Genomic DNA, 144,179 nt, shown 5'->3' with positions numbered 1-144,179 from the left:
AGGTGGTTAGCTCCTAGTGCCAGTCCCGTCCCAAATAGACTCGCTGGGTCTATTTCTTTCACACATTGATTACTTGGCGTTTTGGGGAAAACACTCGTGTTTTCATGACAGACATCACAGCTGAAAAGTTATCAGCTAATTCCATCCGAGGAGCCCTTCTTAGTTAAGCTGTCTACTGTGTGTACACACACACACAGCATTCTTACAGGTTGATTCGCCTAAGTTTGCACATTCTCCACACACACACACACACACACACACACCTACCTCCTGCGAAACGCCTCAAAGAGGCTGTTTCAAAGGTACCTTCCAGACAGAAACGGAACAAGACGGCAAATAAAAAGCCTTCCTAGTCAAATGAATGGAGAACACATCCATCCCCCCACCCACCCACTCCCTGAATGGCATTCATGCTTTGGCTTTGAAGAATTATCTGCAAATCTGCTTTGCCTCAACCTTTACATTAAGACAGACTTACCAAAACCACTATTTTTAAACCATCTCCTCCCTCCCCTCCCAATATCGCTCTGTAGATATTCTTAGCCGGAGTTTCAGGGAATGGGGCTTTAAGAAATAGCCTTAAAGGAAGACTAACGATCTCCTCTGCTATTCGCCACCTGCTGTGGGGCTGTATTCACACAGAGCAGCTCACTAAGTAGGGGAGAGTCCTAGGAGTCGATGGCCCCTTTACAATGGGGTGGGGATGGAGGCTTGGTGCCAGACAAACTAATTAGGGCCAAGTCGTCCTCGCCACCTGTGCCTGGGGAAAGGGGCTGGCAGCTCCCTTCTTGGGGTGCAGGAAGGAGGAAATGATGCCTTGTTCCTCCACCAAGTGACTTTGCAGAAGCCCTTCCACAGAGCCCAGGCCGCACACCTTGGGAGGGAGCTGGCTACGGGTGGGAGAGGTTGGAGCAGGAAGGACAGCTGCTCTCTGCAACTCTCTTCCTCCCTCCTAGGCCCAGAGGTCTTTTGTTGGTAAGTTAGTGCGAGCCCTGGCTTGGCTCTAGCTTCCCCTTCCATGGGTTAGAGCCCCCCCAGCGCAGTGGTTCTCAACCAGGGGTATGTGTAACCCTGGGGTACGCAGAGGTCGTCCAGAGGGTACATCAATGCATCTGGATATTTGCCTCGTTTTACAACAGGCTACGTAAAAAGCACTAGTGAAGTCAGTACAAACTAAAATTTCATACAATGACTTGTTTATACTGCTCTATATACACTATACACTGAAATGTAAGTGCAATATTTGGATTCCAATCCATTTATTTTCCAATGATATGGTTAAAAGGAGGAAGTCAGCACTCTCAGTAACAGTGCGCTGTGACACTTGTATTTTTATCTCTGATTTTGTAAGCAAGTAGTTTTTAAAGTGAGGTGAAAATTGGGGGTACGCAAGACAACTCAGACTCCTGAAAGGGGTCTAGTAGTCTGGAAAGGTTGAGCACCACTGCTCTAGAGGAGACGTGTTGTCAGGGGGCCAGAGGGGACAAGGCGTAGCTGGAGTCCTGGTAAATACATAGGAACTTTGCAGCTCTCAAAAACCTGCTGGGTTGGGAGTGGGCTGGACCCTCCTACTTAATCTATAGGGACAAACCCTGCTCCCCCCAGGGAACAAATGCTCCAAGACCTCAGTAAGGAGATCCTTGTGGAGCCTCCAGGCTCCCGGGCAGGTAATTATCATACTGAGAATGCTCGACTACCCTCTGCCTTTGGAGGTGTGGCTTCAAAGCTGCTTCTAGGGCCAGGGCAAATGAGTTGGATGGTCCTGAACTGGGAGGACGTTTGTTCCTAGCACAGAATAGTCACAATTCAGTCTGATTCAGCAGGACGTGTAAGCTCTGTTCAGACAAAGAATAAGGCTGGAATTACGGTTTGGGGGTTTATCCACACATCGTTTTCCCTCAATAACTGGGTTCAAAAAAGAATTAGGTAAGATCCAGGCGGATAGGCCCCCCAATGGCTATTAGCTAAAATGGTCATGGATACAACCCTGTGCTTTGGGTATCCCTAAACCTCCAGCTGCCAGAAGCTAGGATTGGACAACAGAGGGTAGATCACGCAAGGATTACCCTCTTCTGTTCATTTCCTATGAAGCATCTGGCACCGGCCATTGTCAGAAGACAGGATACTGGGCTAGATGGACCATTGCTCTGACCCAGTATGGCCACTCTTGTATCAACACACACACTTGCATTGGTTTCATTAAACCAGTGCAACCCCCTTAAGTCCGAGTGGCTTACTTCGGTTTAGATTAAACCTGTCCCTGATCAAACAGAAGTAAGCCTGGTTTAAACAGAAATAAGAGTAGAGAGGCCTTAACTGTGACCTGTCCAAACTGCAGCCCTCAATGCTGCACTGAGAGCCGTGCTGGCAGACTCCTGATCCTGCTACCCCTGGATTCAGGGGAACCAGGAGCAAGTGGTATTCCCTGCTCTGAGACCCCTCAGATCCAGCAAGTGAGCCAGCCCCTCCGGGGTCAAACGTAGGCAGGGAAGGGCACAGAGAATAATGAAGCTTTGAAGCGAATTACAAGCAAGTTGAATCCCACCAGGGCTGTTCTCCGCATGACCTGCCCCTTTTCAGACCCAGGCTTGTTTAGTCTCTCAGCCGGACTCGCTGTCCCCAGCGCACAAAAGGGACCAATAGCGGCCACGTTCATTTTGTCAAAGCACAGGAGCAGGCCTGGCTAGAGGCTGCCTAGTTAACAGCTCCACGTTAACAGGTCCAGGCTGCTTCGTGGAGCAGTTTCCACAACAGACCCACCCTACGTGGGAAGGAGACAACCCAGGGACCTAATGGCTCATCAGAACGGATTCTCCTTACAGCCTTTTCCCCGCGGGAATAACGCGGGAACCGTTCAAGCACCTTCTCATTCCACGTCATCGCAGCATGCGTCAGCAAAGGCCTAAGGCTTTCCCTTCAGAAGTGCTCCTTGCTCTCTGAACTAGAGTGAGCAAAATGGCTTCCGTCCTGGCTGTGGGCTCACCCTTCATTCCTGAGGAGGACGCAGGAGAAGAGGGGGAGCTGGGGAGAAAAGCACCGTCGGGACACGCGTTTAGGCAGAAGCCCAGACTTTAAAGTAAACGCCAAGTGTGTTCATTAAGCTAAGCAACGCCTGGAGATAATATTTGACTAGCTGATGTAAGAGCTGCTTTCAGTGTGAGAGGCAGAGGTGCGAAATTCCCTCCATCCCGTGCTATCAGAGTCTTTAATCTCAACCTGCTAAGCGAACAGATTGCTGACACCAGCCCGCACTCCATCTGGAAAACAGAGACTAATTAGAGACGGTACTGAGACAATGCCGCTTTCCAGGGGTTTTGCCAGGGATTAAAAAAAAAAAGCATATAAACTATCTTGGGTGGAGGTGTTAGTCTTTCAGATGAGACAAATCATTTCTCTCCCCCTTTCGGCATGGGAACAAGATCCCCAGGTGAAATTATAAGAGCTTTAAAGGAAACCCATTAAAAAAGCACAAAACTCATCCATCTGTCAGAGCGCTGGGTTTGTCAGGCAGCGACGCTGAGGAAAGGTGCCAACAATGAGGAATGAATATAGATTTTCCCTTTGATAACACTTTGCATTGATATAGCACCGTCTGCCAGAGCACCTCAGAGAACTTTACAATCATAAATTAAGCCTTGCTTCATCCAAGGAGGCAGGTATTACAGTCATTTGAGGAAACGGTAAACTGAGGCACAAAGCAGGTCAAGTGGCCGCCCCTAAGGTGCACAGTGAGTCAGTGACAGAGGTAGGAATAGAATCACAGAGCCCTGACTTCAAGTCTCCTGCTTTAATCACTAGATAACATCCCCTCCTTCAATGCCTGCTTCTCTAGGCTAGCACGACTCTCCATGACTGACCTTTGCTCTAGCGCTACCTACTTCTGCCTCACTCCCCAGATTAATAACCTGCTCTTGTCAACTTCACAGGCACTTGGGCGGATTCTGAATTCACATTAGTGCAAATCCGAAGTAAACCCATTGAAGTCACTGGTGTGATATTAGCCTCTCCCACCAGCTGAGGGAGCTAGGACGGAAGAGGTCCTGCAGGGCCCAGCTTGGGAAGAAAGTTTAGCCGGAGCTTTAATCTGACTTACCAGTAGGGCCAAACCCCAGGAAATGGTGAAGGTTGGACCATCCACATTTGTACAAAGCAGGGTGGGAACGCCACCTACTGACACCCTCATTTTCTCCTTCCACAGGAAATGATGACTGAGGCGGAGGGGTCTTGGATTGAGGATACATATCTTTAAGGGTGTATTATGGAGCCACATCTCTCCAGGAGGAGCAGCTGGAGACCTGGAGCAGAATGCAGCACTCCAGAGCATGCCACACGTGCTGCTACTCTTCATGGGATGCAGGGGAAGGGGAATGGTTCCTCCCTCTTTTAGGGCACTATGTGCCCCCAGGGGAATGGAAGCAGGAAGTCTGCCCAAGCCCGACAAGGGCTGTGCAAGGTGGGGAGGACGCCTCTTGGTACCCACCTCACAACGTTGCCCTCATGCACATAATGGGCAGGCAGAAACGGGCCTGTAGATGGTCTGTTTTTTCAAGGCCGGGACTGTACAGCACCATGAACGCTCTATAAATCTAATCAATAAGAGTAACTGAGCTGAACAGCAGAGCTGTGATTGCACATCTGGATGATCAGGATCAACAGTGGGACCAAGTGGCAAAAATGTGACTGAAAAATTACAGCCAAGCATTTCAAAAGTAACAAGTGACTGTCTGCCCAATTTAAGGCCTCCTTAAAGAAGCCTCATTTTCAGAAAGTGCTGAGCACCCACCCTCTGAAAATCAAGCCCCTTTAAGGCACTTCTAGTCACTCTTGAAAAATCTTGATCCCAGGCTTTGCAGCACACGCTCATCTCAGGGCTGCCAGGTGATCTCGCCCTGCCAAGGGGCCCTGCAGTAAGTCTTTCTGTGCTTGCCATCAAAATACCATTTTATAAATTACTTACCGGCAACTCTCCATCTTCAGCTCAGTTTAATATTTCATCTTTTCATTAAGTAAAACCCAGCACAATATCACAGAGAAGTCAAAGTCCAGCACGGAGCCACAGAAATGCCACTAGCTGAGAGGCTAAAAAACAAAGCCACGTGTGTTGGTCTCCTCTGTTCTTCAGATCCGACGTGCAGCCACCTTGCAGGAATTTGACATGCTGTTCTTCTGGTAGAGAGCCCAGCAATTTCATCAGACAATGCAAGCAAGGGCTTTTTCTAAGCAGCTAGACAAACCAGAGTGCCTCAGCTCTGCAGCTGGAGAATGAATCTCTGCACTCTTTTTTGGTTATCCAAAAGTCTCAGCAGAAACAGCTGCTCTCCATGAGTGCGTGCATCCATAACCTTCCTTAGAACGATTTATAACAAGGAAGAGGATCCAATATTCCTATTTGTTCTTACAAGCAGTGATTTTCCTTTTCCCCCCCAGAAGAGGCAATGCTTCCAGATGGAGGCCAGGACAAGTGCATACACCAGATCAGGGACATGGAAGAATTGAAGGAAACTCCCCCTTCCAGCCCCGAGTCAGTGCCTATCCCTAGCAGAGACAGCTGGTGGGCAGTCCCGAGCTGGAATTGAAAGCAGAGGAAATCCCAGTGGTGGCAGGGCTGCCCCCGAACCTCCCCCAGGATGAATTCCTCCCCACTCTGGTGCAGTTTCTCCAGTGGCTGAAGCCGCTCAGTGTGGCAAGCTGTACCTCTTCTAGTGATGAGGAATTGACAGAGGTTGATGATCCTGCTACAGGCGTGGCCAGCAGGCAGTAAAGTCTCCCCTATTTAGATCCAGGGGTTCTCTGCTGCCACCAACCCATGCACCTCATAGTGGGAATTGAACCTGGCCCCTCTAGACCTTAATGGATGAGCCTGGGCTGCCGAGATAAAATACAGGAGATGCAGCTTTACCGTGCACGTACCTGCAGGAGCAAGTCTGTCCCGCTGATGGCAGAAGTGTTACACGTTTCCCTCCCATCCTTTTAAACGGATACTCTAAGGGCAAGGGAAGGCGAGAGGTTCCGGAAGGACTTGCCAAGAGAAGAACTGTTAATTAACTCTTAGAAACACAGATTCTTTAAGGCCCCTGTAGCAAGGCACAGCTAGGCCCCTCACAAACCAGTCAGGGATGCCTCAGGCTGATGCAATCACCAGTGCACTGTCTTTGTAGCTATTCCCCCATCAGGGCCGGCTCCAGCATTTCTGCCGCCCCAAGCAAAAAAAAAAAAAAAGCCGCGATCGGCGGCAGCAGTTCAGCAGTAGGTCCTTCGCTCCTAGAGGGAGTGAGGGACCCGCCGCCCCCGAATTGCCGCAGGTGCCGCCCCTCTCCCTTGGCCGCCCCAAGCACCTGCTTAAGCTGGTGCCTGGAGCCTGCCCTGTCCCCCATCTATATACAGGTTTGTTTCCCAGCCAGGCTTTACAGGCAGCAGACCAGAGCCACCGGTCCTCCCAGCCCTTTTATAGCCCGCGGCTAATTAGGCTGGCAGCTGTTGCTAGTTGCCAGGGAGGCACAGGCCTATTCAGCCTGCTTCAATCTACTCCCCTTAACTGGAGCTGACGTGACAGGGGGCTGATTAAGCATTCCTTGCCCAGCCCCATTTCAGCAATCCGCTCTCCATTGGTGGACCCCTGGCCCCGTGCAGAATTCCAACTACGTCAATGGGGCTCTGCCCACGCAGAGTTCATTGCAGGATAGGGACCTACACACCCACTCTTGTCACTGGCCCAAATCCTGGGTGCTTCCTGCAGTATGAATTGGCCTGAGAAAGGTCCATCAGGTTTGCCCCATTGGTACTAGGCGTCATGACAGCAGAATTGCCAAATGGATTTGGCCGATTCTCACTGCCCCACAGAGCAGAACAGGGTCCCATGTCATTCCTTGATCTGTCGCACAGTTTATAGGACCTCACTGTAACATTACTAGGCCAAAAACCAGCATTATTTCACTGTTCAAACGGACAAATCAAGCCCTTGGAATTGGGACTGGATGATCAACCTCATCTCCGACCCCTTGTGCTAATGCCTTAAACTTCAGGTTGTGCTGATACCGTTATGAATCGCCCTTGTAAAAACACAATACGAACCAGAAAGTCGCAGCCAATTTTCAAAGAGTTTACAGTGCGCAGAGTATCTCTGCTTGTGCTTTGCTGTCTTGGTTATCAAGTCTGACGGAGATCGATAATCACAAGCCACATTTGGAGTCGGTCAGCTTTGAAGGGTTAAAGTCAGCAAATTGAAACTCATTAAAATAACTCGTTTTTATTATTATTCCTACTCCTTTTGGAGGGACTGCCTGTTTATAAAGAACACGGTGCTTTAATTGGTATCCTCTCAAAAATGCAAAAGTACAGGAATTAAAAGAGATTTTGACTAACTAAACATTTTCCTAGACTCATACAAAAACATTGACACAGTCTAATGAGTCACCATAGCACAAACAGAGAGAGAAGCTTGACTAACAACAGACTCTTGCTGGCAGCTTCTCTTATTATTCATTAGTATTTTTACTGCAGTGTCGCATTACCTAGCAGCCCAAAAAGCAGACACAGAGTCAAACCCTGCTCTGAAGAGATTACAGTCTAAACAGACCAGCCACAGGAGAAAGGTGGTACATTTTTTCACCCCCTTTTACAGGCAGGGGACAGAAGCATGGAGTGTGCCTCCCCCAGGGTCGCACAGGAATTCTGTGGCAGAGCCAGGATTTGAACCCTGAGCCTTAGGCTAGTGCGATAACCGCACAACCAGCCTCTCTTGACTTCCCTTAGCCGAACTCTTCCCAGCAAGGTCCATGACTCCTTTGTAGCCCTTATCTGTGCCTCCCATTAAGAGAGCAAAGAGCCATCCTCTCCCTAAGGGAATCACTCTGGATAAGCTGGACAGAATCTCTCTAGGGCAGCCCTGCCTGGTGGTAAAATCCAGTCTTGGGCCTTGTCTTTACTGCAGACTTCAGTTGGGTTCAACACAGGTTTTCCCCTTAACACACACTGTGGTCACCATCCACACAGCTCCATTAGTGCCACAGGGCGAGAGAGCCATCATGCCCTGAGGTATGGGGCAGACCTCTGGTTAGCTTATGCTGCGTGATGCTAACCCAAGGTAACTGCAGCAGAAGCATGCAGCTATGGCCAACCGTACAATGGATACCGGATAGTCCTTCACCCCCTTCCCACAAGCCCCCCAGGCATCTATTTTTTTGTACTTTCTTGCCACCTGTGCTCTGACCCCCTGACCAGAAGTGTTCTACCTTCATATGTCTCTGTTCAGCATCCTCAATCCATACGCATATTCCCAACCATGCCTAGGAGAGCCGGTGAGGGCGTGTCTACATGTACACTTGCCGTGCAGCAAGCCAGCCGCGTAAATCTGGAGTTCCAGAAGGCCATGCACTAAGTGTCTGCATGGCTGTTCTGATGCATACTAGGGAAGTTCTAGTTGCTTTGACAAGCTGCAGTTTGAAGCCTCCAAATGAGGCAGGAAGCAGCACCAGTTTGCTTTCAGTGGATCACTGCCTATTCCACCGCCAGCTGCGCTTGCTCAGCAGGTCATTAAATTGCGTCTTGTCTGGCTGGCACAAGTCAGGAAAAGCCTTTCACCATCCAGGGCAGCAGAGGCTATGCTGAGTCATGTAAAATCATAGTTGGCACAGACACCCCATTGATGGCTGTGGTGTGGGGGGCGGAGGGGTACAATGTACCAGCCTGCCCACGTTCCAACAGGCCAGACCTCCAGAATAACCAGGTATCATGCACCCTACCAGTGCACCCCTAGATTATCACAAGGGTCCCCAAGAGCCTGCATAATGATGGAGTTGTATCTTTTCCTGTTACTGGACTTGCTTGAAATGGTGGCCTAGGATGCTGCGTGTGCTATCGATCACACCTGCACAGCTTGGGAACCTCATCTGTTCAAACTGCAATTTTCAGGAACGTTTCCAATTTTTGCAGCCCTGTGGGACAACCCAGCATTAATTGCCTTGCAAACCTCCATGGCCACCGTGCCAACCGAGGATTTGCCAACCCTGAACTTATTGCCAACGGGTCTGTAGCAATCTGAGGTTGCCAGTTTCCACAGCACAATAGCAACACACTTGCTGAGCAGTATTGGCTCTCCCATCTAGCTTATTCTGCCATACACGTGCTCCTCATGCAGCTCCAGGAATGTGGCTTTCCTCATGGCAAAGTTCTGGGCCCATTGCAGGGCATCCAAGTTTCCATCACAGCGTAGTCCCACCCGGGCGCTTGTGGTCCTGGTCCAGAAACAGCCATGTGCATAGCAGGGGATCTGCCATGAGAAACAGCATCAACTCAGTCCACGCTCCCACTGCCTCATCCTTTCCTCCTCTTATTGTGCTTCTGCTTGCAAGCTGCTATCTCCATCTTCTGCAGGCCAAAAGCTGCCTCAGAAACACTTGCCACTGTTCTCTTGGCAGCAGCTTCTGAAGAGACAAGGAAAAGATGGGCAGCAGGTTTAAAACAAATAAAAGGAAGTTCTTCTTCACACAGCGCACAGTCAACCTGTGGAACTCCTTGCCTGAGGAGGTTGTGAAGGCTAGGACTATAACAGGGTTTAAAAGAGAAGTAGATAAATTCATGGAGGATAGGTCTATCAATGGCTATTAGCCAGGATGGGTAAGGAATGGTGTCCCTAGCCTCTATTTGTCAGAGGGTGGAGATGGATGGCAGGAGAGAGATCACTTGATTATTACCTGCTAGGTTCACTCCCTCTGGGGCACTTGGCATTGGTCACTGTTGGCAGACAGGATACTGGGCTGGATGGACCTTTGGTCTGACCCAGTATGGCCATTCTTATGTTACGCGCTCCCTCTATGAGAAGCGGCAGGGGCGAGTGGGACCCATACCTTCAGCACGCAGCAGCACACTGCCATACCATTTTGAGTCCTACCAAGGTCTAGGCCATTTCCTCCCCAATCCCAAGCATGGGCAGACAAGCTGCCCCCCCACACACCCTACGAATGCGAGCACAGAGCCAGGCAGTGAGTTGCGACACTCTGAATGGCAGGATACTTGCCCAGAGAGGGCCAGCTACAGCTCCGCCGCGGATGTGGGGCATGACAGCACCACGTTATCATCAACAACGTGGTCGTACGGTCGCGGGTTAGGCTTGACTAACTCCCAGTTAGCATGCAGTGAAGACGGGGCCTAGAAAAAACTCCCCAGCCCTCCCTATAGACTGACTCATAAACCCCAGGGATTCTGTCACCAGCTACTTTAAAAGGTCATTCTCAGTTTAGATCAGCTGAGGCATTTCCCTGTCTAGGAAAGGAGCAGCATGCACACACAGCCAAGTTGAAGAACGCCACTTAAACATTAATGCTGCTTTCCGTTGTGGCAAAAGTTTACCCATTTTTGCATTATCCTTTCCTGAAATAATAGAAATTAGAACCTTTTTAATTGTATACGGTCACTCCAAGCCTCCCCACTCTTCTCATCATTCAAAAGCTGCTGAAGAAGTTTTGTTCAATTTTCAGTGGCCCCTCCCGGCAGAAACCAAGCAAGACAGACGACAGCCCCAGAAGGGAAATGTCTTGGGAAGTTATGAATTTGTAACAGGCTTCGTAGGGGCAGGTCTACACGCCAATCGAAGGTGGGACTGCAGGGTAGACAGACCCGCGCACAGCTAGCGCTAGCAGTAGGGATGCAAGGACATGGGTCCCAGGGTTTTGGGCGGGTGTGCCCAGCCCACTTGAAAGCCCAGGCTGCCGGGTCTTAAAGCTGACACGATATGCCTCCCCGAGCTGCAACTACACCTCTAACTGCAGTGCAGACACCCACGGTGACCTTGAAGAATCTCTGTGCCTCAGTTCCCCACCTGTCCAATGGGGATGCTAGCACTTCCTTTGTCTGCCTTGTCCATTTAGATGGTAAGCCCTTCAGAGTACAGGCTGTCTCTTACTATGTGTTTGTAGAGCACCTAATACAATGGGGCCCTGATCTTAATTGACACCTCTAGGTACCATCGTCCCACCACTCCTCCTCTTCCTCCTAACAACCACCACCTTATCCTTAATTCTAGCAATTACTATACCACCGTATCTTGTAATGAGCTTCCATGCCAGTGGCTCCACTCCATGGCTTGTGCTCGGAGAGGCACTGCTGGCTGGCTGAGGCTGTTGTCAAGTGGGAGATCTTCCTGGCCAGGATCAGAGGAAAGTCTCATAGCTTCTTCCATCAGGTCCTTCCTCAGCCTGAGCTATCAGGCCTTTCTGGCAGTTGCATAGCTGGGGGAGAGAGGGGCAGAGGCCGCTCCCCCACTGACCATCTTGGTGCCTTTTTAATTTTTACTCACCCGGCGGCGCTCCGGGTCTTCGGCGGCACTGAAGGAAAGGCCGCTGAAGATCTGCGGAGCGAGTGAAGATCCTGCTGCCGAGGTGCCGCTGAAGACCTGGAGCACCACCGGGTGAGTAAAATCACTGCCCCTTCAGTAAAAGCACTGCAGCGGGTGGTGCTTTTTTTTTTATGCTCCCCCTGTTCCCTCCACCTGGCTACGCTACTGCTCTCTAGTTCTGGGAGGGAAGGACTTACAGATGCTGCATTTTGCAGAGAGGTGCACCTCACCCAGACAATAGAGGCACCATTGAGGCTCATCGCTGATGGAAAAGGAGCAAGGGCAGGAGAGGCAGTTCTTGAAGACCGAGACCCTGGTCATGGTCCCCAGGATAAAAACGGGGTTCCCTGACTGGGGACAGGGAGGTTTCTATGCTATACTAGACTAGACTGGACTGGACTATGTAAACTACAATTTCTAAACTACCAGATGACTACTTACAACGAATATCTACAGCTCCTTTAGAGATTAGAAGAGCGAGGGAGAACAGGGTTCCGACTTAGGCCACATGGCGGTCAGAAGGAACTGGAGTGATGTTGACCCACCCCGCCCCTTTTACGCTTGGTCAAGCCCACAAGGGAAGATATTGCTCACAAGCAGTTCAACGGGCACTGCCTGGGAAAACTTCCAGCCACAGGTGTACCCACATGTGGAATTCACACAGCAACCAGCAGTCGAAGAATCCCACATCCATTCTGAGAGAACGCCCATTGCTGTGATAAGGGGATGAACACACTTGCAGAGAGACAAGGCCTTTGGAGGGGCGGGGAGCCCAATTTCTAACATCCTGCATGTCCAATGTAAGTGATGTTGAGAGAAGCCAACACGCCTCTCAGGAGCCTACCCACCTCCCTCGATGGAGGGAAGGAGTTACTGTGTCACTCTAGGTCAAGCTTGTTGGACAAGGAGAGAAATACAGTTTTGTAATATCCGTGGCCCCAGTTGTCCTGACCCTTCTTTCTTCTCAGCCGGTGACTCTCCCTGCTCTCAGACTAAGCTGACACAAAGCTTACTGTAGGCGGCGTTTTTAAGTGTCTAATGTCGCAGAGTTTAGACAGATTTTCTCCCACTGAGATCACTTATTCATCTAACACACAAGTTCTAAAAGGAAAGGAATGGCAAAGAATACAATGGTTCTGGATGGATATTTGAAGGCTGCTGCGCTCTTCAGAAACGGGCTCTTTACCTTCTGTTTGGCTGCACACAGAATATTCTCCATTGTGATTTCAGCAAGACATGCAAAACCATTTAGTCTGGAACGGGCACTTTTTTTTGCGCACCCCAATTAAAAGCTCGCCAAAAGTGCCTGAGTCAGACCTCAGCTGTCACAGGAAGTTTCCTACTGGTTTCCTCCAGTGAATTGCAAATGCAATAGAAGAAAAAGGGCTGTGGTCTCATTCACTATGTCCCAACAAGTTGGATCCAAGGCTGGAGCTTGTATGTTAATCCTCTGATTTACTGACTGGCTGCATTCAGTAACCCAGAACCCAGGTTCATCATGGTCAACTCCCATTGCTATGTTACAGCGCAGGAATATTGCATTTCCCAAATAGGATCAGACCGTCAGTCCATCAAGCCTAGTAACTTACCTCTAGCAGGAGACCACTCCCCATGGCTTAGTGGAAAGTTTCACACACCTATAATGGATCCAGCCAAATATTTATGGGAATCATTTATAGGACATTAGCTCCAAGAGGCCCAACCCAAAATCAGAGCCCCTCTCTACCATGAGAGACAGTCCCTGCCAGACCAAACAGACAAGACAGAGAAAGCATGGGAGACCGGACATAGTCTCTCGGTGCTTCGGTTCCCCCACTGTAAAATGGGGCTAATACTAAGTGACCTCTAGGTGCTATTGTAATACAAATAATAATTGTAGTGACCTGTAATCTTATTCATTGCTCTAGATCCCTACACTAGCACAGAGCTCATGACAGGATCAGGACCCTGACTGCTCTGGACCTCAGTTTACTTCCCTGTAAAATGGAGATCACACCCCACCCTGTTAAGGGAGCTACATAATGTTAACTCTTGGAAAGAAGCTCACAGTCAAGTTTGACTAACTGTGGTTGGACCATTAAGTTTGATTAACTCAGACTTACAGGGGCATTTCACCCATCTGTCCTGCTGCCTCCCCCTCCCCCCAGAACTTTCCTTTCCTACCTCAAATGGTCAGTCAGGGTCCTCTGAGATCATAACAGGGGCATGGTAAGGTTTGTCATGTACTGCAAAATAGGATAGATATTTTTTAAAGTCTTCAGTGTATTGAATTTTTATAGGGTCTCCAATAACACTGAAGCCTTTGCTGCTGAAGATAACAGATGTTTCCATCTCTCTTTTTCTTCTGGTCTTGTTCTCCACTTTAATAAACAGCAGAGGGAAATTTCCACTAAGAAAGATCAGGAGACACTGAGCATTTACGATAGCATTCACGGATTGAAAAAAAAAGTGCTATAAAAACATATTTGGTAACCCAATTTGAGTGGCTCATTACAATTATATCAAGCTAATTGCCTGCCTTGTATTTCATTTGGCAACTTGTTAAACTAATTGAACAAAATAAAACTAATGAACAATTATAATGAAGTTTATAATTAGACCCTTGGAAAAACATGCTGTGAGAACATTTAAGATATAAAAAATGGTACAGGAGATTTAGAGCGGGGGGGGGGAGGGGAGGGGAGAAACCCTGAAGATTTCAGCAAATGATTAAATTCTCCTCTTTTGAAGTGATTTCTCCTGTGACCTGAAATTGTGTAGTCTAGTTCCAACTGATGTCAACTCAGAGGTTTCTTCCCTCAGCTATTAATGCACATACAGCACCATCTTACAATGCCCCTAACTCTGGGAAATACCTGCTAGAGATGCAGCTCAGACATATTTTTAACAGTCATAATTAAATAATGTAGAATCTATATTAAGCCAGCTTTATGATCATAACAAATGAAAAACAACATTGCCACATTGGTCTGCTGAGCTATTCTTCCATTGCAAAACCATGTTTCCATTTCAGGACCCAGGGAGATAGAAATAGGAGAAATAAAGCAAACCATCACTATCTGTGTGTTTAGAGCCATTTAGAAAAAACAGTGTTATTGTCCCCACACTCAATCCATACACAGATTTAAATAAACCTTTTCCAGTTTCTTTCCCCTCTCTCCCCGGAGTCTAGGCAAGGAAAATTAAATACAGTGATAAGACAGAAGCACTGACCTTTCAGAGTTTCAATTTACAGGGTCAATCAGGTACGCACTGAAACCTAATAGAATTGTCATATCAGAATCTGCACAGTTTTAAAAGTTCTTTCCTCAAGTTTGTACGTGACAGTAATTATGTAATACATAACCTGGCGGGAAGTTGGGTTTTGCATCAGGGAAAAAAGACAAACACCCTAATTCACAGAGGAAAAATACTCAAGCCTCCCTTCTAAAAGTCTGGACATTATTTGTATTGGGTACCAACTGCAGGCTCTAACCAAGATCAGTGCAAAGCAATTGTGCTGACAGCCCCTGGCCTGAAGAGCTTACATTCTAAGTAGCCTAGACGAAGGGTGGGAGAAAGGAAATACTAGACCTATTTTACAGATGGGGATTGAGGCAAGGAGAGATTAAGTGACTAGCCCATGATCAGATGGGACATCTGTGGCAGCACCACAATGTGATCTAGTTCCAGCAGAGAGTCCTAAGCCAATTCATCTTTCCACTTAAGTTACAGTTTGATTTTTAAAGTGAACAAGGTAAGGAATAGTTGGGGGGGAAACCTGCTCGCCTTGAGGGCTACAAAAAAATACCTTCACTTGCCTCCTGCAACATTTCAATAGAGCTACGGTAATAGAAAATTCCATTCTTGTGGTGAAGTCTCAATATTTTTAGGATAGGGGAATTGAAAGTCGTCTTTTCAATCTAATTACAGGTTTCACCGTGCATGTGAGAACAGGCTAGCGTCAACATGGATTTGAAATGGTATGCAGCAATCTCTTCATTTCATCAGTTTTCCATGGGGTTTGTTTTGTTTGGAGATTTTGGGAGTGGGAGGGGTATCTTTTTTCTTTAAAAATCGATCTGTCATCCCCAAGCCACTACAGGTAAAACTGGTAGGAAGTTTTACAATGTTTACCCGGTCTCTCTCCCTGTCGCTCCATTCTGTGCTGCCAGTGCAGTAGTTTAAACTTTAGGCGATCAGGGAACTGAGCACATAACGGTTTGTGAAAGCAACCTGGGTGCCTTAGAACTCATTCAGTTGGTCTCCTCAGCCTGCAAAACTCCCATGGAAGTCAACAGGAGTTTTACCGGAGTACGAGTTTCAGGCCTGATTCTACAGCATCATTCGCACCCGGCACCTTGCCATAACTGCAGCCAGTAACTGTTGAGTTTGCAGAACAAAACCACCAAGACTGAGCTGAAAGGCACTTGTCCTCCCAGAGCAGTCTCTAAGAAAAGGCCCTTTCTCATAAGAATAATCCACATCCATTGCCTATTACCCAAACCCTGGCATTTTGGGGGGAAGGGGGAGGGCTTGTTCCTTGGTGAAATTATATATATATCTCCCTCTGCATGCTCACCCTGCCAGAGAGGTAGAAACACATGTAGTGTAGCTATCAAGCCTTCTTTTCCCCTGCCTCAGCAGCACTTGTAATCCAATTCACACCAGCGGAGTTTAATAATGCCTTTCCCTAACACATTTCCTGAAGATGGAGGATAGCAATCTGACACATTGATCTCGCTCATCGCTACTTTCCAACAATTCCACAGGTTGGTAATAGCCTACTGAGACCCTAGATGTGTTAAAAGTTCACATGCGTGTGTGCGCGCACACGGGAGTGTGAGTCTCCCTCCTCCCCAGCCCACCCCACACATTGTGACAATAAAATGGCTCAAGAAACAGGAACAAAACTCCTAACGCGAAGCGTGAAATAGGTTTTGTGATCCCAGATAACCAGGTCAATTTATAAACCTCACTCTGAATTTGCACTACAAGAACTAATCCTGTATAAGACTCTCTCTTCATGCCTTATACACTTGCATTAATTCCTGAAGCGTCATGTATCTAGCATATTTTATTAGACATGAGAACTAGGAGAATTAAAATTCTTGGATGGATATCATTAGGTACACTCGGGACTGGCTCCTTACGGCTTGTCTACACACGCAACAGTTGCACCCATTTAAACCAAAATCCATTTTTAAACCTCTTTATTTAAATCAGTGCAGCATTCTGTGTATACATTCTTAGCTTGGTTTAAGAGCAATTTATTTCATTTTAGCTTTAACTTCTTCCTAACCAATTTAAGTTAAATTAAATAAGCCAGGTTTAAACTAAAATGAGAGTGCCCATGCGGACAGTTGCACCAGTTTAAATTAATTGGTTTAAAAAAATATATATATCACACCTTAAACTGAAGCAACTCTGCATGTAGATGAGCTCTTAGGCAGCAGCATTTCACTGGGTATAAAGCATCCTACCTACTCCTTTGCAGGCAATGAACCGATAGAGCTTAACAACAGAGTCTCACCGCCTAGCCAGCATCACCCCTAGCTGAGTACTCAGGCTGTTCTCTGCTGAGCCAGAACTACTAAGCCAAATGCTTCTGCTCTTTAGAGAGGGGAAATCAGACTAAACCCAGATCTGGATCCAAAGGTCACTGCTGGCCAATATTAATAGGCCCGGCCAAACTTCCGGATCATCCAAGTGTCCTTGAAGTCTAGGTGGGAAGGGAAGTTGAAATCTGGCCACAGAGTCTGCAGAGCTCAGGCCAACATCTGGCACTGGCGAGCTCCCAGACAAAGTTCTAGGTGCGTGTATAATTCCAAACGCCTACTCGAGTGCTTGCACTCCCCTAATAGTGCTCTGCATCCTTCCGTCATACCGAATTCCTGTGTGAGGTCACGGACTCTTAAGTAAAAACTGTTCTGAAAAGGGGAAAGAGCAGGGACTCAAGCAGAGAGGAGAGCGTGAACTGTAGAGAAGGAAGAGAAAGCAAAGCGAGTAACCAGAAAACCCAACAAAGGCAGGTTGGTTCCTGAGTACTCTACGTCACTAGTTGCCACTGGGTCCCATTATAGTCCAGCAAAAGTTAGTCCTTCAGTGAGACCAGGATTTACCCCACAGTTCACAAAACTTTAGAAGCTTTCCCAAATATCGGAGTCAGAGCAAACAGGGTTCTCCAGCCACTGGGCGAAGATGACGGGGATAGGTCAGTTAAACTACATTATATGAAAGTCACCATGTCAAAGAACAGTAGGATGAACAATACCAGACTCCCATCATCCACTCTGACCCCCTGCCTGTCACAGACCTACTGCCAGGACATCCTTCTCAGTAACACAGTATGGCCAGTGCTGAGTTCCGGCAGCTCTATGCTTGGTAGTTCATATCCCCGGCAGCTCTGGGCTTGCTGCATCAATTATGAAATTTTAAAAATGGCTTGAGCCCTGGCACCTAATTGCTTGAGCCCCAGAACCTCTTTACTGCCAACTCCAAGTGTTCAAAAACTCATGAGTCAGGCTCAGCAAAAATCATGAAATCGGCTTTAAAAATCATGAGATTATGTAGAAATAGATTTGGTGTTTTTAATTTGTCTTCTGCTTTTTGGGTCTTTAGGGGCCACTGGGGTCACATTTTGAAGCTTTCTCCACAGCCATGAAGGTTAGAAACTTATTTGTTCTTTAAGAACAAAGGCTGAAATCATCACATATCCACTTGACCCCAGGAGCTGGGACTTTCAGGAAAACAATCATCATAAGGACTCATGACAAAATCATGAGAGTTGGAACACTGCTAATGTCTTATCTACCCTGCTCTTGGATCTCGGCAATACCACCAACCTGAGCGCCTTCCTCAGTTGGTTTTACTGCTGAGCTGAGACCTTGTGAACACTGTTCACACGGATTGCATTGTGCAGCAGAGATTACATAGACCTAGCACACCATGATCTTTGTTTCTTGTTTACACAGACACATGTACCTCTCCTCGCCCTCTACTGCCTAGAGGTCACTGTACACATTCATGCCTAACATGGTGCATATGCCTGCTATGAACCTATCCCTTCCGATTCACTCCTTCCATACTGCAGTAACCAGAGAGGATACCCAGTACCATCTTGGAGAGCATCAAATATAATTAAATAATTGTTTGTAGTTGTATGTGAAGATTTATGATGAAAGGAAAAAATGTTTTCATACCTCTGGATAATTTGTAGCCTGAATCTTAATATCCTAGTACTGCCATAAATGGCCTCTTTGTAAAAACTAAAACAGAAACCATGCTGGAATATACTTTTCACCAGTAGAACTTCCCACCCTCTCTCCCCAGTAGATTTGATTGTCCCTTTTTTTTTTTTTTTTTTTTTTTTTTTTTTTTTGCTAGAGTGCCAAATGAAAGAACTAAGCTGCAAGATGGGGAGTTTGAGCAAACTCCATAGTAGTTACATTAATTGACTACGTGTGTTCTGTTACATTTGCTATTGTACAGTAATTAACAGTACTAGAAATTAAGGTTCTTCCAAGGGACTCAGTCATTTGGGGTTGGTCCTGCTTTGAGCAGGGGGTTGGACTAGACCTCCCGAGGTCTCTTCTAAGCCTAATCTTCTAGGATTTCAGCTTAACCTCAAACTGAGCCGTGATAATGCCCTTGAACTTTGCAAAAACGCCTGCCTAAAGTAGTAAGAGAGACGTGACTTATTTAAAATCTTCTCATTGGAAGTACTAGATCCAATTAAACGTTCACTAATGTGCTACATAACCCAGTTATAAATGGCATGCTAGGGATTCCCCACCCCCATCGCCCCTCCAACATCTGTACAGTGAAATACATCTCTGTCGGGTTGCTTGGAAAATTCCCGACACCATCAGAAGTAATGATGAGAGTTTGTGCAGATGGCTGCTGTCTGCTACATCAAAACTTGATGACTTCTTATTGTTCTGTGACTAAAATTATTCTATCTGAACCACTCTGACTCCCTCGTGGCATTTGAGAGACTGTCGCCCTCTGCTTTGCATAACATTCGCTTCCACTTCTCAAACAGATCATGTAGAGAAAGATGCTTGAACTGATGTTGATTATCTTATCATTTGAATCTAAAAAGGCCCCAATTCCCAGCAAGGAAAAATATGTACACTCTCCAAATATCTATGGCCACCATATTTTGCAGTGTGTGACTGTAGCTCCATGAAGATTTATAGGCATGCACTGATATTTTTCCAGTAAGTTAAAACTGACCAGATGTTTTTTTAGTGAAAACTAAAAGATACAAACTGGAGGAAAAAGAAATTAGATCTTCTTTATGTATTAAACTCTGGTCCTTTAAAGCTAGAAATACTCCATCTTCAAGAAGGCAGCACAATTGGAGGGAGAATCAGGCACAGGTGAAATAAAGATCTCAGCTCTGTGGGAGACAGCTGAGAACTAGACAGTGACTAAAATATTGAGGGAAGTTGTTTTTGTCAGTAACTAGATGAGAGGTTGAACCAGACAAACTGCTTGCCACAGACCAAAAAATTTAAAGGAAGACAAAACACAAGTGCAGAGAGACTGCAGACTAGATCGGTTCTGTCAGACAGGAACCTTTGTGGGCAGAGTCACAGAGTGCACCATGGTTTAAAAGCTGAATAAAGAGCAGTCAATGGGAGGAGAGGAGTTGCTGGTGCCAGGAGAGAGAGAATACTACTTTGAATAATACTTAAATTCCTCCCAATCAGAGTGGTGAATCTACATTTAAACTGAGTCAAAGCAGACAGAGTGCTTTCAAATAAAACAAACCAGCCCTGCTAGGCTGGTGCCAGAGTCAGTGTCTCTCCTCACCCCACTGTGTTAAGGCACTTTCTCCTTAGTGACTAGCAGTGCAGATCACCGAGTCCAAGTGCCGGACTACAACAAATTCATTAGGGCTTGTTCGTTCTGTCTGACAAGTTTGTCTTCTCCTGAATGAATAGGAAGGACGCAATGCTCCTCAGGGAGGATGCCCCTGTCCTATGCTGCCCACCTTACTTATGAATGGGGTGGAGAAAGTATGCAAATGGGTAAATACCACTGATCACCTCAAGAACCAGAGGTCACCCAATGAAATTAATAGGCAGCAGGTTTAAGACAAACATGAGGAAGTACTTCTTTGCACAATACACAGTCAACCTGTGTAACTCACAGGGGATGTTTTGAAGGCCAAAAGTGTAACTGGATTAAAAAAAGAACTAGAGAAGTTCATGGAGGATGGGTCCATCGATGGCTATTAGCCAGGATGGTCAGGGATGCAACCCCATGCTCTAGGTGTCCCTAAACCTCCAGCTGCCAGAAGCTGGAATTTGACAACAGGGGATGGATCACTCAATAAAATTACCCTGTTCTGTTCATTCTCTCTGGGGCACCTGGCATTGGCCATTGTCGGAAAACAGGATACTGGGCTAGATGGACCATTGGTCTGACCCAGGATGGCCGTTCTTATATCCTCCCCACTTCAGCTCCTGATGTGCGATTGCTGAATGCCAATGAACAGTCCAGAACAATGGGGCTAGTTAGCAACATAACCTCAATATTTGGTGACGCTAAAGAATCTGAGTGTTTGTCACTCAGACATGCCACTTCCTCACCTTGTCAGTATGACGACTATGTCAAGAGACCAGGCCCAGGACTCAGACACGTGTAAGAGATAGTGATGGTTGTGACAATGATACATGTGTGCACCTTTACAAGGACTTGGCTGGATCTCTCTTCGAGCCATCCATCCAATACTTCTCTCTGATGCATTTCAAGTTTTATTTTAGCACCGATTTACCTATTCAACCCTGACGGTGCTGCCTTGTAAATAATATACTTTAAAAATTGTATGTATTAACCTGAAAGACAATAATGGCTCCAGGGAAAGTCCACTCCATCAGGCAACTACCTGTGTTTTTAAGTCACTGAAGAGGTAACTCACACAATCTCTCTCTCGCACATACAAATAAAATTTTATCAGCTGTAGCCAGTAGGAGCTGTTGTGTTCCTACTTTTATTTCCTCTTGGAGAACTACCACTAAAGGGAAATTAATTTTTTAAAAAGTAAACATGAGGGGAAGTACGTGTTTTAAACCAAAAGGACAAAAGCAGAGGGATTCAAAAGTAGGGGAATGATAAAACAACAATGCACAACTGGATGAGTTATGCATTAATTATGAACCAAACTAGCTGGAAGAAAGAATTTAAACAGAAAAATCTGAATGATAATTGGGAATGGTTTAAGAACATTTTACTATGTGTCAAAAAGCCACAATCCCACAGCTGAGAAAGAAGGCCACGTGGGTTAAAAAAACAACCTGGCTTAGAAGGGAAGAAGTGAAACCCGATATATAACAAACAGAAGAAAGGGAAAGTTAATAATAATAATAATGAATATAAATTCAGAAGCTAGGCAGTGTAGAAAATTCATAAGGGAAGCAAAAGGCCTCAGAGAAAACTATGTCTAACAGTCAGAAGGAGATTTTCATGTATATTATTAGAAACAAAAGGAAACCTAACAATGACATTGCTTCATTACTAGATGAAAATGGTAGAATTAATAATAATAATGGAGCAAAGAGAGAAGTGTTCAATAAATATTCTGTTCTGTGTTGGGGGGGAGAAAGGGAAGGACAAGTGATGTAGTCATATGATTTATGATGATCAAATACTTTCTCCATTCCCACAATAACTAAAGAGGCTGTTAAACAGATGTTTAAAAACAAAGCTAGATGTTTTTAAAATCAGCAGCTCCAAATAACTTGCATCCAAGAGTTTTAAAAGAGCTGGCCGAGGACCTCTGGATTGTTAATGTTTATTTTCAACAAGTCTTGAAACACTAGAGGACTGGAAAAAAGTTAATGTTGTTCCAATATTTTTAAAGGGTAAATGGTAATTACAGGCCTGTCAGCCTGACTCTGATCTTGAGAAAAATAATGGAATAGCTGATATGGGACTCAACAAATTAAAGGAGAATAATATAATTACTGCCAATTAAAGTTTATAGAAAAGAAAGATTTTTTTTTAAATGAGATTACATGTTAGGTTGATAAAAGTAATATTGTTAATGAAATACACTTAGACTTCTATAAGGCATTTGACATAGTGCCACACATTTTGAGTAAAAAAATAGAATACAAAAATCAACATGGCACACACTAATTGGATTAAAAAATGGCTAACTAATAGGTCACAAATGTACCTATAAGCAGCCAATCATCACTGAGCTGGAGTGTTGCTGGTGTGGTCCCACTTGGGTCAATTCTTGGCACTCTGATAGTTAATTTCATCAATGGCCTGGAAGAAAACATTAAATCATTACCGATAAAGTTTGCAGAAGGCACAAAGACTAGGGGAATGGTAAATAATGAGGAGGACAAGTCACCATTAGAGTGTGATCTGGATTGTTTGGTAAGCTGGATTCAAGCAAACAATACGCATTTTAAATGACCAAATGTAAAATTATACAGCTAGGAACAAAGTCTGCAGGCTGTACCTTACAGGACGGGGGACTCAATCCTGGGAAGCAGGGACTCCTAAAAGAACTTGGGAGTCATGGTGGATAATCAGCAGAACACGAGCTCCCAGTGTGATGCTGTGGTCAAAAGAGCTTAGCTGAGTCTGCTGCAAAGGCTGTTCTGCTGCTCAGACGCAGACAGTAGTGCAGAATTGTAGCACCCAGCAGGAATCATTCTGTAAACTCTGGAACACATGGCTGCTGCGCCACCCTGGCGAAGGCTGCGCCACCCTGGCGAAGGCTGCAGCATCAACCCACCTTGATGTCCAGCCAATTCTTCCTCCCAGGGCACAGGGCTACTGAAGGAGGCTATTGCAAATAGCAGCACTGTCCTCATCTCCCCGAGTGCAAAGACTCCCAATGCGCCAGCTCCTAAGAGGGGAGCACAGGGGGATGGAGACCTGAAGGAAAGAAGCTCTTTGAGCCCTCTACTCCTCCTGCATTCCCATGCAAGGACCAGTCAGTCTGTCCCTGCACCACATACCAGCTTTATCCTGGTACTGTATTTTCCCCAATAGGGTGGAATGTAGCCGGTGCACCCAGACTTGTAGACGTAACTAACTTAAGAGATTTGCATTTACCTTTGCCTAGCTTTAGGGGTGGTGGTTTTAATAAAAAGTTATTCGAATGCGGGAGTGGGACTCAGGAAATCGAAGATCTGTTCCCAACTCTGCCACAGCCTCTCCTAGGTGACCTTAGGTAGGTTATATCAGTGCTTGATTTTCAGAGCTGTTCAGTTGAAGTCAGTGGAATTTGTGAGTGCTGGAGTTGCAGATGTTCAGCCCTTGTGAAAGACCCTTAAATCGACTGAGGCAGAAAGAGATTATTTGTAAAACAGGTATACTTGCCTACCTGCCAAGGTGTAATTCAATGGTTCTAGAGTTCTTTGCATTCCTTAGATCAGCAGTACTATACAAACGCAAAACAGCATATTATCCTACATCAAGTGTTGGGTTTACGCACTAAAGCCATTTCCAAACTACTTTTAAATCTGAAATTTGTAAGAAATCGAATTCCATCTGTTAATCAGAAACTTTCTACTGTGCATTTGATATGAGACATGATTGAAAACACACACACACCCCAACCTCTAGGCAGTGTGTGTGTGTGTGTGTGTGTGTGTGTGTGTGTGTGTGTGTGTCATCAACATATCTGTGTCTCCAAACCATCTGTTTTTCATAAATGAAATAGTCCAAAATTACTTATACGGATCTGTGTGCTCGATAAACTCCAGACGTTTTGCATGAATTAAAGAACAGTGTAATGAAGTTTTAATGACTACATATACACAGTTAATATAAAATTTATATTTAGCATGCTGGAGGAACAGGGAATTCAAAGTACATAGGAGGGACTTTTAATCATAGGTTACTGGCAGCTCAGCAACTCACTTCTCTACATTTCTAGAGGGTGCATAGCCTTTATATGGAAGCGCGCATCATATTAGCACGACAAACTGTCTACTCTGCCACAGCTCAAAGTCACATGGAAACTGGCTTGTTTCAAAATCTCATTTGGCAATGAAAGATCTCTGCAATCCGCAGTGGCCCTGAAGCTGTTGCCCACAATGACTGCATTATTCACTTACCCAGCTCAGGCAGGGCCGGTTTGAGAAAAGGGCTGCCTCACAGTGGGATCAAATAGTTCAGTTCAAATCATGAAGACAGGACTGCCTGGCTATTAGGGCATTGATACAATAGCCACTGCTAACTGCATATTCAACACCTGACTAATTTTTGCTACAGCCCTTTGCTTGTTCATAACGGACAATTAAAGGGATTATGTATTGCTCTAGGGGAGTTGAAGTGTAAGGCACAAGCAAGCACGTACTCAACTTTAAGCGCCATTATCCCTGGTGAAGTCAGCGGGACTGTTATTATACATAAAGGTTAAGCACATGCACAAACGCTTTGCTAGAAAGGCTAAGATTTTGGGGGTACTATCCTGTTACACTTTTTTTTTTTGTTTAAAGTTTCAAAGCCATTAAAGAAAAATTCCACTGAGACAACGGATTTGGCTTAGCAATAGTGCTCTATGGACCCCCAAAAGCCGGGAAGATGTTTCCAGGCCCGCATCTTCCTGAAATGAAGAGAGCTAGATTAGCAGTTGCAGAAGAGTTCCACAAACGGTTGTGTGTTGGGATGGTGTGACATTACCCAGGCTACAATCTGGACTGGGACAGCGGTGTCCTCGCTTCTCCAACCTGGGGTGCCTTTTACACTGCTTTGCTGTGAGATCAACCACTCCTGACCTGCCCCCACACAGCCTCCACCATGTAAGTCACCCCTCCCTAGACTGGCCACCAACCCATCAAGTGTGTTCAATTACAGAACACCACCAGCAAATTCCCAGTCCCAGACTTTGCCACAGAAATGTGCATCTTTTACTGCTCAGTATCCTCCTGGACAACACACGCTCAGATAAAGTCTGACATTTCATTAATAGAAAATATGCACAAATATCATTATCCCAAATGACATTTCCCACACACACTGATTTAGATAAAACATTAAGAGGTATAATTCACTACAGAGAGATTTTAAGTGATTACAAGTAATGAGGCATAAATCAGAATAGGTTACGAAGAAATAAAAAGGTAAAACACAAACTAATACCTAACTTAACAAGCTAAGTGAATTCAAAGCAAAGATTTCTCTCACCATATGCTTTAGCAGTCTTACTGGCTGGAATCTTTTCAGCCAGGACCTCTCCTAGTTCAGTGTTAATTTCCTTGTCCTTCAGGTGGTGTTGATGCCATGAGTAGTGATGAAGGCAGAGATCTTTTGGAGCATCTGATCCCCATTTTTTTATATAATAAAACAAATAAATACATACATAAATAAATCTTTTTCTTCCCTTTGAGAATCATCTCCAGCTGGGGTTCACGAGACAGTCTGTGAGATGGGAACTTCCAGCTGTTTCTTTGCCAACATGTACATTTCTCACTCTCACCCTTTTTCCTGCCAAAGAATGGCTGCTTAACCAGGTGATGGTCCATTTGATTTTGACGACACCTGGCTGAGGCATCAGTTTGCCTTTTGTCTTCAAGGAACCAGTTTGTGCCTGCTTTTCTAGATTGGAAAAGTCTCAGAATGTTTAAAAAAAAAAAACACCAAGATTTTACTTTATTATTTTTTTTAAACATACAATGTTGCCACATATTTCACCAGGACAATAATGATCAGCACATTATTAGTTTTCAAATGAAACCTCACAAGGTATACTTTGTATAAAACCCATTAGTCTTGTAACAAGGGTGAACACAGGGATACAGTCTCAGATGGCCATGATCCTGCAACCTCCCTGAATGCTAGGGCAGATGGAGACCCCAGAGAAAGCTGTGCAGCACTCCAGGGGTGTGGACCCCTTAAGCAAGCTCCCTGAAGCAAGCTTACTATATCAGCCAGTGTTGCCTATTAGGCTCTCTCTCTCTCTGGAGAAGGATTTGAACCCCCCCCCAAAAAAGTCACTGTCCCTAGGATGATGATGATGTTTCTCTTCATCTTATCCCCCCCACTTGGAACGCGTTTTCTTCTTTGTCTTATCCCATCAAGATGGGGCAACAGTTCTTGTTCATCTCAAGCACATCTTCCAAACTGACACCAAGCTTCTTCTGGTCTTCCTTCAGCATCTCAAGCCACCTTTTTCTAGATCTTCCTTATGATGTCCCTTTTTGATCAAAGCTTTGGTTAGCTCTGATAGCACATTAACTAAAAGTTCAATTCAAGTTACAACTTGACAACGAATGAGAGGTGCAGTAATACAGACCTGAGATGTTCTTCCTTGCAGAAGGTGTATATTTACAGTGGGACAGCTAACGCAATGTAAAATGCTAATGGAGACAAGGCACTGGAATTTTTATTGGACAGAGCTACGGGAGGTAAATGCCAGACACGTGGGGGAGACAGGATTGACCTCTACTAGCTCCACTGAGATAGAAAAGAACGGTTACTTACCTTCTGTAACTGTTGTTCTTCGAGATGTGTTGTTCACGTCCATTACACATTAGGTGTACGTGCGCCGCGTGCACGGACGTCGGAAACTTTTTCCCTTAGCGGCTCCCGTCGGGCCGGCAGGGCCCCCTCCTTCCCGCCAGAGCGGTGCCCCGCTCCAGGGTATATATATCCCTGCCGACCAGACCCCTCCGGTTCCTTCTTGCCGGAGACTCCGACAGAGGGGAAGGAGGGTGGGAAGTGTAATGGACGTGAACAACACATCTCGAAGAACAACAGTTACAGAAGGTAAGTAACCGTTCTTTCTTCTTCGAGTGATTGTTCACGTCCATTACACATTAGGTGATTCCCAAGCTTACCATTGGAGGTGGGTAGGAGTCAAGGTACAACTGACTGTAGCACAGCCCGACCGACCATCGCGTCCTCTCTGGTCTGATGATGGATCGCGTAGTGGGCTGTGAACGTATGTACGGACGACCAGGTGGCCGCCTTACAGATCTCCTGGATAGGGACCTGCGCCAAGAAGGCCGTTGAGGACGCTTGGGCTCTAGTCGAGTGGGCCCGGATCTCCGGGGCCGGAACATTGGCGAGCTCATAACAAGTGCATATACAATGCACAATCCATGCCGACAAGCGCTGTGTCGAGATAGGCAAGCCTTTCATACGTTCCGCAATAGCAATGAACAGCTGGGGCGTTCTGTGGAACGACCTGGTCCGTTCCAGGTAAAATGCCAACGCCCTTCGGACATCCAGGGTATGTAGGCTGCGGTGGTGAGGGTCCGTATGGGATTTAGGAAAAAACACCGGTAGGCAAATGTCCTGCCCCATGTGAAACTGTGATACCACCTTTGGGAGGAATTTGGGGTGCGGCCTCAGTTCCACCTTATCCTTATGGAACACTGTATAGGGTGGTTCCGAAGAGAGGGCCCTCAATTCCGATACCCTTCTGGCTGACGTGATGGCCACGAGAAACGCCACCTTCCACGAGAGGTGCATGAGGGAGCAAGTGGCTAGGGGCTCAAAGGGAGGACTCATGAGTCTTGTTAGGACTAGGTTCAGACTCCACACCGGGATAGGCGGGCGCGAGTAGGGAAACACCCTTTCCAGCCCCTTGAGGAATCGGGCCACTGTGGGGTTGGAGAACACTGACACTCCCAACTCTCCCGGATGGAAAGCCGAAATAGCGGCTAAGTGAACTCTAATTGAGGCGGGCGCAAGCCCTTGATTCTTGAGGTGCAGTAGGTAGTCCAAGATTGACGGAACTGAGGCTTGTAAAGGCTGTATATGTTGAGGCTCACACCAGTGGGAGAACCTTTTCCATTTTGCCAGGTAGGTCACTCTTGTAGAGGGCTTCCTACTATTAAGGAGGATTTGCTGAACTTGGTGAGAGCACCTGTGTTCTGCATCATTCAGCCAGAGAGATACCACGCCGTGAGATGTAGCGAAGACAGGTTCGGGTGGAGTAGGCGACCTTTGTCTTGCGTGACTAGGTCGCGATGGAGGGGGAGGGTGATTGGATCGGCTATGGACAGTTCCAGCAGGGACGTGAACCAAGGCTGGCGTGGCCAGGTCGGGGCGATAAGTATGATCGTCGCCCTGTCCCTGCGGGTCTTGAGGAGAACCTTGTGTATGAGTGGGAACGGAGGGAAGGCATATCTCAGGCTCCCTCCCCATGGGATCATGAAAGCATCTGCTAATGATCCCCGGCTGAGGTTCTGGAACGAGCAGAACTGAGGGCATTGGCTGTTGTCCCTGGTGGCGAATAGATCCACCCAGGGAAAGTCCCACCTCCGGAAGATCGAATGCAGGACGTCTCGCCTCAACGTCCATTCGTGCATTCGGTAGGATTGGCTGAGGCGGTCTGCTAAGCCGTTTTGAATCCCCGGAAGATACGTCGCGATGAAGTGTATCGCATGGGCTATACAGAAGTTCCATAATTGGAGTGCCTCGTGACAGAGGGGAGAAGACCGGGACCCGCCCTGCTTGTTTATATAGAACATGGCGGTAGTGTTGTCCGTCAGGACTGCCACGCTGTGACCTTTTATGGTGGTGCGGAAGGTCTGACAGGCGAGGCAAACCGCTCTTAGCTCCTTCAGATTGATGTGAAGCAGCTTGTCTTCTCTGGACCACAGCCCTTGGGTCCGCAGTGCCCCCAGGTGCGCCCCCCAACCCAGGTCCGATGCATCTGTTACCAACGTCGGAGTGGGCTGTGGGGCAGCGAAGGGGATCCCTTCGCATACCTGTTGGCGATCGAGCCACCAGCGTAGCAAGCTGAGCACCTGGTTTGGGATCGTGACTACTTGATCCAATGGGTCTCTGTTGGGGCGATGCGTATGGGCGAACCACAACTGTAAAGGCCGGAGCCTCAGGCGGGCATGTCTGACCACGTGTGTGCAAGCTGTCATATGCCCCAGAAGCTGCATGCAACACCTTGCCGTTGTCGTGGGGAACTTTTGGACCGAGCTTACGGCTCTGTGAATCAACATGAACCGTGCCTCTGGTAGGCTCGCTTGCGCGGTTACCGAGTCTAGGGTTGCACCTATGAAGTCCAGCCTCTGTGTGGGGACTAACGTGGACTTGGGCACATTGACCCGGAGGCCGAGCTTGTCGAACGTCTGCAAGGCCAGCGTCATGTGAGATCGGACCTCGGCCTCCGACCTGCCCGCGAGTAGCCAATCGTCCAGGTACGGGAACACACGCATCCCTCTCTTTCGAAGGAAGGCTGCTACCACGGACATGCATTTCGTGAACACTCGTGGTGCTGACGCCAGGCCGAAAGGCAGGACCGTAAATTGGAAATGGCGCTGGTCGACAATGAAGCGCAGGAATCGCCTGTGAGCCGGATTGATTGCGATGTGAAAATAGGCATCTTTCATATCGAGGGCAGCTTACCAATCCCCCGGATCCAGGGATGGGATAATAGTTCCCAGGGAGACCATACGGAAGCGAGCTTTGATCAGAAACTTGTTTAGATCGCGCAGGTCCAAAATAGGACGGAGGCCTCCTTTTGCCTTGGGGATCAGGAAGTATCTGGAGTAGAATCCTTTTCCCCTCAGGTCTGTTGGGACCTCTTCTACTGCTCCAGCAGCGAGAAGGGTCTGAACCTCCTGTGTGAGAAGTTGCTCGTGAGAAGGGTCCCTGAAGAGGGACGGGGAAGGGGGATGGCAGGGAGGGGGCGAGGAAAACTGGAGGGTATAGCCCGCCTTCACTGTGCGCAGGACCCATCGGTCCAATGTTATGCGCGACCATGCCCGGTAGAAATGGGACAGGCGGTCTTTGAAAAACAGAGGAGGATCCGGTATGGAATATGGTACGCTGTCCTCGGGCGTAGCTTCAAAAGCCTGGTTTATTCCCTGGCTGTGGCTTGCCCTGGCCGTGACTCTGGCCCTGGTTAGGCGTATTGTTACGTCTCCGCCTGTTATCCCTGCCTCGACGGCGGTACGGCTCGTGTCGGGGGCGAGGGTGATATTGCCTTTGCGGTGGCTGGGGTTTAAAGGGCTTACGCTGTGTTACCGGAGTGTGCATACCCAACGACTTAAGGGTCGCTCGTGAGTCCTTAAGGCTATGTAGCCTGGCGTCCGTCTGGTCGGAAAACAAGCCCGAACCTTCAAACGGGAGGTCCTGCAGCGTGGTCTGCACCTCTGGCGGGAGACCTGAAGCCTGCAACCACGCCGAACGCCTCATCACGACTCCCGACGCAATTGTTCTAGCCGCAGCGTCGGCTGAGTCTAGGGCGGCCTGCAATGAGGTCTTGGCCACTGCCATTCCCTCATCCACCAGGGCCGTGAACTCCTGATGCGCGTCAGGTGGGAGGGAGTCCTTAAACTTGGCAACTGATGCCCAAGAGTTAAAATTGTGCCTGTTTAGAATCGCCTGCTGATTGGCGATCCTCAGTTGAAGGCCCCCAGATGAATAGACTTTCCTCCCAAATAAGTCCAATCTCTTAGCTTCCTTGCCCTTGGGGGCAGGAGCTTGCTGGCCATGCCGCTCTTTTTCGTTGACCGCCGAGACCACCAGCGAACAGGGGGACGGGTGTAGAAAGAGGAAGTCAAACCCTCTAGAGGGGGCGAAGTATTTTCTCTCCACGCCTTTTGCAGTTGGCGCACTGGAGGCCGGTGTTTGCCACACCGTCTTATAGTTGGACTGTACTGTCCGTATAATCGGGAGAGTGACTCTGGAGGGGCCCTCTGGGCTCAGGATATCGACCATGGGGTCATCCTGCTCTACAGTCTCCTCCGCTTGCAAGCCCAGATTGAGGGCTACCCGGCGAAGCAGGTCTTGGTGTGCCCGATGGTCAATCGGGGGAGGGCCGGACACCAGTGTGCCCACTACCGCCTCGTCTGGCGAGGAGGAAGAGGTCGGGGCCTTCTGCCCATCCTCATTATCCTGCAATCCGGCATCAGCCAGTTGTTCCTCTGGGGCCTGACCCGCACCGTGGGATTGGGACGGCACCGTACTCTGTGCCGAGTCCACTCCTTCCCGCTCCGGTGGTCTAGAGACTGTTGCCTCCCTATACAATGGCGGGCGGTGCCGCGGGGAGCGGGATCGGTACCCGGATGGCCCAGACCTCGAGGCCCTCGATGGGGGCCCTTGCTGGTGGTAGACCCAGGGTGTCCAGAATGGCTATTGGCTCGGTTGGCCCCATTGGGACTGACCGTAGTCCCTGCTGGCCTGTGCCCTATGGGCATACCTGCCGTACCGGTCTGAGTCAGTCCCCGAGACCACGGACGGTGACCTGGAAGGCCACGGTGGAGCCGTAGGATGGTGCCGGTCCGGTTTTGGGGAGTAGCGCCTCCACGACCAGGACCTGGAATAGCGCCTCACCGACCTGGACCTGGAATGGTACCGGTGATCGCGGGACCGGGAACGGCTACGGCTGGTCGGCATCGGGTAACGAACCACCGACGCTTCGCGGTGCCGACTCGTGCTCGGTTGCTGAGTCGGTGCCGACCGCTTGTTGAAGCCCGACTGCTGCGGTGCTTCCTGCGCCGAGGGCAACCGGGAGTCCACCGAGGTGGAGCTCGACCGGGACCGGTTCCTGGAACGGTGCCGAGACGGCGACCGTGATGGGCGCACCATCGCCGGCTTGCCTCTGTGTGGCAGCATCGGCGGAGCGCCCTCAGCGCGTGCCAGGGCCTCGACGGACAAAGCAATGAGGTCCTTAGCTGCCTCAAACGTGTCTGGAGTGGAGGGCTGTTCCACGAGCTCCTCCAGCCCTTCATCCTCACTCGACGCGCCCATCCCGGGGCTCGACGGGCCTTTCGGCGCCGGAGCCACTACCGGGGCCCGTGTTGGGGCCGTATCGGCCTTAGGGGCACTCGAGGTCTTTACCAGTGCCGCCCTCTTGTGCGGGGAGCGTCCTCGGGCCTTAGGTTGGCCCTTCGCTTTCGCCGGCGAAGACGATCGGCGTCGTGTATTTCCCCGCTGGGTCGGTGCCGCGGGCTTCGGGTGACCCGCCGGCGCCGGTTTCCGCACCGATGCCGGGGCGCTCCGCACGGAGGCAGACGGTGCCGTCGAAGTGGATGGCTGTAACGCCGTCTCCATGAGCAGCTGCTTAAGGCAAAAGTCCCTCTCTTTTTTAGTTCTGGGCTTAAAGGCCTTGCAGATCTTGCAGCGCTCTTTCTGGTGAGCCTCCCCCAGGCAACAGAGACACGAGGCATGGGGGTCGGTCAATGGCATAGGCCTGCGGCACGTGGCACAAGCCTTGAAGCCTTGGGCGTGTGGCATACCCCACCGCCCGGGGCCGGTGCCGGGGCTGAACAAACAACCCCGGCAGGAACTTTAAGTACCCTAATGAGCTGTTAACTACTGGCTCAACACTACTACAAACTAACTGATAACTGCTAGATAACACTAATGACTATTGCTAAGGGACACTCTCAGATGAGAGACAGAGTTGTTCCAACGCCGCCATGGACGGTAAGAAGGAACTGGAGGGGTCGGGTCGGCAGGGATATATATACCCTGGAGCGGGGCGCCGCTCTGGCGGGAAGGAGGGGGCCCTGCCGGCCCGACGGGAGCCACTAAGGAAAAAAGTTTCCGACGTCCATGCACGCGGCGCGCGTACACCTAATGTGTAATGGACGTGAACAATCACTCGAAGAAGAACTCCAGTTACTTATCTCCACTAGCATTTTACATTGTGTTTGCTGTCTCCACAGTAACACACTTTTTGCAGTGAAGTGCTAGCCCAGTGGTCCCCAACCTTTTTCATCTGGCGGGCGCCAGACGATGAGCCACGGAGGACCGTGGCGGCAGAGGAGCATCCGCTGAAATGCAGCCAACAAGGCATTTTGGCGGATGCTTGTCCACCGGTGCACTTAGATGCCCGTGGGCGCTGTGTTAGGGACCCCGATGTAGCCTGACATACTATTTAACTACAGTGCCAGTAGATGTAAAGCAGAGGGGCACATTCCTGGCAGGCTTGCTTCTGCATTGTTCACATGCGCCACACCCCATGCATGAACACTCAGCTCAGTAATGTGCCACGTGCCCAGTGCTGTACATAACAGGAAGATGACAACCCCTGCCCTGAGGAGCATACAATGTAGGATTTTTGGGGGAAGAGGGGAGAGAAAAAGATTTTTAAAAAAGTGTTGGGGGGGGAGAGGAAGAAGAGAAAAAGGAAGTTAAGCTAAGAATCAGATCATACCAGAGCACGCAGAAAGAAAAAAGAAAGTCAAATGAGACAATTGAGTGAAAATGAAAACCAACGTTTAAGGATCAGTTTATTTCATTTTTATTAAGTTTAACGTATTAACAGCAATGAATGCACTGAACACAATTAAGGACACCCATGATTTTAATGCATTAAATATTTTACCCACAATATTCAAATAGTGCATGGGATGCTGAATGCCAGGGGCTCTGTATACCTATCGCAATTGTATCTTTTGTGAAAAACAGTGTGTTTCCATTTTATAGTGTCAACATACTTGTAAAAGGTTTTTTCCCCTTTTATAAACTGGAAAGATAAAGAATTTTAAAAAATTTAGTTTCTCACTTTCAATATCACATAGTAAAAAAAGTTTTACAAAAAACATTGGCTTTTATTACATTAATACACTGGAATTGTTCAGCTAATACAATACTGGATTTTTGCCTTTGGACTCTCTAATAATGGATTTTAGAGCAGTAAAAGTCAAATTCTATCCTCAGTTACAAGGATATAAATCCAAAAAAACAAAACAAAAAAAAAACCCCCACTGATTTTCACCAACAGAAAAGTGACAGCATTTGTCCCCCTCCCTCTCGCCCCCCCCCCAAAAAAACCTAAAAACATATCAGCTAAAAGCTTAAAACTACATGTGAAGATAATCACAAAATGAAGCAGCAGTTACCTCCAACGGTACAATGAGATATTTCAAGACTGTGCTCAAACTGAGACAGTCAAATAAGAGATACAGTGAATTAAGATGTGGCTTTATAAAAAACAAAGTATTCCATACTTTTATATTTCATGGCCATGCTGACATGCCTGTACCCTCCTGAATAGGACAAACATCATTTAAAAAAAAAAAAAAAAAAAAAAAAAAAAAAAAGGAACAATCCCTGCACCTGGCTCTAACAGTTTTTTTTTTTTTTAAATAAATAGCTTGAATTCCATTTAAAAAAAATGGAAAAAATCAGTTTTATGAACACAATATTTCATTATCAGTTGGAAACAGTTTGCTATTCAGGTTCCAGTTTGTCAGGTTGTTGATCTAAATCTAACCCGAAAAGATGCATTTGTCACATATATAAAAACCCAACAGGCAGTCTTCCCTCTTCCAGGCTTAAAGATAGACTCCAAGACATATGGCATAGTCATCTGGTAAAAAGTAGCTAAATTTTACCCAAGCCTTTCATAATGCACTTAACGAAATATTTTTCCTTTAAAAGAACCACTGGTATTTAAATAGTGTTTTCTTTACATACAGTATTCATATATACAGTACAAGCACAGAACACAGATGCAAAAGAACCAAACATTCAGAAATTCTGAAGCTCAGGAATATTTTGGTACAAGTCCAGTGTCTCTGGATTTGAGAAAGATCCCCGCTGATCAACGTCTTTCCCTGCAATGATCTGCTTCACAGCCACTTCAACTTTCTTCCCATTTATTGTGTACTGCAAAATATATTAAAAAAAAGTCACCAATGAAGCTGCACTCTTCTCTGGTTGCTTTATGGATGACCCAATGGAAAAGCCACCACCAAAGCTGGAATTGAATCGTTACCCCTCGCAGAATTCCTGCCTCCACTGCTACACCGGACACCAAATAGTTTCTTAAACAATTTGAAAAGCAAATGGAATTCGCTGAGTGATTAGTGATTTTAGTTTTGTTTTTAAGAGACAATACCATCAGCCTAAGCCAGCTCCCATTTACTTCTAGGGAAGCAGGATCAGCCCCTTGATGCAATAATTAAAATTTTGAAACTTACTGCCATTTAAAATTACACCTGATTTTCAGCTTTTTAGGTTTTCTAGAAATAGGCCCAAATCAAAACCCTAGATCCAAGCAGCCCTGCATACGTGCATGTGTACACACGTACCTTGATCTCAATTCTGGTAGTGTTCCCTTTCTTTATAAGGGGCCAAACCAACACCCTGCTTTTCAAAGCCGTGAGCTTGGAGATGGAGCCAAGCTACACAACTTGGATTCTATTTCAAGGACTTTCAATTGTTTCCCTAGAGGTTTAACTGCTGTTAATCAAAACAGATTTAGATAGAAAACTCAGCTTCTGTGGAAACAAGACATCATGAGGAGGCAAAAAAAAGATAGGTTCTCTGTGCTTGGGTTTCAGTGTTGCTCACCGAGGCACTACTGCAATTGTGCAGTGAAGAATTCTCAATCTGTGCTCCAAACAGTGGAATTCTTGGCTGGCAAAAACCAGTAGGGAAGACCTGTCTCTCCTGTTGGCAGGGATGGTCAATCCCATTTTTAGGGAGCACAAAGTGTCTCCATTAAGGAAGCCGTTGAACAAGAGCATCGTTTGGTACTGAAAAATCAGGCCAACCGCCGCCTTGTTTAGTCTAATCTTCATTTTGGTTAAGATAACTGAAGTTGCAGCAAGATAACTCTGAGCTGGTCCATCTGCATATGGACCAGGGACTCCACTGGCTGTTTTGCTAGATCTCCTTAAGGTGAAGCCCAGAAATTAGTCCTTCTGAGACACCTTTTCATTAAAGATTTTTCAGAGCAGGCCAAATGGTCTTTAACAATATTGTATAGTTAGGAAATTATTCAGGTATTTGGTCTAATTTTTCCCTTGTTTAATACTACATAGTTCTTATCCCCTTGCACGACCCTAAATAGCCACTCTTCTTCCTCAGTGATTGCCAGTCTGGTTTTGAGATGCGAAGAGGACCTAGAATTCCCAGTGAAGTTGACGGGAGCTGCTGGAAGTTCACTTCTCTTTGGGCGGGAGGGGGAGCTGGTCATACACGTTTCAAAAAGCTGGCAGCAAGCATTTAACTAAGTGTATGCTTAAGTGCTTTGCCAAAAATTGGGGCCACTGTGCTTGTTCAGTCAAGATACTGCAAACCTTTCCCAGTTCAAATTCCCTAAATACTAACCCTGAAAGGTTTATCCATACCAAATACCCATCAGACAGAACAGCAGGGGACTGCCACAGTTTTGTATCAGTTAACACAAGCCCAGTCCAAAGACAGTATAAATGTCAAAGTGGATCAGGAGTTCTGACCAGATCAAGAATATTGTAAAAATTTACAATATAAACTGATGCTTGTGTGCACAGCCCTTTATCACTGTAGATTATCTGTGCACAGGCAAAAAAAGTTCTTTAAACATAACTATAAGCATGAAACAATTTCCAAGCCTTTTCCAGCGTTTTTGATAGTTTGTAAAATATTGGCCTGATCCCTTATACCACTAACTCCACTGATGCCAGAGTTATTCCCAATTTCAACCAGTGTAAAATGACACCAGGCTCAAAGCCCTATAATTTTAGATAGGGGCAGGTAGTTTGTTTTTATAAACGCAAATTTACATCTAGAAATAACAGTATATGGAAAGATTTTTCTTCACAAGTAAAACCTTCAAAAGAAAGCAAGGAGACAGCTTTGATCACTTTGCTGCGGATACATTTCATCATCTGAAATATAATTAAAATTCATTCCATTGTAAATTCAGTCACAGTGTGAACTAATTAACGCTCTAAGCAGGCATTCCTAAGGGGCTGGCTCTCATAAATGCCTCATCGCCATCAACTTCATTCTTTACATTCAGGTGATTTATGAATCTTTGAAATTTAACATTTTATGTAGAAGCCACAGTTGCGGTCTAGAAAATCTATATCATCACTCAAGAGATAAGTCACGAAGGTGGGTTTTTGTTTTTTTTTTTTAAACCCTCATGCAAACAAGACATGCTAGGCCCAATGCTACTTATTTACAGCAGTGTAAGCCAGGAGGAACTCCCCTGCAACCAACAGACACCAGAACCTGGCCCTTGCCTGAAGTATGAAACCAAATGGGAGCTCCTGGTGCTCAGTGCCTCTGAAAGGCAGGCCACTGAGTCAGGAGCCTACATTTGGATTTAGCTAGGCATCAATGTTTGCAAAATTAGGCTTACAGTGCTTTAGAGAAAATGCTTGAAGAGTTACTACCCCCTGATACTTGATACCATGTATCAGGGGGTAGCCGTGTTAGTCTGTATCTACAAAAACAACAAGGAGTCTGGTGGCACCTTAGTCTTTAAGGTGCCACCAGACTCCTTGTTGTTTTTGAAGACTTAAGCTCATATGCACATGGCCTGCTAGGAACTACCCTGCACCTTCCGGCCTTGCCAACAGTGAGCTGCTCACAGAGCAGCAGGTGGCAACTGGGGATAGGGCTTTTAAAATGGAGAGGCTCCTCCAGTGAGTTGGAAGAAGGACGGAGGAGCACCAAGCAGAATCCTCTTGGACCAGGCTCCATAAGCCTGACTTACAACAGGAGGCGGGGGGGGACGAGGGGGGGGGGGGTGTCAGTAACTCCACTGAAGACAAGACGGGTTACTGTGCTGCACAGTTGAGTAAAATCAGGCCCAGCATGCTCACCTGCACAGACACGTTTGAAAATGGAGGGTCTCTCTCAAACAAATGTATAAAGGTGTCCACCACTCTGTGGAGGCAGCAGGCTTTTCCTTGGGAAGGAACGAGGTGTTCGACTGCAGAAAGAGCCCCTGTGGTTTAGCAGTGACACAGTCAGTCATTTACTGACCGTATACTCTTTTCTGGGGATCCCAGCTCCAGCCTTCCATATCAGTACTGAATTACTGTAAGCTCTCTCACTACTGAGTATATTTTTTCTGATTTTAGGTAAAAGTTAAACCAGGGAAAGTATTTTTGATGTCCATCTCTGCTTTATCAGAAGAGAAAGTTTCCCACACTTGAGAACAGAGACAAGATGACTATATCTCTACATAGCATGCAAATATACTGATTAAAGTACGATTCATTCACATCCGTGCTCACAAAACGGCACACTAGACCGGATAAAGGCCATCACCAGGGACTTCCCTTTCTCCCTGGCCTTGTTAAACACACCATATTAAGATCACAGATTTAGAATAGCTCAAGATGGAAAAAAAAAAAAGATTCATTTCCACTGAGCCCATTCAATGGGCAGAGCAAGATATAGCTGTGTTGCAGAGAATGTGTCTGACATTAAAATGATGCCGCAGTGGTGCTATATATAGTGTGACTATAATTATATATTTGTTAGACAAATGGAGAAAGGTCTCTTATTGTAGTTATAGCGGTTGTTAATATGGATGGACCTAAAATTGAAATGCAAAACTGATGTAAAAGTGATTTCAAACATTTGCTCAATGCTCTCAAAAACATACCATTTGAAATGGGAAAACACTAAAAAAGGCAAGCAAAAGCTTTTTGGCACACCTAAAAGCTAAAATTAGTTTTATAATACGTATTGAGAAAGCACAGAAAGTATTTTATAAGAAAAAAAACAATCTTTAACTCAGCAGGGTACATGTATATTTATAAACCAAGGATGGGTAGAGATAGTTCCAAAAACAAGCTTAGTTGAAAAACAAAAAAAAAAAAAAAAAACCTTAAGTCGCTAGGCAACAGACAAACTATTTATAAAACTTGAAAATGCTTTTTAAGATGCTAAAATTTCCAGGCATGTGGGTTTGAAGAGTGATGACAACTGCTCCTTAATTACTGCTCAAGGTGAGCAAGAAAAAAAATTAGGCAGTGTTTTCATGACATACCGGAATGCCTTTGGTTTCTAGAATGAGGCTAGGAACATGTCTGGCAGACAGCGCTATGCGTATCGCATCCCTAATCCTTTTCACCAGATCCTGACTGAACACCTGGTCCGACGCCATCTTCAGGAAGAGGATCACTCTTTCCTCCCCCTCTTTGTTGTACTGTGGGACACAGAGGCTATCTGAAACCTCCTCAAAGGCTTCCACTGAAAGAGAAGTAAAGTGCTTCGTTATCACATGCACTTGTTTTCCACGGGATGCTTTTTTTTTTATTTTACACTAAAAGGGCATATCTCTCATCATCTGTTCTGGCACTGATGAGGCAAACAAGCAGCAGATATTGACTGGGATTCTTAAAGGGAACACCTAAGGGAATTAGGCACCCAAGTGCCACAATTAGGTAGGCCAATCCCACTGACAAAGATTTTCAAAGAAGTTTAAGGCAATTAGATAAGCAAACCGCACTGAAAGTCAGTGCACTTGGGTGCCTAACTCCCTTGTGGTTTTTTGTTTTTTTTTAAATCCCAGTCATTGATTTCTGCTCAAGTGAACATCAAAGTTTATAGACCCAATAAATACTGACTTAGGTCAGGCCAAACATTTTGATATAGTTGTTGGATTAATAAACCTTTTGATTTAGCACAAGCAATACTACCACAGCTAACTAAGGTACTGCTATACCCCCTATTATCACTGTCTGAGCACTTCTGGGTCCTTAATGTATTTATCCTTAACCACCAAGTGAGATAGGCCAATGCTATTATCCCCATTGTACAGATGGGGAATGGAGGTCCAGAGAGACTAAGTGGTGTGTGTGTGTGCGCGCGCGAATGTGTGCGTCCCTCCCTCCAAGTAGTACAATCTCAACTGCATTAAAAAAAGGTGAGGGGACATCATCAAAACAGGCTGATCACAAATTGGTTCAGTATTCAACTGCATCCCTAACTGAAACAAACATTTACTTATTATACTGATAGTTCTACAGCAAAGCCCTTAAACACAGGGAGCCACAATCAGATATTTCCACCAATGTAACCTGGATCAGAATCCAGCTTGTATATTCCAAAAACAAGACAAGGGAGAGACTGTTCCAAAGCTTACGTAAGGGAGTAACTAAGTGAAGTGTAGCCTAGGGCAATAGCCATGAACATTCTGAAAGTTGCCCCTCCGCCCACAAGGGAAGCTGACCCTCCAGACTTCACATTGTACAAGGAGGACAGCTTTTACAGCTAAACAATACCTCGATTCACTATGCCAGTGGAATGCTTGACACCATCTCTCTGCCCTCCCTCATCGCTGTTAACTTTCTGCTGACTTCATACAGTCACACACTGCCTTTGTGCACAGAGTCACTTATGGCAGTAAACAAAAAAAAAAAAACAAGAATTTATTTCAGCTATTGACAATGGCTCACTAAAAACAATCAAGTACTGTTTAACAGTTCGCCTTGGATGGACAAACCACAGAAATAACGGATTCTCTTACAAAGTCACATAAAATGGTTCGCACAATTCTTGTAAGCCTTATTACATGAATGCAACATCTAATGAGGAAAATGCAGTGCATTTCATTTAGTCACCTCCAGCTCCGTAGATCCTTTTGGAAAGGAAGCAATTTCATAGTCAGCAAAGCAGTATTTCGTTGTTAAATATATCCTCTTCTTGAGATCTTTCATTGGAAAGGGGCTAGTGTGTTATTAATTAAGCCTTTTAACACTGCTGTAAACACTCACGTTTCAGATTTAAGGCTACACAAATGTCACAGTTGCAAAAGGTGGATGAAAGTTTCCTACCTATGTTATAGATTTCGGAACTTCCAAATCTCACTCCATTTGGATTTAGCGTACCATCACTGAAAGTTACACACAAACAAAAGAGCATTAAAAATGTAATTAGGGTTCGATGAAGAGAAATGATGCAATTTACCAAGTTTCTCAATATTTGGTATAGTGAAATATGCAGGAAGTTGTAGTAGAAATAGGATTACAAGAGACTTTTGTCTAAAAGAAGCTTCATGCTCATCAAAATGAAGTTTTACACAGAATCTAAACAAGCCACATTCTTCCCTTCATCATTTGTTTCCTCCGTGCTCCAAAGATTCCACTGGTATTTCTCACTTAAACCTGCATGCACGCAGGCCTTCACAAAAGTAGCCACCAATACCCAGCCACGAAGTAACAGAGCCAGGTGCTTCTGTGGCACTCCTTGGCATTTTTATTGCGTCTTCCCTATCCCACCACCTGAGGCGGAGCATCTCCATTTCTGCAGCACTTCTCACGCCCTGCAGACCGTGGACTCTGTGAGCTGAGCCTATGAACTGAACCAGGCCTGTTGCATGAAAAGCTGGACAGAACCCTGGACCACTAACCCGCCATTAAAACTAAGAGCGGATTGGTAAATACTGCCATATAATTTAACAATGCTCCTGATCCTGAAGTTCTATTAACTCTTCAAAACAAGCACGACAACTTAAAACCAAGCAACACCTCACACTTTTAACCTGTCGCTTTCAAAGTGGTTTACAAAGATGGGTAAGTACCATTATTCCACACTGCCATAGGAAACCTGAGGCACAGAGAGGTTAAGGCAGACATTTTCAGTCCCTCCATTTTCTGGGAGTCCACCTTGAGACATGGCAAGGCCTAATTTTCAGAGACACCGAGGACTTATCACTGAAGCCCACTAGAGTTGTGGTGCTTGGCACTTTTGAAAATTATACCCAGGGTGTCTCCGATTGGACCTCTGGCAAAAAACCAAAACAGAAGAACTCTAATTAAAGGATCCTTTTAGAAGTGCAGGCCAGTGACATGCTCAAGTTTATGCAGCAAATCAAATGAAGAGCCAAGAGCTGAGCCCAGTTTTGACTCCCTGTCTGATGCCCCACCCACTGGGCCTTACTGCATCCTGTGAAATCCCAGCTTCTCAGCAGCATGAACTCCCAAAACCCAAGAGGACCTGTAGGCTAGCAATCCTGCACAAGTACCTTATATTAGCTATTTACAATGTGCTGTCCCTTAACTGTGAACTTATGAGCAACTGAAATGTTAGAACATAAAAACGGCCATACTGGGTCAGACCCAAGGTCCATCTAGCCGAGTGTCATGTCTTCCGACAGTGGCCAATGCCAGGTGCCCCAGAGGGAATTAACAGAACAGATAATCAAGTGATCCATCCCTTGTCCATTCCCAGCTTCTGGTAAACAGAGGCTAGAGACACTATTGATGGACCTATCCTCCATGAACTTATCTAGTTCTTTTTTGAACCCTGTTATAGTCTTGACTTGAAATATACACATGTCCTCCTGCAACCCAACAGAGGCTGCCAACTTCACACGTTCCCCCAGTACAGTTTTACCAAAATATACTTTACCTGCGGCCAAGCATGACGATTCCTCCCGTCTCAGGATTTATTTTGCAGTAGTCACCATGGGCCCAAACACCTGTCAGAAGGTGACAAAATGTTAACCAGCCCATTTGCCATCAAAGCAGGTCTGACTGACTTACCATGCGACTCCAATTTAGTTACCAAAGACCAGAAGGGGACAGCACCAGTGTGGGGAGAGTGAGTTAAGTGGAAGATTAGAAGTTAAGTGTGTAGAGTTTAGCTAGATGACGACAAAGGGGACACACAAGTCTAAAAGTATGTGCAAGGTGCAAGTCCTGTGATTCTGTCAGACTACTCCTGTGAATATGCACAGCCCTTCAGGGAGCGCTATCTAATACTAAACATTCCAGGCACGATTCTGATCCTCCACACAGTGGTTTAACTCCCATGACTTCAACAGAGGCTTGTTCTAGCACGCTGCACAACATGCATCTGTATGGAACCCAGATGAGGGTCCTCCAATAGAGGTAATAACATGCCCGGGAGAGGGTGAATGTGGTCTTCCTTGGTGTCTCCCTCCACCCTATCAGTAATTCTGGGGCAGAGGCACTCTCTAGGATTACATGGTAGGCTCTCAATGGAGTCCACAGGAGGCTCCCATTTGCTTGCATGGAGCTACTCTGGATTTACACTAGTGCAAAAATCAGAATCAGACCCCTAGAAGCTGGGCCAAACGTGTTGAGCCAGATGTTTTCTCTCAGCTACAGTGGGGTTAACATGGAGAAACTCCAGTGCTAGGAATGGAAATGTGACCTGACTTGATTCAAATTTTGCTTATGGAAGCAGAGAAAGAACTGACAGGAAGGGGATGCAATGCATGACAGTTCGTTAGCAAGAGTCAGGCTAACTGTAACCCTAATAACGCGAGATTTGTAGAAGCGAGGATTGTGTGAGGCGAGTGGGAAAGAACTGTGTGAGAAGTTGTTGCGACCTTGTGTAGAAAATAGTTTTGACTCTAGTCTACATACAAGTGAGAAAAATAAGATATCAAGATGGCCTATGTATAAACAAAACGCAGCTGTTGCTTATTATTGTCTGTAATGAAAGGTATAAAGGTTTGCTGTAATTGTTTACCTGTAGAGAGAACTGTTTAGCTCTCTCCCTCTAAGCAATTGTTAGAGAAAATAAAGTATCTGACTTGCTGTACCCAAACAAAAAGTGAGAACTCTGTTATTCTCCGACATGCTCAAGGACAAACAACTCCAACCATGTATGCGCAGGCACCACTCCATTCCTCAGCTAACAAGTTTTATACTTAGCTTCAACCCGAAACACATTTCTACAGACCACCACAAAAAATGGGGTTTCCAACAGATCACTGAAACTACAGGTTTCTCAGAGAAGACTGCTGTCAAACACAGCGATCTGTTCTTTTAGAGTTGTGGTGGCTACGGGTGCACATGCACACGCTTTTACTTGGTTTCAGTGGTCCCTTTTGTGCTTAAAGATCCCCTCTGTTTAACGGCCAGTTAAAATGTACTGTACTATAACTGCTAAAGCATCAAGAAGAACCTAGTACTATACAGCCAAAGGAAGAAATAATCTATTGTTAAAAGTAAGTGCACACCTCTTTCCAGCAGAAAGCTTACAAACAAACAAACAAACAAACAAAAAAAAAAGATAGATGATGTGTCTGTGTATTGGTAACTACTGTCACAGCTAGGCAGAATGTGTGCTGTGGTTTTCTACGCAGTCTTTCAAATGGTAGTAAGACAGCAGTGGAAGAACACAGACTGTTTTGATTTGTGACTGTGGAACAGTTTGTGTGGAAAGCTGTCAAAGATCTGTTTTAAGCATATCAGGGCTTTATTTTATTTAGAGTAAGACTTATTTCATTGTGTACGATCCTATGCTATCTACTAGGAAGAAAAAAAAACTTTATAGTAGAACAACAAGTGTCTGCATTTCAAAGTTTTAATGTGTGGGGTCTTGCCAAGCATGGTGATGTCAAGCAGTTGTCCCCCTTCCCCACCCCCCAAGGAAGTAAACTGGCCACTTGGTATAAACAATGGGACAGAAAAGGTGGCTAAAGTTATAAACATGGCAGCAATAGCTTAATATTGCTTATAAAATAAGAAAAGGGCCCAGGAATGGAACAGTAAACAGACCCCTGTGGTTAAGTGCAAGGTAGCACTCTCCTACTGTAGAGTGTGGCTTCTCGCAGTTACTCACTTGAAACGTCTTTGTGAGGCTGTGATTGATAAATGTCTCCATCTAGCTCTGAAAAGAAGTGGACTCGAGGTCTTGATCCCATAAGCCCTTGCCCAACGTGCAGCAGGGAGTGCAATCTTGCTGTACTTCAGTGCAAGTGTGAGCAAAGGCTATGGGTAGACTCAGTCCTCCAGAATAAGCACAAGCCAGCATCTAACCCACTGTATATCTGTCCCCTTACTCTTATCAGCACAGGGCTGGTGTGTGAGTGGAGAACGTGCATGTCACACAAGATACTGGCTTATCCCTCACACTAATGAGGTACTAGGCCAGGGCTCATCTTCTAGGACTCACTTCTAATACTAGGCAGCAACAGTCTGGTATCAATATAGTAGCACTCAATAGAAGATTGCTCCTTTCACACATATACACCCAACAGCGTACGCCTGTGGTGAGCCAGATCAAGTTGCTGTAGCAGTCCTATCTGCCTAATGACAGCAGTAACAGAAAGGAATTAGTTTTCCAGAAATTCAAATTTGACTAACCCAGACTGAAATTCAGACCAAAGCACCAGGGAATAAATAGCAAGATATTTATCAAACATTTGTTACAATTGCCACCCTAGCAAATGTAGATACTGTATCTGCCCAAATGTGGGACAGAGCAGGCTTATAATTTTGTAAACTGCCAGTTCTATATGCCTGGTCAGTTCAAATAATGAACTAAGCATTTCACTACGTACCTGGGAATTTTGAAAAATAAGCTTTCCTGTATTTGTTTCCATTCTCATCATTCCAGAAGTGCGTAGGCTGACAGGGCATAGGCTTGGTACAAACCAGCTCTCCGCTTTCCCCCCAAACTGGTTTGCCTGTTTACCAAAAAACACACAGATTTTCTGCATTTCCCTTTTGTAAACTGCTGGGTACCAAAGCAAAGCACATAGGATTATCCTCTGCATAATGGTAACACCCAGAGACCCTGTCACTCTGGGCATTGGCAGCTGATCTAAAAAGTTTATGGGCAATGGGCTAAATTCAACCTTGATTTAACTTCAGAGTGTAAGGTTAGATGATCTAATGGTCCCCTCTGCTCTAGCCTCTCCCAAATACCCCTATATTAAAACCAAAGACTCCAATTAGACCAAGGTAGTTCAGTCCTCAGGAGCTAAACAGGAAAGACCAAAGTACTACCCATGCCCAAGGTCTCTAGAATGGCAGGAAACTGATTAGGTGAGATACACCCAGATGATCACAGCAGGCAAAAATCATACTCCACATTGCAGAGGAAGGCCAAAAAAAAAAAATTATTAAAGTTGAATGGAATTACATCAGTGGTGAATTTAGTCCAGTGTCTGGTATAGACAGTTTAATTGGACAGGACTGTAACTAGTAAACAAATACAAGATGTTGAGATATGGTCTCATACTAACCCAGGGTCCCAAACAGCCATCAGATTTGATCAGCCCAGTTTCTTGTGAGACAAGCTTCCACACCAAAGACCACCACCATTAAGGGCACAGTTGTGAAACGGTTTTGAGATCACTAACTCATTTACAGCTAGCCACTTAGCCACAAGATGGCTACCACTTTTGGTCATTGGGTTGGAATATCAGCTGATCAAGAGATGAGACAGTGTCTCTATCAGTCTCATAAATCACCATCCAAATTCCTGCAGCTATTACATTTTAGTTAGAAATTCCTATGGAGTTGACTAGAAAATGGTTACCTTCATCATTCCATGCTTCCACTGCCATGCCCAGGTTCCTGGCCTGAATCTCTCCTTTGTAAACCGGGATTGTAACATTCTGACCCATGAAACATGAAATGATATCTGTTCCACCTATAACAAGAGGAGGACACTTAGAATTCAGACACTTTTAAAAAACTTATTTTTAAAAGATCAAATAAAGGCCACGTGAGTTCTTATTTTATTTTCACATAATACTGAAAAAAATTCCGCCCACTTTAAGTAACGAAACCTAAAATACACTGCTAAGATTGTAAATTGCATAGAAATAGTAGACAATGAAGAAAGTTAGAGGCTTTTCTTACAATGTGCATGCCCTTTGTATAGGCATATACCTTAGGGACTGAATTTTTTCCCTCCCACTAGTTTTACACTAGTATAAGCTTCATTAACTTCACTGGAGTAACTCCTAATTTACACGGAGTGAGAGTGGCGATTCAGGCCCTTAGTCAACAGTTAGGTCACAGATTCATAGATGTTTGAGATGAGGAAATGACACTCTGCCATTTGGTTCCTTGTGGCATCTCGCAATCAAACAATATAGCTGGACTAGATAGGTGCTGTTGGTCTGTTTCTATTTCTTGTTCTTGTGCATTAGCACAAATGTAGTTATGTCTGGGATCTTGGCACTCATGGGGAATATTTAAATCTTAATTTAAAAAAGTTTTCATTCGCGTAATTAGGATATTTCTATTCATATTTAAATAAAAGGCAGAGTTACAACAAAAGGCCCAATCCTGCAAATCTCACCCACATGACTATTCTTTGACATCAGAGACCATTAATGTCATCTTAAGGTCCAGACGTGCTCCCATTAAAGTCAGAGACAGAACTCCTATCGACTTTAATAGCAGAAGGATTGGACTCTGGATCTGGGGTCTAAACTAGGTTGACATGGTCCCTCTGAGACCTGACCCTTGGTACCCCGCACAACAGGGCCCTGTACGAGTGCGACTTTATATGAATAGAACAGAAACTGCTCAAGTGAGCTCTCATACCACACTGGACATGGCTTAACACATCTCCATTGTTAATTACATAATCGATACACTGACCCGTCTATCGTGGCCATTAACTGAAATAGGAGCCTGGCAAAAATCTCCTCAGGAGGAGTTTCCTGGTGAAATCAACTACGCAGAGAACAATGTGTGCTGTAGGTTAACAGACTCTTCCTCCTCTCACCCTGTGGCACCTGAAGACAGCCAGACAAAATAAAGAATCCTGCTTCCTTACATCTACTCTGTCACAATAATTCCATCTCAAAGTCCTTGAGTGCACCAAGTTCATTATACTAATGCAATGGGATGCTGAATTATGCAGAAAAACCCTGCACAAGTCAAAGGTAGTTGCAGTTTAAGTATAACCGAGGCTGACTGATCTCCAGCCCAATTTTCCTGTAAACAAAGTTGCAAAGAAGCAACGAAGATGGAAACTGGCTACAGAAGGAATTAGCAAGTGTAAAAAGCTTTTGGAGTAAGTATTACCTGAAATGGATCCCAGGAGGACGCTGCTCTTTATATGTTTGTAGACGTACTCGTAGCTTTGAGATTTGAGTGGTGACCCTGTAGATAGTATAGTATGAAGTGTTTGAAGATTATGGGTGTCACCTTAAAGAAGGAAGAAAACCAAGAATTACAAACATTTAAGTTTTATCATATTATCTATTCACCACTTGAATAAATCCAAGAAGTCAAACGTAACCCTCAGGTCACTGTCTGTGGACAGGCTACAAGGCCAGAATAAAAACAGAGGTTTGAAGCTTACATGGTTTTAAATTTTTCTCTTCTAGCACAGCCAGCCACTTTGCACCTGTTCCAAGGATGGTGATCCTAGAGAGGAGAAAGACATTTTCAAGGACTTTGATCCTGCAAGTATCATAGCTGCCCCTAAAGTTTTAACGAATCTAGGCATGTCTTTTTCAGCAATGAAAATTAGTTAGGTCATTGGAGTCATTTCTGTAGCATTGAAATTTTTAATTCTGGCTTTAAATATTAAGCACAGCCTTCCCATCTAGCAGAAAGTGTTCACTTACAGTTTCAGGAATCCTTAACTACAGAGCACTCCAAATAGATTAGGGAATCTCCTAACATATAATTTGTTAATTTGCCATAATTGCCCTGTTTAACAGGGCATCGTCGCCTTGTTATAGTTTCATTTATCGGAACGGTGTCATTCCAGCGCAGTGTAATAGAAGACAGTAATTCAAGTTTTGCTCTCAGATAGACTTCAGTTGGAATTGTGTGTGTGTAGGAGAGTTGCATACACAGAGAGCATAGTGTATATATGGCTGTATGTTGAAGAATTCTAGACTTGGGGAGTTTTCATAAGGAGAAAACCCTGGTTCAGCACCTTTCAGCTACTCACAAACCAAGACAATTTTTCCCTACACTTGCCGAGTTAAAGGCTAAGGCACCGTGTTCAGTATCCAAGTTTGAGCAGTCTCCTCCTTCTCCCAGTTGCAAATTATAGATCTTTAGGACAATGCAATCAGCTCTGCAGCATTACTATTCACAAGATAGTCACACCAACACTGAAGGCACAGTGTGAAATAAATATTTCAATTAATGCAATAAATAAATATGATGTATAGCTGGAGAATGTTGTAAAATGCAAGAAACAGACAAGCCAGTTAAAGCATCAGGAGCATAAACATTTTCCTTACATGCTACCCCTTTCTCCCCCCAATCAAGCTTTACAACTTCCCGAGGAGTTAAAATACTCTTGTAATACTCATTTGTTCAGGTAATTAGAGGCAAAGTGACTTACTCAAAGCCTGTATCAGAAATAGAACCCAGGAGTCCTGGCTCCCTCCCCCTAATCAAGCCAATGAACTCTAGAAGCATTGCATAGCAAGCAGCAATGCGGTAAAAAGAAATCCTACTAAAACTTTGAAAATCTCCAAACAGAACAGTGGGTGTTCTTCAAAGTTAAACTATCCAAAGTAATCAATGAGGCTTAATACCTACATTCATCTACATTAGTTAAAAATATAACTGGGGCTGAAATAGAATTTCAAGAGCTTCATTTGCCTACTGCTTTAATATGTGATTTCTGAGAGGCCATTAATCTAACCAGGAAATAGATTTTTAAATGATTGCATACAACTCATTTTCAGTTCTCTTATCACAAAGAAGGAGAGGGAAAGAAAGTGTTCCCACACACCAATTAAGAAGTTAAAGTGAAGCCTCACCCAACTCCATTTATTGTGGGAAGTGTTAGTCTGATCTATATATTAACCTTTAAGAAATCCTGCTCCTGTGTAAGTAATGCTCAAGTGATTTGTGCTGGCATTGTGTTAGTTTTACATGGTGGCAATAAACTCCCTTGAGGAGATGAAGTGTATGAAGATTATTATTATTTTTGCAAGGTGCTTTAGAGACATGCAAGTATATGGAATATTGCATGAGCTAGGGATGGGCACCTATTAGTATAAAGAATAAATTAGTATAAAGAATAAATCACAATCTCTTCTCTATTACAAATGGGGATTGGCTGGTCCTTTTGCTGTGGTTTACTACAATCATATGAAGTATTTTTCTTATGCAATATTTTACTTACTAGCGCCCTCTGAGCCATTGATTATAAAGCAAGGATACTCTATACTTGTCTTTGGGTTTTTTTGGTTTACTATTTGACATACTCTCTTTCAGATGTCTGTGGAGGAGTTCCCCCCTCCCTGACGACAGCATTTAACACCAGTTTACCACCACTTAACCCAGGGGTGGGCAAACTTTTTGGCCCAAGGGCCACATCTAGATATGGAAGTTGTATGGCGGGCCATAAATGCCCACGAAATTGGGGGTTGGGGTGCAGGTTGTGGGGTGGGGCTGGGGATGAGGGGTTAAGAGTGCAGGAAGGTGCTCCTGGCTGGGACTAGGGGGATCGGGGCTGGGTCAGGGGCATGGGAAGGGGTCAGGGTTGCAGGCTCTGGGCAGCGCTTACCTCAAGCAGTTCCCAGAAGCAGCAGCATGTCCCCCTTCCAACTCCTATGCGGAGGCATGGCCAGGCTGCTCTGTGTGCCGCCCTGTCCACAGGTGCCGCCCCTGCAACTCCCATTCACTGCGGTTCCTGGCCAATGGGAGCTGCGGGGGCCGTGCCTGGGCCAGGGGCAACGTGTGGAAACACCTCCCCTCCCCCCATTTGCCCCTATGCGTAGGAGCCGGGGGGGGGGGGGGGAGAAGAGAAGGGAGACTTGCTACTGCTTCCAGGAGCTGCGTGGAGTAGGGCAAGTCCCTGCCCCCACTCCCCGGCAGGAGCTCGAGGGCCAGATTAAAATGTCTGGAGGCCTGATGCGGCCCTCGGGCCGTAGTTTGCCCACCCCTGACTTAACCCCTTGGTATGGGCTAAATCCAGCCCTACTGAGCAGAATCTCCACTAAAGGCATCCCAATCAAGTAGTTATTGCTATTCAATATCACCAGGGTAACAGTTATGTGTAGCACACTGCACCTTCATGACAGGGCATAAGATAACAGCCTTTAATAGCCACCATGAATATTTTGCTACAAAACTGCATTAGAAGGCTAGCATACAGTTGGCTAATGCTTTTAGCAATAGATTAAAATATTAGACCTGCAGACATACTTGAACTGCTTTCGTTTACCTTCCGCATGCCAAGAGGATGCTCAGAAATAATTATTCTATTTCTAGACTAACTTTACCCCACTGGTTCTGCTCTTGAATAAAGTTAAGATTTTAACAACTTTCCACTAGAAACAATTTCACTAAGATGTAACCTTTAATTAGAATAGCCAGCGCCAAAATGTCAATCGTTAAATATTGCATAGCACAAAAGGCAAAGCTGCATTTTAATTATTAATTGGCAGTTAGAAGGTGACATGCACTACATCCACTTTCCACCACAAGTGTATTAAAACTGAGCATTAATTTAAAAACATTGGGTATTTACATAGTAAAAATGTAAACGTCTGCTGTTTAACTCCAGTTTGCAAGATGGTATAATTCTAAAAATCAATGCTCTGTCCAGTGTGCAAAGATAAAATATCATGAAAGGTCTTAAAGCTGCTTGTTTCAGTTTCGCTATTTCTTTATGCACCAGTAGAGGGCACCCGGCACCTCATTATGTTCACACACGGATATATGACAATTAATAAATTGCTGGACAAAGAATGAAACCGATTAGAAAGCAAAATATGAAAATACAGGCAGCCCTGCTGAACGGTCCCAGTCAATTTAAGGCTTTCAAATTCTATCAAGCACCATATTCAGGTTTATGCGGAGTAGTCTGAAATAGAGGATCCTTGTTTCACAAAAACTGAGTGCACTGAAGTTACTGGTTAGACTGCTCCCAATTACTGTCTTTTGAAAAAGCTGCTCTTAAAATGGACTATTGAACTGACATTATTTACAGGGAATCAAAATGCCTGAATGAATTCTAACACACATTAAACCCTTGGTCTTTCACTCCCTCTAAAAAGAGGATTTCAGTCTAAGATTTCAACAGTTTATCCTAAATTAAGCCAGAGTTTAAAAAACTATGCCACCCTATGTTGGCTTCAGATCATGCAAATAGCCTCTATTGAAGTGGTTTTATGTGGGATTAACAGACTAATGAGTGAAGACAGCAATTTCTAGGACTTAAAATGAGAAGTTCTATAGCTCACTTCAACATCTTGTTTACCTACCCTAGTCGGTCAACCAAATCCCAGAGCACATTGGGTGATGGAACAAGAGGAGATCCATCATATAAGACCACCGAAGCTCCTGCAGCAAGCGCAGACACTAACCAATTCCACATCATCCAGCCAGTCTAGAAGAGACAAGACTCCCATGTTAGTTTCTATCTTTGAGAGCTCACATACTCTTAGGGAGACATCTCTCCCAACTATTTATTGACCTGTGAATTCAGTCTCAGTGTTACTTGAGAATACTACTACATTAAACTGGTTTACTGTTAGAGTCAATTCATCAGAATCGATGAACCAGTTTCAACTGTTAACATCACCGTAAATCCTGGGTAACTCCAGTGAAGCTATTCAAGATTTACATTGGTTGTAGCAGAGTCAGAACCTAGCCCCTGCTTTAGTAACCTTATTTCAGGCCTTCAAAAAAAATGAGGGGGAGGGAAGACACACGGAGTTAATGTAAGGCCCCAAAATGTGTAGGTCGGTTTTAAATTACCCCAATAATATAATATATTCATAGGTTTAAGGCCAGAAGGGACTATTAGATCACTCAGTCTGCCTGCCTAACACACAGGCCAGAGAATTTCATCCAGTTGGTCCTGTACTGAGCCCCGAAACTTGCACATGTACCAGAATGGAACCGGTCTCGATTTGAAGACAGACATCAAGAGATGGAGAATCCATCACACGCAGAATAGCAGAGTCCCCTGTACTTATACCCTACAATAGTTGTAATCTGGGATATGACTTAGCTGGTAATTACACACCAAAAATACAATTTATTTTGTGTAGCAACTTCCACAAATTCTTTAGGGGATACTTGATTTGGTATTTAGCCCAAAATACAAGTGACAGCAGGTATTTGAGAGAACTAAAACACCAATTCTGACATGGTTTGTAGTATCTATTGTGTATTTTAGGACACTCCATTGCTGCTTTACAAGGAATCCCTCCATATGCCAACACAATATGTCTTGACTTTTTTTTTTTTTTTTATATAAACTTTTCATCAGAAGCTATGGAAGTTCCAGTGTTCACTGTATGTATGCATCTCCTTGCGGAACACAGGTTTGGTGCCTGTGCTAAAAAAGGATTCTTCCCTCCCTCCACCCATACATGTCACTTTGGTGGCATATGGAGGCCTGCAGCTGGCCAGGAAAGAATCTCCATGGCCCAGTCACTGAGTAGGGCATCTGGAAGTGGTCCTACTTGCCCAACTCCACGGCAAGCTCCAGCAGACAAGTCATGCTAGGAGTGTGTTCATAGCACTGAGCATTGGAGATCGTGCTTTTTCAGAGCAACCTGGGAGAGGCAGGGGTTGCTCTAAATTTACGTCAAGGGCCATAGCAGCCCCTGTTCTGACCTTCAGCAGGACTCTTACAAACTAAGCACAATATGTAGTTTTCCCACACCTCTAATTTTTCCTGCCTCAAATTGCTACAGCTTAAGAGTTTATAACAAAGATCTGAGTTTATGCACACTTCTGCTGATCACACCTACTTGTATTATCTTGTTTCCCGTTACGATACGAGTCTAAACAATGGGGAAAAATAACCCGACTCCTCAGTGGAGGCAATGTAGGTTAGCTGTTACTGCCACAAGTTTATACAGGAGCTCACCAGGGAAAGACAGGCTAGCCAAGCAGAAACTCCTTTTATACCATGTACAGTATTGCAGATACTTTCTACTTTGCTACTGCCCCAAAATGATATAAACGAACTCCAGCAGAGATAATTTAAACCTTCCCCAACAGCATATAAATGACTGTTGGGAACGTGGAAAGCATCACAGTTTAGTAGGAGAATATTTAAAATGTTTGAAAAGTCCCAAAACTATCCTTTTAAGCTTCTATTTTCTTAAAAAGAAGTCACTTTTAAACTTAAGTTGCACTGTGTTGACTACATTAGCACCAAATAAGGACTGTTAAACTCCAAGGAGTCACAAAACAGCCATTCTATTTTCTTCCCCTTATATTATTAGAAGTCACTCATTTAGAACATGAGCATTTCCACAATCGAGAAGACCAGTGGGCCATCACATCTGACAGTGGCCAGAACCAGGTGCCTCAGAGGAAAGTGCAAAGAAAAGTCCAAGTGCACTTATGGAGTTCCCAACTGGGGGTGACAGAGGTTGGCTCATGTGCCAACCATGAAGGTTCATAGCCTTTTAGATATCCCCTCCAACGGGCTCCCAGGGAGGCACAGCTTCTTGCCACTCCACCAAGATGAACAGAGCAAAATTGCCACTCATCTCCAACATGGCCAGATCCCCACATGATGCAGGAGAGTAGAGCATGCTTTGAAGATGCAACTGCGGATGTCATTACAGCAATAAGCTTAAAATCCAAAATCTATTTCTCACTAATTAGCAGGAAAATTTACACCCAACTGTATTTTATTAATCCACCTAATTTTTTTAACCCAATTTGAAAACAGCTATGCTTATAGAGACCACTAGAAATACACAGAATTGTATTTGTATTACTGTGGGAAAGATCCTCCCTCTTTCAAAAAAAAAAAAAAAAAAAAAAAAAAAAAAAAAGTGTTTTATAAATGTGGTAAGTCCCACTTGCCGTTGTATAGTACATAATAACGTCATTGCTGGTCATGTTGCCATGAAGAATATGCTCCTTCAGGTGCTGAATTAGTGTGCCCTGAAAAATAAAAAAAGTGAAGGGGAAAATAAGTTTATGTAAATATAAAGCAAAGATCTGGTGGCAAAATATACTTTTCAATAGCCTAATGCTGCACAGTCCTCACCAGTGAGTATTTCAGGGTTACAGACAGGTATTGAATTCCACCCCCGTTCAAAGTAAAAAACGGGCAACAACTCCCAAACCTATCCACGTCAGCATGGATAGCATTCTCCACTCCCCTTTCGTATAACTTTCCATCCTCCTTCACCAGATCTCAGCAGTGCCTGCACTTAACCTACAACAAAACAACCTGCTCCCTACAGAAGTGCAGCATCACTCCATAGCCAGCCACTAGAGTAGTGCAGCACCCTATGTAGCCCATAAGGATTTGTCTACATGGGGATATTGACCAAGAGAACTATAGCGGTATAGTTATACCTATATCCTTTGATAGACCACTCTAATTCTGCAGATCCATTTTCCCAAGTGAACAAGTCCTTTGACATGGTTTCACGCTCACAGTACACCCAGCTGACTGGTAGGAGTGAGGGACACAAAGTTGTTCTGGACTTAGGCGTCATGGCACAAAGCATTCACGTTATATACTAGGTCCCAAAAGTAGCTCAAGCTGTCTCAAATCGTAGTTCTTTGGGGACTGCAGACAGAACTACATAGACCTCCTCCTAAGCATTCGTACGGCTGGCAGCATGGAAAAGTCCACTAGCCAATGACAATGCACTGAATTATGCTATTACTCATTTTTCTCTTTTGTTGGAAATGTGGCTAAAATACTTTGCATCATCATTTGAGAGTGACTTTGCAGGATCAATGAATTTATAAACTGCTTCCCCGTGTCACTTTACTACAGTGACACATTAAAATGGTTGATTTAAAAACAAAAGCTGTGCTTTGCATTTTTGCAAGTGCTCATGGTGGAGCTATTAGGGACTTCACATGAATCAAGCAAAATATATGTTGAAAGAATTTTTATCTATAATGGATTTAACACAAAAAGAAACTAATGTAAATTGCATATGCTTTAAGGGATGGAAAGGAAAAAAATATTAAATAAATATACAAGCAAATCCAATTTTCCCTTAGCATCTCAGAGGAGCCACATCTGGATTTTTACCTGCTAATGCTCCAGTGCACTGAGATGTCACAATGCTGCCATCTAGCTACAGACTACTTTCTACAACCTGCATTTTAAAATGCAGAATTCATGGCTTTGCTAGAACCACAAATAGTAAATTAGAAGCAATCCTGCACAAAAGACTTATGCACATGTTTAAAGGGACAGTTCAGAGTGTGTAAGTGAAACGCAGGCATAAGTCTTTGCAAGAGCAGGATTTTTACTGGTATCCTTAGAGTTACAGTTCTGTAGAAATTGAGACTATACCCTATTTGGATCAAATTCAATTAAATTTTATTGCCTCTCTTCTTGCCAATTTACACTTTACTATTTCAGAGACTGAGAATCCAAATGAAATTTTTAAAGATGAATCCACCCACAAACTATCAACTACTACTGTGGAGAAAATGGAGTGTAAACCAGGTCAGAGTGGTAGAACACTGCTGAGCTCTTTTGAAACAAATCCCTGTATGTCTTGGATTCTAGCTGAAAAACCCAATTCTCCTTTTGCTTACACGGGTGTAAATCAGAGGAAACTGCTGAGGTGTGAAATTGGTGTAAGGGAGATTAGAATTGGGGGACTATGTTTCTATGACTTAAAAAAAAAAAAAAGGAGTTACTGGATAATTTGTTAGAGAACTAAAACAAAAACCCTACACCAACCTCCACGTTTCTCTTTACACCATTAATACACTAGCACTTTGCGTCTGAAACAAAGAATATTTTATATATGTGTACACACACACACCCTCCCCCCACACACACACACCCCCCCTTACTTCAGCCTGCGGGATAATACATTTTAAAGGTTTGTCTTCCTTTAAATTATTTATGGCTATCATTTAAATATACACCACAACAGATGTGCAGAGGAAACACATGAGCTTAAGCTTACCATATTGCACACAGGTGGGTATATGAAGTTAAAATCACAAAGAAAAAACATTTCCTGTAAAAAGATCCAGGGGATAATCAAGCTATTTTAAATCCACTGTGATCAGTATTTAATACACTTTTGCTGTCATTTCATCTCCTTTTGTATTTTTAAACTACTGAAATTAAACTTCAGCTGTATCAGCACCACTGTGTGGCTCCAACCAAGTTGGGAGGATGAGGCAGATGAAGGGGGAGGTAGGGTAGGATTCAATGGCAAGCTAAGCAGCTGTGTAAATAATCTGGTGATGAACACAATCTTAAAGAGGGAAAATTCCCTTCCCTTTGCCTTTTTTATCTGGTCAACTGCATTTATCACACACCTTTGACCACCTTCTCTGCTCACTAACTGTCTTCACAAGTGCTTATCCTAACATTCTGAACCTGGAGCAGCTACCAACAGCTGCCCAACTGTCACAAAAAGGTCTGGTCTACACTAGACTATTAGATTGGTTTCACTACATCACTCAGGGGTGTGGCAAATCCACACCACTGCGCGGTGAGTTAAGCTGACCCTAACGCCCCCCCTCCACCCAAGTAGACCATACTAGGTCAACGGAAAAATTCTATTACGCTGCTGGAGTGTTTTAAATGTAGACAAGCCCAAAGTGAATTTAGGGATGGAGATAGTTTTGGATTGACAGCTCAAGTGGCTGAATTCTTCTAGTCACAGAAGCCCAGCACTGGGGTTGCAAACTTCCCCATGTTATCTCTGCGAATGAGACTCAGACCTAACCACAGTTTTCAAGGCTCATTCAGTCGTTCGTCTCTACCAACAAGGGCATCAGTTGTGCCACCTGTGGTTGTGTGATGGCTACTTGTCCACTGGGAAGTGTCATGAACAACCAAAACAAGCTCCAGATAGTAAGGACTTTTGGTCCTTATTGACCCATATCTTTCAACTATGGACCTACAGGTGAAAGGTTTCACATAGTTTCAAAGGGGGACAGGTTGGCTCAGTGGCTTTTGATAACTATCACCACATACACTTAAAAAAAAAAAAAAAAAAAAAAAAAAGAGAGAAGGATGGAGCTCCGATGGTTATAAATAGATGGGGCTGCAGTGTCGCACTAAGAGGGAAGACCTACCCCTGCTGAATGAACCATGCATTTTGGTGCTCCTGTTGTACCAGATGAATACATGATAAACAGAGGATGACTGAAGGGCAGCTGTTCAAACTCCAGCTGGGGGGCCTGGTCTCCTTTCCCAGTAGCAAGGAAATCTTCAAGAAAAACACTGCACAAAAGAGGGAAAAGCAACTACTTAACACTACTTCAAATTTAAAAAAAAAAAAAAAAAACCACCCCAAGATCAACTGCTAATCAACCACAGACATCTAGAAGATCATCTTCAGACCCAACAGCACTCTTACAATAATGCAGTGTGTATATGTAACCCCACTTTTATTCTTTTGGCTTCTCAGACCTTTGTTTAAGTTGCTTAGCTGTTTGGGGGTTTTCTTTAAAATGAAATGTCAACAAAATGTTTAAGACTAAGATATCAAGGGTTATATTTGAACAGGCCTACAAATTTGCACATATCAAGAGTTGTCACCCTTAAAAGTCCCATACAGAGGCAGAGGTAGCAGGTAGGCCCCCATCACACAACCAGACAGCTGGTCTACATTGTGACTCACCACACAGCAAGCCAAGGTGTGAATCTACAATGCACCAACTTGTGACACAGTTAACATCCTGTGCAGTCCCTACTACAGGCACACTGGAAGTCCCAGAGTGCAAATTAGTGTAATACTTGAAAGTATAGTAGGCTAAGCCATGCACCGGGACCTCCCTGTGCTGTAGCGGAGTTCAGATGGAATGATACTGTGCAGCAAGCTGGGGCATTTTAGAATAATACCTTGCCACACTAACTCACCATGTAGACAGGCCTTAATATAGAGAGACAGGCCTGAGAAAATCTTTGAGGCATGGCTTGGAATAAAGGATCAGTCCCTCAATTGAAATATTAGTTACAATGTGGGTCCAGGATGCAGTGCAGACAGAACGGCTGTTATGGACAGTCAGAAGGCAGCTATGCCAGCCCTTGATTCAGCTGTGAATGTACTTTTGGCTTGTAGTATCAATTACAATGAAATTGTTCTGAAGTGACACAGAATCTGACCCTTACTTCACAGTTTGGAACATTAGTAGTATCAAAAGGTATCTGAGTAACCTAACTCTGAACAGTAAATAAACCAGCCAAACTACCTCTAAGTGTCATTTAGATTGTTCATGGCTCGATTTTGGAGCATCCTTTCCTCTCCTCGTTATACCCGATCTCATTTATATAAATGTGCTAACAGGATATTTGACAGAGCAAACGTTTTCTTCAAGATGATCAATAAATCAAACTCAACTTATTTTGTTGCTTTTTAAAAAGTCTCACCACACTTTTCATGTTCAAGTTTATCTGCAGTATCCAGCAATCAAGAAGTAAACAGCAATGGAAAGCAAAACTCAGAAGGTCTACCGAGGGTAGCTTGTTGCTTTGTATAAAGCTAAATGAAGTGGATAATGTAATTTTACTGGATGTTCCTATTTTATATCAATTATTGCACAGACAAAATGTGAAATATGACCAAGATATTACAAATCTATGTTGGGGGAAGGAACGAGAGGGAGACAACAGCGATAAACCTAGTATTGACAAGCTGAAAGATACATTCATTTTGTAAGCAAACTAATTCCATCTCTCTTTGTAGAGAGATTTCTTGCTGGGTCAATGCTAATAACTGGGGCGGGGGGGGACGACGACGGGAGAAGAGAAGAAGAAGTGTTATAATGAAAGAAAGCAGATCAATTGCTCATTTAGCTTCATGCTTGACAGTAGTGGGGTTTCTCCAATATAGAGCAAAAAGTTTACTGAAGTACACAACATTTTTACTAGTCTGACAAAAGTACTTTTTGCATCCCCACCCCATTTCCCTCCCATTATTCTATCACAAATGTGTGAAAAAAATTCTGCTGAATGGATAGTTTACAAAATAAGGGGTTTTTTTAAACCAAGAGGTTTTATTTTAGAGTACTGCAGCATCCTTAAGCACTGCCAGAAACCTAAGCACACCATCACTATACTAGAGCATGCAACACAAAGTGAAATGAACTAGAAAGTTACAAAAAACCTGATTAGTCTAAGTCAACTTCCAAGCCTGATCCTAAAGCCCAAAAACTCAAGAATCATTCCAATGAAGTCAATGGGCTAAACTCTCTGGATCTACAAAGGTGTAGGTGAGAGCAAGGATTCCACTGACTTATTGGAGTTACTGAAGTGTAAGTGAGAACAGCTCTGATCCAATAAAACTGCTTGCATAAGGGCTGTATGGTCAGCTCCAAAAATTTGTGCTAAATACAGAAAAACAAGTGAAACAAGTTAAAATGGAAAGAAACTTAAAAATCTGATCAACTGAGAAGAAGGGGGGGGGAAGCTATAAAAATATGGTTTCTTCAGTGTCCGGTCAAGATTATCCCACAGATCTAAGAGAAGAGCTTCTTGTGCTATGTCAAGTGTCCATTCTCTTCTCCATGAGATTTGTATTGCCGCATGCCTGAGAATCCTTGTACGTAACAGGAGCCTGATACTTCGATTCTTCCCAGAGGAGATTATGTTGGGCCCCTAATATGAAGTTCGTTTAGTTACAAACAGCCAAATACTAAAAAAAATTTCCCAACATTCAGGGACATACTGGTGAGAAAAATCCATGTAGGGTTCTGGGTCCATCCCATCTCTAGTTCTGATAGAGACAGCACATGCCCAGAAGTTGATTCCATCCCATTACCTGTTTGGAATTTTAGAAATATCTATCACTTCTCTCGATGAAACATATGGAATCACCACCACTTTTCTTAAATCTGGGAGTCCTAGAGGGGGGGAGAAAAAAAAAAAAAGTGAGTAGAAAAACCATTATTCACTTATTTCCAGTTACATAAACAAAAGGCCTCTTCTCTGTTCTGTTAGTTTGTGTCATGTATGTACTGAGTAATGGAAACAATTCAAGCTTTTCCCAACTCCCATCTTTCTGTTCGTCACTGACAACAAACAGCACCAGCAGCAAGAGATTGAAACTTGCATGTAAATACAGTGTAACATCAACAATGGGAGGATTAGAACCAGTCCCACGGGCCAAGTTTTTCCTATTAGAAAAATCCACACAACCCTGGTGAGTCACAGGTTTCATGAGCATTCATGAGAGCGTAGTTTGGCTATATGAACATGAATAGCGATACCCAGCTCCTATAGACCATTGTTCATCAGGAAATGCTTTAAACAAAAGGCCAGTATCATTATCCCTATTTTACAGATAGGGAACCCGAGGCACAGAGAGGTAAAGTGACTTTCCAACGTCAACCAGCAGGCTAGTAGTCGAGATGGGAATAGAATCAGGTCTGATCCAGTGCTCTATTCACTAGCAAACACTGCCTCCAGCTGTTCAGCATAAGCACATATGGCATTTTTCCCTTATAAGTATATAAATGTTCCATATGCTCTCTGCTTCTGAGTGGAGAAAGGCCCAATCCCAGGTAAGTGCGCCAGGAAGAAGTGGTAGGAGGGAGAAGTCAGCTCAGCAATATACTCTTTCCCACTAATCCTGCAGGAATCCCACCATGTGAATTATTCTCATCAAGAGAGAAATAAGGATTTGTATAGTTGCTGTTTTAATTAAAAACCCAAAAAGACTAAATAGTTTTGCCTAAAGATTTGATTTCCTCATCACTTATGAACAGTTTTGAAGTTTCCCACAAGCTCTACGTGTGGTAATAGGGCATGAAGTGAAATACCTTTTACTACATTATGCAGCTTTTCCATGTGGTTGTGTTCTTTGCCATTGTATATGACAGCTTCAACAGAGAAGATCAGCTTGGGCTGAATTTGGGAAAATCTGTCTAGTACGCCCTGTGGAGTAAAGGGAAAAGGACAAGAAATACAATCACAAACAACACTGCAAAGGGGGGAAAGCCACCAGTTGCTAAGACCAAGCCATGTCACAAATGTCAAGAAGAGAACAGATATGGCAGTGTGCAGGGATAATGTTAAGATACCAATCACTTTGGGTTTTCTCCATCCATCCCCAGCATTTTAAGGAACAGTGGGTGAGCACACCAATCTGTTTTATAATCCCAATGCCTATCCCCAAAAGTACTACTGTGTCCTAGACCAATTACCCAGAATACCATAGTAACACTATTAGTTGTAGGGCCAAATTTACAAAGATATTTAGGTATCCAACGATGGAGCTAAGGGCAAATATGCCTAAGTGGGTTAGGCACCTAATGACCATTGATTGTAAGGGAGATAAGTGCCTGGTGCTAGGTAGGCACCTATCTGCATTATAAGGCACCTAAATATCTTTGTAAATCTGGCCTGAAGCCACTGCAGCAAAATAACGTATTTGTCTAAGAAACCAAAAAACATTTCGGAATTTAAAAGAAAAGATACATCCAACAGAAAGGCCACATCAATTTGAAACCATCTATTCTGCTAATGAAGGTTAGTAAAGGAAACATTAACTTGATTGACATGATTAGGCATTGCAAAAAGAAAAAAAAAGTTAATGCAGTTCTTTGCGTTTCTTCTCCCTAGAGTACAACTACTAAAAACATTCAGCTGTTATTCTCCAGTTAACTGGAGTCTGTTTTCAGCAATGAATCAGGACTATACTCACATTGTAGTGATTTACATCACATGCTAAAACATTCCTGAAACGGGGCTTTTGTACTCAAAAGCAAGGACCAAATCCTATTAATAAAAAACATCTTCCTCTCTCTAGCTGTGCTAGTTGAAATATTAAACATCGTAAAATTGACAGAGTTGGCCACAGGAAAAGAATCTCCCAAAACACTGCAAAGCCAGGAGACCTCACTAGTAGAGCTGAGAGAGTAATTGATTTTTCAGTTTAGTGACTGGCCCAAAAGATTAATTTTGGGTCAAACAAATATTTTGTTCAAAACAATAGTCCCTCCCACCCCTCGATTTTTCATTGAGCTTGCCTTTTTTTAATTTATTATTATTATTATTAAATGTCAGACTGAGCTAAATTTCAAAGTGAAACAATTCGCAACTATACATTTGGAAATGTTTTAACTTTCTAATTTTTTCTTTCCACCAAATTTTAAAAAAGGAAAAATTTACCAGATTGGACCCAAGTTTGCAAATAGTTTCAGGGTGACTGAAACTTCATTTTTCAGCAAATTAACTATTTGACCGAAAAATTTCACCTCAGCTCACTGAGATGTTTCTTCTCTGCCTGCCACCTCCATTCCTTTCTGCCCCCTGCATATTAGTCCAAATGAGATACAACTAGTTTTCTAGGAATTCCTGTGGGCTTCTTATATACTGCACTTAGAGCAATTTCCTTAAATCACTTGCCCAAGAACACTTATTTTTTTTTTTAATACACACACACACACACACACACAGTAAATGTGGTAACAGCAACTAAGAAATTGTACTAAATAATGAGCAGCTTACAAGTCTCCTACACAGAACCAGCCTTTGGGACCAGACCAACTGAAGTTGGAATCTAATTAGACCACTACAGTAAACTGGAAGTCCCCTCCTCCTCCTGCATAAAACCAGAGTAATTAAGCTCTGTGTGGGCTTGGGAAAAAAAAAAAAAAAAAAAGAAAAAAAAAAAAGACTTCACCCACTCAACCTGCAGGACTACAGCCTGTATGTCTACTATTTCATCCTTTGCAGCAAAACCCCAGCAACTGTCCCTATGCAGAGTCATTAATTCCAAGGCCAGAAGGACGATTTTGAGCCACTGGATCTGCACAGTTGAGGATAAACTTGGACTGATTCTGTTCTCAGGCCAGTGTGAACAGGAGTGAGTCCATGGAGTTACTCTCGTGTAGGACTGATGTGAGCAAGATCATAACCAGGCATCTTGTAGTTCTTCCCACTCTGTATTTTCTCCATGCTGGCCTAGTCAGGGTTGGTATGCAACCTCCAGAAGGAGTGCAGAGACCCTGTCCTGCATAACCTCTCCAATGTCCACGCAGCCTCCCCATAGAGCAGGAGTCTCAAACATGCGGCCCATGGAGTTATTTGCTGCAACCCACCAAGCTCCCCTCCCCCACCATTCCTCCTCCCTATCCCCTCCGCCCCCAGCTCCTCTGCCTACCTCCAGGCACCAGACAGCTGTTTGGTGGCACTTGGCACTTTCCAGGAGGGAAGAGCAGAGTGCCACGCGCTCAGGGGAGGAGGTGGAGAAGAGGTGGGGCAGGGATTGGGGAAGGGGTTGGAATAGGGGCAGGGAGGAGGCAGAGCCTCACAGAATGGGTGGAGGAGGAGGGTATCAATGACGTGGGCCTCGGGCCAATGTACTAGTCCTCATGTGGCCCTAGTAATCATTTGGAGTTTAAGATCCCTGCCATAGGGCTTATGGTGGTGCAGACGTCCTCATACCAGTTCTCCATATACACACGGGGGGGGGGGGGGCGCGGAGAAGAGAAGAGAGATATATATGCCCCTTTAGTTCAGATCTTGCTCCTGGGTTTTGCAGACATTCCTCTTGCACTTTGGGCAATAAGCACTTCCTTGTCTCCTTTAAATTCTACTCTTGTCTGACTCCACAAGTTGTCCTAGTAACAGTCACTCATCAACTCTCTGGGTTATCAATTAAAGAAAAGCATTTTCTGGTACACAGAAAAGCATCAAAGTGGGTTTCTCAGGGAAGTGGAAGGAAGAAGGGGAGAGAAAAGGTGGCAATACATTCAAGCTTCAGTCATAGAACTGCAGGACTAGAATGAACCTCAAGAGGTCATCTAGTCCAGTCCCCTACCCTCAAGATAGGCTTAATTATCATCTAACACTTTAGGTACATACATCCTTGACAAGTGTTTGTCTAACCTGCTCTTAGAAACCTCCAACCTCCCTAGGCAATTTGTTCCAGTGCTTAACTACCCTGACAGTTAGGAAGTTTTCCCCCCCGCCAATGTCCAACCTAAACCTCTCTTGCTGCAATTCAAGCCCTTTGCTTCTTGTCCTAGCCACTGAGTTAGTTGAAAAATCCCCAGTCTCACTCCAGTGACATGACATAGGTTTTCAAGAAACTTATCTAAAGCATCCGTTGTTGAAAAGACCCAGATTCAGACATGCTGATTTAATTACATTACAACATTCAAGTCGCTCTCCAAAGAGCTTACAGCCAAGTCTGTGAGTCTCAAATAAGTTTGCCATCTTATCGATTTGTTTGCAGTGTTGTCCATGAATTGCTCAAGCGTCCTAGTAATACGCACACACACTAAAGACCACTGTCTCCCATACTGAATACAGTGTCTAAACAAGCGGCTTTTAAAAAAAAGTTTAAAAACTAAGACTGAGAATACCTGTGTAGGAAGAGTTGGGGGGGGAGAAGAGGGAAGTGGAAATCCAAGACTGAGACAATTACAAGTGGGGGGCGGGGGGAACCTTATCTGGGCCACGCTAACCCGCTGGACTAGATTCATGACAGGATGAGATCAGATCACCCCAATCCCTCCTCTGCAAAGAGAATACATGTAGATTGAACTTGCTTCACTGGTGATCCTGGGACTTGAATCCAACCAGATAGCTCAGCAGGGATCAAATCTCAAGGAAGCCCAGATGCATTACGATTAGCTTGTATTCTCCTAGGCTCAGATCTTGTACTCAGAACTGTGCAGGTGGTCTCCTGTTCCTGCATGGGATCCCACTGACTCCAAGGGTCTGTCCACACAGTTCTCAGTGTGAGAGCTGAACTTACGCTTTTATGTCCATATGCATGAGCCAAACTGTCCCCTTCGCCTGTGGCTATACCTCGGAGGCAAACAGAAGGCCCACAGAGGGTGTTAAAAGGAGGGGGGAAGGGCTCCGCACAGGAAGAACCCCTTAGTTCTCTGTTTTATTTGCCTCTGGCAACAGGTTTCCTCCAGGCTTGCTTAAGATTTATGAAAATATAAAATATTGTTTGAGCAATGCAAGATGACCTCCAAATTTCATAGAACAAACATATACCTTTAATTATGAAATATTGTTGAAAGCCACAAGTTACTTTGAACCACACAGTTCCACCCCAAAAATGCAGGTGTGCAAACTTTAAATTGTGTTAATGGAGTTACATGAACGCATGGAAGGAGAAAGATCTACCCTTTGGGTGGAAACAGATATTGCCACTTCCCTGACTATCACAAGGCCACAGACTTTGATTTGAATTTGAGACAACCCAGCCTTTGATTAACCGAAGGAGCATAAGGGATATTGATGGTACAGATATCCCAAGGCTAAGCCTGGTTAAAAAATAATCACAAAAACTTAAAACTGGGCACTGAAAATAGCCCATCAGCATGGAGAGAAACACATTTGTACATTGTAGAACAAGTAAAATGAACACTCTTCCCCCAGATGAAAGATCAAATGACACTGCAAAGAAAATACTCTGTCATTTTCAGACCAAGCAGAAAATATCTGTAGAACAGATTGGTCATTACAAGGTGTAGAGGTTTTTTAAATCATATTGCACAAAAGATTGTTTTTTCAACAAGAAAATGGAATTATGGTGCACTCTAGTACCTATTGAGCACTACAACAGCGCGATACTTTTAGCAATCTGCAGAGCTTCATTCTGGATCTGGTTCTGTTCAATATCTTCATCAATGATTTAGATAATGGCACAGAGTATACTTATAAAGTTTGTGGACAATTCCAAGCAGGGAGGAGTTGAAAGTGCTTTGGAGGATAGGATTAAAATTAAAATGATCTGGACAAACTGGAGAAGTGGTCTAAAGTAAATATGATGAAATTCAATAAGAACAAATGTAAAGTACTCCACTTAGGAAGGAACAATCAGTGGCACACATACAAAATGGGAAATGACTGCCTAGGAAGGAGCACTGTGGAAAGGGATCTAGGGGTCATAGTGGATCACAAGCTAAATATGAGTCAACAGTAACTCTGTTGCAAAAAAAGCAAACAAACATTCTGGGATGTATTAGCAGGAGTACTGTAAGCAAGACATGAGAAGTAATTCTTCTGCTTTACTCCACACTGATTAGGCCTCAACTGGAGTACTGTGTCCAGTTCTGGGTGCCACATTTCAGGAAAGATGGACAAATTGGAGAAAGTCCAGAGAAGAGCAACAAAAATGATTGAAGGTCTAGAAAACATGACCTATGAGGGTAGATTGAAAACCTGGGGTTGTTTAGTCTGGAGAAGAGAAGATTGAGAGGGGACATGATAACAGTTTACAAGTACATAGAAGGTTGTTACAAGGAGGAGGGAGAAAAATTGTTCTTAACCTCTGAGGCTAGGACAAGAAGCAATGGGCTTAAGTTGCTATATTGCAGTAACATCTAAATCACTTAACCAGGCTGGTCCCATTGTGATTTCTACAATACGAATATAACAAGCAACAGTCCCTGCCCCATAACACCTTCAATCTAGAAATCTTGTAAGAATGAACAGGGACTCAATATTCCTGTATTACCATTGTGGTTTGCATCTAGTATGGCTCATGATGTGCTAGAGAGTTTCCAATCCCAGAAGATTGGAGTTTATGCCTTAAAGTGGATAAGAAAATGAAGGTCACAACTTGCTCAAAAGGTGCCAAGTGAGAACTGTGATGTCATGATCATTTTAGTGTTTTCTAAACAGCAGTTTCCTTCCGCAAAGACAAACAGCTTCCACCCAAAAACTGAATACTTACAATAGGATTTTATATAGGAGAGCCCCACCTACTAGATTGCCGGTCAGGACTTTTGACACTGTTCCACATGACATACTCATAAGCAAAGTGAGTGAAGAATGGCCTAGATGAAGGTATTACAAGGTAGGTGCACAACAGGTTGAAAGACTATATTCAAAGAGTAGTTTTCAATGGTTTGCTGTCAAACTGGAGGGGGTGGGGAGGGGAGACAGAAAAATGAATCTAATGAGATACTGCTGGGGTCTGTCCCACATCCAGTACTATTCAGTATTTTCATTAATGACTTGGATAACACAATGAAAAATATGCTCCTAAAGTTTGCAGAGGACATTAAGCTGAGAGGGGTTGCAAGCACTTTGGAGCACAGGATTAGAATTCAAAATGACCGTCACACTGGATAACTAGTCAGACTTCAAAAAGATGAAATTCAATAAAAGACAAGTGCAAAGTAGTATATTTCAGAAGGAAAAATTCAATGTAGAACTCCACAATGGGGAATAACTGGCTAGGTGGTAGTACTGCTAAAAAGGATCTGGGGGTTATAGCGGATCACAAATTGAACATGAGTCAGTGTACCACAGTTGCAAAAAAGGCAAATATAAACAATTGAAAAGAAGGCTAATTTCATTCTGGAGTATATTAATAGGAGTGTCAGATGTAAGACATGCTAGATAATTGTCCCACTCTACTTGGTGCTGGTGAGGCATCAGCTGGAGTGCCGTGTTCAGTTGTGGGGGCCACACTAAGAAAGATGTGGACTAATTAGAGAAGCCCAGAGAAATGGAAGTAATAGAGCCCTGAGCAGATACAAAAATGGGGATCCGTCAGGATCAACCCGCAATCCGACCTGCTAGCTGTCCTTTATCTGTATCCACATCAGCGAGGTCTCACAAGGGATGGTGATAGGCAGGAGCGAGTGAGCGCAGTGGAGTCTTGCAGGGAAGAGGCAGCACGAGGGTGAGGACTGGAGGTAAGGGGCAGTGCAGGGGTGAGGTTTTGAGAAGGGGTGACATAGGGTGGGGAGGAGCGGAGGAGAAGGGGCATTGCATCACGTTCTGCTGCCCGGGGCCCACGAGTGATGGCACACAGCAGCAGCACATGTTGCATCAGAATGGAGCAGATGGGTGGGGCACCACCTGCTCCAATACCCATGGCTGCAAACCATTCCTGCTGCCCAGGAGCTGGCAGGCCAGGCCCTGGACTGGAAGGCCAGCCAGTGCTGCTGGGCCGGGCCATGGTGGGGATGCTGGTACTGCTGGACAGGAAGCGGTGCAGCAAGCTGGTGCTAGACAGCCCCGACTCCAATCTGCTGCCGAGCCCCAGGCCCCAAGCGCTCTGTGCCCCACGGGCTGCCTGAACCGGACACCGCTGGCCAGGCACTGCCAGTGAGTAGAACCCTGCGCAGTTGTATCTGATCCACTATCCACAAAAATGATCAGCAGATATCTGCATCTGCAGATGTGATTATCCACAGATTTGCAGGACTCTAGTAGTAATAAAAAAAAAAGTTAGAAAACCTGATCTGTGAGGAAAGGTTAAAAAACTGGGCATGTTTAGACTTGAGAAAATTACTAGGGGGGAGGGAAGAGAACCTGGTAACAGTTGTCAAATAGATTAAGCGCTCTTTTAAAGAGGAGTTATCGATTGCTCTTTATGTGCACTGAGGGCAACAAAAATTATTAGGGGGCTGGAGCACATGACTTATGAGGAGAGACTGAGGGAACTGGGATGGTTTAGTCTGCAGAAGAGAAGAATGAGGGGGGATTTGATAGCTGCTTTCAAATACCTGAAAGGGGAGTCCAAAGAGGATGGATCTAGACTGTTCTCAGTGGTAGCAGATGATAGAACAAGGAGTAATGGTCTCAAGTTGCAGTGGGGGATGTTTAGGTTGGATATTAGGAAAAACTTTCACTAGGAGGGTGGTGAAGCACTGGAATGGGTTACCCAGGAAGGTGGTGGAATCTCCTTCCTTAGAGGTTTTTAAGGTCAGGCTTGACAAAGCCCTGGCTGGGATGATTTAGTTGGGGGTTGGACTAGATGATTGCCTGAAGTCCCTTCCAACTCGGATATTCATGAAACACCTGTCAGGGAGGATCTAGGTATAGATGGTCCCGCCTCAGCTCAGATGGCTGGACTAGATGATCTCTCAAGGTCCCTTCCAGCCCTACATTTTTATTAGCCATATTAGCCTGAAACACCTCACCCTGTTGGCAGATGTTGATCCGACTGGGAAAGAGTTAAAGGGGTTCTGCTAAGTCACTGAGTTAGATGATAGGCGAACAAATAAATAACTTTATATATGCAGAGTTGCTCTTTAGAGAGGAACTGGAGTTCGGGCACTAGGATGGGCCAATCCCCAGAGGAAGGTTTGAACTGAACTTTGTTTCATTATGGTTCATTTCTAGGTTAAATAAAATCAGAACCCAGAAAGCATATGGACTGTGTTTGAGAAAGGCACCTGTCCAGGCAAAGGCATTTAGTTCTAGACACCCACTAAGATACTGTGTTCAAAGTCACTGGCAACCCACAAAAGTAAGAAGAGGTTCATCTATTTTGTGGCAGCTGGGTTTGCATTTCTGATAGACAAAAGCACACCCCTAAGCTGCCAACTGCACAAGCCCTGCTGGTGTCTCAGTGATTCACCTCCTTGAGGAAACAAAAAAGGAGGTTTTTAAGGAATAAAAACCTTAAAAGGAATAAACGAGTCAATAGAAAAGACAGGGGTCTCGTGCTGCAGAAAGCTCCAAACTTGGTTAGACTCCGGTGAATAGCCAATAAACCCCTGCTCATTAAGGCAGTGTTAAAGCACCAGACTGAAGCAGGAGATATGGGTTCTAACACTGACTCTGCAGCAGGCTTCCTGTGCAACCTTAGGCAAGTCCCTTGATCTCCATGCCTCAGTTTCCTCACCTGTAAAATGGGGTTGATACTCATCTCAAAGGGGTGTCCTGAGATTTAATTCAACAATGCCTCTAAAGCTCTTCAGAGGAAGAGCACAAGAGAATGACAAAGTATTAACTGCAAGCTCCTGGAGAGGTCACAAGTAAATTGTGTACTGCCCGAGCCATTCCTCAATCGGATGGAAAAAGGAAGTGAAACTAAGTAGCTGGTGTGCAAAATAAAGGGAGAAAGGGCCAAGCCCAACTCAGGGGCGTGACTTAGATATCCTATCCCAGGTAATACTTCACATTCATTCAGCTCCTTCCAGCCAAAGATCTCCAAGCCATTTACAAACATGAGGCAGAGTGCAAGATACAGCACTTAGCACTAGAAAGCCACAGGATTCTGCAGTGGCACAGAAGCTGAGGCAGCAGAGTGGTTAGAAACTGGCTGCTTGTTAGCTTTCAGAGCACCTCCCAAAGGAGATTGGTGTGAGAAGTCTTGGCCTGACTTCTATCCTCTGCAACAACACTTAATGGCACTAGCTACTGTTTGGCAGGCACATGAAGATCATTGCAATCCTGGCTACATTCTCTCGTTGCTTCTTCTAGATGTGGGATCTCTATGTGACATCCTTGATCGTTTAAAGCTAAAGTTCGGTACATCACTTTGAAAACCACAGTCTTGCTACTTAACTCCAAAATCCTTAATACTAATGCTCAAATGTCAGCCCTCTGGAAGATGAGCAGCTCTGATGTAGGGAAGGATCACCTACCAAAAAAGAGTTCCTTCTTTCTCCCAATAGAAGCGTCAGTGGGTTTTTTTGGCATTTGGATTCATGGTTCTTGGTCCCATGCTGCAACTAATTATTCTCCGGGAAGAGAAGAGTGAGGGGGGATTTGACAGAAGCCTTTAACCAAAGGGGATGGAGCTCGGCTGTTCTCAGTGGTGGCATCTGACAGAACAAGGAGCAATGGTCTCAAGCTGCAGTTGGATATTAGGAAAAACTATTTCACGAGAAGGGTGGTGAAGCACTTAGGGAGGTGGCAGAATCTCCATCCTTAGAGGATTTAAGGCCCGGCTTGACAAAGCCCTGGCTGGCATAATTTAGTTGGGGTTGGTCCTGCTTTGAGCAGGAGGTTGGACTAGATGACCTCCTGAGGTCTCTTCCAACCCTAATCTTCTATGATTCTACAATAAACAGGATAAAAGTAAAACCAGAAGGGGGGGGGGGGAGAAGAGGGGAAAAAAAAACCCAAACACACACCACTGGAAGAAAGTAGATACTGTTTTTTCTTTTGTCATATAAACACTTTCAAAACCATTCCGTGGCAGTGAATATTGCAGGCAAATAGCTCAATATAATTCAAAAAACGATTAGATCTACGAATAGGTATAGCTTCTGCAGTTGTAAGCTATCCTAGCTAGCATAAGAGCTATTGATCTGCATGTTTCAGGGCATAAATTGATTGAGAGATGAGGTCAGGAAGGGGTCTCATACCATCCACAGTATATTCTTACAATGTTGATGTGCTGGAGCCATATTCTGGAGAGGCCACCTTGACGACTCAATTTCCGTAGCCAAAAAAAACTTCAGAAACAGACTTCAAAGAGAAACAGCAGAACTAAAATTCATTTGCAAATTCAACACCATTAATCTGGGCTTGAAGAGGGACTGGGAGTGGCTGGCTCACTACAGAAGCAGCTTTTCCTCTCCTGGAATTGACACCTCCTCATCTATTATTGGGAGTGGACTACATCCACCCTGATTGAATTGGCCCTGTCAACACTGGTTCTCCACTTGTGAAGTAACTCCCTGCTCTCCATGTGTCAGTATATAATGCCTGCATCTGTAACTTTCACTCTATGCATCCGAAGAAGTGAGGTTTTTACTCACGAAAGCTTATGCCCAAATAAATCTGTTAGTCTTTAAGGTGCCACCAGACTCCTTGTTGTTTTTGTAGATACAGACTAACACGGCTACCCCCTGATACTTGACAATCTTTGGCCTGACACTTGGTGCTTGTTGTGATCTGTTCTCTATGTAGTGAATTAAGCATTAATTCATGTAACATGGCAAACGAGCAGTCAGACAGCAACAACTATTGCATATTACCAACCCAGGCTTGATTTGGAAATGAGCAATTTAAAGCTGAAACTTTCAAAACCTTCTCATGGACTTGAACACCTGGTTTGTTTTAATTAATGGAAACTGGGCTTCCAGATTCCACGGCAGTTTGAAAAGTCTCAGCCTAATCAGTTTCCTTTCTCAAGTTGGGAAGGAAATCTAATTTTCTGGTGTTTTGCCACAAGATGCCAGAAACAGTAAACAAATGGAACACATACATCTTCAGTCAACTCTAAATAGATGCATCCCAGATCTAACCACCATCTGCACTAGGCAGGATTCCGTGGAATGGGCAATACTGAGATTACTTACGTTAATTCCAAAATCAGGCGAAGTTGAACTCCAAATAGCACCAATACTCGCAGCAGCCAGCATTGCTTCCACTGCGTGAATACCATTGGGCAAATAACCTACGAACAGGATTTCAATAGTTAAAGATGGAAGAGACCTGGAATCTGCAGATCTTAAAGTAAACCTAAACTTTACTGTAGTCAGATTATACAGATGTGCGAATAAGAGAAACAAAATAAAATCTCATCAGAAACAACTGCACCTGCAAGTTTCTACTGCCAGCTGCCATTTTCCCCTTTTACGGGGCCAGAGTCTGATCACAGACACTGGGGAAAGTTAGCTGTAACTGCACTAACAGACAGTTACTCCAAATTTGAGGGCCTCCCAATTGACACTGCAGTCACAAAGATCCAGATCTTGTTTATTTATCAACATTTCAGGGGGCCAAGGAAGCTGAAGATTTGCAGGGGGATGGGAAAAGAGGAGAGTAATTTAATGGCCAGGGCAAATGTGAACTGAAGATATAGAACTACCCATTACCGAAAAGCTACCGGACACGTAGAAGTACTGGAAAACAAGTTTGTTTAGAAGGTGGGATTATGAAATGCCCAGTATCTAACTGTAAGGCAAATTCAGTCAGCTGCAGCTCTCTCCCCACAAGCATGCCAGGGCAGGTGGAAGGAGGGAGAAATAATCCCTGTGCAGATTGCCTCTCCTCACCTACCTTTGATAACCTAACCAGCTTTGTGCAAAAGCTATCCGGCCAAAGGCAACATTACATTGCATTGCATACATGAGCAGAAGTGACAAGACATCTCCTGTCAAGATCAGCTGATTTATTTTGGGCTCCAGGCCTCTAATCTTAATCAACATGAGAGTCAGGGGCAGACGTGCCAACTCTCGAATTCCTTGTGATTGACATAATTTGTAAGTAAAATTAAGCCCAACGTATGATCTCACAAAAGAGCTCAAATGTCAAATCTCAATTTTTTTTTTTTTTAAATCCTGGGCGAGCTCCCGCTGTTAATCAGCCCTGGCGGCCAGGACTCCGGCAGTCAGGCAGCCTCAGGGCCGAAAGCGGGAGCCCCAGTCACCCGGGGCTGAGAGCGGGAGCCCCAGCCCCTGCGAGGAAGCCAGTCAGCCCCGTGCCCAGGGAACATGGAATCCTCAAGTGGCAGGGTCTGGCACAGGGTGGCTGCAGTGCCATCGCTTGATCGCTAGAAACCAGGAGGTGCTGGGATGCGACTCAGTGATCACCAGGGTCACTCGGTCCCAGTGGAAGGAGGAAATGAATTGCACTCGCTGAAGTAACTCAGGGTCGCTTTGGGGAGTCCACACTCCTTGCAAGATCCCCAAGCCTGCTGCTGGGGTCCCCAGAGACCTGGTTGCAGTCAGGAGAGGTTAATATTGAGGAGTAACATTCCAACACTTGCCAGGAGACTCTTCCAGTGGAGAGACCCCAGCCTGCTTGGGACCCAGCCACCTGCTCCCAGAGAGTGCACCACTTGGAGGGAAGGTAAGAGGGACCTTCCCATCCCCCCCGCCCCGGGAACCGTGCCTTCTGGTTACACCCTGACTGCAGGGACATGGTTTTGTCCCAGGCTGCTCCCAGATGAGCAGACTAGGACTCCCGGCCTTGTGCCCAGGAAAGCTGGCCCCCAGCTCTCATTGTTTACAGCAAGCGTGATGCCAGCCTGCCCAATGACGGGGGAGTGGGAGGGGACAGAGGGATGCGGGTGGCCGTGTCAAATTTCCATCCGCTGCCCCATACAATCTGCTGCTTTGTGTTACCTGTCACTGACCCTGCTGGTGTGAATGGAGGATGCTCAGGGAGATCTGCCGACATCACCCCTGCCCTGACTCTGCACCCCTTTGGGCTGACAAGGGGCTCCTAGCTGTTCCTGGGGAGCAAAACAGGCAAGTCGTAGGGGAGGGATGGGCAGAATCTGAGGAGGGGCCAATCTGAATATAGAGGAGGGTCCAACAGCTGGAGGCAGGGGAAGGAGAGGGGCCCAGGGACAAAAAAATATAAAGATCAGGGCCTGGGGTTTGGAGCCGAGGTTAAGAATGGGGTACAGGCACTGCCAGACATGGCAGAGAGGGGAACCCAGGAATAGGGAGGAGCAGAGAGGAATAAAAGTCACCCCAGATGGGGTGAGCCAGCTGCAGTGGTTGCAAGAGTAGGGTGTGGGGCAGAGGGGCTTTTCGCAGGATTTTAGCCCCCGGGAAACGAGAGCTGTGTCCTTAAAAGCACCGTGCATCACAATGCCTAGAGAAGGCAGCTCTTCCCTCTTGGATATGGCATGTTGCCAACATCAAATGGATGTGTCACGATTTCAGCCTTCATTCTTAAAGAAAAAGTAAATTTCTAGCCCTCGTGTCTGTGGAGAAAGCTTCACAATTTGACCCCAGTGCACCCTAAAGGCTAAAAAAAACCCACCCAAATCTATTTTTTTTTTTTTATACAATTTCATAATTTTAAAGCCAATCTCATGAGTTTGTTGTGCGAGTCGGATGTGATTTTTGAACATTTGGGGTCAGCCATACTGCAGGATATATACAGTAGATCCTAAAGTGATATACCCTGTGTTCTCACACATGCACTTTTCAAGCAGGAATGCAGCCAGTATGTTTCCACTTTGCATTCAAAATGCATTAGCTTTCCAAACCGGAAATACAGCTTTATCAGCCTGCAGCACAATTTTGCCATTTAAATACACAAAGGGATCCCCTTCATCAGATATTCTGACAAGAGGAAGAAACAGGCTGATCCTGCCCCCAAAGTCAATTGGGAGGTTGAGATGGATTCTTGAATCGTCAGGATTGAACCCACCGATTAAAAGCACCAATTTCAAATGACATCTAAATTAGGGTGCTCAAACATAGATTTGGGCACTTATCTGTTTTAAGGACCTAAACGACATCCAAGTAAGCAAGCAACAATGCCCAAATACAGAATAGGTATTTTATTAGGAACCCCAAAGTTTAAAATTGAGCCCATGCATATATTTATAAAAATGTTCCTTACAGGACCAGGGGCCTGGTTTCCAAAAATGCCAAATACCTGCAGCCCCCATGGATTTTAATGAGTCCAATTTACAACGCAGTAAATTGTACCATTGTATCCCACCATGTGTTAGGAACTTTCCAAAACAGAGGAAAACAATCCCTGCCCTGATCGGTATTTCTAAAAACAAGGCCCTAGAGCCTCCTTTAAAAAATAAAATAAAATTATTAACTCAGCGGTTATTGGTTTCTGTGCACACACTGGGTTGGTTTGTTTGCCAGTCTACTGGGATGCACTTTAAGGAGCTGCCTGTTCCCAGATAACAAGCACAAAATTTGTTTGTGGGAGCAGGAGGAGGGTTTCTGAGGTGGACTGATATTTCTGTATTACCCTTCATCTCATTGGAGTGTGCCACATTAAATAGGGCTGACTAATCACCACTAATTTATGGACCATCAGGCTTTTTGCCATTCGCCAAGGAACATCACATCCAGTGCCTGATCAGAGATTAGATAGATCTGACATGCCCTGACATAGGGAGTTCTGGAAGAAATACAGGACTGTCTATACAAGTCTCTCAGCATACATCAAGATGGTATTTCTTCACAATGACTTACATAAAGTTTGTATTGTTTCTACCATGTTTGACTCATGTTCCACTCATAAGTCACGTGCCCAAAGGCATAAAGGCTCATGTAGTAAACTCATGCTCATTCCCTTGGGATCAGAGTTTGTGAGGCAAGGCTTCATGTTCCTGTTTTCAAAAGGCGGTCACACATTTCAGAATATGGGACTACTTTTTAAAAGGTAGAAATCTGCTTGGACCTCTCCTTCCCTGGCCCAAACCTTCCCTATAGCAACTCCACCATTTGGCTACATGTGACAGGGCAGCCTGCATCAGGAGGGCCCCCGAGTCCTATGTTGTGCTCCCTCTGCATCTGAGGACAAAAGTTCTTACAGATGTGACAACACTCCTTCACATGGGATTCCCAGAGGCACTGCAGACAACTATTATGTGGGTCACTAACAGGCATAGGCTGTTACATATGGAGCAGGGCTTAAATCCCAGAGACTGGCCTGGCCCGCCTGTGACAAAGTCCCTGTTGGGACCCTAACTAACCGAACACTTAACAGCTACTTAGTTACTAACTAACAAACAATAAAACTATTTTACAACTAGAAGCATAAGGCTTAGAAAGAAACCACTGGCCCACTGCTTGCCAAGCAAGGGACAGAGGTGCTCCAACTGGACTGACCACCACGTGAGGTAAGAAAGAACTGAGAGGGCGTAGGGCCAGCAGCGCCGGTAGCATGGAGCATAGGGGGCACCACAATGGGCCCTACGGATACCGCTAAGGCAAAAATCTCCGATGACTGCACACATAGGCACGCGCACACCTAGAATGGAATCAACATGAGCAAGTACTTAAGAAAAACAGCCTGGTTTCTGCTCTTCTCACATCACCACTGGCCAAAGATTCTGCAGGGCAAAATAAACCTTTATCCACATCTGTGGAATTTACTGCTTTCAAATCATACTCTGGAATATCCTTGGAATCCCCCAATGCTTTCAGTACGTTTGCACAGGTATAAGTGACTGAAACCTGGTAAGAGAGTTTTTACTGATACCCAAAAAAGGAACAGGATGAAGTGTGTGCACTCTGCTTTGTTGGTCCTGCAAGGCTAAAAGAACAATGAGCTGATCTGTTGAGTGAGAAAGTGCCATTTTTACAATCACTTTAGGGCCAGATTCATAAAGGCCCCAACTCCCATTGATTTTGATGGGAGTAAGCTATTAATTACCTTTGTCACGCCTACCATTTACAGGTTAGAACAGTGTTCCTGTAAGACCAGGAAAAGTGTGTGGATCCATCTCCTCAACAGATCCATCCTGAGCATCCAAGGGGAAATGTCAGACTAACATCCCTTTTTCCTGTATTTGCACTACAAAGAACTGTTACGCGCAAGCAGGTTTGGACAAGCTCTCCTGACACTGACAGCAAACAGAGCTCAGCATGAGAAAACTAATGCTGGTGCTCATTTCCCACACTGTAAAACCATACTTATATCTATGGACTCTGAGAAAGCCTAGGAAGCTAAAGAAAATACAACTGGTAGGGACAGCCTGGGTCATCAAGTCCAATCCCCGGCTAGCTCAGGCAACCATGTTACATAATCCCTTTCATAAATTCAATCCAGCACCCATGCAACCTATCCCACATTGTCCCAGAGACTGAGTGTAAAGGATATGGGAGTTGGCCCACATGGTGTAATGAGCTTTGGAGGTCTTCCCACCCAGAGATCCAGGTGGCAGGAAAACTGACAAACCCAGTTACACCTGGTAAAGTGGCACTGTTCACATGGTAGAACCCAGACATGGGTAGGGTTACCATACATCCGGATTTTCCCAGACATGTCCGGCTTTTTGGGCTCCAAATCCCCATCCGGGGGGAAATCCCAAAAAGCTGGACATGTCCGGGGGGGGAAATCGGGACATGCGGGGGCCGGCGGTGCGGTGCCGAGCCGCCGGGGGCTCGGGGGCTGGGCCGGCACGGTGCCGAGCCGCCGGGGGCTCGGGGGCCGGGCACCGGCAGTGCTGGGCGGGCCGGGGTTGCTGGGCCAGGCCCCGGGCTGGCACCCCAGGGCCCAAGCCGACCCGGGGGGGGGGGGAGGGGGGGGGGGGGGGGGGGGCAGACTGGGCCGCGCCTCCTCCCCCAACACCCCCCTTACCTGCTTCAGGCTTCCCGCGAATCAAATGTTAGCGGGAAGCAGGGGAGGGGGCGGAGTTGGGGCGGGGCCCCATGGAGTGTCCTCCTTTTGGAGGCTCAAAATATGGTAACCCTAGACATGGGGGATATTTATTTAAACTAACCAGTTCTGCCCACATGGCTAGAAACCAGGGACTAGGTACTAGGAATAAGAGGGCGTGGCCAGCTATCAGCTGAACTCACTGCTGGCTCAGGGAGTACACATCTTACACCACTAGCATGCAGCTTCCATGAAAACAGAGGCAGCATGAGTAGTGCCCACAGTAAATCAATTTCACAGAGCGCATGAAAACAGTCAAAATGCCCCACCCCATGATTTTAATTTCATGTATTTGATAGGAAAATATCTACAAACTCTTAAAATACAGAAAGGTGACCTTAGTCCATTTCAGGGATACAAAGACTTTTACAAGCTACTTGTAAAAGTCATTCTGCCCTTGAAATGGACTACGTTTACTTGTAAAATTCATTCAATTTTGCAAAGTGTGCACAACTCAGTACTTCGCCATTTACACTGTCGGGAACTTTCTTTAATAAATCATGATTTACACAGGACTCTAAGCACAAGCTACATCCAAGTAATTTAACCTAGGACACCCACTCTGGCAGGACACAAGTCAGACCTTAATACTACATGCTACTTAAATTAAAAAAAAAAAAAAAAGAAAAAGTGGCTGTTTATGCTAAAAATAGGTTCAAGACACAGAACTGTCAGGTCTCTGCATTTCCCATGAATCACTATTTACCTGAGCTGGTGTTTGCTGAGGTTTTAAGTTTAAACATGTAGTGACATTACAGTGCTGAAGTCAGTCCTGAAATTTGGGCCTACAGCTTTTAGCAGAGGTGGCCGGAGAGTTTGGGTGCTCAATTTGCAATGATGACACAGGACCCTATTTTCAGAAAATGCTGAGCACCCAACTCAGAAAAAGAAATCAAGCTCCTTTGCAGAGTGAAGTTGGGCACCCAGAAACTGAAGGCATCCAAACATCACTGGTCACTCAGAAAAGGCAAAAGGCGTTCAGGCCAAGGTTTACTTTAAGCCATCAAACCGTACAACACAAGGAAAGCAACAAAGTTAAGGCTGAAAAATCCTCAAGGCAGCTCCTTCCCTACTCCTAAATGCCTGGTATAAGAAAGGGGACAATTCAAGGCCAGAGCCCCAGTGTCAACTTTTAACCTTAACACAACATTTCATACTCCTACTTGGATTTTTAAGTAATATTGGATTTAAGCTAATATTACTACAGCCCAAGACTATTAGTAACCTACCAATCCTCTTAGAAAGCTAGCTTTAAAACCACATTAGCAACTGTATTAGCCCTAGTAGCTTAAGCACTAGCTTTAAGCAATAAAATGCAATGCTGTTGTGTTGAATGCAGTTGAGGGGTTTGTTGGCAGATAAAACAAGACCTGCTACAGGAGCACAGTAAGAGTCATCTAGCCAGAGATGAGAAATAAAGATAAAGATAAACTGGAGCTTATTTTATTCCCGATATCAGTCAGTTATTTGCCAGCTAGGATTATTTTTCCAGTTCTACATTAGCAGTTGTACTGAGGTGGGGGAGGGAGGATGGGGTACCTCAAGATTGGCTCATTCAAATTACACCAATGGGATCCTCTGTTTATTTTAAGATTGGCAGGTGCAGTAACATGTATACACACGCCTCTAAGATCTAGACAGACCTGCAAGACATCCCCAGAAAATGTAGATGCTGCCACAGCTTTTGAAACAATGCTTGCTGCTAAATGTCTCTTCCTCGCAGCTGCTAAGCTTTTAAGTACATCTGGCAAGGATAAGTAGCTGAAGACCCAAGAGAAGACACCAAGCTGAAGGAGAAAGCCCCAACACTGCTATCTTGTTCACCTACCTCCATCTTTGTTACTGTAGTGATGCAAGTGTTCATTGCACTTAAAACAGAGGACACGTTACCGATGATGAAGAGTTTTGTCTAGTTATCTCTTGGACGACAGAGTAAAACATTCACAAGGGGGTGTCAACTGGATGGGCTAGTTACCTTCCTTTATAGATTAGGCTTCCGTGGACTTAAGGTTCTAACAGTCCAAGACCCTGGTACTGTAGTTGCAGATCAAGAGGGCTTTTTGGGCCAGAAATGACAGTGAGAGCATCCAAATCACAGTAGGGCAACTGGAAAGGTCTGGCAATGCTCACTCAGTTAAACAGCATTTCTGCCCATTTGAAACAATAACTCACTAAAATGGGGGGGGGGAGAAATATGCCCATTACTGCTGCTGTAAAACGTACAAAGCTCCCATACCAAACAAGAGGTTTTCTACGTGCTATTTTTATGGTCAAAAACAGGTTAGGGCCTGGTAGAAGGTGGCAATCTTTGGGAGGACCTGGACTGTGATATTGCATGTGGGTGGGGAAATCTGAGCTGAAGCTTTCCCAGCCTAATACTCAACACCCTTCACCTCCTCCTATAGTACTAAGCGTTTGGACAGCTACCGTCTTAGTTTCAGCCTCCAGCAGTCATGTCACAATTCAGGCCATCCAAAGATGGCCAAAATCCTCAAGGGGAAGGAAGGGAAGAGAAAAAGGCACAAGTCAGGACTTACTTTTCTAATATAAAAAGTAGAAAAATAACTTGCGTTTTTGTAAGTTGCTTTTGTACATCATAAAGAGCAATTATTTGCTTTACAGCACATCTTTATAAGAGAATAGCCGAGTTCTCAAACCAGAGAAGACAATCTCTCTCACACATACATATCACTCAGCATGCCACTGAAGTGTAGCCATCTCTCGAGTGGAAGGTGGCAGCTGTTTAACCTAGAACACTACCCAATAGAATTTTAGGACAGGAAGTGGAATAATTTGTAAATTGCTGGGGCTAGGCAGGAAGCTAGGCAAACAAAGGTCCAAGTTGATTAGGAAGGCGGTACTAGAGAACATGTTTTAAAATATCAACTGACATCTCACTCCCCCCTCCTCATGTTTATCAGAAAGAAAGATGCTCTCTGGGACTTGGATACCAACTGGAATTTGGCCAAGACAAAAGAGGGGGTAGCTGTGTTAGTCTGTATCTACAAAAACAACAAGGAGTCTGGTGGCAAGAGTTAACTTCCCTATTCCTGTGAAAACCCAGATCATCTCTAGAGACAATACATCAGGACCTCATTTCACCCAAGAGATGGTACATCAAGTGGTTCACCTGAACACTACAGCAGGTCATTGGCTCAATACTAACTCAGAAGACTGCATCCGGTTGCATTACTACCACTTCCTTCAGTGGACTGGGTTCTCTTTGAAGGTCTCTCATAAGAGCTCTGACCCAGACCATTCTTACTTAGCTTGTGAGATCTGAATCCAAGTGATCTTTGTATTTTAAATGAGACATTTTGAAAAAGCATGTAATGTAATAAGACCCACAAAATTAAACGTCAGACACGAACTCCTATGCTATCAAGGCTTGAAAAGTCAGATCATATATCACTAAAAAAATAGCTTTCCTTAGAGTTGCAATAAGGAAGTGTGTATGATAATACGACTCCTATATAGGTTCTCTTAAAATAGCTGTTCTTCAGATAGGAACCTTTGCTAGAATTTTACATAAAGTCTTAGAGAAACGTTTCTTTTGGTGCCGCAGAGATCTTAACATTAAAAGTGTAGCCACTACAATGGAAGAGATGCTCCCTTTGTACTCATTTTGAAGACCAATTTAAGCTGGCAGGAATAGCCTGAGAAATAATTTAAAAGGCGATTAAGGGGGTGGGGGTTATGAAGAGAAAGGGAATAAAACATGTAGACAGAGTGACCCTCCTCCCCCCCGTCATGAATCAGATGCTTATTAATAGATCACAAATCCAGGAAGATAACAGTGCTTTGAAATTAAACATTTTGCTCTTTCCACTATGCCACGAGTATTTCTCCCTAAAATTTTCAATTTAAGTTGTGTGTTTTGGAAGTAGTAATACAACAAGACAAGAAATTCCAATCTATACCTCTTCTCGTGGTTCTTAAGAGTCAAGCCTCCCAATGAAGCCAAAGGGAATAGTCTCATGTTAGGACAGCAGGATTGGGACCCTAATGCTTGCAGCTCATCCTGGACGCCTACACTTCAGGGAGGAGGGAGTGCTGGCATTAGTTAAATTTGGAATTGCTTGGCTTTTGGAGGTATGTCCCCTGACCTTACTTAAAATAAAAATATATAGCATCTAAAGCATACTAAAAAGCACGGTTCAAGTAGGGTGACCAGATAGTCAGTGTGAAAAGTCAGGATAGGGTGAGGGGGGAGGCTCCAGCAGTGGGACACTACGCTGCTAAAAACAGCAGTGTAGATATGGGAAGTCACTGCTTGGGCAGGTAGAGAGCTGTGTAGGATATATACCCTAGGGCAGGGGTCGGCAACCTTTCAGAAGTGGTGTGCCGAGTCTTTATTTATTCACTCTAATTTAAGGTTTCGTGTGCCAGTAATACATTAACATTTTTAGAAGGTCTCTTTCTATAAGTCTATAATATATAACTAAACTATTGTTGTATGTAAAGTAAATAAGGTTTTTAAAATGTTTAAGAAGCTTCATTTAAAATTAAGTTAAAATGCAGAGCCCCCTGGACTGGTAGCCAGGACCGGGGCAGTGTGAGTGCCACTGAAAATCAGCTCGCGTGCCGCCTTCGGCACACGTGCCATAGGTTGCCTACCCCTGCCCTAGGGTTCTAGCGTGTCTGTACTCTACTCAGCAAAGCAGTGCATCACCGTCCGCGCTGCTATTCAGACCTATGGCTAGCTGGGTGTGCAGTTTCTGTACTATACACACTGCCACAAGTGTGGACACCCCTTATGAATAGGGCATCTGGGACCCTTCTGGATCAGAAGAGTTCTAGACAATCATAGAACTTATGTATGAGATTTTAACTCATGATGCTGCACATGGCAAAGTTCCCAACAAATGAAATGCTTTAAGAGTTAATCCAGAATGAGCCTTCTCGAAAATAAGTTAAACTTGCCAAGTGTAGACTTATTTTGAACTTTTACAGTCTAGTGAGAAGTTATTTCATCCCAGAGCTCAAGACACTCAATTTAGCAGAATTCTCCATCAATGCACAACACCCAAATAATGGGCTTTTTGAGAGGAACTAAGCAAAGGTGGGTAGGATGGAATTAACCTAGCCACAGGCAGGCAATGGAGCTGTAATGAAGATCCCACAGGGCCGGTATTCAACCCTGAAGGCTAGAAATGTGCTGCAATCCTTCCACATGCCCTATGCTAAGTTTTGCAGCTTCCCAAAACATGCCTGTGGTCCCACGTCTAAATTTCTCCCCTCCACGCTTCCAATGCTTCCCCTCAGCAATTTTTTTTTTTTTTTTTTGGCTACTAACATGAATCTCACTTTTGCAGCATACAGGTGAGATTCAAACACACCCCACCACAGGAGAGCCCTCTGGATGCAGATGAACATTTAATACAGTTTGCACCACTTCAGCATACAGTTTAGAGAACATCTGCCCGCAGAGAAGTTCTGTGGTAAAAAAAAAAAAAAAAAAAAAAAATAGATGTCACCTTGTTTTATATTGTAAAATTGTATGTTGCTTGTTTCCCTCTCTCCATGAAGTACTGTCTACAAACTAGTGTCTGCAGACTTCCTTCTGTGCATACCAGGGGAAACTTCATATCAGAATAGATGGTGCTCAAAGTCTGCACAAATTTGCTCAGTCTATTCCACAATTACACGCAATCAGACACTACAAAGATAATCTGAAAAAGGAACAGGACAATTATGCGACTCAGGCTGATTTTCAAACGTCTTCGGTTCCTGTTACTTGTAGTGATTTGACTGTTTGCTGTGGTGAATAAACAGTAGCAAGCGCGAAGTCTGAACTTCATTCATACATGACTTGCACTTGTTAAAGATACCATGCCCCAAATAAGAGGTGGAACTGGAACCATATAGATGCAAGTGCTAAAATCTTAAATTTCCTCCACCCATTAGTTTCACTCAACATTTGGTTTCAGATTTAAAAGTGTTTTCCTGTCAGTTATGAACCTGACACCAGCAGGATAAAAACTGAGGCAATCTTTAATCAGGCCAAGCTCCACTGACTGACAGGCATTTCACCCAAGTAAGGGCCTCAGGACTTCATCGTGTATTATTAAGTAAGTGTCCTCCCCTTTCACCAAGCCAGAGGCTGATATATCAGTTGAAGGTCCAGTTTTCTGATCTGTATAGCACAGTATATGTTCCACTTAGAGTAAAGGTCTCTGCAGCATGGATTTCATCTACTTCCATTTGTAGATTTTGGAAGTACCATTAGTGTGACTTAAATAATGATGCCCAATCTTTTCATCTTTGAAGATCTGGGTTTGTGTTCTCACTTAAGTCTAGGGTGACCAGATATCCTGTTTTTATAGGGACAATCCTGTTTTTGGGGAATTTTATTATATAGGCGCCTATTACCCCCCGACCCCCTGTCCTGTTGTTTCACAGTTGCTATCTGGTAACCCTACTTAAGTCATAAGTGAGAGTGAGTTTCCTCCCCAAGACCAACCTACAATTTAGCATAGTTGACAGATACTATTCAAGAGACATCTACAGGTGGGGAGTGAGGGCAGTGGTGGCATAACAGTATATCAAGGGTTAAGATCTGCTCCACTGCCCACCGGCATGCACAAGTGAGAACTTGAACCCAGATCTTCAAAGATGAAAGGACTGTGCATCATCATTTTTGCAAGTACCATTTGTGTGACATATGATGTGCAGACAGAAGTAGAGGAGATCCATCCATGCCCCATAGACCTATGCTATATTTCAGACATAGCACATGGATCAGAAAACTGAATGCAAAAAAAAAAAAAAAAAAGTCACCAATGAGGTGTGTTGACAGAGCTGAACAGGAGAAGCTTGCATAATGCTCGCCCACACTTTGCTTGAATTTAGCCAATATTGTTTGTTCTTGAGAAAAAAAGATACAAAATAAAAACATACGATAGCAGAGAGTTCAATGAGAGTATTAATCTGCTCAAATTGCTGCAGCGACATTATATATTATTAACAGGATCACCAGTCGGCTGTGTACATCTTGCTCACTTTTGACTTCCACAGAAGGCTTATTAAGTTGTGAAACAGACCTCAGTGTAAAGTTATGAATAAATCATTTACTTTTTCCTCCAGAGATGGAAAACTTGAGGCTAAACCAGCTTCCATCTCTCCAGAAGCATATTTCATAGCAATATAAACGCACCAGCACAAGGGTCTTTTCTTTGGTGTGCTCCTCCTATATGTGTGTTTCTGGAGCCCTAAACAACTCACTTAGTTTGCTTCAGGGATATTTCCCCTCCAGCCCTGCCCAAAACCTTACTCACCAACAACTCTGTCTCCTATTTTCACTCCCATTTTCCTCATGGCTGAAGCATACAAAGCAACATCTTGTCTTAGCTCTTCAAAAGTGACTTTCAAGATTTCTTCTTTGCCTTCCTCTGAAGAAAAAAGGTTTATAACAGAAGTCAATTAGAAATCGTACACTGCAATCTAAGAACCAGAGTCCACTGCAACAGATTCATCCTGGGGGAAAGAAAGAGACGAAGATGCTATTTTGAGGAAAAAGCTCTCAGACAATTGTGAATACTGGCCCTTTAATAATATTCTTGTCCTGTGCAAAGCCTGTCTTTAGAATGAGACCTCTGTGTTAATGGATGGGATTCACTCACTACAGGGCAGGGCTGTACATCTGTTGCTGAAAATGTAAGTTGCTGATTGTAAATAGGCAAGAGTCAAACAGCATTTGTTTAAAATTTAAAGCATGGACTGCTTTCCCCCATACCTTTCTGATCTAGGAAAAATAAAGACTGCTGCCTAGTTTTCTAATTAGAGCTAAAAAAACCCAAAACAATCAGTTTAAGGTTAAATTTTATTTAAATTTGCCAGTCACTGGGTGACTAAAGAAATGTATAATCCTGTTAGTTAGGTCTCAGTTAGGGTCTACTCTAGGCCTCCTAGCACTCTAGGATCTCCAAGATGCCAAGAAGAAAATTCTGCAGTATTTCTCCAGTGCAAATACACTCATTTGGGCCAAGTTCATCTCAAGAGAGAACTATGGGGAGTTTTAAATTTTTGTACTCAAGACTAGATGTTACACAAGTCCTTAATAAATTGGCTAAATAAAATAAGAGAATGTCTAAGAGTTATGAAATGTAACTGTCTTCTCTTGGCTCCCCAGTCTGTCTCCCACTGACTAGTGGGCCTGCCCTGTCTCCAAGGTCCAGAATTCCCAACACACATACACAAGTCCAGGAATGTGGTAAGTAAATTGCGCTAGTGATGCTGAATCTTATGGCATGTATTCTAGCAGACTGGCTACGGTCAGCACAGCTCCTTTAGCAGAGTATAATATTTGCTCTTCCTCCTCCTCTGCAAGTTTAACTGCCTGTGGAGTGGGTAGTAGGCCTCAAACATTCATAACCAATTGTGGGAAATATTACAAGAGCCAAGATGCAATCCAAATTAAAGGTCTGCATGAAAGGGGATAGGGGTTTATAAAAGTTGCATTTAATCTTCCGTCTGAAATACCCACAACCTTCCTTTAAAATCACCACCAATGACTGCTGGAACCAAACAGATTCCTTAAGCTCCATTCTGACACAGCAGTAATATACTGAAATAAGACTACTTAAGAAGATTAAATGCAGAAAAGGGCCTGGAATAAAGATGCAGATGCAACTCAGTACTCTCTGCATAAGGAGTACTAATACTCACTGCATTCATGCACTCATACAGTACTTGCCCATGCTGAATCAATAATAGTGCAGATTTAGAACTATGTATTAAAAGTATCCTGTCAATCAGGAAATATTGTTTCCTCCTATTGATGTTGAATTACATGGTTAAGCTAAACAAAGCGATGAGTCTCAGGTACACCTAATAGAACAAACAAAGCTAATCTCAGCATAAAAAGGGACAATCATATGTTAAACCAACTAATTCATTAAAACAGGTTACTCTAGGGTTACCATACGTCCGGTTTTTCCCGGACATGTCCGGCTTTTCGGCACTCAAACCCCCGTCTGGGGGGAATTGTCAAAAAGCCAAACATGTCCGGGAAAATGCCGGCCAGGCACTTCCCCTCCCACGGTGGCTTTGCTCCTCCACAACTCTTCGGCTGTTTAAGAGCCAAGCGCTACGGGCTTTGGGCAGTCCCCATACCTCCAGACCCTGCACCGCCGGAGCCTGGGAGGGGAAGTGCCCGGCTGGGGGTGCAGGGTCCGGAGGCAAGGGGGCTGCCCGAAGCCCAAGCACTACCGGCTTCACGGTTTGCCGCGCAGCCTCCAGACCCTGCGCCCCCGGCTGGGCGCTTCCCCTTCCGGGCTCCAGCTGCGCTGGGGAAGCGCCGGCCAGGGGCGCAGGGTCTGGGGGCTGCCCGGCAAACTGTGAAGCCAGTAGCGCTCGGGCAGCCCTTTTCGCGTGGTTGGGAGTGGGAGGGAGGAGGGGCGGAGTTGGGGCGGGGACGGGGCGGAGCTGGGGGTGGGAAATGGACAGGGCCAGGACCCCGTGGAGGGTCCTCTTTATTTGTTAAGTATGGTAATCCTAGGTTACTCATAATTCCTTAGATTATCAGAACTGAAAAAATTTTAGAAACTATTTACCTCATTTTACTTTTAACCTTTTCCTTGAGACAATGAAAGTCAATTAAAGCCAGTTTCACAGATTTACCCACTTTCACTAACTGTTTGCCTTGTAGCCATTGCAGAGGGCTTGTTTAAAAACAACTCTTAATTACACAATGTTTCTAATGCTCTCAAAAAGAAAAAAAAAGCAGCTAAGTGACAAGTCGATCTTTCAAGGTTGAAGCTACACAAGTCTCATTTCGATGACACTTTAACAGATCACTTCTTGTTGCAGCTGAACCAGGTTACAAATTTTGCCACTCACTCTCTCGACTCAGTATAGATTTTATACAGGTGTTCAGTTCCATTTTAATTAATCCAAGAAACAAAATGCATCTATTTATACTTTCCCTTCTTCATTAGGGTAACCTACTGCAGATGGCTCTCCTATGTTTTTATTTATGTATCTAAGGGGGGACTTAACTGTTCTCCATATTCAAGAGAAAAAGAATCCCATGTAGACTCTTTACAATTCCAATAGTGAGCCTAAAATTTTACATCATGTTTTGTCTAATTGGAGTGTTCAGGCTGCAGGTCATAGGTCTTTGATTATTATTAAGTGATTAAAAGGGGCATTTGTCTCTGCCAGTCCTCACTGAAAGGATCAGGCCTGGCTAAAGCTACATGGAGAGCTCAGAATACAACTCAGTAAGGAGTCAACACACACCTTAAATTAGATTATCTCCTTCCAAGGTGTGTAACTAAAATCCTTAGGGTAGGAGATAAAAATAAAAAAAAGTTACAAAAAAAAAAAAAAGAATTTGATATTGTGAGGTACTAGGAAGGTTTAGATTTTTGAAAGGAAATACGTAAGTGAACTGCACTGTTCAGGTGGTTCTGTATACATCTTTAAGCTCTGCCCATTTATGCATATGAAAAAGAAAAAAAAAAAAAAACACAAGTTCCATGACAAATTTAAAGCTAAATCTTAATCTTGGTACATGCAAGTAGGGTTGAGTGATTTAAGTCAGGATTCAAATTGCTTTGATTTAAAATTAATTTTAATCTTGGTTTTGCATTTGTACTTTATAGTTAGTTATTTTCCTGAAAAAGTTGACTCATCGATTGGTAACCATTAAAGCTTGTTGCTCTGAAACCAGATATAGCCTTTACATTAAATTCGGTGCATCTTTTTGCAAAAGAGGAGATATACTGCAGTCATATACATTTATTTAAAAACACTTACATAGTATAACTTACACTTATTCAGATTCTTAAGGGTGCAAATTATGTTAGGAAATGATAAATGGTGGCACACCAGTTACCACAGCTTGTGTGTTTGCAATAGAAGCTGCAGAGCAGTTCCACTGCTGCACTTCTGGGTGGAGGGAGCGGCCACAATGAGCCAATATTGTAAAAAGAGGCTGCAGACAGGAAAGACTACACACACACACAAATCTGCTCATGTGCAATAAAGATCATGTAAGTAAGTGCCAAAATCTCTCTTCTGGATATGCCTCTTCAGACCCAATGCAAATAATGTTTGGATTTCAGCTCAGTTCATACAATTCTCTTCCATGTATGTTTGTGACTTGAAGACTTAAAGCAGCAAGTTAGCAAGTGTTTGTAGAGCCTTTTTTTTTTTTTTTTTTTAAAAGCACAACTATACCTCAAGTGTATGAACAGGGCAATAAACATCCATTAATAGAGGATTCCATCCATCATCCTAAAACCTTTATTTTCCTGAAATTTATCCTATTACAATGGAGAAAATTTATTTAACTGAATTTGATGTTACTGCACTGTGAAGTTTGGAGTTCCCCACTCCCAACTCCCATGTGACCCTGTCTTCCTGTAATATCAAAAAAGGATTTTAAAACCCCCCAAATCTGACCATATCTAAGGTAACAGATTAGGGGTGACTGCGTCAGAAAGACCCCATTTTAAAGCAAGTGTTTATAACAGAAATCCCAATGATGCTGGAAGGCAGACTATTAAATGAAAGGGCTGATGATGGTGCTAAACAAGACACAACATAACCCCAACTAACCCAGCTCAATTTCACCAGTCCATAGGGACTTTTCCAGAATTGGCTGCTTGCCACCACAGCCCATCTTCTCACTGTCCTCCGAGATAGGGGACTTGGGCAGATGCTTCTAAGCTGGCTGATTTGCTGTCCACCTCCCCCTTCATCCAAAACCTACTTTATCTCAACGTATATCAGAAGGTGATGGGGCACGTGAAAAAAAGCACTGCCTATTTTAGTTGGACAAACTCACTATCTCACAAGTGAAAAACACAGGGGCTACTGGCTAATGGAAGTCACAACTAAATACTTACTCGCCGCGTAGAGAGCAATTTTGTCATTTTCCTTATGCTTCAGAAGGTTTTCTGCATAGTTGAGCCGACTGCCTTTAAACCACTCTGGAACATCTGCAATTCCCTTAGATGGGTCAACTACCTGCAGGAACAGTATCAGACATCCTTGGAAAATAGGAAAGCCTGCAGCTCTTCATCTTCAGAGGACTTTACAGACATAAGCTAGAGAAGTAATTTTAACAACCAAGTACCATTATTCCATTTACCAAGGAGCAGACAGGCTAGGTCCCGCAACTTTGGCCACAGAGAGTTTAGCGACCTGCTCATTGCCACAGGTGGAATCAGTGTCCAAGCCAAGATCAGAACTCAGATGTTCCTGTCTGCCAGTCCTGAGTTCAAGACAGATGCACATACCTCGAACTAAACCCCTTGGTGACAATGACTGGGTTTGTGTGACTTCTTGAGTAGTACACAAGTGAAGCCTTTCTAGAAAGTGTGCTTTTTGCTCTCACTTCCTATTTATAAAAACACACTATGGACACACATAGCAAGGCAAACTTGTATTTACATTGTTCGCCCTCCCCCACAGAGCTCAATAAAAATTTACGACTAATCTCAAACTGAGTGCAGTGTTTCCTTCACAGGAATCGTCTACCCTGGTGCCCAAGTGACAGAGTGCTGTCCTACTTGCAAGCAGGCAGAGTTTGAGTGCCACGCCAGCAAGAGGCTCGAGCAATGCGATGTCCAACACCCCTAGCTCTAATTAGGAAATCCAGAGGAAGTGCTAGGTATTATCTAGAGATCTCAGAGTGCTTGACAAAAGGTAGGTATTTAATTTTATCCCTAAAAAATGCAGTTAACATTAAATTTAGGACTTGCCTAAAAAAACGGAAACTGTGGGGCATTTTAAATCATGCCATGTTTAAATAATTTAGTTTAACTGACGCAATTTAATATGTGGACCAGGCCTTGACTGCCAGACACACAAGAGTGGGGGGCTGTTAAGATAAGTTTGTAGAGGTAGTGCTCTCTCCTTGTCTCTGCTCCTAAGGCACAACAGGATCCTATGCACCCAAGTAAACTTTTGCACCATCTATGACTTGCACATAAGTCTGCAAAAGGAGTTATCTATTCATTAAGCAACGCCACACCAAAGATCCATCCATCCAGGGATCTGAGACCCAACAGATTGGAAAACCACAATAGAAAGGAGTTACCAAAAAAAAAGTGCAACAGAAACATCCCCTGCCACATCTTGAACTAATCAGTTCCAAGAAGGTTTCAGGCTCCCATTTCACAATTTTCCCCAAATTATGTTACAATAAGTCACACTTCAGGAGTATCTCTAGCATTTGGGACAGAAAAAAAAAACTGCTTAGTTTTACGCCAAGCTTCCTGAATGGTTCCAGTGTTTTGCTTTAAGCTGCCATGTAGAGTACATATTAGTTATTTTTCCAAATTAAAATGTTCTCTTAGGACCATACAATGCTCTCTTTTTTAAAAAAAGCTTCAATTTATGCCCTCAGGTCCTATCACATGGATGGTGGAGGTATTCTAATGAGAAAATTCTTCTGGTCGAGTACTAAGCTGCCTTCTACAAAAGCTTGGTAAAATTTCAGCTACAGGGCTTCTTTCAAAGAAGAGAGTTTTTATGATTGTAAGTGCTCAGCATGTGTCTGACCAGAGGCAACTCTGAAGTTACCATCCAAGTCTGTTTACAACAGCAAAGCTCACAAGGAAGCACTGTATTGTCCAATTATGTATTTAGGGGCATTGGTTTGAAAGAGGCCTCAGCTATGCCCCCAGTTTTCGTGTTTGTAACTAACAGCAAGTGAATATTCTAGCATTTAGACAACTGACTAATTTGCAGTAACAATCAAGTGTTTCACTTAATGGAGATAGGGATCAATTGTGCTTCCAGAGGCACAATTCCTCTCCTGAAGCAGCAAGAGTCCAGACTGCCCCCAATGTGGGCCAGTGCTTTAATGGCACAATCCAGTCCACAGGCAGTATCTGTCCCTGGATGCTTTTACATGCTGAACGTTGCACCAGGTACAGCCTTCTGACAGCTCAGTAAACTGCCAGGATATATGGTTCTTAAGTAACTAACACAGCCTTCACCTTGCGTCTGACAAAGTGGGTATTCACCCACGAAAGCTTATGCTCCAATACATCTGTTAGTCTTAAAGGCGCCACAGGACTCTGTTTGCTTAATAAAACTGATTTTCCACCTCCTTTCCCCATCCCTCTACCTACTCCAATTTTACAAACACTATGATGGTTATTAAATACCACCAAAATTAAGTAAGCACGGACTTACCTCATCATATAGACGAGAGAACACAATCTCACTGAACTTCCAAAATTCTGCCCAGAAATCAGAGTAGGACTCGACAGACCACTGGTACAACTCATTGTAGTTGGCTAAAAATAAAATGTATATTAGTGTACTTATCTACATTTTTAAACAACACTTCTGAGGATATCGACCAGCTTAGAAAGTCAGTGGATGAAGTGGAATAAATGGAAGGGGAAGGCTGATCACAGATCCACATTAAGAAGTTTAACAAGGGACAATCTGAGGCATCCAAAAGATAAATAGCCATTTCCCTGCTAAGGGTATTACCAATAGGACTTTAAGCAGTAGTGACTGATCCACACAGACAACTTAGACCATGTCTACACTACAACTTACTTTGGCATAAGTTATGTCACTCAGGTGTGTGAATAAGCATCCCTCTGAACGACACAAGCTATACTTACCTAGACGCCTGTGCGGACAGCACTATGTCAGTAGGAGAGCTTCTCCCACCAACATAGCTACCGCCACTGGCAGGAGCTGGAATCATTAGACCTCTCTCCCATCGGCTTAGAGCATCTGCCCCAACGCATGTGCGCCGACATAGCATTAGTAACACATGGTTTCAGCTCACCTGACTGCTTTACAAGCCATTAACTAATGTACTGAAAAATGTGTCTGTTTATTCAGAACAGATTTTTAGCCCCCACCTTTGTCAAGCCATCTGAGAACCATACATCAATAGGCCCTCACAAAGAACAAAACGTTCTGCTTGTTAATAAGCTATTCCCATTCCCTACCACAAGGTCACCATCAGAGAGCATTCAGTCCTCAATGGCTTCAAATGGAGTTGAATGCTCAGCACCCCTGAAAGTCAGGTCCCAATTGTTTCAAGCTGGGCACCCAACATTTGAGGCACCCCCATTTACTAATGACTTTTGAAAACTTGGACCTCAACCTCAGGATGTCTGTGTCACCATCTGTAAATGAAAAATATTGCCCACCTTTGTAAAGCACTGAGATATACAGAATAAAAATTCTAAGTATAAACATCATGAGCCTCCTCTTTGCAAGATCCCTAGGTATAAGCAGTCACTATCACATTGTCAATGGTTGACAGATCAGGAAGTGCTACAACCATTTATTTCCTGTTTTGATGCCTTCAGCTGGGAAGTAAGTGTCAATTTTTCAGATTGAGGGCTTAGACTTCATGATAACAGGCACCTTAGAAACACCAGATATTGACTGATAGATGCATGTGAAGATTATCCTTGACTCGTCTCTTCTACGGTTTCCTCATACCCAGGCCATTGCCAAATCCTGTCACCCATTTTTTAAGATCCCTATATAAAAATGAGTCAGTTCTTTTCCATTCCAGCATTCGGGACATCTTAAATCATTGCAGCCTATACCTCTCCGGCCTGCCCCATTCTCATCACTCATTCCTCCAGTTGATCAAAGATATGCAGCCACTGCCAATATAACCTCTACCCAGATGTTCCCAGTAGGTCTTCCCACTACTTGAAAATCTACATCAGTGCCCACTCTTCCACCATATCTTATTCAAACAACTTCTTCTCCCCCCCACATCCACAAAGCACACCGTAATTCCACCCTTGCCTACATATATTACCCTAGTCTTGCCTACATATGCCTTAATCTCAACCTCTTACATACCATTCTGCCCTTTGCATTCCACCTAAGCGTCTCATCACTACCCTATTTGTTCCCACATCAATCCATATCAATGGGATAACCTTCCTATTAATATAGGGCAAACTCCTTTTGTCCCTTCCTTCCAGAAATTACAGATCCACATGCTCTTCACGAATCATATACTCAGAGATGGCCATTCCCCATTTTGTTTGTCCTGTCTTATTTGTACTGTTTGTCCTTACTTGAGCCTTTAGGATGTTGTTAGTTTAACACTGACATGCTACTGTGTAATACCATGTGCATACAGCATTATGTAAAATTAATTCTCTAACAGACTCATAGGCCTGGGATCCCCAAACAGATCAATTTTAAACCAAGACAGCAGAATTTGCCTCTTGATAGAGGCCTTTGCAAAACAAAACCTAACCTGATGATATTCATGTCCTTGGAAGTCGTAAGTGCACAGTAGCCACTAATATTAATGCTGTTATGGCCGATACCCAGTGCCAAGACTGACAGCAAACCCATACATTTTTATTTTTAGTCTCTTAGTGCCTAATAAAACTAGATGCAACATTTTGAAGCCTCTTCATGTATTAGGCACTGGCAGGGCACCAGAGACTATTCATAGCCTGGGCTACCCTCTAGACCTAAAAGGGTTCAGGATGCTTCAAAGGTTTCAAAACATGCTTTAGGAATCGTAAGCAACTCATTCTCAGAAAGTGACTCCCGCCCCATGCGGTACTATTTGCAGATAATATATTTGATGTTTCTTAAGGGGACCCGGTCTGTCTTAGTTATGCAATAAGCCAAAGACACAGGGCCTGGTTCCCACCTCACTCCCAGGGTGCAAGACAGGTGTACCTCCACTGATGTCAGTACAGTCACATATCAAAAATGGACAGGGCTGTAACCCTAGCAGGTTGCCCCAGCCCAGCTCTGCCCCCCCCCCCTCCACACACACCCCCCTAAGCCCAACCACTACCCCTCCCCTTGCTGATGGGGCTGTATCCGTGACTAGTTCCCAATCCCCCCAGGCCAGCCACTGCCTCCCCTCACTGACAGCTGGGGCCGTACCCAGGCGGGTTATCCCAGCCCAGCTCTGCCCCCCCTCCACACACACACCCCTAAGCCCAACTACTACCCCCCCCCTTGCTGATGGGGCTGTATCCCAGACACTGGCCCCCAACCCCCCTAGGCCAGCCACTGCCTCCCCCCACTGACGGCTGGGGCCGTACCCAGGCAGGTTATCCCAGCCCAGCACTGCCCCCAGCGCTGACGGGGCTGCACCCCCCGCGGGCTGCCCCCGCTGCCACCCCACAGGCATTGGCTCAAGCAGGGCTCCCCCATGCCCCGGGGGCACCCTCCGCCCCGCTCACCCAGGCGGAGCCCGCAGGCGCCGGCCAGCGCGGCCCGGAACCGGTCCATCTGGGTGTTGCGCTTGGAGTCGGGCTCCCACATCACCCGGGACTCCAGGATCTCCGGCTTCCGGGACATGGCAGCGGCGAGACAGCTCCGCAGCGCCTGCCCGACTCTCCCGGCGTCCCAGCCAGCACTGCCCAGCCCCGTCTCCCGGGCCCGCCTTTACAGACAGCGCGCCCCCTGCCTGTAACCTTCCGCCGGGCAGGTAGGAAAAAGAGTGCGCCGCTGGGGGCTGGCGATAACAGCGAGCCAGGGGTCCCACCCCCTGACGTGCAGGGTAACCTTGCCCCTCTCCCCGCACACCTCCACCCCAAGCAATCAGAAGCCTGAGATAAATGCAGCACAGTCCCCCAGCATCGTTAATGCTCAGGAAGGAAAGGGGTGTGGGGATTTAAGAACAGTTAATGAAGGGAAGCGATCAGTGATAAACGAATGGAGAACAGGCATCTCCTATTGCCATCCCTGGTGGTGATGTAGTCACCCCAAGTCTCTGCTCCAAGCTGGCACTGTAACAAAAGGACAAGCAACTGGGCTTTCCTCATTTCCCCCTCCACAGCCCTCACCTCCAGACTGGACAGGTGTACCTGGGGCACTCACCATGAATGGTCCCTTGAAATATGGGTGAACTATTTGTGCTAAACCCGTGGTTTTCAACCAGTGGCCCAGGGATCCCTGGGGGTGTAAGGTTTCCAAAGGAGTCTGCACCTCTATTCAAAATGTTTTGGGGGTCTGCAAATTAAAAAAAGGTTGAAAGCCACTGTGCTAAACAATCTGTTCGGCCTTGCATTAGTTGTGACACTATGGGTATGTCTACACTGCAATTAAACACCCAGGCTACCACGCTAGCCTGTTCCAGCTGACTCATGAGGTTTGGGGCTGTTTGATTGCAGTGTAGATGTTCAGGCTCCAGCTAGGACCCTGCAAGATGGGAGGGTCCCATAGCTCAGGCTGCAGCCTGAGCCCCTATGCCTACACCAAAATTAAGCAGCCCTTTAACCCCACTCTCAGGAACCTGAGTCGGCAGGCACTGACTAGCCACTGGTGTCTAAGTGCAGTGTAGGCATATCTTTGAGTACATTTCCCAGCTCTGTCTCGCTTGAAAGCTTGTCTCTCTCACCAACAGAAGTTGGTCCAATAAAAGATACTGTATTACCTCAGCCACCTTGTCTCTCTAATGAAGGGTACAGTAGAAATCACAGTATATTACTTATATAGCTACTTTAGATGTTTTGAGACTAGAATACACCCATTTTTAGCACATTTGAAGGCTGGCAGAAAACAGTTTGAATAACGTAATTTTCTTTGAAATGCTGCTTTTCCACACACACAAAAACCTTCCTAGGGGCTGGGTCACACTGGGCCAGGAGGGCACAATGGGATGAAGTAGGGTGCAATGAAAGACTGTATTACCTTTTCTGCAGATCCCCTCCTGGGGCAACTACAGACAGAGGAGGTTGTTGGTGATTCAGGTCCAATTTAATCACATTGGGATCCAAGAAGACAGAGACAAAGCAGCACAGTTACATGGTCTCGATATGGATGGCCTTGGCCTCCCACAGGTCCTACAGGTTCTGTCAGGTTTGGGGGCCACAGTGGCTTGTTGCAGGGGTAGTCTCTACATGGAGATTCCCTGTAAATCTCTTCCCACAGCTTTTCAAAATAGGAAGCAGATTCTCTGACTCTGAGTTTCTTGCCCTTCTGGTGTGAAGAGAACCTTAAAAATCTGGCCAAATGTAAAATGATTTAAAGATATCTGCGGGTGGCACAAAAACAATATCTCTGAGGGAGGTCTGCACTGTCTATTTTGTGACTTTCCTAAGGCACTTGAAAATATATATCTAGATTTAAGATAGAGAAGAGTTATTACTGCTTTAACTTTCTTTAATCCAGAAAAAAAAAAAGAAGTGTATGAAACCCCAATACTTCCTAAGTAAAATCAAACACCAGAGCAAAAAAAAACTTAACTATCTGCATCAACACTAGGAGGGAATATGCAAATGGAAGTCCATAAGTAAATTCCTTCTTTGCTGCTGTTGGTACAGGAGTAGTTAAGCAACAAAGCAAATAGTTTTAGCAGTATTCTAAGGACATCATAATTTTATTCTCTCCTTTAATGAGAATTTTACTTTTTTCCAGCAGGCCACACTATTTTTCTCTCCAATTTCCAGATTAGGTTGTAATTATTTTGTAAACCTATAGATTTTTAATTTATGCTACTTCCTATCTCTAAGATGTCCTGCTTGTTATATAAGTAAACTGATATAACTGTCTAGCAAATAGTTCACTAGAAGCATACTAAGATACATGAAAAGAGAACTGTGAAATCCCTCTCACTTTGCATTAATTTTCAGCCAGTTTTAAAAGGACCTTTCTCTTAAGGTGAGGCCTTTTTGCATTGTGGGTGGGGCAATTAGGCATTTTACATTTCATTCTTTTTTTTAAAAAAATCTCATTCAAATCATCCCAGTTTATCAGCCTTGCAGAATGATCAACAGTTTCTTTACTTTCTATTATTCAACCGGCAAAAAAAAAAATTCCACAATCACAGTTTGTGTGTAGAAGGGGACTATATGAAAAGTGTAATTCCCTTTCAGAAGGGCTGATTGTGTCTTTAAATAGCACCTGTCCCATTTGTTCTGAACAGCGCGCCGGCTGTGCAAGGCGGAGTGATTCCCTGCGGCAGCGCACCACAATCAGATTGTCCCGTGATTGGCTGGTCCCATATCAGCCCAGAACCCACCTCATGTGAGGCTAGCCAGACAATGGAGAAACTGACACAAGGACAGACTAATTGCCTAATAGCTTTAAAAAAACCTAATAGGCTGTGAACCAATGAGCTGAAGAATGGGATGGAGGTGTGCCCAATCAGAGGAAAGCTTTTAGCTTGGCGCTTGTGCAGATGGCAATATTATCTATTTTGAGTTGAGCAAGACAGAGACCTAAAGAGAATGCCTAACCTACCCTCCAGTCTAGACATATCAGCTGATAATTAAATCTATACTACATTTAAGATAATAAAAAAGCAGTAGCAACTGCCTTCCTCCGCCCGAAAACAGCCCATACCTGAAAAATGCCAGTACAAAATGACTTAGGAGGAACATTGTAGTTTGCTTTACTGAGCTGAGATTTTTAATTGAAAAGAAAGTGGTCCAGTTTACACAGGAGGATCAAAGAGGACGGGGCACTTTGGGAATTTTATCATATATTATGCTCTAACCCATAGAAAATCTTGACACATATATTCAGCATTTACAGTAACTCCACCCCAGCTTACATCTCTGCTCTCATCTCTCCCTACTGATCCTCTTCCTTTCTTACCTTGTTTTCATTTCTTTCTCTCCTTTTCTCAGTCTCATCCTCAAATTTCCAGGATTCCAAAGGAGACTTTGAGAAACTGTAAGAACTTGAAGGAAAACTGGATATGGTTGTATGACTACTTTAGATTTTTTTTTTTTTTCACACTAGAATATATCCACATTTCAGCAGCTTTAAAGACCGGAGAAAAATAGTGTGAACAGTATTCATTGTAATTCACCATTTTCACCCAAATACCTTTCAAATGCTACTTTTGTATAACAAAATCATTTCAAAACAAGATACTTCACCCCCACACACCTCGCTCCAAGTTTGGATTAAGGACACTCCACACACTCACTTGAATATAAGTATGTGAATAAACCTGTGCAAGTATCCAAAGATTAAATTCCATTTTGAGAACTGAAGAGGTGGTCTGATTGATACAAGGTGGCAGGATACACCACAACGCAGACATTTTATGGAATGATTGGAAGTCTAAACTCTTAAGCACCCTTATGAGGATTGTTCTAAAATAGACAAACTCCATAAGCATACACTAACAGGTTCAGCACAAATGGATCTGAGGACTTGTTCTGAAGGTGGAGAACTCCCAAAATAAAGCTTTTAGTAACGAAAAAGACACCAAATGTCCTTTGTTCTGCTCCAGACCAGGCAGGGACAAAGGGATGGACCTTGCTTGTTCTGGAGGAGTGAGGGAGATCCTTCTCCAATTGAGGAAACCTTCAACACTATAATTGAAGCTAATCCAGTTCTTCTTGTGCACAACATATAAAAGCTTACACCCAGAGGCCACTTCAGTCCTGGAATCTATTGCATACATGAAAGTACTAGCTGTAATTTCAGATCTTGATTATAATAGATACAAATAATATTCATACCTGTACAAGTGAGGAGATTGGTAGTTCTAAAACACTAGTAATTATCTGTATCTACCTTTCACCTCTTGATATTTAGGGTCTAATGAAATGTGGCCCAGAGAGATAACCTTAATCACTCTCTACCCCACTGTAAAAGTTTGTAGTATATGGGGCTGTGCCTTTAAAGACTGAGCTTCCCAGACAGAGAGTCTGGACTGGGTGCTGTGAAAGTTTGGTTATTATGCACACAGAATTGGAATTGGACTCAAAACAAAGCAGAACTCTTGCAAGCAACTTAAACACTGTGTGATCACCGAGTGCTGCCGGTGGAGCAGGAGAGAAAAAAATCTCAAACATCTCTTCTGAGCACCCTCAAGCGGAGCATGCTGCCTCCCCTGCCAAACGTCCCACCCCAGGAGTAGCAACCCCGCCCCATCCACCCCCGGGCTGCACAGCTGGGGGTTCTTCAGGGCCACAGGCACTGGTTGGACGCCCAGTTTCCTTCGGCCTCCCCCGCACATGTCCTAGAAGCTTGGCCCGAGGCCGCTCTCTGTTCTGCCTTCGCCGGCTCAGCCCAACGTCTGGAGCCATCCCTGCCACGAAGCAGACACATGGTTCCCACAGAGCTTCTCCGGGGTCCGCCCCCCAGAGCTCCCCGCGATTCACCGCCCCGGGGCTCTGCCTCACGCCCTGGGGAGCCGGTGACATTACTGCGGGGCTCCACTATGGCCCCGCGCTGCGCCCAGGAGCCGCTGGAGCCCAGCCAGCCCTGCCCTGTGGCCCCCCCATGGCGCGCAAGGCTCTTGGCAAAGTCCTACGAGTGGGGTGGGGGAACCGGCGGCTCCCCACCAGCCACGGTGTCACTTCTGGCCGAGGGGCCAGTAGTAACCTCTTCCGGATCCGGCGGAGGTCGCACTGAAGGACCTGCTGCCGAAGACCCGCCGAAAACTCTCCTCGGGGCCCCTGAAAACTCTTGTGGGGGCCCTTGCGGGGCCCGGGGCAAATTGCCCCACTTGCCCCCCCCCCCGGGCGGCCCTGTGTACACCCTTCACAGCACAACACCTTTGGCACCATTCCTCACAGCACAATACACCCCTGCCACATCACTCCTCACAGCACAACACACACCTACCCTCTTCAAAACACAAACACACCTCAGAGAGAGCCAGGCATCAGGGCAGCCAGGATCAGACTGATTGACATAACACACACGCTTACCACTTCACACCCCACCTCCTGTAGGCCTGGAGAGAGGATAATCAACCCCTCTTTTGGCCAATTATGTGATTTTTGGGAGTCTGACCATGGGTGGTGGTGTGTGATGTGCTGTCAGGGGTGTGTATTGTTAGGTGAGGGGTGTGCAGCATGTGTGTTGCACTTGAGGGGTGTGCAGTGTGTGTGTTGCACTGTGAGGTGAGGGGTGTGCAATATATGTGTTGCACTGTGAGGAGTGTGTATTGTGAGGGGAGAGGTGTGCAATATATGTGTTGCACTGGGAGGGGTGTGTATTGTGAGGGGAGGGGTGTGCAGTGTGTGTGTTGCGCTGTGAGGGGTGTGTGTTGCGCTGTGAGGGGTGTGCAGTATGTGTGTTGCACTATGAGGTGAGGGTTGTGCAGTATATGTGTTGCACTGTGAGGGTGTGTATTGTGAGGGGAGGGGTGTGCAGTGTGTGTGTATTGCACTGTGAGGTGAGGGGTGTGCAGTGTGTGTGTTGCGCTGGGAGGGGTGTGTATTGTGAGGGGAGGGGTGTGCAGTGTGTGTATTGTGCTGTCAGGGGTGTGCTGTGTGTGTCCCGCCGCTGAGCGGTGCCCGTCACTCTGCCGGGCGAGGGGCGCCCTGCCCTGAGGGCTCCCCGAGCCGGGCTCGCCGGGGGCTCCTGGGTGGGCGGGCGGCCCCGAGGCACAGGCCCTCGCACTCCGCCTCCCGCAGGGGGCGCTGCAGCCGGCGGCTGACTCCGGCGCTGCCCGCCTGGCGGGAGGATGCTGGGAACGGCGGCCACCGGCTCCTGGCGGTCGGGCGGCAGCGCGCGGCGCCAGGTGGGCTTGGCCGGGCTGAGCGACATGGCGGCGCGAGGCAGGGGGCGGCTCGTGCCCGGCCTGGCGCTGCTTCTCCTGCTGCTGCTGGGCGAGGTGGTGGGACCTGGAGCCTGGGCGGCCCGGAGCCGCGGCGCCGACAAGCAGAACAGCCTCCGCCGGGCGGCCAGCGGCATCTACCAGGGGGTGAGCGGCCTGTTCGGCGAGGAGAACGTGCGGGCCCTGCAGAAGGTGAGACACCCCCCGGCGAGCCCCCGGCCCTCCCATGGGAGCCCCTGTAGCGGGGTGAGGAGAACGCGCGGGTCCCGCGGGCGATCCCCCACCCCGCGCAGCCGCCCGCAGGCTCCCTCCTCTCCTTCCCGTCGCAGGCCCCGAGCAAGCCCCGCAAGTCCCTGGGGGACTAAGGCTGCCTGGGAGCCGCGCTCGGGGTGGAGGTGGGTGGAAGCGGGAATCGTTGAAAGCACCGCGGAGGCCGCCTGCCTTCGTTGCCTCCTCGCCCCGAAGGGTCTCCTGGTTGCGTGTGACGAGGCTGGAAGGGGGGAGGCCTGGTGCGTGCCCGTTTCCATGTGGTTTATGAGCCAATAAACAGCTCCCCTCCGCGCAGACGTTCTGCCCCCCGAAAACTTCAATGAGACCCCATGGTAAGGATTAACCAGCAGAAAAGAGCCTTGACAGGGACCAGGGGCTGGACGGGAAGAGCCCTGTGAGCAACTCAACGCAGCAGCGAGCTGTCTGGCTCCCTCTGTGGGTGGCTGCTCTGCGTGTCTAATCCACCAGCTACTGGCGCAGGTTCGTGCGGCTGAAGCAGTGGGCAATGACTTTCATATTGTGACCCTCTGACCTCTAGTGCTCTAAAGCCAAGAAAATCCGGGTTTGGGAACGCCTTAGCATCCCAAGCAAAAATTGAATGAGAAATCCTTAGCCGCCTCCTTGTTATTACAAATAGAAATGTGGATGAATGATTGAACTAGTGCTGGGGGAGTAAACTAGAAGCGATAGTCAACAATTTATACAGAGCATATAGTTCTGTTTTGTCACCGTTCTTTTTGAAATACAGTTACATAATTGTTTGTATTCAATACAGTAAAGGATCAGAGGGAAGGAATCAAGACACCTGAGCAAGGAAAGAAGAAAATGTGTTCAGATAAGATTGTTGAAATGGAGAAGGAGGAAGGTTGAGCTGAATGTCACTAGGAGGCCAGGAGAAGGTTCTTGCACAATAGCTGGCAGTATGTTAGGGAGCAGCATGGAAGATGCAGGTGCTAGATTAGAGGAAGCAAGCTGAGCCAAATATCCATCTTTTTCATCTATAATCTTGATAACTTTTTGTTAAGGAAGTTTATACTGACAGTCTTCAGAAGACTGCCACTACAATGGCAAAATTTGGACCTGAAAACCTTTGGAGTAACTTCTACAGCAGTGAAGGCAGTACCATTGAGAGAATGCGGGTGTTTTTTCCACAGTGTTGTCTGCCCCTTCTCAGGGATTCAGGTCAAATTCTTCAGGGATACACACAAGGACTGAAATAAGACTAACAGTATTGTAATCTTCAAAACAAATTTAGATTAGGCTGTTCCCAAAGGAAACCAAATCAGCCTTCAGGTGTACTCATTTTCTCATTCAGTCTTCTAACTTCACAATTCTCAATCTTAACTCCCTCTGTATCATAGTAACATGAAGGTATGTTAATTTACTGAATTGAATGAGTATAATTTGCACTGTCATTAAAGTTTTGTGTAGATCTCCAACACATTGTTTATGTACCTGTTAGGTTTTCAGTAAATATCTGAGAATTGCATTGAAAGAGTTTTTGGTTTTCACACACCAGTTATGAACCTGTTGCAAATAACACACACATGAACAAGCAGGCAAACAAAAACTATGTTAATTCAGTTTTTCCTGTGATCTGGAAGGGAAGAAAGATTTGCTACATTTATTTTTAAATACTTGGAGGCACTCAGATACTATGGTAAAGGGAAATATATATGTACCTTGATTGATCAATCAGTGATGTATATATATTTTTAGATGTACTGAAAATTGAATAAACAGCATAAACCCCTCAAGGTTGATTTCCAATGGCCATTCTTTACAGTAGCATTTTATTTTACAGTTTTTCTCTAGGCTGACAGAAAGATTTGTTTACGGTGTGGATGTATTAGTAGACACCTTCTGGAGAATATGGACTGATGTGCTGGATGTTCTTGGAATTGATGGTAAGTGTGATGTCTGTTAAACCCAAAATTATGCAGATAATCCTTATGGATGTTTTTACAGGTATGGGAAGGATGGAGAATATTAATAAGGTATGTATTACCTTTGCATTTGTATTATCTTTGATACCTGTTTATTACATGCATTTCTAAATCATTCATCACCACAGTTTCTGGGAGCACTTTCAAGGTTTACATTTTGTCATTAATACTTCCAAACAAAAGAAGTAAAACAATCCTGCTACTCTGCATTCTGTAGCTTTGAAGCAGAGAATGGAAAGAAATCTGACCAGTGAGCTAAAATCCAAGATCTGATAATTCACGGAGTTGAAAATCTGGGCAAAGAGATGTCTTGCATATCTTTCTAAATCTGGATGGGTTAGTGGTTAATCTTTGTTCTTCACTGGCTGTTTTGAGACTTGTGACTGGGTGTCATCCACTAACGAGAATGGAGAGGACAGTTTCTAGAGCACCTAGAGTATGCAACTGTGAAGGCTGGTTTAGGCAGCTACCCCTTCTAATGTGTTGGTAGGGACTATTTCCCACCTCTAGTTTGTTTCTCCTTTTCTTACAGTTTAATCCCTCAAGTTCCATCTATCCCAACTCTGCTCTAACACTCCAGAAGTGGGTGAAGTATATTGGTAAAGCAATATGAGAAAAGCTTTGCACTGCAGTCAGGACTCAACACTGCTAAATTCTCTGGGCAGGGGTCTGGAAAATAAAACTTTTAAAGGATTTGTGTAGCTTAATCACTTTACTGTGTTAGCATGATGAGGATGCCTTGAAAATATTTCTCTGGAGCGAGGACAGTTATTGGAAAGTTTTCCTTAGAAAAGAATGAAAAAGGTCTGCATAATTTTTCCTGGTATTTTCACGTGTTTTTTTTTCTGGCCTTCATTTTGTCTGTTTCCTTTCCTGTACCTAAGTTTTCTCTTGTTTTCCCTGCTGTTCATTTCTGCCTTTTCTTACTGCCATTTGAGATACTTGTAACATTCTTAATGCTAAGTCTGGTCATATAGAGCACTCTGTAAATGTGACTCCTTTCCTATCTGTAAGAGAGAAAAGAAGACCCATGCTCCTGGGGGTGCTGTAAATCAGACATTGGGGCTGGAACAGGGGCCTCTTAAGAGGATTTTTATCTACTAAGTTTGTCACTTAACGATGGAAACCATGTTGAAGTTAATGGAGCACTTTTCTATAATGTGCTTTGCAATAGTTAGGTTAGACGTGGAGAGAACATTCTACTACTACTATCTTTTTTTGGTTTGACTGAATGCCTAGCTTTTCCGAAACCAGGGCACATTGCTGTGGCTTGCCCATATGCTCTAATATGGTGACGCACTCGTTTGTGCTTATAAACCTTGCCTAGGAAATAGCACCTTGCTCCGATGTTGTGTGAATTTTGAAGGAAAAGTTTGGGATATTTGGCTCTCTGATGACGATGACTGTGCTTGTAATCCATAGAGCAAAAAATCGACACTTTAAAAATTAAAATAATGTTTTTCCAACTAAATTATTTTTCTAATGGTTCTGGGATCTAGACTCCACGAAGCTGAATAAGTTTAAGCAGTCTTGCATGCATATGGAGTTCCTGTCATTAATTTCTTTACATGTTGTCATTTTATTGCTGATCATTTTATCAGATGGAATGGGATGAGGAAGAAGTCCAAAGGGTAAACTGAGAGTTGCTGCAGGAAAAGAAATGTAGAGGGGGAAAAGGAATGACACACAGGGAAAGGGTAGGGAAACAAAGGAAGATGGGGGCAGAGGGAGAATGAAAAGAAACAAAGGGTAGAAATAGTCGTGATCTTAAAGGTGGATGTACTATTCTGTTGTGTGATGCTGAATGCAGGTTAACAAATAATATCTAAACATTGTTACTACATGAAGGCCATATTTACCCTTGATCTTCGTTCTAAACTTATGTCCTGGACTAGTATGGCCCTCTCTTTAACTGAAGTGAATTCACTCAGTCACAACCATAGAAATAATGTAGTGATTGCTCCTTTATGAAAGGAGCACACAGGGGTACATATATATTTATAATTATCCAGTACTTTGGTTATTCCCCCCCCCCCTTTTTTTTTTAGAAACCGCAGCCTTGAAACTTCTGCAGATATATGGCCCTTCACTAGTTATGCTCACAGTTTACACTTACCTTTGCCTGATGTAATTAAACTATCTTTTAATTTCTCATAAATTTGTTTTTATTTTTCAGCTTCCAACCTGACTCATTATTTCAGCCCTGCAGCAGTTGCCAACAACCCTACCCGTGTTCTTCTGCTGATTGGTGCTGTTTTACTTGCCTATTGGTTTTTGTCTGTCTTCCTTGGATTCTTCTTCTGTGTCTTACATATGCTGTTTGGTCGCTTCTTCTGGATTGTAAGAGTTGCTCTGTTTGCCCTCTCATGTGTATACATCCTCCAGAAGTATGAAGGAGAACCAGAGCATGCAGTCTTGCCTCTGTGCTTTGTTGTAGCAGTCTACTTCATGACTGGGCCTGTTGGATTTTACTGGAGGAGAAACAGCAGCAGCAGCCTTGAGGAGAAGATTGACCATATTGACAGTCAAATTAGACTTCTGAACATCCGTCTTACTAGGATAATGGAAAACATGGACAGAGCCAATGACCAATGAAATAAAACCTATAGATCACTTTACACCAGCTCACTAGAAGGTTACTAAGCACTATCTCATTGAAAGTTACTAAGCAACAAAACATCACATGATAAAAATGTGCAATGTTCAAACTTTAGATCATGTGTTAAGAAGAATAAGAGTAATTTATCTAGACTATACACTCAGAAACATTATACTTGTAAAATAAGATATGAGATGTTAGCTGTATATTCAGAGAATTTTATCCATGACTAGAATTTTATCAGTGAAAACGCTTAGTTTTACAAGCATTTAAAAACATCTTTTTTGTAGAATTTTTATAAAAGCAAATTGAGTAATCTATTTAAAATATTGAAGCTGAGCTGATCATTATGCAAATTTGACATTAAAAAAAATCTTACTCAAGCTACCAAATGTTTTTCTTGAGAAGTAGTGATTGTGGGTCCACGTTTTAAATTTTTTTTTTTTTTTTTTTTTTACAAAGTTGTGAGCATTCTAATTTACTGTTGACTTATTTCATTTCCTGAAGTTGCCTTTTCATATAGTATGAAAAATGTTCTCACATTCAGGCCAAAAAATATCATACCATAGCTTTCAATGGCAAGAAGGGAGTTACTTCATAAATCAGAAGCCCTTTAAAGCCAGTCCAAAATGAAGAACCCATAACATTCTACAGGTATGAACTTTTCTTTCTTAGTTTTTCATACTATGGACTTTGCCGTCAGTGGTGGGGTTTTTTTGTTTTTTTAAAATGCAGTTTAATAAAACAAAAATTGCTATGAGGATAAGAAATGTAGTGTGCTGGCAAATTTTCAGTGGCTGAGTAGTTTATGTTTGATCTTCACCGTAAAGCATTTTCCACATAGGAGTGCATAGCAAGAAATGATTTTTTTTTTTTTTTTAAATCTCAGGACCCACATGCTTCCTCAGAACAAAAAATGCAGCAGATAAAATACTTCCAAATGTATTGTTGCTTAAAGCTTTCTCAGGACCAATAAGCAGCAATAAATCTATCTTGAGGAAGATCTGGATTTTTTTTCTAAAATTTTAAGTCTTATGGGTGCTTTTTGCTTGAAGTCCGTGTCCCCAGTGGATCTTTGGGGAGGTCAATCACATTATGGAGTGTGTATAAAATAGGGATTATTTCAAAGTGATGTTAGAGAGCTTTGAAGCAACTTTATTTTGGTGGGTGTATGTATTTGTATCCTCATCATGCTAACAAGCTAGATCATTATGACACTGACTTTGTAAGATTTCTTGAAGTGTGTTGAGACAAAGGTAACCTCAGGGAAGAAAGTCTGAGAAATCATTTAACTTTTGTAATGCAGTGCTTTCAAGAGTGTTCCGGGGATGTCTGGTGGGAAAGCATTTATACCATAGCAATGAGCACAGTATAAATACCTAAATAGGTAAAATGCACCATCATTACAGAAGAACCTGTTTCTAATATTTTTAAAAAGCTGTGTTAACATCTGGTGCTGAGCCAAAAACTGCTATTTCACGTGTCCCTGTTTTCTTCAGAGGAATTGCATATAACCACCTAAGAAGAATTTGGCATTCTGTCTTCAACTTGCCAATTTGGGATTTAACCAGGATTGTAACATTTCATTGAATTTTCATTGTAAATTTCCTTTTAATTTTTAATGCTGAAGTATACAAGACTATTTAAAAAATGCATGTTACTTGCCTAATCTCTCTTTTGGTCTGTCATATTGAACATGTATTACTATGATTTATTTTTAAATCCATATTTATGGGCATTTTAAAATGTAGGGTTTTTTGACCTTTGGCACCAACTTGTCAGTGATCACTTAAACTTAGTTAGTTGGTATAATGTGCAATTGACAGTATGTAGTGTGAGCCATTTTAATCCGTCATGCCATCTGGGTGGCCACATATGCAAATGCAAAAACCGTGAATCCTTACGAAGTTTTTGTTGAAAATTGCGAAGTATCTGATTTAACCAAAAAAAAAAAAAACCCCAAAAAACAAACCAGCCCTTGCCTATAAAACAGTAAATAAATTGTATGATTATGTGCAGGCTTCCAGATTAATAATGTTGTATTTAAACTTTTTCCTTCATTCTTATACTTTAAAAACTAGGTTAGGGTCCCGCAGGCTCAACCCCGTGAACTCTAATAGATGTAGTGCTATTGATATCAACGGGACTATTCACAGTAAAAATCACTACCCTCAGTAGTGCTTGTAGGATCAGGGTACAAAGTAGACTCTTAAATTAGGTATTAAAGCCCCAATTTAGCAAAGTGCTATGTGAATTTTGGGCCTAAGGACTGAAGCCTGCAAACAAACCTTACTAGAGTATATAGTTGCACTGTCTTCAATGGGACAACCGGGGGAGAAGGTGACATGAGTCAGTTTTGCATAACTGTGTCCTAAATAAAGAAATACAGGGATGTGTAACTGTCACCTGAAGTCTGTACATTCATGCCTGTTTTCTATTAATATGATTTATATTTTACATAAAATGTTTATATTTTAGGTAATCTATATTTAGTATTGAGGATAAAAAAATATAAGAATAACAAGAGTTGCATATTACATAATTACATTAAAATGTTACCATAAAATTTACTTTTGGATTATATTCATATTATTCCCATGTCTTTTTTTTATGTCACTTTTTTAGTTTTTGGTAAAAACAGCACTTTTGTGTCAACACTCTTCTCCCAAACTTGCCCACTCTGCTGTATGCAGGAAAATATATTTTTGTATTTACTTACATTCCATGCAGAGTGAAATGTTTCATTTTAAACCCAGTAGAAAATTTAAGATGTTATAAATAGACAAGACAAATATGCTTAGGCAGTTTATTTAAAATTGGCTATTTTCATCAGTATTGTTTCCCAATATTCAATTATCTCAGTGTATAGTCTGCTAACTTCAAAAGTAGTTATTTTGAAAGAGCACAAACAAAAATGATTGTATTTGAAAATGCTCTGAATTTAATGTGCACAGTAGTTAAAATGTCTTTGGAAGGCTAATCTGGTGGTGTATTTCAGTTCTCAAGTTACTTTTGTAAATATATTTTACAAATACTTTTCCATACAAAATTATACTGTTCACCTACTAGGCTCTTCTACTCCATTCTTCATAAGTCATTCCATAGGCAGTGACTGTGTTATACTGCCTTTTATGAGGGCCTCAGGGCACTTTACAAAGATATGTAATCATTCCATTTTACAGATGAGTAAACTGAGGCACGGAGTTTGAGTGACTTGCCCACGACCACACAGCAAGTCAGTGGGAGAGATGGGAATAAAACCAGATCTCATGATTCCCAGTACTTTGCTCTAATTACTAAATGGCTCATTCTGAGATGGGCAGTAGTATCTTTGCATTCTTTAGCATAGTTTAACAAATCCTGTCATCAGTTCTAGAGGCTAGTAATATTAAACTGCTCCTTTTTATTGTCTTGTCTTCAGCAGATACTTAGAAGAATGTCACCTTACTTTATTGATTGACATGATAGTTTATGATGGACCTCAAGCTGTCTGGCTTTAACAGAAATTCCATAAAGATCTTAAGTATTTATATGTCATACTTTAGGGTCTAATATTTGAAACTACTGTATGTATTTCAATACATCAACATTCTGCAAAGCTTTACATTTGTAGCAATTTATCTGAAAGTACACACCTCACCTGTAGTTCTGTTTTGTATTCAGAATGTAATGTTTTCAAAAGCGGTATTGAATGTCAGAGTACAATGTACAAAATCTGGTGTAGCTCAGTACTGTACTTAATAGTGTGTTCTTCAAATTGTGATTTGCTTTTAAAGACTTGTTGCATAGTTAATGTGAAAAATAGACTCAGTACCAACCTTAGCTTTTTGATGGTGTAAAGTTTTTTAATGTGATTTGCCTCACATACTAATAATGCGTTTTTGGCAGCTAATGTTACTGACTGTAAGTTCTACTTGTCTGTTTTTTGAGAATAAAGATTTTATTGTATCTGCATGTATTTTAAATTTTTGGATAATTCCCTTGAACTGTGACTACAATTAGCACATTAAAAATTGATCTTTCTTCTTTTTAACCAGGAATTATATTTGCTATTGTAGCACTAGTTTTCAGCACTGATGTCAGTCATTAATTTCAAATCCTGTTTTGTACATGAGGTTTAAAGTTTAGATCATGTTTAAATTTGTGCAAATTGTTATGTAAAATTATTTGTTCAGAAGAAAATGGTGTATGCATACTTTTGACATATGACCCTTAAGGAAATATTGGATTTTGCTGATATTTTAAGTAGTTATGAATATCAAACATATTTTTACAGAGCTATACATGGCTTTATTTATTACTTCTCTGCCCACCAGATCAATGTATTATGTAGTTAACTATTTGTAGACCGATTTCACAAGTGAATTATGGTATTGTGACTAAGCTTAAACAAAATAAATGTTTACTGAAACTTTGCACTGAGATCTGTACTGCTCTTAAGACTGTTCTGTTGGAAAGCATCTGTTTGGAGGAAAGTAATTTTCTGGAACTCCAGTCTTGTACTATTTGCAAAAGAGGTAGGATGGCACCGGACTCTGCAAATTAGAGAAAATTTGCATCATACATCGTTTGTGATGATAACCCTGCAGCTTAAAGCCCTTTAAGCGAAGCAGACGCGTCTTTATTTTTACCTATGCTATACAAGTTGTTGCAAACCTCTGTCCCTTGAGAGTTGCCCGTAGTTCTGTTGATAGTGCTCTAGGACCATTACCCATCTAGTCTGTGGAAAAGTCACAAAAGACTAAAGAGGGTGGATCATTGACCCCACAGATTTTACAGCAGCAATGCTTCCTCCCCAACCCTGTTCCTTTCTAGCACTATTCCATGGCAGCAGGTGCCTGTTGATTTGTCAGTGCAGCAGTACTAATTTAAGAGTAGGTTAGATAAAATGTCTATCAGGGATGGTCTAGACAGTATTTGGTCCTGCCATGTGGGCAGGGGACTGGACTCGATGACCTCTCGAGTCCCTTCCAGTCCTAGAATCTATGAAATGGTGGGGGCGTGTCCTTCAGGTGCACTTTGTTTGCGTCTGTCAGCCTGCTGCCTGCATGGGGATGTCTGAGCGGGGTGTAGACAGAGCCCACAGCCCTGTATAGGACCTGACCGGTCTGGTTGAGATCCTGCATTTACTGGAGGTCTGGTAACAGCTTACTGCTGTGTGCACGGGGGGGCTCTCAGGCCCCCATGAGACAACTTCTGCGTTGGTTGGCTGGGGCAGGCAGATCAGCATGGGTGACATCTGTTCGGCGCGGGTGCGCGGACTCCCTGCTGGCCGTTTGGCTTGTCCCCGCTGAACCGCCGCGAGCTAACAGCTGCAGCCCCCGCACCAACGGTCTAGCTCCGCCTGACTCTGGCGGGAGGAGGCGGCGGCCTGTCCCCGGGGGCCAGGGCCTATGGCAGCCCGAGTGCGGCCCCCGCATCCCAAGCTAGGACCTCCCACAGCCGGGGCGCGCGGCGGAGACAACGCGCGGCCAACTGCACGCGGGAATTTCAAACCCCTTTTCCCCGCCCGACCCATCCCTCCAGCCCCGCCTTCTTCTCTGACGTTAGCGGAGGGGTGACATTACCTGGCGCGAGGGAAGCTAAGCAGGATCCTATGAGTGTGGCCCTTGGAGGGGAGACTAAAGGGGGCGGGGCAGGGGTTGGGGGGGCTTTCTGCAGTTGTGTCCTTGGAGAAACTTGTCCCAGTCTGGGGGACAGGGAGAGCTGTACCACCCTGCTCCTGAGGAGCACTGCAGTGTTGCTAAATCTCTTGATCTTAATCTCTCTCAATATTTGATGGTTTTATTAACACTCCCCCCCATGCTGTCTGGCTCATGACTATGAGTGCCACTGTCTACGTCAGGGCAGAGACCCCAGACTGGGGGGTGTTTTATAATTAGATTTTACCAAGCCAGTAACAAATGTGAACTCCTGGGTCACTATAACACTTAACCATGGAGTCAAAGACAGTCCCCTTAGACTCTCCAGTCTATCTTGCCACGCAGACAAACTGGACTGAGTGATAAATGGTCACTTACACAAAACACATAATAAGTAATTTGCTCCCAGTCTCAAGAGGCCAGTCACTTACCCCCAGATCATTTGGTACCCTAGATCTTACACCAAAGACACCACCTATAGCCAATCCTGTAATAAACTATCTAAAGGTTTATTTATTAACTAGGAAAAATAAATGTTATTTAGAGATTAAAGTAAGCAAACATACACATGTAGGAGCCCCACCTCCTGCCCTCTTCTTCCCCTGAGGCCCCACTCCGTGCTCATCCTCTTCCCCCCAACACCCCACCCCCTGGCCAGGCCGCAAGCCGGAACTAGGCCATGGTAAGAGCTGCCCAGGGGAGCCCAGGTACCTGTGGAGAGCCAGAGTCCCTCAATCTGTCCTGGGCACTGGGCAGTGATGCCCAAGAACATCCCCTGTTCCCGCCTCCTGCAGTAGGGAATGATTCCTGTTCATGAATTCATAAGCTCAGAGCAAATATTTTCAAAGTTATGAAGCAAAACTTACATATTTTCTTATATCATGGAATACCAACATTACAAGTTAGATTAATGCATGCAGCAATTTACAAGCATTCCATAGAATCTAAACACTAAACACATTCTTGTAAGACTAATACTTATTTTGAGCAAAACTAACATACACGTGACCTGGTCTGGTCACCAGCTATGAGGTTGTCAGTTCTTAGCTAATGCCTGGGTAAGAGCTGGCATCTGACCTGCCAGTATTACACCAAGCTGGAAGCGTGTGATTAGGTGAGAATATCACCTTCTAAACAAAAACAGTCAATTTCTAGTCCTCATGGTTGTGGAGAAAAGCTTGAAAATGTGACCGTGCACCATAAAGCTTAAAAAAACAGAAACCAAATAAAAAGAACCCCAATTTTTTTTTAAATAAAATCTCATTATTTTTGGAGGTGCCCGACTTGTGATTTTTGAACACTTGGGGTTGGCAATGAGGCATAGGTACATATGAGAAGTAAGACGTTTGCTTACTTTTCAGCATTAACAGTTTAGTCCCACTGGTATCTTGCTGTCCCCATTTGTATCCATCTGTGGTCCCTTGTTTTACACTTAGATCATCCAGGCAAGGGATGCCTTGTGTTTGTACAGTGCCTAGCATGGAGGGGTATTATGCCAGTTTGCTTCCATGCTAGAAATGATTGCAGTTCAGTGTTATTGTATACATATGATTTGTAGTTTGCAGTGTGGTTGTGTCGCCGTTGGTCCCAGGATATTAGAGAGACAAAGTGGGTGAGGTAATATCTTTTATTAGACCAACTTCTGTTGATGAAAACCCCAATGGAATCAAATCTCATGTGCATGGTGTGCACACTAAGTGGAATCTATGTGGACAGGACAACACATCTTGAAGAAACAGCTACTTTGCATGACTTTGAGTAACAATTCTTTCATCTACTAGCACAGTCAATTCCGCCCTTCATCCTTCCAAGATGGATAAACTTTGCTTAAGTTCCACTGCAACCCATGGGGCTACTCACACACATATTTATGATTCCAAAATGCTATACTGAGCTGGCCATTTGTGAGGAACCTGAGGGCGCCAATTAGTTGCATTGCATGCATTCTAATCTCATGTTGCTATTGGCAAAACACACACACACACACACACACACACACACACACACACACACACACANACACACACACACACACACACACACACACACACACACACACACACACACACACACACACAGTATTTCCTTGCAGCTGTTTTTTATCTGAGAGGTAAAACCGCCAGTGCTGGTTTGCTGAGTTTATGGGCAATAGAAAGGTGCAACTGGTCTGCTCTACACACACAAAAGAGAAGAAAGCCAGGCTCTGCATTGCAGCCTTTCCTCTGCTCCTTCGCTCACTCCCCTCCTCTCTCCCTCCACTGATCGCCTTCCCTCTCCTGCTCTGTGTCACTCCATCTACGCCCCGCCCCCCGCATCATTCCTTCCACCTTTCTCTCGCCCCGCCCCCGACCACCTGACCCTGCAGTTCTCGCGCGATCTGGGGCTGCGACCCCGGAAGTGTTTGTTTCTGGTGCCGCACGTGGGTGCCAGCCCGACCGGCGGCCCCTTCTCCGTCTCGGGCAGGGTCCCTACTCCTGGCGCTGCCCGCCCGCCCCCGCCATGGGCAAAGCTCGCAAGAGGCACAACTGGAAGGCGCGGCTGCCGGGGAGCTCCGGGGGGCTGCAGCCGCCCGCCCCAGAGCCTGTGCAGCTGGAGCTGGGAGGTGAGTCCGGCGCCGTATGACCGCTCCGGGGGGAGAGGAGTCGGAATGGGCGCCCCCACTGCACACTCAGCCCCTCCCGAATAGGTAACTCCTTTGCACACTCACCCCTTCCTGAGTGGGTGCCCCTTGCACGCTCACACCCCCTTGTACGCTCACTCTTCTTCCTGAATGGGTGACCCCTTTGCACACTAAGTCACTCCTGCTGAGCCCTAATGTCTCTTGGTGGGGGGGAGGTTGAATTGTCCCTCACCATCGGCTGTCATGGTTTTGAGGTACATTGTCATTGACAGTATGGGGAAACTTGCACTGCATTTGCTTGTGCTGTACCTGCCCTAATCTCCGATACAAGCCTATCAATAAATCCAGGGTTACTTACCTTTTAGCAGCAACAAGAGGTGACAATAAGTTCAGACCAAAGTCAAGGCCGGTTTTAGACCCACGTGGTGGAGCTTTTGAGTGCTGCTAACTTGGTGTGTGGGCTTGGACAAGTCACTTAGCTTGTGTGTACTCCTTTCTTCATTATGAAAATAGGGGTAGTGCTCACTTCCCAAGGGAGGATTATTTGGGACAATGTTCTGATTATGAAAACTTAGCCTTTTTCACAGTGGTATTACTCAAAAACAAGAAAAGACGGATTGGATCATGAAAGCAACCGTAAGGAGAGGAGCATTGTTTCCCTACACAGCCATCCTATTGGCTTTGTCAATAATATAATTGTTGCTATTGCCATTCTATTTAAAAGCAGCGAGCTTTGCAATAAGCCTGTTAAAAATAAGCCATCTAGGGCCTGTGACTGACCAAAACCGACACTTTCAGATGAGGCAAAGCTGAAAGGAGTGGATGAAAGTAATGCCCTGGTCCTGCCAGCTAAAAAGACAAAGACTAAAAAAGTAGCTTGTGACACGCAACGAGAGAAGAAGCCCCTGAGCAAAAGACAGAGGAAAATCTTGCAGAAAGTTTTAGAGCAGAAAGAGAAGAAAAATCAGGTAGGTTGCATCTCGGTCATAAGGCTCTGCCTAGCTGTGGTTGAGGCAGTGCTAAAGAAAACTGTTTAAACAGGGCTGTTGTCAATAGGATTCCAGAGTGGCTTCCCTGGGAATATAAGCAAGGATTTTATCCTTAGAATCATTTTATAGCATCTGCCTATCACCAGCTTGGGGGAGCAGAGGTGTGTCTAGACACCTTATTGTGACCCAGTGCAGTGTCAAGAACTGTGTAGACTGCCGCATGCATTTCAGTGGGAGGTTGACACTGAAGCCTGCTGCCAGTTTAAATTGGAACAGCGTTCACTATTTAACTGCTGCTTTTTTTGATAAAAGTATACAGCTACCCAGGGACTGTTGGTACGGTGTGCGGCTATGGACAAAGTTTGAGTAGAGTCCTACCACTGACATCAGAATGCAGTGAGAGGGCAGGAGTGCAGGTCTGGGAGCCTTGGACTTCTGGGATCTAGTCCTGCTTTGGGCAAGTCACTTAACCACTTTGAGCATCAGTTAAATAGGGATGATTCTTAGAAGAAGTATTATGAGGATTGGCTAATATTTGCGAAGTATTTTGAAGGTGAAAAATGTAATTTATAAATAAAAAGCATTGGGCATATGTTACCTTTTTCAAGATGAGTAGCAAAATGAAAGGCTCCAATACCCCTATTGTACCAAAATGAGACAAAATTCCATCAATTAAAATATAGAGAAATAAGTAGGATGATGATCCTTGACCAGCCTTACTCATGGGGTCACTAGCAACACCTCCATAGTGTCTCTCTCTAACTTATGGTTTTCCCCAGCATGCAAATAGAGTATGGCTCTGTCCCCTAGTCCTTACTCAAGCTAAACTCCAGTTGATTTTGGTAGCTGAGTAAGATAGAACTTGAAGTGAATCTTTTTTGGTGGTACAGCAGTTCTAACAGTGATTATATATATTTTTTCTGTAGCGAGCTGAATTGCTAAGTAAGTTAAATGAGGTCCAGGCTTCTGAGGCTGAAATGAAACTTCTGTACACCACTTCCAAGTTGGGTATTGGAGAACGCATGTACCAGACCAAACGGTAAACTTCCATCTATTGCTGCTGCTGCGAATCAGGCATATTCTTGCTTTCTCAGTCTCTGTGTTGCACATAGATTCCCTTTTTTGCTTTAAATGGCTTCTTCACCTAATTTACTATAAATATTACTTGATAGATTTGTAAATTATTTAAAGTCAAAATAATTTGGTAGTTATGGTGAGGTAGAAAGAAAATGAGACTTATTACAGCCTCATGTTCTTTGAGATGGTTTCCTTTTTGGGGGGCGAGGATCTGAAGTGTGAAAACGCTAGCTATATTGGGGGGAAATGCCCATAATGTATAAATATTCTGTTTTAGGACAGTACAAGAAGCAGGCACCACGTGTCCGGAGAAGATTAGTAGCATCAGTGGTGCAAATAAAAAAAGGCGCAGACTAGATATGGAACTGGAGGCTGAAAAGAAGACTGAATCCTTTGATAGTTCTGATGAGGATGAAGAAGAAGAGCATAAAGAAGCAATTGAAAAGACAGCCACTGACAACTTTAACTTTGGAAAGGTGGAAGAATGCATTAAGAAGCCATTGAATAGCGATCAGGCTCTTCCTAGCACGCCAGCTCTTCAAAAAGCTTTTCATAAGCCATCTTCCAAGCCTGCAGTTTTCATCCCAGTGGACAGGTCACCCGAGATACAGGTCAGTCTTTGGTAGTGATTCATCACAATAAATGTTCTTCAAGGAATCAGAGTGACACTCTCCATCAGACTAATTCTTGGCAAATACTTAAGTGGAGACTTGTGGGATTCACCTGCATCAGTCAGTAACAGTGATAGCACTGCAAACAGAGCAGAGTGCATTCCCAGCATTGCTTTAAGTGTTACTGATACCAGCTATTGCTCAACTTTGGGCTTTGAGCTTGTCAAGTGAATAAAGAAGCAAACGACTTTCAGTTTTGTTTCAAAACATATGTATTTGTCACTAATTCTAAAAATGTAACTTATTAATGATCTGATATCTTAAACTCTTTGGTGTAATGAACTGAAAATCTTAATTGTTAAACTGGGTTTTATTCTCCATTATGCTAAATGTAGTTTCAGATAGATTTAATTCTGCAGAAATTTGAAAGAGTCCACTTATCACTGAGCAGATATGGTAGTGAGTTATGGAATGAGTTTCCATTTGAAATGTTGTTCAACTCAAGTGAATCTTAGATGATTATATGGAATTTAATAAATCAGAGCACTGGTTTAGTTTCATGCTTAAGTAACCAACTACCTTTTGAGAAGTCAGGAAGAAATATTTTGCTGATCCTAGTTCTTGGTTGGCCTGGCAGTGTTTTACCCTACATTTTATAACTTTTCAAGCCATGAGGAGGGCAGTGTGTTACCAAAATATCCTAGATATGAGGGGTCTATAGCTGCTTCTGCTCCTACATGTATTGGACTGTATGTGTAAGTATCATTCATGACTTTTGGAATGGAAAATCCATGATGCGTTGAATCTTTTAGACTTTTCATACAGCTTTTTTTTTTTTTTTTTTTACTGAACTTGACCCATTCAGAAGCCAAGCAGAAAGAGGGATCAAGACACACAAACTGAAAATAAAGTTTCTATTTGTTTTCAATAGGAAGCGAGACTAAAGCTTCCTATCCTCGCTGAAGAACAAGTTATCATGGAAGCTATTAACGAGAATCCTGTTGTCATCATATGCGGAGAAACTGGGAGTGGTAAAACCACTCAAGTGCCTCAGTTTCTGTATGAAGCAGGCTATGCCAGGTAGGATTCTGTTCTTTTATACTGAAAAGTGATGAGAATATTTTTTTTTTTTAGTTCCATCCCCTTTCTGGTTTTGGAATTTTGTCTCTGCTTAAGACTGCTGTGTTAGTGCTGTTACCTCTATGAGCAGCAATAGTGCCTACCTCAGATGGAGGTGAAATGAACTTGAAGGAGGAAAAATCTGTGGGCAGTCCTTAGTTTGCACAAAAATCCATCAAGATTATTTATTTTAGAGCTTTTTAAACTGCTACCTTGTTTTAAACATCACTTTTATTTTTCCCAGTAGGGCTGTAGTACTTGTCACTAACCGTGAAGGTAGGTTAGCTAAGGGGGAAAGCTGGTGGGTTCATCTCTCCAAGACACTCCCCATGTTCCTTGCAAAATTGAAATAAACACCATTCTATGTAGTGAAAAACCATCTGCAGCTTGTCCGGTGCTACCGTCCCTTTTATAGGTTTAGGCAGCGCAGTTTAGATGCTGCCTGCCTTCCGCAGTTCAGTCTCATTCCGTTGCAATAAACATTCCGCTTCTGCAATATTCCCTCTCCAGCCCAGGCTTCTTCCCCAAAGGAGCCAGTTTGGTAGGGATTACCTGGTCCTCCCAACAATAAAGGAGAACCTGCATGTGTGGTATTACAAGCCCAAAACCCACCCGGAGGAATTCCTCTTGTCCTCTTTCCTAGGTTTGTCTGTAAAAAGCTTTTCTCCTCTGTCCTAGTTCTGATGGCATCATTGGAATCACAGAGCCTCGGCGTGTAGCCGCAGTATCTATGTCTCATCGGGTTGCTAAGGAAATGAATCTTTCACACAGGTAAGGGCCAAAAGATCAGGGGCTAACCAGGAAAGTCAAAAACAACAGAACTCGGCCTCCCCTTAGTATAAATCTTCTGCTGCGTGGGAGAGGTTGGAGGGATGTTATCTTGGGGTCGGATTAACTGCAGCCTGTTCTGCTGGCCTTTCCTGAGAGGAACCGTAGGAAGTTTTCAATGAACTCAGCTCTGCTGCTCCCTAGAAAAACCGATGGTGGTCTTGGTATTAACAAGCCCTCATAGTTCCCATTGGAAAGTCAGTGGATTGTTGAGGAGGTGGGGAATGAGACGTGGCTGTGCTGTGTGTAGGGGAGAGCAGGTGTGCCATAACAATGGGCTAGTTGAAAATAAAGCTATTCTGTATCCCGAGGGAAAGGTTCCTGTATAGGACAGTAGAATTCTGCATGTGCTGGAGTCTGGGAAGTGGAGACTCAGGCAATCTGTGATCTTCCATGCACCTCATGCTGTGGTACCGAGTCCTAGCTGAATTGGGCTGAAGACAGCGTCCTAACCTGAACTCTGACTTTCCTTCCTTTCCCAGCTTTTTACATTTGGTCTATAATGCTTTTTTTTTTTTTTTTTTTAAAGTGTGTGGCTTTGTTTGTGTAATACTGATGTATTTTCTCTACAGGGTAGTTTCATATCAAATACGTTATGAAGGAAACGTTACAGCTGAAACCAAAATTAAGTTCATGACGGATGGTGTGCTATTGAAAGAAATTCAGAAGGTAAATTATCTTCTGCAATGAAAAAACAGAAGGCATTTAATGTCTCTAGAGAAATTCCACGCATTCCTGCTAGGACTTGCCATGAGTGCAAGCGTTCCTTCCTAAAACAAAACCCCTTTCAGCAGTTAAGTTGTATTTTTGGTGACTAGGTGTCAATGATTATTCTTTTTATGCTTGTTGGAGGTACAATTCTTGTTTCAGCTGCTGTATTGACCTTCATAGGAATAGGTGTTGGGATTTCTTCATCACATTCTCCAGACTGAGAATGGTCCAGGGATTAGGACACCAGCCTAAATCTTGGGAAACCTGGGTTCAAGCCCCTGTTCTGCCTCTGGTTTCCTATGTAACCTTGGGCAAGTCACTTAGATGGTGAACTATGGCTAGACTAAGACTGTGCTTTCATTTCCCATCTGTAAAATGGGGATAATAACACTTTCCTACCTCACAGAGGTGTTAGGAGGACAAATGATCCCTAATTTGGACCACCAGCCCTTCCTCTACCCCCATGAGGCACAACCAATTTTAAGACCATCCATTTCAGTACACAAAAGATTGTGATGTGCTCAGATAGGACAGTAATGGGAGGGTCATATAAACCTAGATAGATTCGACGTGATGACAAACCCAACCTTAACATAGAGAGACCCGATTTGAGGTTTGACTTGATGTGATGAGATGACTCAGCTTCCCTCTTTATTTCTAGGACTTCTTGCTTTTGAAGTACAAAGTGATCATTATTGATGAAGCCCATGAAAGAAGTGTGTACACAGATATCCTGATTGGCCTCCTATCTCGCATCGTGCCCCTTCGTGGAAAGGTAAGAAAAGCAGAGGTGGTTGCACTTCTTAGTGGGAGCAGATATGGGCCAAAAATGGGTAACAGAAATGATTAAATGCATGGAAAGGAGAGAATGGAAAAATTAGGACTCCTGCTTGGAGACGAGATGAATAAAAAGGTATATGAGGAAGCTAAATTAAATAAAGAATAGCAAAGAAAAGGTAGATAAGAGCCCCTTTTGTCTTTTCTTATATCACAAGAACTGGGGGGGATGATCCATGAAACTGACGGGTAAAACACTTAAACATTGATAAAAAGGAAACAAATTATTACACAGTACCCATTTAACCTGCATAACTCACTGTCACAAGACATCAAGTCCAAGAACTGAGGGGGATTTAAAATTAGACATTTATTCAGAAAGTGAGGACATTCACCATTACATTTGGATGTCAAACCCTCCTCCTTCGAGGTATAAGAGAACGATTAGGAAAAGACTTCCCCCAGGGGAATCTTACACCTACCTTAGACCAAGGTTTTTGTAAAGGGAAATCATGCCTCACTAATATACTAATATTCTTTGAGGCAGTCAACAAGCATGCGGACAAGGGGAATCCAGTGGATATAGTGTATTTAGATTTTCAGAAAGCCTTTGACAAGGTCCCTCACCAAAGGCTCTTAAGCAAAGTAAGCTGTCATGGGATAAGAGGGAAGGTCCTCTCATGGATTGGTTACTGGTTAAAAGATAGGAAACAAAGGGTAGGCATAAATAGTCAATTTTCAGAATGAATAGAGGTAAATAGTGGTGTCCCCTAGGGGTCTGTACTGGGACCGGTCCTATTCAACCTATTCATAAATGATCTGGAAAAAGGGGTAAACAGTGAGGTGGCAAAATTTGCAGATACAAAATTACTCAAGATAGTTAAGTTCCAAGCAGACTGCGAAGGGCTACAAAAGGATCTCACAAAACTGGGTGACTGGGCAACAAAATGTCAGATGAAATTCAATGCTGATAAATGCAAAGTAATGCACATTGGAAAACAATCCCAACTATACATATAAAATGATGGGATCTAAATTAGCTGTTACCGCTCAAGAAAGAGACCTTGGAGTCATTGTGGATAGTTCTCTGACAGAATCTACTCAATGTGCAGCGGCAGTCAAAAAAGCGAACAGAATGTTGGGAATCATTAGGAAAGGGATAGATAATAAGACAGAAAATATCATATTGCCTCTATCTAAATCCATGGTACGCCCACATCTTGAATACTGTGTGCAGATGTGGTCACCCCATCTCAAAAAAGATATAGTGGAAAAGATTCAGAAAAGGAAAACAAAAATGATTAGGGGTATGGAACGGCTGCCATGTGAGGAGAGATTAATAAGACTGGGACTTTTCATCTTGGAAAAGAGACAACTAAGGGAGGATATGACAGAGGTCTATAAAATCATAACTCGTGTGGAGAAAGTAAATAAGGAAGTGTTATTTACTTCTTCTCATAACACAAGAACTAGGCGTCACCAAATGAAATTAATAGGCAGCAGGTTTAAAAAAAACGAAAGGAAATAGTTTTTTCACACACTGCACAGTCAACCTGTGGAACTCCTTGCCAGAGGATGTTGTGAAGGCCAAGACTATTACAAGGTTCAAAAAAGAACTAGATAAGTTCATGGAGGATAAGTCCATCAATGGCTATTAGCCAGGATGGGCAGGGATGGTGTCCCTAGCTTCTGTTTGCCAGAACCTGGGAATGGGCAATGGGACGGATCACTTGATGATTACCTGTTCTGTTCATTCCCACTGGGGCAGCTGGCTTTGGCCACTGTCAGAAGATGGGATAGTAGGCTAGATGGACCTTTGATCTGACCCAGTATGGCCATTCTTATGTTCTTATGTACCTTGAAATATCTGGTACTGGCCACTGTTGGAGACAGGGATGCTGGAGTAAGTGGACCTCTTGGCTAATTTAGCATGACAATTCCTAGGTGTTTGTTTTCATTGTACCTGTGCAGACATGCAGCGGGAGGTTCAGTGCCTTGCTGAAGGCTGGCCTCTTGGTGAGTCTGTGGCAGAGTCAGGATTGCCAATAGGATTTTTGTCTGTCCTAAGGACCATAGTATTTGGCCCTCTCTTTGTACTGTCCTATGGCCTTATATTGTACTTTCTGCCTTCAAACTGTGAGGGCTTTGGGGCAGCGGCTTATATTTGGTATCTGTTACAGCAGCGCACATGCATGTGTCTCGTGCTACATAACTGATTACAAGTGGCCAGACTGCAGCATAACACTGCATATTTGCATTTCCACAGAAAGGGCAGCCTATGAAGCTAATCATTATGTCTGCCACCCTTCGTGTTGAAGACTTCACTGATAACCAGAAACTCTTTCCTGCTGTTCCTCCAGCTATACAGGTAACGTTGATCCTAGTGAGGTCTGCTGCCAGGGCTGTAATATGAATGGGGTCTGACTCAGGTTTCCTTTATAAATCTGGATCCTTACAGAGGCATTTTTCCTTTTGCTGCCTGTTATTTACAGTCCTCTCAGCCAGCATTTAGTCATTTCAGCAATGGCGCTGCAGACAATTGTCCTGCTTGTAATTTCTTTTGAACTATGTATTTTACGGCTTCTCTTGCTAAGAATTCCAGCTCCCACTGAAGAAAGTGGTCTCAAAACAACGACGGTTCCAGTTTAGAAAATGATCCAAGTGGAGCTCTACTTTTCATAGAGTGGAATCCCTCAAACTTTGACAATAATTTTTAAAAAGCCTTTTGGATTCTAAGTAGCTCTCTTGAGTCTCTGATGCTACTGAATTGTCATCAATTTGTGTGGTAAGGGCTGGAGAAATGCCTGCTATTTTTGGTAACCTACAAAATGTTGGCTCTGCTGAAGCAGTTAACATAGTATTCAGAGCTGTGCTGATATTGCCAATGCACCGAAGGTGAAAGGCACCGTGAGGCCAGATTAGCACCTTCATTCTTGCTTTGAAGTCTGAAGTCTCTTTAATGTTAATTTAGTGCCGTTTGTATTTAGTAGGAGTACAAGAGGTTTGCGATTTTTCTGTTGGTTGCACTAAATGTTACAGCTAGTTTTCTGTGGGTAGCAAGCTAGATATAAGGAATCTTAAGCTCTTGATTGTTTAGAAAGTTATACTGGAAAGAGAGGTCTCCATTCAAAGTGGTAATTCTGGTTGATTGAACGTAAAGTATCATTGGAAAGGTCTTTGTAGTATGAAAAATACTGTTATACCCTAGGGCAAAAGCCAAACAAATTGGTTGTAGTGAGCTTCCGGTCTTCAGGGTCTCAAATTAACAATATACTAGACACTGGGGCTTCAGCTAGAACACTTACCAAAGCAATGCTGGACTGGGTTATCTCCCATGTATTCTCATTCTCTTTATTTTTTTAAGATGATTTGCTGCACTCATTTTCAGAGGGTCAAAACAGTAAAAATGAGCTTAAATACAGAGAAGAAATAGAATGGTTTACAAGAACCTGGGCTATTTAAAACAAATGCATAAGCCAGTTCTATGGAGTGTGGTGAAATATCTGTTTAACTGTGTGAAAGGACACATTGTCAAGGCTTTTAATGAGCTTTCTGATTCCCCCTGAACCACAGTACGTAAAACCCGCTTCTGCTGTAATCGTAAAATGAGGCTCGTTTCCTGTTGGATTCCTTTCTAGGTAGATGCAAGGCAATTCCCTGTGACTGTTCATTTTAATAAGAGGACTCCAGTAGATGACTACAATGGGGAATGCTTTAGAAAAGTCTGTAAAATCCACCGAATGTTACCTGCAGGTAAGACTGCTGCAGAGAACTCTTCAGCATCTCAAATTCTTTACACTTAAAATGTTTGCCAGAAGGGTCTAAGTGGACTAAAAAAATTTTATTAAAAAAACAACAACAAAACCTATAAAAACCAGCAGCACTGTCTCCTGTACTTTATTCCTTGCAAGGGATGTTGGAGAATAAGCCTATACTTAAATATGCTGTGGTATTCTGCATGATTTCTCACATGTATTAGTAAGGAATTGTGAAGTGGGTCACGCGTTATGTTCCACAGTTGGGATATATTTGACGTTGTCCTCTCTGAAGAGTGAGCACTAGTTCTGTGATTTCCTTTTTGAAACGATTTGTCTTCTGTTGCAGGAGGGATTTTGGTGTTCTTAACAGGCCAAGCAGAAGTAAACTCGCTCTGTAGAAGACTAAGAAAAGCCTTTCCATTCCATAAAAATAAAACTGAAGGTAACTCCAGGGACTAAAGGGCTGCTAACTTTTAACTGTTACATCGTATGGAGATGCGAGTTTACTTTTAAGGTTTTAAGCAACGAGTGTTCCAGAAATAAACTTGGGAAAAGACCTATTGAGAGACCTCCTGATGACTCAGCTTCAGCTTTGAGAAAACAGATCTTTCTGTGTTGTATGTGATTTGCCCTCCTTAAATCCCCTGGGGTCTGTTGCATTTCGCCACTGTTTCAGCCTTGCATTGATTACAGGAGCTTGCAAGGAATGGTGCAGTTTCCTAAAATGGAAGATCACTTTCACATCCTCTCCTGTTGCAGAAAGCTAATCCTCTGCTTCAGAGTCCTCCTCAAAATGCACCACTTCAGAGCAATCTGCCACTGATGTACTGTGATTCGCTAACATAACAAAAATGCCCGAGGCCCTCTCAACCACTTGGTCACTAGCTATTTTTTGCTTTGATATCTTGAATGATGATCTCTTTAGAGCAATGTTAAGCTCTGCTCTGCAGAGTCATCTTTCAGCACTCTGAGAATCCCACATGCTTCTTCATAGGAGATGAAGAGAAGGAAGAATCAGTCGAAGAAACCAGGAAATTTAAGAAATCCAAACAGAAGAAAACTATGGTAATATCTTTTAAATGTGAATGGAACCGGCACTCGTGTCAGTGGATAATTGTTGCAAAAGAGCAGGAATCTAGGTTACCCCTGTTGACCTGAAAAGAAAGTTCAGTTTTGGCTTTCGTTTGTGTATAGCTCAGGAAAACAGAATGTTTTCAAGCAGATTTTTTTTTTTTTAAAATACTTCGGTCTGATTTATAAGCAACTTGCAATTGTGTGGCTGTCCCTGAAGTAAAGAATTCCATCCCACTTTGATCTAGATTTGTAACTGCTGCATCAAGTGGCTGGTTGAGGGAGAGGGCTTAATGCACCCGTGGGCACTACAAGGAGGGGAGATGGATTTCCACTATTAAGCACTAATAAATTAGCACTTTAATGGAAGGAACTCTGGACTTCGTGGGTTCAGGATTCCTTTGTGAGGAAAACTGGTGTTTGGCTGCTGACTGTATAAGTGATGTGAACTTTATTGTCATTAAATTATTAAAATCTTGCTCTCTGATTTTAGACGCTGATTGGTAAAATTGCCTGAAGGAGGGTTGTGGGGAAGGGAGAAACCTGATGTACAAAACATCATTTCTACACAACACGTCCTTAAAAACATTTAACTGGCTTGTCTTTCCTGATTCCCCTCAGTTACGGATGAAACCATTTAAGGCCCAATCCCCCATGCATCTTGAGATCAATGGAAGTTCAGGATTGAGACCCTAGAGTTGCATTTATTACCGGCTTCTAAAAGCTTTTAATGGCCTTTTGCACAACTGCTAATATTAAATCTAGAAAGGCTTTTAATGGTTCCCCTTTTTCTCGCTTCTAGCCATTACCCAAAATCGATCTGAACAGTTACTCCGTTTTGCCAGTGGACGAAGGTGATGAGGACAGAGAAGCTGAAATGGATGATGATGAGGATGCTGTGGGCTCTGACATTGACCTAGATTTGGGGGATGATGGACTAGAAGAAGGTTTGATACTTTGAAATGAAAATCACATATGTAAAACAAACCTCACTTACCAATATGTGAAACAGTTACTGGCACCTGTCCTCTTTGCTTTGGTTCCAAACTGGTGTGTTAGCACTTTAGGATGTGTAGTGTAAACCATTATTTATAAAGCGTGGGTTTCTCATTGCAGGGTTTCTGATGGCAATTTTAAAAGAAGTGATTTACAAAATCTGACTTTTTTCAGGTTGAAATGTGTATAAAAATTTAGTTTGTCAGAACGCCGTTGGGAATGAAATGCCTAGTGTTTGCTTGCCATGTTTTTAAGAATGCCATTTTGTTTCTCTACAGGTGAGAAGTCCAATTCTTCCCTTCCACTCTACGTGCTCCCACTCTACTCTTTACTAGCACCAGAAAAGCAAGCCAAGGTAAAGGATTATTTGCACGGGAATAAGTGACTCTTCTCAGTACCTGACTTTAGAATGTATGTAACAGCTCTTGGTTTGTGTGCTAAAATTAGCATCTTGAAATAACCTCCAGTGGGCAGACCAGCGAGAGATTCAGGTAGGGGAGAAAACAGGCCTCTGCTGACCTGTGTGCTCAATTCACACACCAGGACACACGATGTGAGGCCACTCTCATTGTGATCGTTTCTGTCTTTCTAGCTCGGGGTGGCCAACCTGTGCCTCTGGAGCCACATGCAGTTCTTCAGAAGTTAATATGCGGCTCCTTGTATAGGCACCGACTCCAGGGCTGGAGCTACAGGCACCAACTTTCCAATGTGCCGGGGGGTACTCACTGCTCAACCCCTGGCTCTGCCCCAGGCCCTGTCCCCACTCCAACCCTTCCCACCCCCCTCCTCTGAGCCTGCCGTGCCCTCGCTTCTCCCCCTTCCCCTCAGAGCCTCCTGCATGCCACAAAACAGCTGATCGGGAGGGGCGGGGAGGTGCTGATTGGGGCTGCCAGTGGGTGGGAGGCTCTGGGAGCCGGGGGGAGCGGATGGGGAGCTGCTGACATATTACTGTGTCTCTTTGGCAATGTACCTTGGTAAATTCTGGCTCCTTCTCAGGCTCAGGTTGGCCACCCCTGTTCTAGCTTATCTGAGTTGACTTCACTAACTTGTTTTACGGGCAATGCGGTTCATCTGCCAAACTGTGTTTGCTACAGGTGTTCCGACCTCCTCCTCTTGGAACAAGACTGTGTGTTGTCGCAACCAACGTGGCTGAGACATCTCTCACTATCCCCAGCATTAAATACGTGGTTGACTGCGGGAAAGTCAAGAAACGCTTCTATGACAAAGTTACTGGGGTTTCGTCTTTCAGAGTCACCTGGACGTCTCAAGCATCTGCAAACCAGCGGGCAGGACGAGCTGGCCGCACGGAGCCAGGGCACTGTTACAGGTTAGCCTGTTCCCTCTCCGTAGGCTTCTCGCAAAGGAGGGGTCAGGGTCTGAAAACCATTCTCTGTTTGTTGGGCAGCCAAATGAAAGGAAAATACCAACACTTGCCACTGTGTATCGAACAGCTCCTCTGGGTCTCGTTTCATGCCCTTCACTTGTTTAGAATGCACCTCTCGCAAGGCATTGAAGCACCATTTGGTAAAACAGCCCAAATACGAAACAGTTAAAATGTTCCAAATGGAACTGCCCAGCCCAAAGAGAGCCCCTAGATAATGTTATCAAAGAAGGAAAGGATTCCAGGATATTAACTCCTGGACGCCTTCCTGAAAATCCCTTGTCTGACCACTGTTTTTGCAACAAAGGAGATCTGGATGGGACTCTAGAGCCAGCTAGAGTTTTGAGAAGAAGTCATGATTTCCTAACTGCAGCATTGCTAGCTGCCTCTGGATCAAGGAATGAGACTTCAGTGGGAGGAACTAGACCGGAATGACTGGTGTGGCATGCAGAGCATTCGCCGCTCAGCTAGCTCACTAGCTTGCCTTAACCTTTTATCACAGCATAGTGAGCAGTTCTGGTATGTTTTATTTAACTGAAATAGATGTAGTGTGATCGTTTCCACAAGCTACTTAGTACAATACATTGACTGTGAGACCTCATCTAGTGGATGAAAATGCAGGGCAATGAGGGACAGAGACACTGAGCTGCACTTGTGCTGGCTTAATTTGTACCATTGTCATTTTAGAAACATCTGTGAACACAGTCTATGTCAAGTTCCCATTTAATGATGCTGTCTTAATGCTTTATGCATGAAGATGAATTGATCTCTCTTGTGTGGTATTTTATATGTAAATGTGGTTAAGATGCTTTAAAATCTGAAGATTAAACCTTTAAAAATTCACTTTTTTTTTTTTCATCCAAAGCGATGTTAAAAACAAAAAAAACTTTATTTGCTTTTGTTTTCATCTCTGTGACGTATATATTTTGGGTTCAGATATCATATCTGTCTCTAACCAACGTTTCTCTTTCATTAGGCTCTATTCATCTGCAGTTTTCAGTGACTTTGAGAAATTTTCTCCTCCGGAAATTACAAGGCGACCTGTGGAAGACTTGATTCTACAGATGAAAGCGTTAAACATTGAAAAGGTGAGCCGAAAAGCCGGCTTTACGTTCTAGCACTCTTTCAGTGTCTTCTGGGAGCCAGAAATAAGCATAAATTGCTGTACCGCTGCCTGTTTGGTGTGAGGATACATTGTGCCTTGTATCAGAGATGGGGGGAGGGAGGTACTATGTTGTAGTCCCAGGGCTTGGTTTGTGTTCAGCTCTGATCTTGCAATGCATTGCATCAGACCTCAATGGGCTTCACAGCTTCATCTCCACTTGTGCGTGCGCTGTGCGTTTTCATCAACAGTCTCATGAAAACAGCCAGCAAAGCACAGACCTGGGATTTTAAAAAATGGAGCGAGAAATAATGAAATCTATTGTTCCTTAAAAGACCTGAGGTTATGTTCATACAAAAGGAGCAATAAAGCCTACATGTCCATAGTTTGTGTATGTTAACTTCACAGGTGTCCACTAAGCCTCTTAACTTCCCTATGAGGGGCAATATCTCCATTTTACAGAGCGGTACTCTGAAACACCCAGGCTAAGGGCTTATTTTTCAGAGGGCTCCTACTCTGAGCCCCCCCCATACTCTCGTTGCCTTAAATTGGGAGTTCTGGGTTGGCTCCAGCTTTTTTGCCGCCCTAGGCGGCAAAGGAAAAAAAAAAGATTGAGCTGCTGCTGGAGAGGGAGTGAAGGGCCCGCCGCCGAATTGCCGCCAAAGATCCGGAAGTGCCGCCCCTTTCTATTGGCTGCCCCAAGCACCTGCTTCCTTCGCTGGTGCCTGGAGCCGGTCCTTTACTCAGCACTGAAAAGGCCTTCAAGAGGCTTGTCTAAGGCCATACTTTGATTCAGTCACAGACGAGACTAAAACCCTGGATTCCAGACTCCTAATCGCGTGCTCTAGCCACTCCCTTCCAGGTGTCTGTCTGTCTCTCTTTGTGCTGGGGAGTTCTCCTAAATATATTGCTTCTGTTGGCTTTTGGAACCAAAGAGGACTTGTCTCAGATGAACGACAGCCGAACTCTACTGTTCAGTGTCAGTTAAACATTCATTTCTTCCTGCGTTCCTAGGTGATCAACTTCCCTTTTCCAACCCCGCCTCCAACAGAGGCACTTGCAGCTGCTGAAGAGCTACTGATAGCGCTTGGAGCCCTGCAGGAGCCACCCAAGACCGGAAGGTAGGGTGCCTGAGGTCTCCCACAAGTTTTTTCAGAGCCATGACTTACTGAGGATTATAGCAGGGGCTGGAAGCAGCAACAAGTGGGGTGTTGTTCCTACATTGTCTTTTACGTGATAGTGAGACGGAGCTTTGCCAGTCTCCCTTCTGTGCCAGTTCTCTGACAGTCTCCCCTTGGTATCAATGCTGTAGCAGGTTTGTCAGCCGGGCTGCTTCCCAGAATCCTTTGCATTTCCTAGTCTGTAATAATCTGGTGTTTTAAACCAGCCAAACTGAGACTGATTCAGACTTTAATGGCTTGGGTTTTGCTCCTCCTTCCTTGGATTTCTACTGCACCTTGAATCGAGACAGCTCTTGAAGCACTGTACAGATGGGGAGCATTTCATGCACCACTGAAATCTTGGTTAATAACGTTCAGAGGCCTTTCCAGGCCTTGTAATATTTGTGCCGATAAATATAAAGGTGAGACCAGGGGACCCAATAGCTCCCCTTGGCTACCCCACACGCTTGCAGCAAAATAAGTCGGTTTTAATTCACCCCTCTTGTTGTTTTGCCGCGAGTTTCTGCGTGGCCACTCTTACTCTGGAATAAGTGCCCTGTTTTGATATTCACCTAAATCAGTAAAAATATCGATTTCAGCTACATCAAAATTGGACACTTTTATTCTGAAATGAGGGTTCGCACGCGGACTTGCTATGAAATAACAAAAGGGGTGAATTAAAACCAATGCCATCCCTTTGCTGTGAATTTGGGTAAATCAGCCCGTAGTGACTGTTTCAAATGCAGCCCAGGCTTCTAGGGACCAGAAACTGTCACCATGTGATTCTTGTTCTGTGAAATGAATTGTTTTTTCAGCCTAATTCCTGCTGCCATTCCCACACTTGCTCACACCCGGAGAGTCCCAGGACTGAGAATGACATTTGGAGGTGGTCCCTCTAGGGCAGAGCAGGGCGGAAGCAGTGTTGGGAAGAGCGGCATTCAGGCTGAATTTGGAGTCTTTCATCGCTACTAAAGTCACATATGCAATCAGAGAGAGAAAAGTGCAAGTGTGCAGTAAACAACTGGCGACTCAGTCTATAGAAAAAGCTTGTGTGAAAGGGGGAAAATGCTGTTATCACATGACTCGGTTTCCGCCTCTTCCAGGCTGAAAGATCTGCAGATAGCAAAACTGAGCTGTCCAATTAGTCCCTTGGGCGTGACCATGGCGTCCTTTCCTGTGGCCCCACGCTACGCTAAGATGCTTGCTTTAAGTAAACAGCACGACTGCCTGCCGTATGCCATTACCATAGTGTCGGCAATGACCGTTCGAGAGCTCTTTGAGGAGTTTGAGAGGTGAGTGGCTTAAGCTGGAGTAAAAATAGGTTCCCTTAGCACCAAATACCATTTAAAGTATGCCTAGGTATTGCTTTCTGGAATACCAGCCAAAGCTGGAGAGACAAGCTGGACAGGGAAATATTCGTTTTATCCCCTTATATACAGCATCTCTAATGGTTACCCCATGAAACTAGTGCCTGTAGAGCTAAGCATGAAGGTGGCAGTGAAGTATCATTGACTGACCTCCGTATTCTGTGCTTGGTGGCATTAATTAAAACTATAGCCTTGTAGATACCTAGAGCCCTTTTCTCCCCATTTCTAACATTTGTCTTGTGATTGCACTGCGGAAGAGTTACAGATAACAGACTACAATGCAACCCATGTATAGCTGACATCAGTGGTCATTCTGCCAGTAGCCTGAAGTTGGAAAGCTATAGGGGAGATCAGAGTAGAGGCAGGATATTCTGTTAAACATGACCAGCGTGCTGTCTGTCTGATCCCCAGCACTAACTGTTTAGCTTTTTAAAACCTCTCACTCGGAGGTGTTTTCCCGTTCAGTCTCACTTGCTGGATGGGGAATTGGGTCCATATGTAGGCAGGGGCATGGTGGTGAGTCTGAGTCTCTAGTCCCATGACTTCCTCAACACCCTGTTCAGACATACACCTCTCTGATAGGCTGCAGTACCGGCTCCACCAGCAGCAATGTCCCATATCCTTTGTTGTAGCCTCTTAATACTCCTGGGGATGGCGTACCAGGCTTGGAATTCACGGTCCATTCTCTCATGTGGTAGAACAACCACTGGAGTGTTGGGGCAGCACTTTCTTCTCCTAGTCACCCAGTTTTATCTCTTTTGGATCAGCCTGAGATAATGAACCGACTGATTCCCTGGGTTTTCTTTTTATCTTCCAGTTTTAGACAAGCTTTTTACTACCAATTTTATATCAGTCTGTCTGGTGTTTAGTGATACTGGAAGGGAAAATACAGAGCTGTTTTGACATGGCCAATGGTGCTTGCTAGAAAGCTTTAGAGTGTATTGATTGTGCTTTTGGTTTAGACCAGCTGTAAGTGAAGAAGAGACGGAGAAGCTCAAGGGGAAGAAAGCAAGAGTTATACAGATGCGAAGGATCTGGGCTGGACAAGGGCCTTTTCAAAAATTAGGAGACCTCATGGTGATGTTAGGTATCTATTGCCAGTGACTTGAACATACTGTTTCTTGCGGGGAGGTGTTTAATTTCAATCAACGTAATCGGATATACAAAGCTAAAGGATTCATAGTGCCATAGCAAAGGGAAATGCTGTATAAGGAGGGCTACTTGCTGTTCACAGAAGTTGAGTCCTGAGTCCATCTCTTGCCACTGGAGGATGGTGTTCTGTCTTATGTTCATCGGTGCATCCTCCAGGCTGGTTCCAGCCAATGAGAAAACCTGAATAGATACAAATATGGGATTCACTATCCCGCTGGGGGAAAATGTTCTGCCGCCTAATCAGTTTCACCTTTGGGAAGCCAATTGGCTTTTTTGTTAAAGCTCTTTGTTCTTTCCCTGCTGAATAAAGATTCTCTTCCAGGAGCTGTGGGGGCCTGTGAGTATGCAGGGTGTACTCCTAAATTCTGTGAAGCAAATGGGCTGCGATACAAAGCTATGGTGGAAATCAGGCGCTTACGGGGGCAGCTGACGACAGCAGGTAAAAATTTAGCAGCAGATAACTCAGTTGCAGGCTTGGGCTTTCTCTGCTCAAGCACAGTGCAGCCTTTTATGATGCCAGCAGCGTAGCCCATGCTCTGTGACTCATCACAGTGGTATTTTTCGTAAACCCAATTTAACTAGAGGCTAAGTCTCCGTGGCAAATATCCATGGCTTTAGAGAGGAAGCCAGTGGTTACCTATCTTCCGGTAGTGGTAAATTAACTGGGATCCTCTTTTCTTTCTAACTTTGTGAGAATCTTAACACTCTTGCTCTTCCTCAGTGAATTCAGTCTGCCCCGATGCTGGCCTCTTCGTTGATCCAAAAATGAAGCCTCCCACAGAGACCCAGGTGACCTATTTGAGACAGATAGTGTTGGCGGGGCTAGGGGATCATATTGCCCGAAGGATCCAGGCGGAGGAACTTCTGGATGAGAAATGGAAAAATGCCTACAAGGTAAAGATGAGTGGCATGGCTCAGTTTGACCATCACCCTTCTCCTGTAACTCTGTGATCTAGAAATAAGAGTTCTATGTGGAGCATGGTCCAGTGGCCCAAACGCAGGATTGGGGCTCTGTTCCCAGCCCTGCTCCAGTGTCACTATAGGAAGTTAACTCTTCCATGCTGCAGATACCCCACTCCTAGCCTGGGGTGATTACTTTCTATGGTGTCTCGTCAAAATTTTGGGAAGCAGAATGAATGGCGACTTGCGAAGCGCTGTGAGGTCCCTAGAAGGAAGGTGATGCAGAAAACCAGGGTGGAACCAAAAATCTCCATCGCTTAGAGAACATTGGTGAAGGATTGAAACTAGGTGCTCTCAAGGAACTGGATTGCTAATCATCCCAGTCTCCTTCCATGCTACCGTTCATGTCAAGCCCTTTGTGCTTTCTTTAAGACTCCTCTGCTGGATGACCCTGTCTTTATCCACCCGAATTCTGTCCTCTTCAAACAACTCCCGGAGTTCGTGGTGTATCAAGAAATTGTTGAAACTACTCAAATGTACATGAAAGGTAAGATTGCTCAGCTCCTCCCTCTTCAGATCCGTCCAGCAGTTCACTATGGAATCAGAAGAGTGTTTCACTGGCTCACAGCACAAGTCCCACCTGCCCTTTGGTGCTGGCCAGGAGTGTGGGAATCAGGAGATGGCAGCGTCTAACTTCTCATTGACGTATCTCCAGGACCGAGGAGCCCTGTCCAGCTGGAAACAGCCTCCAGAGCGGCCAGCCCTTGGTGGCTCTGGGCCTCCCCAAGGCAGCCATGGAAGTTGCTGCTGATTTCCTCCTTGTTTCACAATATCCTAGACCACCCCCCTCTGGCTCCTTGTGGTCTTTCCCTTCCTAGGTGCAGAGTTGGATTGGCTTAGGAAAACGACATCCAGATGTACGTTGCATTCTCTCCGACCGCTTGGGTGGTTCTCCTCCCACCCCCAATTGACTGTCCTAAGCAGGGAGAAAGACTTTCAAAGGAGCCAGGTGGTCAAAAGAGGAACGAGAGCCCCATGGCTGGCAGCTGCTTTCCAGAGAGCAGCCAAAGAGAAATGGGCTTGATCAAGTCAGATTGTGCCTCCCCTCCCACCCAACAAAATGGTGCAGGGCAGAAGAATGAGGCTTGGGCTCTGAAACGAGGGCTTAGAGTCCCTCTCCGCTCTCCTTTGACTCTAGGTCAAACAAAACTGTGCTGGAATCCATGGGGATACTTTCAAATGGACCCTGAGGCAACCCGTCTGAGGAGCTCACCTCCAGTGAGTGCGAGTTTCACTGAACATTACCCCTGCGTAAACAGTACTGAACAGATTGTTCTGAAGGCAAAGATGCTTCATTTTGTAGTATGTGTTTCTATTCTGAAGGTGTTTCGGCCGTTGAATCTGAATGGATCCCAGTCCTGCTACCTCCGTACTGTCACTTTGGAAAACCTTTGGAAAATCCTCCTCCATTTTATTGCCCTGAAACAGGCAGAATAAGATGCCACAGACCAAGTGTTTTCTGTAAGTTTCTTGAAGCATTGCATGTTGGAATGTAGCTCTGATGCATATTACATTCCCCAAAAAACTGCTCTGTGTTGCCCTACTGGCTGTAAGGCCATGGAATAAAAATTCTTTATGTCCAAAAGGACTGAACCCTGCTAATCATGAATGTTATACATGCCTTGAGATGGCTTATGTATCTCCACTGGGTTCTCCAGAGTTAGCATAGAGCTGCTAGCATACTAACCTCTAGGCACTGGTATTGCTGTGATGTGTGTCACATCCTGTCCTATACTGGAGGACTTCTAATGTCATTGTTACTAGCTGTGCATTTCTCTAAATGCCTGCAAAGTCTCTTTGTGCTCTGCAATCTTACACTGATGGAAAAATCCACGTTGAGAATTAAATAGAAGACCTAATATGACCTGTCTTTCCAGATCGAGTAGGCTGGCAACTTCCAGCAGTGGAGGTAGATTACCCAGAGGGTATCGATCGCTACAAATACTTTGCCAAATTTTTACTGGAAGGAAAAGTAAGTGTATTACAACTTGCATGGTTTCCCCTTACATTTTAGAGCATCCTCTTACTTTATGGCAAGTGTCTAACGAATGCTAATATTTATTTTAGATTGTTAAACAGCTGGGCTCTTATAAGCGTTGTTTGCTGTCCAGTCCGCTCACAATGCTGAAGACATGGTCCAAGTAAGTTGTTAAAACAATCGACTAAACAGGTGTCATGCCACCCAGCAGTGGTGTTAGTCCCTTGAGCCTTCTTAAAAGAGAGGTACTTCCAAACTGGGAAGAGTACAAAGATATTTACCTCAATTGTTAAGCGGAGAGAGAAGGAAAATTGTCTTAGCAAACCTAAGGCCAGTGGCCTTTATCAAGCGAAACTGGTGAACTGTAAGGATCCTGTAAAGACTTATACATATGAGTAGATACTCTGGCTTCAGTGTGATTATTGGTGCCAGTAAAATTACTTGTGTGTAACTATTTGCAGGATCAGTCCCTGGGAGTCTGTATTTAATTTTCTTCACAGTTTAGCCAGCTACACCGTTTTGAGACGTCTAACAAAATAGACGTTCCAAAGAGGTTTTGCCCTCTGTGGCATGACATTGTAGCAGTACAGTAATTAGGGCCCTACCAAATTAATTTCCGTGAAAAACGTGTCACGGACCGTGAAATCTGGTCTTTTGTGTGCTTTTACCCTATACTATACATATTTCACGGGGGAAACCAGCATTTCTCAAATTGGGGGTCCTGAACCAAAAGGAAGTTGCAAGGTTATTTTGTGTGTGTGTGGGCGGGGAGTCACAGTATTGCCACCCTTACTTCTGCGCTGCCTTCAGAGGTGGGCAGCCAGAGAGCGGCGGCTGCTGACTGAGGGCCCAGCTCTGCCAGCAGCAGTGCAGAAGTAAGGGTGGCAATACCATACCAGGCCATCCTTACTTCTGCGCTGCTGCTGGCGGCGGCTCTGCCTTCAGAGCTGGGCTCCGAGCCAGCAACACAGCTCTACAGCTGCCCAGCTCTGAAGGCAGCACCGCTGAAGTAAAAGCAACTCGCCCTGCAATAACTTTGCAACCCCACCCACAGCTCCTTTTGGATCAGGACCCCTATAATTACAACACCGTGAAATTTCAGATTTAAATAGCTGAAATCATGAAATTTATTATTTTTAAAATCCTATGACTGTGAAATTGACCAAAATGGACCGTGAAGTTCATTGATAGAGCCCTATCAATGATCAACACCCTCACACATAACACACCTTTCAAGATCCATCCACCTACACATGCCTATCACAACATGTGGTGTATCTCCTCCAGTGCACTAAATGCCCCCCATAACTACTATCACAACACTCTCAAATGAGCTCACACAGGAAAAAGATAAGACAGAAACACCCTATTACCTGTGGGCGAACACTTTTCACAGAGCAATCACTCTATATCTTCCCTATCAGACCTCATTCTCAAAGGAAACCTGCATATTTTCAAAAGATTCATAACTTTGCTAGATACTAAAAATCATAGTCTTAATAAAAACAGTGGATTTATGACTCATTCCAACAATCTGGAACCCACTCACCCCCTTTTTATCCTATGACTACAGGGGTGTTAACAGCCTACTTCACCTTGAATATGTGCTAACTACTTAAGTTAAACTCCCTGTTCAATCTTGTATTTAGCTGTGACACTCTGAGTACCTGTTCCGGACCCAAAGAAGAGCTCTGTGTAGCTCGAAAGTTTGTGTCCCTTTCACCAACAGTTTGTCCAATAAAAGATATTGCCTCACCCACCTTGTCTCTCTAATATCCTAGGACCAACATGGCTACAGCAACCCTGCATACAACAGTGGTAGATTTCAAGTTGGGACTGTCCCTTTAATCATGGGTTACATGTTTTATGTCTACATCTAACCTCTAATCAGTATTGTTATAAAACAAACGCAGAACACTAGACTGCAAGCACTAAAGTAGAGATGCAGCCATAATATAGTTAAGTAAATTAACGTATCTATATATCACATCTATATTTGATCCCCTTTCATTTTGGAATTCACTCAGGCTTCAGCCCCGGACAGAAATCTTGCTGAAGGCTCTTGTTTCAGAAAGTGCTGATAGTCGTGATGCTTTGCTGGCTGTATGGAAAAAAAATCCCAAGTGTAAGTGTTTAGTTTGCTGGGTGGTGGCGATTAACCATTCCAGCATAGGGTTCTTACCTGATTTCAAGCAGAGCTGGTCTTTCGAACTTTAACTGAAGGAACAGACAATACCCTACCAGAGAAAACAGCAATCATTTTCAGTGTCTTTCTCATTAGGGTAGTTTGTGTTGTGATTTTGGTCTTCCAGTAGGACTGGAAGAGTTATGGGAGTTCATAAACTGTCATTCTCTGGAAATGAATATTTGAAAAGGGTTTTTTTGTTGTTTTTTTTGTTTGTTTTTTTTTGTAATACATTTGTCTGGATTTGTAAATAGGATTTGTAGCAGCTCTGTCACAAAATGGCCATGTTATAGGAAGACTCCTGTGCCAATTAAATTTATTTTTCACAATATTAAGCATACCAAATAATCTGACCTTTATACCAGATGCTGCAAGGAGTAAAAAATCCTTTCCTAATCGGATTCCCAGTATTAACTTGAACAATAACTCTTGTATTCTTGTTCATACTTTTAGATCATTAAAACACTTTAAAAGTGTTAACCGTCAGACAAGTATTTCACCCATTTTTACAGGTGGGGAAGCTGAGGCAAAGGTTAGTGGCCTGTATAAGGTCACAGAGAGAGCTTTGAGTAGTTCCTGGTTTCCAGTCCTGTACCTCTCTATGTACTCCTGTTCACTCTTAAACCCCAGCCCTTGTCTTTAATCCTGGGAATAGTCCCATCCAAGTTAATGGTACTACACACATGTATAAGTACTCTGTTGGATCAGGGCCTTAATTTGGATTTAATGATGATTTGTCTTAGTCACAAAAAAGCAGAGATGCCCCAACACTTCACCTGTACCTTTCTCAGGGAGAAAAGTTCTCTCTCAAGTTTGTGGCCCTGAACACAGAGATTTCTTCTAGGATGAATGTGTGCAAAGGAGTTTCTTCTTTAGTCTTTCCTGGGAAGACACAGTGCAACAGAGAAATGGAAAGAATCCAGCCTTCCATTACTATATATTTTTTCCCACTGACTGTAAGCAGAGTCTAATTCTTTTACAGACTCTCTTGAAAGCGTGATCAAACTGCCCCAGTTGTTAGAGCCCTGTCTTCTAGTAGACCCTCTTCTGCTGTTAGCTATTTTTGACTTGTGGACTGATGATTCATATCTTTCTGTTTCAGACTTGCTGTCTGCATATTGCCAGTGGATCCCCGAAGTTATGCACGATGATGTAGCCAAACGCTGGCCACCTGTGACATTGTGAATTGTCAAGATTTCCCTTCTACAGATAATCCCTATCTCACAAACATCTCCAGAACTCCATTTTTCTAGGAAGACTCAGAAGCAAAAGGAAAGTCCATATTTGGAGAGACTGATTTACTAATGGAGGACAGCTTACCAGCTGTTTTTGCTAGGGTGTTTTGTAATATTTATTATCTCTTGGGTAATTTTATCCATTGTATTTAATTGATTTTTCTTAAAAGCTTCTTTTTAGACTATATTAGTCAATTGGACTACAGCAGATATGTAGAGTACTTGACTTGAGCAAGTAAAGGGGTTTGTATGTGACCGTGGTATGCTGTAGCTTAAAAAAAAAAAAAAAAAAAAATCTCTTTAGGGTTCCTGGTCATCCAGAATGAACGCCTCATATGCACACCTGAAGTTCAAGACACACATGAGTATATAGCCCCTTCATGTTCCAGTATTCCTTTTGTCATTTGAATTCACCATAGAACCAGGATAGCCATAAACCTCCCACCTTCAAGCCACTTTTTCTTTTCCTTTTTTAAATTCCTTTCCTGTCTCATCACTTTCTCCAACTGTTTTTGGTTTTTGTTTTTTTTTTTCCCCTGCAACTTCCCTCTGCAATCAGCCTGCCTGTGTCTAGCCCCAGTGGGGAAAGAATTCCAAGACTACTGTCCTGCTAGACAACACACCCAAAAACCCAATTGGTGCTGGTCATATTTCATTTGGTCGGCAAATGCTGTATGATTATTTGTATCGTCAGTTTGTACAGTGGAAAACTCCTTTTGAAAAGTAAGAGGGCAAGGGGGGAATAGACTATGTGAGAGATGCCTTAGGTTATTTTACAGAAATAATCTTTAATATAAAAAGTGAGCCTGACTAAAGTGTCATAAAAAGGTATCATGATTTCCTTGCATAGGCAAGTCAGCATCCCAAACTAAACTGGAGATGTATTTAAATGTGGAAAAAGCTGATGCAGCTTTGTTTGGGGTCTGACTGTTCAGTGTCTCTTTCTAGAAATGTGGTGAGCTATTGTGTATAAAATAGGGGGGTTTATCCTTACTAGAGACCTGAAGTTACTGAAATAGGGCCATAAATCGCTATTTGAAACTGTTTATACATTGTAAAAAAATGTAAAAATTGTTTATATTTTGGAAGGGGATTTTGTGAATTAAAACTGTTGTCTATTTCTTTTATATCTGCTGGCTAATTTTTCCTGTTTGTAGCAGGTTTGCAGAGTGCTAGACATGTCCTTGTTAGTTAAATGGTTAAAAGTTAACTGTTTAAACCGCTAAAGATATTTTGTTTAAACAGTTCGCCAATTTAAGCTGCTGGGGCTGGGCCTGTTCCAGCCGTCACAGGGTTGGCAGGCCGGCCGCTGTGCGTGTTAACGGTTAAGGCAGGTTAACCAGTAAGACTAACGCTTACCGGTTAACATTTTTCATCCCTAGTCCTTATGATGCATACTAGCAAAGCAGGATACAAATCATGGCTAATTCTAATGAGTCCCTTCCTTAATCCTGCCAAAGTCCAATCAAATGGTCCCTAAGGAAATTAAACTTGATAAGATATCGAACTTCGGATTTTCTTAAGTATTTTTTACATAAACTTTGAACCACAAATAGGTGTGGCAGAATTTTGATTTTTTTTTTTTAAATGATTTCAATGAATATTCTCAATGGTTAAGCATTTTGTTACTTTTATCAATTTTGCTGGGCTGATCGCTTGGTACATATGGATGATACACTATTCCCCCCCCCAAGACATATTATGTGGACAGTTGAAAATGGGAACACGTATGTGGGGAGGTCAATGAAAACTAGGTAAGGGCACACTCAGAGCTCACCTAAAAGGTGGCCAAGTCAACCCAAATACTTGGGGAGGGGTGGGAAGCTGCTGCTGCTATAGATCAGGATGACAGCTGATCTATTGGTCTGTGTTTAAAACCATTGAACGCTGCAGAACAGAACAAGGCCAAAGAGAAGCCTGAGCAAAGAAAGCAGGCTGTGACAAAAGCATGCGGTCACGTCTGCCTGACGTGGGCACATCTGTGGATCCCTCATCAGTTTACATTTGCTCAAGATGCACTACAAGAAGCTGGCTCTCATATGTTGACTACGACGTGAGACACCGATGACAACAAAAGCCAATGTCAATGGCTAAACTTCTTCACTTATAGAATTTAATTGAAAGCAGTTCACAACTTCAAAGTGCAATTGAGCCTAGAAGATTATGTAATAATGGCACCTCCTCAACAGCTTTATTCCCTGGTTGTATATTCACAGTCCTATCTGCTTCAGTCAGTTACAGTTTTTATTCTTAGCACTGTAGGGCCTGCAGCTCTGGAACTGCAAACTGTTCTTACCGGAACAGGACCACAGTAGCAGAGCCTAAACTGGATTAGTGTTCATTCTGGGCTGGCTTGAGCACAACCCTGCTTTTCAGATTCTGGGATAACTTGGCAACTGGAGGAGGAGGAGAAACCTCTCTTGTAATTTGAGCAAACAAGATATGGAACTACTGAAAGGCAATTATCTGGTAAACACCTTGATGTGCTGTGCAGAATCATAGAAGATTAGGGTTGGAAGAGACCTCAGGAGGTCATCTAGTCCAACTCCCTGCTCAAAGCAGGACCAACCCCAACTAAATCATCCCAGCCATGGTTTTGTCAAGCCGGGCCTTAAAAATCTCTAAGGATGGAGTTCCATCACCTCCCTAGGTAACCCTTTCCAGTGCTTCACCACCCTCCTAGTGAAATAGTGTTTTCTAATATCCAATCTAGACCTCCCCCACTGCAACTTGAGAACATTGCTCCTTGTTCTGTCATCTGCCACCACTGAGAACAGCCGAGCTCCATCCTCTTTGGAACCCCCCTTCAGGTAGTTGAAGGCTGTTATCAAATCCCCCTCACTTTTCTCTTTTGCAGACTAAATAAGCCCAGTTCCCTCAGCCTCTCTGCGTAAGTCATGTGCCCTAACCCCTTAATCATTTTTGTTGCCCTCCACTGGACTCTCTCCAATTTGTCCACATCCTTTCTGTAGTGGAGTGCCCAAAACTAGATGCAATACTCCATATGTGGCCTCACCAGTGCCAAATAGAGGGGAATAATCACTTCCCTCAATCTGCTTGCAATGTTCCTACTAATGCAGCCCAATATGCCATTAGCCTTTTTGACAACAAGGGCACACTGATGACTCCTATCCAGCTTCTCGTCCACTGTAATCCCCAGGTCCTTTTCTGCAGAACTGCCACTTAGCCAACTGGGCCCCAGCATGTAGCAGTACATGGGATTCTTCCATCCTAAGTGCAGGACTCTGCACTTGTCCTTGTTGAAGCTCATCAGATTTCTTTTGGCCCAATCCTCCAATTTGTCTAGGTCACTCTGGGCCCTATCCCTACCCTCCAGCGTTTCTACCTCTCATCCGCAAACTTGCAGAGGATGTAATCCATCCCATCATCCAGATCATTAATGAAGATGCTGAACAAAACCCCAACCCCTTGGCTACTCTGCTTGATACCAGGTGCCAACTAGCCATCAAGCCATTGATCACTACCGTTGAGCCCGATGATCTAACCAGGTTTCTATCCACCTTATAGTCCATTCATCCAATCCATACTTTTTTAACTTGCTGGCAAGAATACTGTGGGAGACCGTATCAAAAGTCAAGATATATCACATCCACCGCTTTCTCCATATCCACAGAGCCAGTTATTTCATTGTAGAAGGCAGTCAGGTTGGTCAGGCATGACTTGCCCTTGGTGAATCCATGTTGACTGTTCCTGATCACCTTCCTCTTCTCCAAGTGCTTCAAAATGGATTCCTTGAGGACCTGCTCCATGACTTTTCCAGGGCGTGAGGTGAGACTCACCAGTCTGTAGTTCCCCGGATTCTCCTTCTTCCTTTTTTAAAGATGGAAAAAGGCAAATATAGTGCCCAATAGTCTGGGACCTCCCCCGATTGCCACGAGTTTTCAAAGATAATGGCCAATGGCTCTGCAATCACATCAGCCAACTTCCTCAGCATCCTTGGATGTATTGCATCTGGCCCCATGGCCTTGTGCATGTCCAGCTTTTCTAAATAGTCCTTAACCTGTTCTTTCACCACGGAGGGCTGCTCACCTCCCCGTGCTGTGCTGCCCAGTGCAACAGTCTGGGAGCTGACCTTGTCTGTGACAACCGAGGCAAAAAAAAGCATTGAGTACTGTAGCTTTTTCCATATCATCTGACACTCGGTTGCCTCCCTATTCAGTAAGGATCCCACACTTTCCCTGCCCACCTTCTTGTTGCTAACATACCTGTAGAAACCCTTCTTGTTCCCCTTCACATCCCTTACTAGCTGCAACTCCAATTGTGCTTTGGCCTTCCTCATTACACCTCTGCATACATGAGCAATATGTTTATACTCCTCCCTCGTCATCTCTCCAAGTTTCCACTTCTTATAAGCTTCCTTTCTGTGTTTAAGCTCCCCAAAGATTTCTCTGCGAAGCCAAGCTTGTCGCCTGCCCTATTTGCTATTCTTTCTGCACAGAGTCTAGGCTTAAATGAAATTGCTACAGTCAGACTCAATGTGATAAACCTTATCCATCCACTTTTCTGTACCCTCAATTCTGCCACCGTGGTCTGGCTGATCCATCACCTTCTGTATTCTGCACTGAGCCAGACAGAATGCACCTCGGCTGGACCCTCTCCCTAGCATTGTGAATTGAAAGGAAGCAGGAGGCACGCTTCCCTGGGAGGTGGCAAAGAAAAACTCTCGCACCGTGCACACATTCAGAATGAGTCCGTTGGCAGGAAGGAAGAGTTTTGCATGCTCTAGGTTAAACCACTAGCTACGCTTCCCTTTCCCTTCACCTACTGTTGCGATGCTCCTT

General features: G+C 44.2%; 3 protein-coding genes across 4 annotated transcripts; 2 read left to right on the top strand and 1 right to left on the bottom strand.

The window, feature by feature from the left end:
- Positions 1-34,355: 34,355 nt before the first annotated feature.
- On the bottom strand, positions 34,356-95,771 carry AACS (acetoacetyl-CoA synthetase). Its single transcript, XM_034791317.1, has 18 exons — positions 95,554-95,771; positions 92,540-92,643; positions 90,241-90,361; positions 85,663-85,776; positions 72,592-72,689; positions 61,387-61,501; positions 60,387-60,468; positions 57,700-57,847; positions 54,484-54,564; positions 51,912-52,036; positions 48,032-48,096; positions 47,752-47,874; positions 46,247-46,360; positions 45,264-45,389; positions 42,356-42,425; positions 40,780-40,838; positions 38,991-39,193; positions 34,356-34,879 (listed from the first exon to the last, which is right to left on the bottom strand). Exons 1-18 carry the CDS (start codon positions 95,669-95,671, stop codon positions 34,742-34,744), a joined length of 2,004 nt encoding a protein of 667 aa, XP_034647208.1. The 5' UTR covers positions 95,672-95,771; the 3' UTR covers positions 34,356-34,741.
- A 5,957-nt stretch (positions 95,772-101,728) lies between these two features.
- Positions 101,729-111,082, top strand: BRI3BP (BRI3 binding protein). Its single transcript, XM_034791210.1, has 3 exons — positions 101,729-102,035; positions 103,918-104,020; positions 106,236-111,082. The coding sequence occupies exons 1-3, from the start codon at positions 101,751-101,753 to the stop codon at positions 106,652-106,654; spliced, it is 807 nt and encodes a 268-aa protein (XP_034647101.1). The 5' UTR covers positions 101,729-101,750; the 3' UTR covers positions 106,655-111,082.
- A 3,614-nt stretch (positions 111,083-114,696) lies between these two features.
- Positions 114,697-140,504, top strand: DHX37 (DEAH-box helicase 37). 2 transcript variants are annotated; one of them, XM_034791058.1, is made up of 27 exons: positions 114,697-114,902; positions 115,719-115,888; positions 116,836-116,948; positions 117,264-117,597; positions 118,529-118,677; positions 119,395-119,487; positions 120,117-120,213; positions 120,917-121,030; positions 123,299-123,400; positions 124,671-124,785; positions 125,137-125,232; positions 125,785-125,855; positions 126,664-126,808; positions 127,136-127,212; positions 127,952-128,184; positions 129,215-129,326; positions 130,355-130,461; positions 131,604-131,792; positions 132,830-132,954; positions 133,342-133,458; positions 133,741-133,913; positions 134,352-134,466; positions 135,303-135,440; positions 135,857-135,951; positions 136,047-136,120; positions 137,985-138,082; positions 139,245-140,504. In XM_034791058.1, the coding sequence occupies exons 1-27, from the start codon at positions 114,800-114,802 to the stop codon at positions 139,325-139,327; spliced, it is 3,438 nt and encodes a 1,145-aa protein (XP_034646949.1). In that variant the 5' UTR covers positions 114,697-114,799; the 3' UTR covers positions 139,328-140,504. The 2 variants fall into 2 exon arrangements, with proteins under 2 accessions (XP_034646949.1, XP_034646950.1); XM_034791059.1 differs by lacking the exon at positions 137,985-138,082.
- Positions 140,505-144,179: the final 3,675 nt, after the last annotated feature.

The sequence above is a fragment of the Trachemys scripta genome, chromosome 15 (genome assembly GCF_013100865.1).
Source record: "Trachemys scripta elegans isolate TJP31775 chromosome 15, CAS_Tse_1.0, whole genome shotgun sequence".
Lineage (NCBI taxonomy): Eukaryota > Metazoa > Chordata > Testudines > Emydidae > Trachemys > Trachemys scripta.
The sequence above is the reverse complement of the archived record's forward strand: the minus strand, read 5'-3'. Positions and strand labels throughout refer to the sequence as shown.

What these genes read in the sequence shown, in the direction of transcription:
- AACS (XM_034791317.1), bottom strand. Translation starts at nt 95,671, where the DNA reads ATGTCCCGGAAGCCGGAGATCCTGGAGTCCCGGGTGATGTGGGAGCCC. An exon ending in AATAGGAGACAGAGTTGTTG is followed by an intron (nt 72,690 to 85,662) that starts GTGAGTAAGGTT and finishes TCCTGTTCGTAG; the next exon opens with GTTATTTGCCCAATGGTATT. An exon ending in CGCCTGATTTTGGAATTAAC is followed by an intron (nt 61,502 to 72,591) that starts GTAAGTAATCTC and finishes TTTACTCCACAG; the next exon opens with GGCGTACTAGACAGATTTTC.
- DHX37 (XM_034791058.1), top strand. Translation starts at nt 114,800, where the DNA reads ATGGGCAAAGCTCGCAAGAGGCACAACTGGAAGGCGCGGCTGCCGGGG. An exon ending in CCATAAAAATAAAACTGAAG is followed by an intron (nt 125,233 to 125,784) that starts GTAACTCCAGGG and finishes GCTTCTTCATAG; the next exon opens with GAGATGAAGAGAAGGAAGAA. An exon ending in ATGCTGAAGACATGGTCCAA is followed by an intron (nt 136,121 to 137,984) that starts GTAAGTTGTTAA and finishes GAATTCACTCAG; the next exon opens with GCTTCAGCCCCGGACAGAAA.
- BRI3BP (XM_034791210.1), top strand. Translation starts at nt 101,751, where the DNA reads ATGCTGGGAACGGCGGCCACCGGCTCCTGGCGGTCGGGCGGCAGCGCG. An exon ending in ACGTGCGGGCCCTGCAGAAG is followed by an intron (nt 102,036 to 103,917) that starts GTGAGACACCCC and finishes TTTATTTTACAG; the next exon opens with TTTTTCTCTAGGCTGACAGA. An exon ending in GGATGTTCTTGGAATTGATG is followed by an intron (nt 104,021 to 106,235) that starts GTAAGTGTGATG and finishes TTTATTTTTCAG; the next exon opens with CTTCCAACCTGACTCATTAT.